Below are 129,306 nucleotides of genomic sequence, written 5' to 3'. Positions count from 1 at the left end.
TGGCTTAGTGGTGCTTCAGGACAAAGTCCTTTTCCCTGGGGACAAACTTTCTGAGTACAGATGAAATGCGCTGCCTTCCCTGCGCTTTCTGCTGGGTAAGCTGCATGGCCTGGGAAGCGTCGGAGCAGCGATGCCGATGCTTCGCTTGCCTGTTTCCTGTTTAGGAGCTGGGAGGTGATAAAGCCAGCCCTAAGGTGGGGGAGGAGAGTATGGGGGGGGGTGTGGGTGTGTGCACTTTTAAATGTGCATTGCAGTATATTTATCAGATCTTCTCCTCAATTGCCTTTCTTGCCGATTTTCTCTCTTCCATTCACAAAATGCAAAGTACCCAACAGCAATCAGAGAAAACAAAACATGAACTAGAAATGTCCTTTGCAGTGCAAACTCCTTACACTTGCGATTAGAAAAACCCTCTTGTGCTTTCTAGTAAAGAATAACCACACACACACACGCACACGCACACACATGCACACCTTGTCTAGCTGTATCTTTATCTAGACCCTCCCTGCCATCAGACCTTGCCTAGCAGTTGTGCACGCTCAGTTCTTTTCAGTATGAGGGAGGAGTTATTTTCTCACGCATATGGCGCGAGAACTCACTCTGGGCAGTTTATGAATGAATATATGCTCTACTTGAATTGTATTTTTAATAACCTTCAATATTCTGTTACTTGAACAGCATACAAGAATGGGTTTATGTGAGAAATTGCTAAGAGCAATGTCTTACACTGCTTCAGAAATGAAAAGATTTGAATTTGCATTTTTCTTCCATTTGACGAGTTTCTTGCCAAGAACCACTGAGTCATCGGGGCACCAGCGCCATCATTTGCTCTGGTCATTGCACTCTTGCTTTAGCAAACCCTTACTGGTAGAGCGGGTGAGCTGGCTTCTGCTTTGCCGGGTGGCTGCTACCTGCCACGTTTGATTTAACCCAAGGAGCATTTTGTCTTTTGTGCAGCTTCGCATCGGGGATGCTGGTGGCTTCCCACTGAAGCCAGCTGCATAACTGGGACACAGAGTCACCTTAGCCAGAATTACCCTTGCTAAGAAAGACACATAAAGTGTTTTGGTTTTTTTTTTCCTCTCCCCCTTAGAGCAAAAAAGCAAGACCTGAACTTGTTAAGATCTAGCACTGGGAGTTGCTGTTGTGCAAGGCACTGCACGAGCACCTACAAAAGCCAGTCCTGGCTCAGAGCACGCTGGATGTAAGCTGAGGAAAAGCAGATGAGGTGGGTGGGCAAGAAGTGCAAGGAAAGCAAGATAATGCTGGATACCACAATGAGCTGCTAACCTTTGCCAAAAATTCCTTTTGCATCAAAGGAGGTGAGCAGGAAAATGCTGAAGGTAGATAAGGCAGCTTTTGGGGTTGCTTTTTAAGTGTTTACAGGAATCTGCAACACCTCATTTGGCTCCCACACCACCACCTCTCTAATGGAGGTACCTGGTACTGTGAGCAGAGTAACATAGCCTCAGTCTTAGTATGTGGGAGGATTTTGGTCTAGGTGAAATGAAAAAAAATCAGTGTAGAAGCGTGCAATTAATAAGCTGGTCTAGTGTCTACCTACTAAACCCAGCAGCGGTGCAATGGGCTGCATCTATTTACCCATCACAGGGAGCTGCCGCCTTCCAGCTTGTTTACAAAATCACACCAAAAAACTACTGATGAAGCTCAAAGACTTTTCTCCCACAGTGGTCACATATGGTCCTGATGCAGCAGACTTTACATTTCAAAAAAAAAAAAAAAAATCTTGCTGTACCCTATACAAACAGAAAATCTTGCCCAAGCTGCTTTGCATGTGCTGCTGTGCCTTCGCACGGCTGCACGCCGCTTAACAGAGCTGCCCCTGGCAATGCAGTGCGTGCAGCAGCGCGGTGCAGTAAGGGTCTGTGGGTGACTGAACTCAGAGCAGGGATGCTCTGCAAGCGCTTCTGTTGTGTTGTTTTGGGGTTTTTTTTAAGTGGTTTGTGCTGAAATGCCATAGTGAAGTCAATCTGCAAACATGTTGAAGACAAACTTTTAAGGCAAAAAAAAGGACAGGAGCTGTCCCAGCTTCTCAGACAGTGAAGCACAGCTGGGTGTCTACCCCCTGGGCTTTAATAACTGGCAACATCCTGAAATATTTGGAGCGGAGCAGAGGTGTGGGGAGCAGCAGAGGAGAGCTAACCCCTCCCGGCAGGCACCGCTGTACTCTGCTGCGGCAGATGCAGAGCCCCGTGCTGCGCCGACACCCCAGCGATGGCACATCCATCACCCCGTCACGGGGACCGTGCCCACGGCTTGGTGCTGCTTCCCACCGCGCAGCCACCTCTACGGGCGCAGGTTTTTTATCTCCCCGGGATGATTTTTTTTTTTTATTATTGGCTTGATTTAGCCTCTCAATTCTCTGCTTGCCCGCTGCTCCAAAACACATGCAGTGCTTTTACTCTCCTGTTACTGTTGTTTTGATCCTGGCAGGAGACTGCAGCCTGAAAGCAGTTTTAGCAGGAGTCTTCTGTTTGTGAATGAAGTGGAAATCTCTTTTTCCAGCTAAAATCAAACTGATCACAACAGAAAGGTCTAAAAAGAAGGAATAAGTCTGATTTTTAACTTGCTCTTCACCTAAAAATGCTAACAACAGAAAACTTTTCTAAAAAAATCTGATGTAAAATAGAAGTACACAACTAATCACTTTACTGACCAGTTTCCCTGTAAACCAAGGTATTAAGTTGTTTTCCTGAGGGAAAGCAGTATTTTATGTGGCAATTAAGGGTTTGACTTGTAGAAAGCGAGAACAAACCGTTGTACAGACACAACTGAAAGAATACCGATGTCTGATTTGAAATGGGCTGGTTACATGTCCAGATACCATGACTTTGACCTGTTTGCGGGTAGAAGCTTTTAAAAGCTGCACGTCCCCTGTGCTTGAAACATTTGTGTGCGGGGGGGTCCCTTGTGCTGCTCTCCTGGTGGTACCGATGCTCACCACACAGACCAGGAGCCGCAATTAAGCTGTAAATCAGCAAGAGGATATTCCCCCGCCACCTCCCTGCCCCACAACTACTGACTGTGATTTATTAATTCCTAAAAATGGTCAAAAAAACAAACGTTCTGGGATTTGCAGCCACCAGCGCTCAACAGGAGACTGCAGGATCAGGGCTGTTAATGATGCAGGACAGGACAAGTGACCTTGCTCCCACCGCAGAGGGTGGATGCTCAACCACACAGGCACCATCCTAGCCCTTCCTGGGAGGAGCATCCCTGACCCCATGGCAGTCCCTGTGTCCATCCCTCACTTCCATCAGGGTTGGGAAGCTGCAAGTGGTGCGATGCTAAAGGCAGAGGAAGAAAAACCCTTTCACCTTGGGGCTGGGCTTGGCTCTGGAGCTCGCTGCTGCAGACACACTCCTCCCATCATGGCCCAAGTGCTGCCAGATGCTGGATACCAACAGCCCTCCCACCAGCCGTGCCCAACCTGGAGACCCCGATGGTGGCTGGAGATGATCCCTCCTGTTGCAGGGCTTCCCAGGAGCACCTCAGGCACAACTATGGGGCCCCTCCTTCTTCCCACCCAGTTCAAGCCCTGGCAGCCACCGATGTTGTGTCCACACCCCACCCCACCCCCACCCCCCGCAGCTGCTGGAGGCATGGTGCTACTGGGGGAAAGCACCCAGGGGCCAGCGCTGCCCTGTCCCCCCATTGCCACAGTGCACCCCCCCACCCTCCATCCCCCCAGGAGATGCCGGGGAAGGGCCTGGCACCGTCTCCAGCTGAGGCTCCTGGACCATAGCAGTGCCCTCTGCTCGCTCCAGCCCCAGGCTTGGGCATTGGGTACCCACCAGCACAGGGGAGTTGGGGTGCAGCCCCCTCCCGCTGCCCCCTCCCCATTAACGACACCAAGCCCTCGTTCGTTGCTGCCTCCGCAGTGGTTTATTGGTGTGGGAGACAAGAGCCCCCAAGCAGCAGCGTAGAAGGCACCGTGGGGGTGCTGAGGAGGCACCCCGAGAGCCAGAGCCCCAGCTCCTGCGGCAGGGACCGATTTCCAGCCTCACTAAAGCAGCAATGCAATACTGGAGAGCAACAGGCAATCCCAAACTCCAGTATTTACGTGCTGCTAGAGCACTGCTGACAGCTCTCCATCCTAGTGCCACTCCACGGCCTCCAGAACCCCCCCTTCCCCCCCCTCCCCAGGGGATCCTTTGCCCGGGAAAGGACCGCAGAGCAATAGGTGAGGGGTAAGGGGCCAGCTGAAGGCATGGTGCTCAAGCCAGCGTTGGCTGTGCCCATGCTGGAGAACAAAAAGGAGCTACAAGTCGTTCCTGCCTGCAGGGCCAGCCCCGCTGAGACCCACACACGCACAAACTCACAGGGAATATATTTGTGGCTGCAAAGGATGTGCACGGGTACAAGCACCAAGAGGACTTAGCTACACATACCTGTTCAACTGAACTAAAGAGATACATGGGAATGTGCTAGCTTCCACATCTATGATAACCAGAAGCTCACTTTCTTGTCTTATCCTTGAGGTAATGAGGCAGCCCAGAATGGTCTGTATCTCCTTGTCCCTACAAACCATGATGTGCTGCTACATCTCCTCAAAGCCCACTGAATGTTGACATTCCAAATGGTATTTTGAATATATATATATATTTTTTTTTTAAACCATGATATAAGGTACTGAAGAACACTCTACAATGAAGACATTTAACGTGCATGCATTACCACCAACGGGACATTTTTTTTTCTTCACGGGTCTTATCAGAAAGTCTGTAACTATAAGAGAACAAGCAGTTACACAGTGCAAACAAACCAGTTTCAGAAACAAAATCAGAAATAAACTGTTCTCCCCCTGCCCCCCAAAATATTCAGGCCTCAGCAGATCTACACGTTCAGATGCAACAGACCTGCTGCTTTTGCGGCAGATCCCGCAGACCTTCCCGGTCCTTCCGAGGGTCTCTGGAGAAACGTTACCTTGTACTTTCCTCTTAGGGGCTGCTGAGCTCCAAGGACTTTCTGGGAGTCGCAATGTTAATAATTTAAATCCAGATCCCAACAAGTTCAAACCTGTTGAGTTTTCCTTAAAATATTTTTTTATTTGGCTCATTTGGACTTTTGAGAAATCTAAAATAGCACCTTTTTTTTTTTAAGAAAAGACTCGATTATTTACTATTTTAATGGACAAACCTTACGTGACCAGAAATTAAAGATACCCTGGGACTTCATCACCTCCCCTGCCTGTACCAGAGAAGAAAACACCGGCGCAGGGCAGAAGGGAGGCCGTAGCTCTGAAGCACGCAGCTGCCAGAGGCACTTACACACCAGCCTGCGAGGGCTGTGCGGGAGCCGTGCAGAGCGCCTGACATTTTTTGTGTTTCCTTTCGACTTTTATTTTTTTTCTCTCCAGTTATGTGACAACTTCCTTCAATTCATTTTCTTAAAAAGCAGCATCACAAAAAAACCTGAACAATGTCAGAAATGACGCCATTAGTTCAAATGTTTGTGCTGTCCCCTTGCGCTAAACACGCCACTTCGCTGAGTTCCAGTCTATCCTCCTCCTAGTCCCTGCCCATTTAGCAAACTTAAAAATAGGAATTTCAAAAGCTCTTGTGAGCCGTGCCAAATTATTGCAAATTTTAAATCAAATATTTGCCAACAACAAAAAAAAGCAGTATTTTTTTGCCACTTCAGCGTCCTCACTACTGACAGCACCAGGTCCAACTCTCTACCGAGCAACTGCTACTTACTGCAAAGCAGCCAACAAGTACCCAGAAAAAGTTAAACCCGTACAAGCTAAAACAAAACAACCCCCCACATAATTTTACCATTGTTTCTGTAACAATGTTTTACTTGACTGTACCTGTGTAGTCTTATTTCTTTCATCTCTTCAAGTGACTCAAAAAAAAAAAGCAACAGCAAACAAGCTCAGCTCTAGAATCCATTCTGATTGTGTTGGAAGTTCACGTTTTAATTAATGTTTTTTATATATATATAAACGATTCTCTAGCCTAGTTTGACAAGACGGGCAAGAGCTCTCTTCAGCAAGGAGGACTTTCCAAAGTGAGGGCTCAATACACCTCCACCAGCCTATTCTCTAGCGGAGAGAGAAAAATCAACATTCACACTGAGTATTGGGCAAGTGGAAATTTGGGATAGGCAGTGAAATACGTATCTGAGAAAATATGCATGTTTATGACATGACAGCATAATTATTTTAAGCAATAGAAAGCTCTGTGTTTGAATCATCCCATCTCACACTTTGGCTTCTTTCAAACTTAAGTTTGTGCTTTGGCTTGTCAACGTTAAATCAGAAAGATGGCAGCTGAACAGGATGGCTTGAGTTTATCTCGACCTCTCCGAGGTGTCACCTGCAGCGCCCAAGAAGGGATACGCATTTCAGAGGAACCTGCGCTTATTTATGCAGAGGGATGCAGATGCTGCAGGTATTTCGGAGCAGGTGGGACACGCGAGCTTACCTTCCCAACTCACCTTTGAGCGCAGGCGCGCCGGCTCCCTCTGCCTCGGCTCTCCCTGGACACAAGGCAATCGCTGTTTCAAGGGGAACTAGAAAGCAACACACAGAAGGGTTTACGAGGCGCTCGCAGAGCGCTGCCGTGCTTCAGGAGGGGGGACTGGGGCTGGCGGGCAGCCTCAGAGCATTCCCTGTCCCCTCCCTAGGCACGCACAGACCACAAAGGCTCAGACAGGTGCAAGTACTTTTAAAATTAGGGAAAAAACCCTCAAATATCAAGTTTTCACCACCAGGTAGGGCAGACTATGAAGCAGCACTTAAAGAGCAATTGCATCCCTCCTCTCCTCGCTCTCCCCACTCCTGCAGCCAGTGCTACTGGCACCGTTGCTGCCAGGAGCGTGACTGGGCAGTGGGACCCAAGGCACACCAGTGACCCCAAATCACAACCCGGGTGCAGTACGGCAAGGAGGGACGGCACGGCTCCTGCCGGCCAAAACCAGCGGCAGCTCCGAGGTCAAGCAGGAAAGCCACAGCACACAACCACGGCCAGCGGCAAGCCCACCTCCCCTCCTCCGAGGGGTTAAAACAGCAGCAGCAAGAGCAGCCTATTGGTCTTGGCAGACCAGAAGCAAAGAAAACATCTTATTTATGCTGATTTAGGTGATAAACCACGCTCAGGACAAGCGGGTAGAATGCAGAGAGGCTACCTGGGATTGGGGATTTTTTTGGTGGTACTGTTGGGCGCTCAGCCCCTCGCTGCTGGGGGGGGGGGGGGGGGAGACAGGACCCAGAAGCACCCCCAACCTTGGAGCAGCACCTCACCATGGCCGGGAACAGAGGTGTCCCGCTGTACTGGTAGCCCCGAACATCAAAAGAACTGCCCCAAAAGCTCGACCTCGAAGCAAAAGCATCGCCAACAGCATCTGCCACAAGCTCCACGCCTGCGGTGTGTACACCAGCTATTTCTAGAAATCGAGAGTTCTACCTGTCATCTCCATAAGCCAGCCACCTACGGAGGTTTAATTAAATCCCCCAAATAACTGGGGAATTCGAACACGCAGAAATCCATTAATGTAGTTCACAAAACAATGCAACTTCGGCTTGCCAAAGTATATTGGGCAATTAAGTAAAAAACATCCCCCCGCCCCAAGACCAAACACACGCACAAACCCAAAACAAATTCACCCTGAAATACAGAGCTCCCTTAAAACGCAACCTAGTCCCTCCGCACCGACACTGTAACCAGAAAAAAAGAGGGGGGGAAAAAAGTGAGAAAGAGCACCATGGGAAGGGAAAGGAAATAAATACAGGAGCCCATGACAGGACACATTTGCATACAGAGCCTTCACTGACTCGCACACTTCAGGGCTAAGTAAGCTCCAAGATAAGTAAATATTAAGCATTTGCTATATATATATATAAAAAGCACAGGAAAAAAACCCAACCCAACCCTGCTATCGAACAGTTTTTCAGGAGACACACACAAACAAATCCTGGTCATTGTTCTCATTTGAAAGAAGAATTTTTTTAAGAAAATTAATTTTTAAAAAAGTCATTTACTATTTTTACAAAAAGACTAAAGTAAATCATCTCGTTACAGCTGAAAGTCTCAGATATTAATTAGCAAGATACAATTACAGTAACAAAACGAAAATAAGGGGGCGAGTAGCACCACCGACACACTTCCTATCTGCCTGGGTCTGAAAAATCACACCGCTTTCACTCCTGCCTCCCTTTCAACAATGAAATTTAAACAAAAGTCATGTATTAATATTTACAGATGTGGCTAATAGCTGGAATCGGACCCGATGCTTGATCGACAACCACCAAATGGTTCCAGCTATTACATTTCCGATACGACTCGCCTCGCAAGGCTGCTGAAGTCGAGCGAGGGCTGCGGTAAGAGAAATGACTATTAAAGAGCACTAAAGTCAGACGTGGGAACTGCACGCAGCCAAGTTACTTTCATTTGTACGGGCATCCACAGCGCATCTCCTCGGCGCGCACGCATCACACAAAAAATTGCCGTTAGGCGCGCTTTAGCCAGCTAAGAATTCTTCCTGGGTGGCACGAAATAAATGAATAAAATATATTTTCTCCCTGTTTGTACATCAACGCTATATGAGAGCGGATAATTTCTCATACACTTTATTAAAAGTATTTTTTTCTCGCCAATCTACCTAGAAAAAGGTCAGAGAAGCAGCATGTATTTCATATAAATAAAAGTGTATTAGAGCTACATTTTAATTTTAGCACGGCATACCTTTCGCACGTTAAACCACCCAACGTTAATGTGTTCTTAGGTGGGGCAGAACACCCGAAACCAAACTGCAGCCACAAAGGGCAAATTCAAATAATGCAAAAAATTAATTCGTTAACTTTACTTGATTTGAAACTTGGCCCCGATATTGTTACCAGCAGGACTGACTGTATTTATCAAGACGGGGCTGTTAATACGAGGGAGAGCTAATGGTGCTCGCAAAGGCCTGCGGGATAAGACTTCAACTTACAGTACTCCAGAAAACCAGTAAAATCCACAGTAAAATTCCAGGATCCAGAGTTTTTTCTCAACACTGCTGAGGAGAAGAAAAGTATGATGCTTCTTGTTACTTCCATTTTTTTGCATTGTCATCTCATCCAGTTTTAAACAACAAGGGACAGATCTGGAAGCCCGACTCCTATAAAGTTGATTTGTTAAGAACAGAAAAAAAAAAAATTTTTTTTTTTGGTCAGATGAACATTAATTCAAAACATAACAAGCACACAGTAATTTTTTTTTTTATATATATATTTGGGTCAGTTTGCCTGAAGCATTACTTATAGCTTCCCTCTTATATTTCATAAATGTTTATTGCATTAGCAGTTCAGTTTTACTGTATTTCCCACCAAAGTGGATTAACTAAATACAGATTTTCACAGTTGATGGTGAGCAGTGGAGTTCTTTGGATTTCTTCAGAGCAGAAGATGATGAAACTTGGCAGATGGTCCCTCACCTACACGCGTACATAGGCGTGCAACACACAAGCACAATTTATTTCCTTTTTTTGGGGGAGCAATCCATGTTCAAAACCTTGGAAAACTCACTTGCTCGATGCACAAAAATTGTCTTTACGTACCCGATGAACGTGTGGGAAGAATATTGTATTTAGGATAAATTAAAAAGTGAAAAACGCCCCAGCGCGATGCGCATCGCTCCCATCACTGCAGCTCACGGAGTGCAGCAAGGCTGCGCTTGGAAGTCGGCCTTTGCCAGGATATTCAAATTTCCTGTACAAAGCAAGTAACCAGCGAGGGGAAAAAAAAAATATAGCAAAAGCTAGGTGCCAATTTTTTTTAATAAATATTTTAATTTATCTCGCCGATTTTTTTTTTTGTTACACTGGTTTTTTGGTGGTTTTTTTTGTTTTTTTTTTAATGTATAGAACTATTTTCTCACGTGCGCCCGCTTTGGCAGCGGGTGCCGGGAGCGAGTGCGGGTGGCCGTGGGGACACACAGGCCTGACGCCAGAACGAAGTGGGGGCCGGTAGTCACCGGGCTCCCCGGTTTTTCTTTAAAATAAGAGGGAAACAGGCAAAAAAAAAAAACCAAACCCAACAAAAAAAAGCCCCAACCCCGAGCCACACCTGCGGGGGGCGGGCGCGGCTCCCTGCAACGCAAAAAACACATATAAAAAATAATTGTTAATAATAAAAACCCACAAGGAAAAGGCGTCCCCGGGGGAGGGGGCCCGGCTCGGCGGGGCGCCCCGCACCCACGTGGGAACAGTCCCCCGCGCGGGACGCGCGTTGCGCGGGGGGAAGGCGCCGCGCGCCGCTCCCGCCCTAACGGTCCGGCGGCGGCAGCGGGGGGCCACCGCCCCGCCCGCCCCCCCCGGGCCCGGCCGCTCCCGCTGTCACTGCCCGCTGCGTCACGGGCCGCCGCTCCGCCGCCACCGCCCCCCGGGGCCGCCGACCCCCTCCCATTACCCCCCCCCCCCCCCGGTGCCGTCTTTGTGCGGCGCGGGGCGGCGCCGCGCGGGCGGGCGGGGGGCGCTGTTCGGTGCCGCCGCTCTCCCCACCCACCCCCCCCCGCCAAAAAAAGTTTTTTTACAGCTTTTTTCCCCTTTTCGCCCACAAGTTTCTCCCGGGTCCGTGTCCCGTGTCCCCCCCCGCGGGGAGCGGCGCAACCCCGCCCACGGCGGCGCGGGGGGAGGCGGCGGGAGGGAGCCGCGCCGTGTCCCGTCCCGTGTCCCCCCCCCGCCCTCGCCGTCGGGCAGCGCAGCGTGCCCCGTCCCGCCGCCGCCTCCCCCTCTCCGTGCCGCCCCCCCCCTCCCGTGCCGAGCCGCGCCGCGCCGGCCCGAGCCGAGCTGTCCCGCCCGCGGCGGGGAGAGGGAAGGGGGGGCGGCAGTCGGCCCCCCGCGGCGCCCCGGCCCCGCCGCCCTGCCCGCCCTCCCTCCTCACCTCCGAGTCCACTCGAAAATGGCGCCGAAACCGAAAAAACTTCGCAAATTTCATTGTAGGCGGTTGCAAGGGCTGCTGGGAGCGGGGGCGGTGGCAGCACCGCCCGACGGGGCGGGACGGGGATGGCCGCGGCCGCGGGGACGGGCACGGGGCGGGGCGGCCGCAGCCGGGCTCCGCGCGGGACGGGACGGGACGGGACGGGGCGATGCTCCGCCGGGAGCTGGGCGGGCGCCTCCCGGTACCGGCCTCGGTGGGGCGGGACGGCAGGGTCGGGAGATGAGCATCCCCGTGGGTGTGGAGGCCGGCTGCCTTTCGGGTTCACCTGCCCCCCGCTCTGGTGCCGTCGCGGTGCCTCTGTGCCCGGGCCCCGCGGTCAGCCAGGGCTTCGGCGCCTCCGCGGCAGCCGGGAGCTGCGTGCAGAAGAAAACTCTCTGGGAGTTTCCCAGAAAGTGGGAAAATGGGGGGGGGAAATCGTAAGATCTGCACGGGATTTGTGGGTAACCTCAGCTTTGCCCTTCGTGCAAACAGGCTCGTGCCACCGCCTCTTTCCTCCATAGTTTACAGCCTGATACAAACCGTCCAGAGGGGGGTGGTGCTTTTTCAGTCCCGGGTGGGACAGTTGATGATTTTTTTGTCATTCACTGTGTGCATCTGTCCACACGCTGTACACGATTTTGGACTGAGGCTTATAAGTTATTTCCCCCGCACTACTGTGATACTCAAGTTCTCTGCAAACACTGACCCGCAGCCTTTCCCTGACCTGCAGGCTCAGGAGATGTTCCCCGCCATGTTCCCGTGCACAGCTGGCACAGCTTTATAACCTGCCCGGAGTCACCCAGGAGTGAGAGGAGCAGGATTTTGGGGCCCACGTCGCACATCCTGGGTGTGGGGTGGCACCATGACGCGCTTGCAGGGAAGACAGGCGGTTTGGAGACCTGGTTTTCTGAAAATTTCGGAATCTAAAGAGTCAGAGCTTGGGAGGATTTGTGTGGGTAGGAAGCCCGGCAAGCTGAGGAGTGGGGAAGAGTGATGCTGGGGCAAAGTGGTCCCTTCTGGAGGTCAGAAACTTCCAGGTTTGTCGCATCCATCACTGGGAATGGGCAAAGCTGTAAAGTCTGGTTAGCTTGGTGGGTTTGTAATCTTCCTGTTACAGTTTTTACTTCTACCCACACCCCAAACTGCAAAAAAACCCCCCAAACCCTGTTGTTAAATAATTGGTCTGTTCTCACAGGTGAGCAGTGAAGCTCAATTAATTATGCTTTGTGAAGCGCTTCTGATCCTCTGATGGAAACATGTAAGGGCAAAACACTATTATTTTGCAACTTGCAAAGGCTGATAAGAGCGGTGAAAACGGAAAAAGCCTTACCACTGAAGGGTACTGCAGCCCTGCACTTTTTCCACTCGAGATCTTAGAAACTAGCTGATGGCTGCTGCTTTTCATTTAGAAGGGTTTTTTCCCCCCCTTTTGAAAGAAACGCAATCACTACCAAGTATTCTGGAGGGACTTCATCTTTAAACAAATAATGTTTTTCTTGTTGGGTGTGCACTATTATTTTCTTAATTATTCCTGGATTTCTGCCTGTTCCACCAAGAGTTTTCTCAGATGGCAGAAACAATTGGTCCTTTTTTATTACACTAATAGCAAAAAGTATCCCTAATAAAAAGAGTCTGTACATCCCATAAACTCAAACAGGACATGTTTTGCCAACAATCACACCTCTTCATTGAGGCATCATATATGTGTCTTTTTTCTTTTTTTTCTTTTTTCTTTTTTCCCCCCCCTCATTACTACTATTGTTTACTACGCAACCTCGCTGCCTGACTGCATTTTGGTGTCAAAACGAAAGGAATCGAGTCATTTATTTAGCACCAAAGCCCTCCCACTCGCCCTTAGTGCGTACGTCAAGATCTCAGCAGATGTGGCGGGGAATGAATGGGCGAAGAGATTCACCTACACCTCTCACATCTACTTGTGGGTGGCCTCTAATTAATTTGGCTTCGAGGCTCCGCTGCAAGGTAGATGGGTTAGGAAGTCTGGCTGAGAGTCATCTGTTTGAATCATACCTATTTTATGGAGAACTTCATTGTGTAGCTGTGTCTGACTCGCACCCTTGTGAAAACTAATTAAAAAAAAAAAAGAAAAAGAAAAAAAAAAGCCCCACACTTATTGGAATGTCAAATATAAATGTCAGCCTTTAAATGAAATGGTATCTTGGGAGGCTCCTGCACATTTAATCAGTCGGTTGCACCATCTATATCGTGGACTCAAAAGCAGCAGTGAGAACCACGAAAGGCACTGGCTTAACATCAGCAAAAGTGTTTGCCAAGCTTGGATTATGTCACTGCTTTATGATCTTGCTTTGTAAAGGGAGAATACTCTTGGGGAGAAAGGACTCGGCATGCCGGATCTACAGCGAGAGCAAGGAATGAATGCTGCTCACAGAAACCGGGGGGGAGGGCGAGGGATTGGGTTTGCTGGGGTATTTTTGCAGATGGATGCTTTACGGCCGCCTTCTTCAAGCAGAGATGCGCCCCACAGATCACTCGGGCTGAAAGCAGAAAGCCCCAGATCCCCCAGCGAAGCTGTTTGCTGCTTTCCCCCGCGCTGCCCTCCCACAGGCACACCTGCCGGGGCCCCCGCCTGGGTGCTGCCTCCTCGTCAGCCCGCCGGCTCTGGGTGCATCGCCGTTTCACTCCAGAGAAAGTGGCAAGCAGCGCCCAGGCCCGCTGGCTTTCCCTCGCTGTGGGGTACAGACACCCAGCTGGGTTAGGGCTTGTCAAATAGTCAAAATGTGATGCCTTTGCAGAGGTGGCAGCTATGGAACCGGTTAAAAAAATAAACATCCCCGCACCACACGTACTATATGGCCTGCTGAAATGCTTCTGCTGCTTGCAGCAGGGACGAGCCGTGGCCACCCCTTCGGTGCTGCAGGTTCATGGCAAAGGTAGGAAGCTTTCTTTGAAGAGACCAATTCTGTTAGTCCGGTGCCAGCCTATGTGCCGGGTTCGCCTTTGCTGTCCACGAGTGGAAGAATAAAGGAAAAAGCTCAGAGGTTACATGTCCTTTGAGGAGTGCTGTTGGTGGGGCAGGGAACATCGGAGGGGACAAATGGCTGAAGAGAGATGACTCTTCAAAAGTAGCCCCTGGGGTCTGAAAGCTGTGCTGCCTGCGCTGCCCTTGCTTTCCTGTTGCAGTGAGAGCCTTGTGTGGACCCCACTCCCCCCCCCCGCCCAACTCGCTGCCAGAGCATCCTGCCCAGCCTGGAAACTTTCCACAGCTACTGGGCTAATAAACTGCGGCTGCTTCTGCTCGAGTGTCTGGCCAGCCCCAAACCGCGTCCCGGCACTGGGGTTTGGCACAGAAAAGGGGTTCCCTGCATCTGCAGGGAGCACGGGTGGGCAGCCCGGGGTGCCTGTGGCGGTGGTGGGGAGCAAGCATGGGTGTGCATGGCCACAGCACCTCGTGGTTCCCCATGTGCAGGACGGGAAGCCATGCCTTTGATTTATTGCGTTACCCCACGCGGCGCAGTAAGCTGCCCATCTCAGGCTCTGGCTTCTGCACTAACCTTTCCTCCGGCATTTCAATCCCTTGCAACCAGACTGCAGGGTTGGGTTTGTGCTTGGTTTCTTTGTGGGTCTCCTTCATCTGATCTTGTGCACCAGCACCTGGCATTTTGCAATTCCCTCCCGCTTTGTGCGTAGCGTGGAAGTCCGAACCTCAGCTTTGCGGGCACCGTCAGTGTTTGTAGTGGCCTCAGCCACTCGCTGCAGTGTGGAAAATGGGTGTGGTGGTCGCGCCGATGGGTTTTTGGCAGCATCTCTTGCCTTCTCTTGGCTCAAAGAGTGCCCGGAGCATAGCACTGTCTGGACAGGGATTTCATTACCCGCCATCCAGCCTGCCAGCGCAACCTTGTCATTGCAATTTGTCACACATATTTGGTATGTGTTTAGTATCTCGCTGAGGGCTCGTTTGCCAGGCGATTCATCTAATTGCTACTTGTCTGCTGCAAAGAGCAGCTTAGCCTTCGCTGGGCCAACACATGGTTGTGCCGTGGGGCTGTGCCACGCTCTCGGAGGAAGCGCTGGTCCTCCAGAGCAGAGAGGTGTGAACCAGCAGCATGAGATTCCCTTACCATCAGCCTCCTTTTTCCACTAGAGGGGCGTTATTTTTGTAGAAAATGACTATTCTTGTCAAAACAATAATTTTAAAGGATTTTTTGTTGTCATTCAGGGATGGAAACCTTCTGCAGAGGCACCAGCTCCCCACTCCTCCCCTCCTTGTCTTTGCAGTTAGTTGCTCTATTTATTTACTGCAAAATTTGCTGTATTGCCTGACATTTTTTGGTTATCAAAATATTTTGATTATGTGCAGGGGAGGGGGTGGCTTGATAGTGTGGCCGGCATCTCGATAGAAAATTGCCTGTTAAATATTCTAAGTAAATTCAGGCCAGGGAAGAGTGACATACTCCAGCCTGTCCTGGGCAAACCAGTAGCATTGCTGCTGCAACCCAGGCCTGTGCAGAGCCCCAGGTCAGCTCGGACCCGTTTCCCTGGATATTTCCAGCCCTTTCGGGTTCAAGAGCTTGGCTGGAGCGTGCTCTCTCCCCATGGATGCATCAAATCCAGCAACTGCAGGAAGGAGGGCAGAGGAGGAGATGCGTGAGACATAACCCAAAACTGCTGCAGAGGTTTTTTGATGCAGCATGAGAGGGGACAGAGGCAGGATACAAAAAGCAGAGCTTGGAGGGGTGGGAGGGGAGTTACATGTCAAGGTCACTCCAAAAGGGCTGGAGCTGCTTTGTTTTTCTCACTGTGAGAAGCGGAAGCATGGCTCTCCATAGGGTAACCACCAGCACGTTGGCCATGGAGATGTCTTCTGGCTTCATTCGTAAGCAAGTGCCATCGACGGAAGATGGACTGACCCGTGAGTGAAGAGCCGTTCGCATCTTGAAAGCAAAGCTGCTCTGATGCATTTGAGGTAACATTGAGAAATTATCTGTTATAGCAGCTCTCCGGCTTCTGAGTGCAAAGCTGTTAACAGTTTTGAAGATCAATATTTATTCAAATGGCATGCGATGACTTTGTCTGCTGTTGCGATTTTTCTATGTCTAAATGCGTTCGTCTAACTTCCCCAAAGCCAGCAGGTTTAAAACTTTTTCTGACTTGTGTTACCAAACTTGCAATTTGTCATTAATACAATATTCTATTAGAAATGCAGTGGTGTGGGCATGCACATATAAATACTGAGCTCTCCTGGCAGAGCAAAATGTCATGATAGGATAATGTGTTATTTAATACAGAGCTGTAGATTAGACAGGGACATTTGCAATACAAACTAGCCCTGACATCAGACATTTGCAAAAGTCCTTGCTATGCTGATACAGTAGGAAAACTGATATTTGCAGCTGAATATTTTTTGTATCGTGCTCCTTGACCATCCCATGGACTTCTGCCATGTGACACGTAGTATTAAATTATACCATCCAAGAGTTATTTTGTACAATTCAAGGCAGTCGTCCCGGGAGGCATCCCTTAGACGTGTGAGGAGTCTGTGAAATGGTAAGTTAGTGGTTGTCTTTAGATGCCTTGGCCTCCTCCTAGGAAAGACAGTCTGGCTCCTGGCTTTTTTACCTGGAAGATGTATTAATTCCTAAACACCAGTTCCTAGAACTGGTGAAAAGAAAACCCAAGCAGTGAAGCCATGTGTCTCTGATAGCTCACATCCACCAAGCTAGCAGGAAAACACATTTCTCTGCACCACTGGTTGCCCCATGGACCGCTCCTGGGCAGGAGATCCAGCTCCATTTCCAAAGCAAGCAGGTCCATGACCAGCCCAGGACCACCAGTAGGGAGCCGGGGAGGCTCCTGAGCAGCCCCTGCCTGCCTGCGTGCTGGCCCTGTGCTCTCACGGCTGAGTTTTAAGCCTCTCACTGTGATTTCGTTGGGACCACCTTGCCCTTTGCTGTTTGTAGGCAGCTTGTTCCCGTGCTGGGTGCTGGACTGCGACCGCTGCCCTTCCAGCAGGTCTGGAGGTCCCTGGCAGAGGTTTGCTTTCAAAATTAAGTCTGGGCTTGTGGAGGACAGGAGCGAGGGTCCAAATGCTGGAGAGAGCCTGGTGGGTGGATCCCAAGCACCCTGACTGCTGGCGTGTCCCTGGTTTCCCACCCTAGGAAGGAGTGGAAAGGCTTCGGGAAGGGTCACGCAGCAGATCTGTGGCCTCCCAGCCCATGGAGGCTCTTGGATCCCCACCTGGGGGAAGTTTAACTCAACGGGCTTTTGGAGGACCCAGCTGCCATAGTGGTCTTCATTGCTTTTGAAAATCCCCATCCTGGTTTTCATTGCTGATGCTCATTTTCCCAAAGAAAAGTGTTGCTTTATAATAAGGCAGCTTCAAGCGGGGATAGCCGCTCCGTGCCGAGGCACCCGAGCCCAGCTGCTTGTGTTGTGTTCCGGGGAGGGGAGAGGAAATGGCAGCACTGTGTGTGCAGGCTGACCCTGCACCAGTTGTCCTATTAGCAGAGTTTTAACAGGAAGACGAGCGTTGCTCCTGGGGATAAACATTAATTAGATTTCTAGATGGCCAGGGTACAACAGACCTTTAAACATACATTTTACGCTGAAGTACTCAGTATACAGAGTTGCATCTACTGTACAACAGAGTGTTTTCCACTCTGAGGAGGAGGATGAACCCTGATGTTGCTCGTACCCTAAAGTCAACGCTGGCAGAGCTCATGGGGAGGCACTTTGTTCACATCTTCTCTTCTTCCAGAGCTTTCTGTCTCACAGTGCGCTCCCTTGCAGGAAGGCTTCAGGGGTGAATGTGGAATTTAGAGCCACACAGGATCTGACTTTCTGTGCAGAACTGCAGACTTGCACCAGGGATTAACTCAGCAATGCACGGTGCAGAAGCAATGGAAAAACAGGCTTCAAATTGTATTTCTCATGTTGTCCTAGGTGCAAAGAAATGTGGCACGTGCGGGAAGTCAAAACCTGCGTGCAGCATGGAGAGTGATTGCACTACACACTGCTTTGCAAATGCCCTTAAAATAATGTCATTTAGGACACAGGACCAGACACTTACCTGCCACATCTGGCCCAATTCCAGTGAAATCTAATAATAGTTTTATGATTTCCACTGAAACTGCAAACTGTAGCATTATTCATAGAGGAAGGAGCAGTATAAGGAAGTAGTTGCTTAACATCATCACTGGACGCCTGTCTCTTGAAAGCTGCAGTCATTCCTGGGGCTCGCGATGCCTCCGTGTCTCTGTACCTGTGAGCTGCTCTGGCTTGTTCTGCAAGGCAGCCGGAGCTCTGCATGTAGGGGAAGGATGGAAGGCAGCCTGGGGAAATGACGGTGAACTCCTGCCCTGTGCCCAAGCAAGGGGCAGCCAGCGGGGCTTTGCGACCCCCCAGGCACCGGGGCCAACTGCCGCAGAAATCGGGGGACAGCTGTAGGTGCAAGAGTGCTGGGAAAGGCGAGAGAGGAGAAAACGTGGGAGAGAGGAAAGCGGCAGCAAAACCAGTCTAACCCAAAAGGCAGAACGCCAAAATGAGACCACCCAGAATATGTTTAATTAGTACTTTTCCTAAATTAGTGCTTCTCTCTGCTCTCAGTGCTCGTTTGTGCTTTCATGAAATGTCAAGTCAAATGGGTGTGATGATAACATGTTGCTCTCGAGGGGAATGGGAGAAGGGCGTGCAGGCAGCGAGGAGAGAGCGTGGGCAGTAACTCCGGGCTGCCCTCAGGATGGGGTGCAGGATCGGGCCCCATGCCAGCCCCAAAACTGGCCCTGCTGGGAACAGGTCTGTTTTCAAATGGTGCTGGGGGGGACACAACCAGGTGTGACGGGACGGAGCAGAGCTGCCTGCAGAAATGCACATGTACGTCCAAGCTGCTGCGTACTGCAGGTCCCCATCCACCGCGTCAGTCGCACAATTCAAAAAGCGCATAAGATGTCTCAGTTCGCCCGCATTATTTATTTCAGTGGATGCTGAAAACTGTGAGAAATAATTAGTGTTTTTTAAGGGGTAGGCAGGGCGATCTCTGAAGAAGGAAAATCAAGTGCTTCAAAAATGAGGCCATGCTCCCATCGCGGGCAGAATTGCTGTCGCGGTGGTTTGCAGAGGGGAGAACTCTGAGCTCAGAGGCTGGTTTGTTGGCCATGTGGGTGGGGGGCAAGGCACAAAGTTGCGTGTCTCGTGGGTCGGCTCCCACCACTGCACCCCAGCTGCAGCCTGGGAGGGCGGTTGGAGACCTACGGCAGCATGGCAGGCATCGGCTTCCAGGGACGTGCCTGCCGATGCACCTTCCCCGCCTGCACGGTTGGGAACGGCGCAGCTTGTCACCCTGCCGTGGCCAGACCCTGCCCGCGGGGGATGCACGGAGCCGCTTTGTTGTGGAGGTGGGTGCTCCTCTCCTCCTCCCCTCCGCCGCAACAGGGCGCTGCTCAGCCCCTCCCAGCAAGCCCATCACCTGGGCAGACATCTGCATCGCACCGTTCTGAGCATCCTGGCTTCGCGGGAGCATGCCGAGGAGCCAGGAGACGTGGAAACCCACGGAGCAGCAGGGCTGTGCAACCCACGGGGCGAAGCCGAGGAGGGAAGCAAGGAGACCTCCTCTTTGTTTTTCAGTCTGATACGTGATTTGGGAGAGGTGGCGATGAGAGCTGCTGTCTGTTGGTTTATTCTTTTGCACTGACTACATCTAATAAAATATTTTAATAAAAAATAATTATTTCTGAATCTTGCTTCTGGGAACAGGCTCTACATTTCTGGAAAGAAATCCAATTTTGTTTGAAAGAAAGAAATTTTTAGCCTCTTGGGGAAAATACCTAACTGTAAAGAGACAGAAGAAAAAGCCCAAATTAGTTTCATGATGTCAGTAAATGATACCATGAATTGGGAAATCCATGAGTTTCACTGAAACCAGTCACGGTTTCCTTCTCCCTCTGCCTCTCATCTGCTTCGAAACACTTTTTTCAGGCTCAGGGCTGGAGGAGGGCAGAGGTAGCTAAATATTTCCACATCTGGTTTGGGGAAAATTTGGAAAAATAATTTCACTGAAGAATTAACAACAGTAATGGAGTTTATTTGTGTCTCTCAATATATGGCAATATATTGTAGCATTTCTCCTCACGCGCTTCTGTGCCTGGGCTGCCTGGCCTGGCGCTACCGACTCACCTACTCCTCAGAGAGGAAGGTTTGCTGCTTCCCTAAGAGATAACAGGGCTATTCTCAATGACGGAAAAACTTTTACTGTATCATTTTACCAGCCTCTGGTTGGGAAGGTTTCACCATTTAAGCCCTGCTTCTTCTACACTTTCACTAACTTCAACTTTGTGGTTTCATGCACTGAAAGGAAAGCAGCTGTCGCTGACACCAAGGAAAGTTATAACATGGGAGACACTACATGTGTTTAACCATTTACGCTCCCAGAAAGCAAAGGGATCAGTTTTGAAAGATGAGGGATTTCTCTTCAGAAAATATTTTGCCTAATGAGTTGTGCAAAGTGAAAGGGTCGATGATAAGGCTTCACCCAGAGAATGCCCCATGGTGTGGGTCACCGGCTGCGCCCGTCCAGCCTGCTATGGCTCTGCAGTGGTCGGCGGGATGCACAGTTCCACCTTCTCGCAGGCAAAGACCAATTTGCAAAACACAGCAGCAGTGGGTTCCTTCTAGCTGTGCTGCTCGGGGATCAGGGGTGGGTGCCTGCACTGATGGGCAGCCATCCCCTGCCAGTGCTGCCGAGGCAGAGCAGGACACCCAGGAGGGACTCGGGGCGGTGGTTAGATGGGAATAGCTCCGTGATGCACAGAAACCAACTGCGAGCTCTCCACGAGAAGAGGCATCTGTGGGGCCATCACCCAGCATTTGCAGTTGGTGTTGGCAGAAGCTCTGGCCACTGGCAGCTCCCTCTGAGGGGGCTTTGACAGGGTGCCCCGTAGTGAGGTGGGTACATCCGGGCTGGGGAAAAGTGACAGCTCACAGTGCCAGTCACCTCTGAGGACCGGCTGCGTCGGTGGAAGGCATCGGCACGTGATCAAACTTCTGGACAGGTTTTGTTTTCTCCAGCAGTCGCAGTTTACAAACTTGAGCCAGATCTCACCTCCTCTCTGCCGCCTCTCTCGTCCCCCTGGGGAGGGCGACGGGCAGGGAGCCACCGTGCTCAGGAAGAGGCTTTGTTGCAGGGCTCAGCCATTTAATTCAGCGACTTTCAGAGAACCCCACACTTGTTTTAAAGATTTATTGTTCTCTCTGGAAAGCAGCTCTGAAACGCCGAGTTTGCACACCCCGAACACCAGCGTGCACCGTCGGGAGCTGCCAGGCTGCTCGTTGCCCCCGGTGAGGGTTGGACCTGGACCATGTGTAGAGCCACCCAGATTTTGGAGTGGTGGTGGCAGAGGCTGGGGTGCAGCATGTGCCTGGCACAGCCTCTGCAGTCAGTGGTGCATGGTGGGTCACTGGGGCTTCCCAGGGTGCAGTGGCAGTGGTAAGGAGGAGGCTGTGCGGAAAGGATAACAGCATACTTTTTTTTGTTGCTGTTAAATTTACATCCTCTTCCTTCTCCACTGTCTTCAAGCTCCTGTCATGCCAGGCTGCTCCTGGGGCACAGTGAGGGTTTCAGCACACTTGAGGCAGGTATTTCACCTCCTTTGCTGAGTGGTGGCTCCTCTCCAAGTCCCAGGAGCGTCAGGAGCATGACCAAACCACAGCAGTGAGTGGGGCAGCTGGACATCTCTGCAGGAACATGGATGGGGACACAGAGCTCTGAGCCAGGAGGGCTGGCTGTGCAGCAGCAGCCTCCTGTGCTGGGTCACCCTCCGGGATGTCTGGCTGAGAGGAGACAGGCTGAGCCATAACTGGGCTTTTATGGGGCCTTGGAGAAGGTGTCTTGGCAGCTGTCATTTACGCCATGCAGAGTGCAGCTCCCCCACCTCCGTCCCTAGTTGGCAATAACCGCTAGAAAGCAGCCTTGAAACAACAACCAGCTTTCTAATAAAGCTGGCAAGTATTGCCAAGACAGAAAATGCAGGAGAACTGCATGCAATCATGGAGCACAGCCTACAAACCAGACCTTGCACTGCAATGTCCTAGCCTGATTTGGTGCTTCCCTGTCCCCTTTGGCAGGATGGTGGCTGGTGGCGGCAGCCTTGGCTCCATGCTGGTGTCCTCCTTCTCTGCTGGTGGCACCTTGGTGGCCAGCTGTACCTGTGCGATGTAAGAGCGAGGCAGGTTGCCTCTGATGGTGGTGGCGTGTTGCACAGGTTACACCAACAGTGCAAGCTGGGAAGGCGTTGGTGCAAAAAGCTGCGCAGTGTGTTTGTAAAAAAACGGATTGACAAATCCACAGTGTCCTGTCTGTGCCCGTGTGACTTTAATAAAGTGATCCCTGCAGTACCAGTTTGTGTAATCCTCAGCGTAGCCACGTGTTGTAGTATCACTCCCAAAGCTTTCTTAAAGCTTTTATTTTGGGGGAAGATTTTTGTGCTATTTCCGAGGATGTGTGGATCCTGTCTGGATCCTGTGATGCTCTGCCTGGAGCAAGCCCCGCAGCACCGCTCTGCCCGGCCGGCACCGGGCACCTCTCCTTCACTGCAGGCTGGCTCCGAGATGTGCTTTGGGGTGTCGCTGGCCCTGGGGTGCAGGGGTGGCCCAAGGGCTTGGCAGCACCGGAGCGGTGCCGGTGCGGTGCCGGTGCGCTGCCGGGCTGAGGACCAGCAGAGGGAGCACAAGAGTGCAAAAATCCCACCTGAGAGCGGGGGGACCAGGGCTCCGGCTGCACTGATGTGCGCTGGTGTGCGCTGGTCCCGTGTGGACCCCACGGATGCTCAGCCCTGCAGGCGAGACACCCGCCGCCCCTTCGCAGAGCCGCGGGGTTCCCCAGGGTCAGCGAGCACCGGCGGGACCTACATGGAAAACAGCACCAAGTGGCACGGGCAGCCTCCGTCACTCAGGCTCTCCATCAGCAGCCCCCCGAGCCGCATCATCTGGTGGGGAAACAGCAGAGACAACCGGTCCCGTGCTCAGGATGCAGCTTGTGCAGCCACTCTGCATCTGTCTGTAAGGCATGGCATGGCTGGAGCTCTGCAGCGATGTTTCAGGCTCGTCAGGTTGCATTTCTGTCCCCCAAAACTGAGTGTCTCTCCTCCACACGCTGCTGGAGCGAGCAAATCCCTCCTGCCCCACCCCACACCTGCCGCTGGGGCCAGGGGGCAGGGCAGCAGGTACGTGCTGCACCCCAAAGTGCCAGGCTGCCCTCTGGGCCATGCAAAGAAACTTTCAGCATCTCTGAGCCTGACCTGCTTTTGGAGTTCACTCTGTGAAAAAGACACCATGGTGAAGTCCAGGGGGTTATTTTTGATGGAAAACTGTATTCGAATGAAAACAGAGCAGCCATCCAATTGTAGCTGAAGGACCTGGTGATATCCCTGCTGCGGCTTGACACTTCCTTTCTTGCTGTGACATTTTTTCTCCCAGAGCCAAAGATACCACAAAGCTCCGGTTTACACCAGGTTATTCACACTGGGGGTATCTGCTCTCACATTTGGTGTCCGCAGCCTGGCTGTCTTCATCGACTAATTCTCTGGCTGCATTCACAATGCGATGCCCGTGCTGGGACCTCCTTCACCACCATGTGCCCGGCAGCGGCAGCAGGGCAGGTCCCTGCACGGAACAGGCTCTACCTGGGCCAGACTATCAAAACTGACCATCGCAGGGGCTCACAAAGTAAATAGACAAATAATTTCTACCATGTCACTGCTGGTGGTAGGGTACCGAGGGCTGGTTTTGCTTGCTTGCTCAAGAAGAGATGAATTCCACCCGGGAGGAATTCACTCCTTGCTTGTGCTAATATTAAAAATGTGCTGGATGGTTTAATTTTAGGCCCGGTTATCTTTCTCGCCGCAGAGTTTAACACAATTGCGTGGCAGGATGTCTGCAGAGGTCAGATGGGAATAATAGAGGTGTTAGTCACTCCAGAAAAGGAATTAAATTGCGCTGGGGAGTTTGCACAGTTACTTCTGGTGCTGCCGCGGGGAGAATTGCTAGGTCTTGTCTAGCAAAGCTTCAGCACTTATTTAGGAAAGCGTAGCCTGCATTTTTTACATTTTCGGCTCCCTTTCGTAGCGGGGCAGTGGGTCTGTGTTGCAGCTGCCATGGGGGACTGTCCCACCGGCGCCCAGGCGCTGGGGGAGGGTTATTGTCCCATTGTGCAGAAGGGAAATGCAAGCGTGGAGACGCTGAGCTTCACTCAGAGGCTCACGGCGGCTGAGCTCAAGTCTCTGGGGGCCTCAGTCCAAGCCTTAACTACAAAACCATCCCCATGTGCCGGGTGGCGGGTTTCAGAGCAGCCCCCTCCCTGCTCGTGACCCTTTGCCGGCAGCTTTCCTGCGCTTGCTGCAGGGTGTCCCTCTGGAAACCCTGCTGCTCTCTCCAGCTTAGGCAACAGCATGGATAAACCTCTGTTGCAAAAGCTTGAGCCCCAGCCAAATTTCCCAGAGACCAGCCAAGCTCCAGCAACGCAGAGCCAGGCAGGGTCCGGCTTGCCCCAGCACCGATGCCCAGCTCCAAACCCCGGGGGCTGGTCCCCGGGGTGTGGGTGCAGGTGACGCCATGCATGAGGTCCATGAATTGAGAGTGACCTGAGGACCTTCTTGGTCCAGAGGACTTCCTTGGCTTAAAACACAAACTGCTGAGAGAAGTGCGCATCCGCCCGAAGCTGCGACAGAAGAAAGGGACTGAGCTAACGCCGGCAGGAGGGAATGGCAGTTTTGGAAATGTGTGAGTCATGCTTGGGTCTGACATTCAAGATAAAAAGGCTGAGATGTGCAGGCTGTGCTGGTTTCCTCGGCGGCTCCTCGGCGGGCGAGAGGGCTCTGGTGGGTGCATCCTCGCGGGACCGGCCTCGCTACCCCGGGGCATCCAGACACACAAGAGCAATTGTGGCTTTCTCGCTGTTGGGCAATGAACAGGGCCTGAATATTGTTGTGGATTTCAATAGAAAATGCTTTCAGATTGAAATGACCTTGATTACAGCTGTTTGTATAATTTGTTGTGAATAAGGTTCTGTGCAAAGTTTGACATTTTAGTTTTCATTGCATAATAATTAGTGATTACATTTTTCCAGTATTTATACTGTGCTAATCTTGATACGAGCCTGAAATGCCAGCAGTGTGATGACAAGAACCAGTATTCACGCCAACTGGGGCATTATTTACTTTCTATAGGACAGGAACATCAAGCAACCAGAATTGCTTCTCTCTCAGAAACACACAACTTACTGATGCCCATTTGACTATTTTTAATTTTATTAAGAGCTCTGCAAGTCTCCCCTTGGGGGACAGATGCAAATAGGGAGATGTGTTTGTCAGGCCGTGCACGCTAAGAACAAAAACTTTCTGCAAACATGTATTCCCATGTAAAGCAATTTTTTCCCACAGTGTTCCTTTCCATCATTACGGGATTATGGTTTTAGTAATGAAAATGAGGGTGAATAGTCCTTGGTATTTACACTGACCATTTACAGAACCAGAACTTCTTGCCTTCTATGCAATTTCTCGCAAAAATATATCAACAGAATTATTTAACAAAATAATAATAAAAATCAGCGACTATTCATAGAAATGTAATTTAGATTCGATGCGTCTTTTTGCACGTGATATGACTTTAAGGACACACATGGAATTACACTGATTAAACTACAGACAGAACATTTAAGGTGGGAAAAAACCTATATGAGCACCAGAATGTCTTACTCTAAGGTAGAATATGTCCGATTTAAATTGTTTGGGAGTGGGTTTTAAGTGAGCCACAAGAAAAGTCTGCTTTAAACCACCATGATCATGTCTGTACAGGAAGTTGTGTTTGTGTGTTTAAGCCGATGCAAATTTGCGTGCAGACAAACCCTGCGTGGCGTGTCCTTGTGGAGGGTCACATTTCAAACTCGCAGCACGCTGTACCTTTTGTGCTGACTGCAAACCAGGTGAGCACTGAGAGCTAGGGAAGAAGCTTGAAAAAAGAGGGAAATCATCAAGCTTTGTCTGTGGTGATCAATGAATCCAGGACAAAAATGTTGCACTAAGTCTTCAGCTGCAGTGAATTAATTATCTGGTGTTTGTTTGCTGTTCTGCTTCCTCCATTGAGTCTCACTGAATAGTAGCAGTCACAGGAACTTTACAGCATTTATAAGAACTTTATATATGTCTATAGCATTTATAGGAACTTTATTTTTTAGATGAAATGTGATTTCTTTGAAGGATAACTATGAATTGCAATCAATAATGCCAATGACTTCAAATCCTTGCTTGGACTGTCATCATGGTAGATTTGCTGACACGAAGATGAGCCCGTTGGTCTCTGTATGTGCTTGGGCTGTTCTAAAGCACCAACAGGGCTCTGGCACCTGCTGCAGCTCCAAACCCAGCAATGAAAAGGGACGGCTCCAAGTATCCACATGAATTGGGTGGGAAAGATGTTGCCGGAGCATCTCCAATGGGGCATCTCCAGCGGGGCATCTCTGATGAGGCATCTCCAGGGGCTGCACTGGAAGATGGGCTTGTGCCTTCCTGGCACAGGCAGATCCAAATGCAGAGCTGGAAGGTGGATTTGCAGCAGGGGAGCTGTAGAAGAAGGGCTTGTCCAACACAGGGGTGGGAGACGAGACCCGTCCGGCTTCTCCAGCCGGACCCAGGGGAGTCCAGCCGGCTCAGCTGTAAATGTTATTGTATATTTATAAACAAGAGCAGACTGGAGGGATGACATGGCTCTATTTACCCCAGTGGCATGTAAAAGTAAACACCCCAGATGAGTTGATCATTAACTTGCCTCCCCTGCTTTGCTTTCGTGCCTTCTTATATGAATAGAAACATTCCCTCTTGACTCCTTTGCTCTGTCTGGTTTTGTTTGCTCTATCTCCACAGGGCTGATTTAATAGCCCTCCTTGAACTCGGAGAAGGCTATCGTTTGCTCGCAGATCAAAACAATGCTGGCTGCCTTACATCTGCAAAACCCCCAAATTCTGCTTTACGATTGAGATAAAAACCCTCCTCTCAGAAGGAGAGTTTTCAGAAAACAAGCAGCGAAACTTTGCGTGGTTCAGGACAGTCCCATGAAAACCAAGACTTTACTGAGAGCTTGGGAGCAAGCCAACTTGATGCATTAATCTCAAGAAATAAATCACATAAATAAGAGATAAGCACATGTTTCCCCCAAGCAAATAGAGGCCACTTGGCTGTGAAAGGCACGTCCTTCTCAAATAATGAGTGGGAGACTCTAATTTCATGCTTGCAGTCGGTGTTTCTTTAGGGGTTTGCAGGCTGCGAGTAGAGGAGTAGCTGAGCGTTATCAGCTATCTATTGAAAGGCTGTACGTCTCACACAGCTCACATAGCTAGCAGAAAAGTCAGCGTAGACTGTTTTCCCACCCACACACTTTCACAAGGAGTCAACGGCGCCACTACTGCACAGGTCTTGTAAAGGGTCAAGGATTTATTTTTCTTGAGCGAGCAACAAACTTCTTTTTTCCACCAGCAATAATACTTCGTGACAGCGAGTCACCATCTCTAGGAAACGGTAGTCTCTGATCCAACGGATGCCAGAACTGCAGGCGCGCTGCTGGGCGAGTGCCTGACCTTCGGCGGTGTGCAGAAACCCTTCCTTTGCACCGGGTAAGATTTCAAAGACAGGTGCCGGAAAAGTAGGAAACACCTGAATTGCTGCTTGTGAAATCTTAATCCACCTCCTTCGTGTTTCATTGCATGAGCCTTGGTAATGAGGGCTTTGCAGGCAGCTCCAGGGATATTGCTTGGAGTGTTGGGAGATACAGACCCACGGAGCCAGTCCAACACCGGCCACCGGTGGGGCAGGAGGGGTCCCGGTTGGAGGCTAACAGGTACTGGCAGAGACCGAGGCTGTCAGGATGGGAGGTTAGGCAAGCAGTCTGTGTTACTTTGCATGCACCTTGATCTTCATTTTCCCTTTGGACAGTGAAAAGCCAGGGGTTTCTGTATGGAGAAGCCATGCGGCGAAGTCTGGTGCAGATTTCAGCCATAAGCTCGAATGCCGTAACTTGATATAAGCAACCGCAGCAGCAAACTCTGATTGATCTGGAGTTCAGCTTTTGCAGCTCAGGAAGGAGTTTCATGAAAATCCAAACCAGCCAAGCCAAATCAGGGCAAGTTATAGATGCTCCTGCACAAGCACCCACAAACCCAGTATCCTGACTCTGCTAAAATTAAGCACCCTGAGATAAGCTTCTCTTCTCTTTGCCTGCACAGTAGTACTTTCCTAAACTTGTCTTTTCTTGATTTTCCTCCCTCTGCAGCATCCTCAGAGCTGAGCAACACTGCAGTTCCCTGGGGCCACCCATCCTTGGCTCTGTCCCGGGCAGTCCTGTCTCTGTGGTGCCCCCGAGGTGGCCCAGGTTGTGCTCCTCGGTCCCGGCATTTCACCTCTCCATCCCTGCAGCCCCGTTGCAACCTCTCACTTATTCTCAGTCATATTGACAGCTGGCTTGATTCTTGCAGAGCTACCAAACCACATTTCATGAAGACTGATCACAGAAGCCATTGTTGTCTCCTGTTAAGCCATTTATTTGCTGGTTAATCCCCAGGGTCTCTCCAGAGGGAAAGGGGGAAAGTGGACAATAACGGGAGTGAAGGGACCCTACTCAGCACAGGCTTTCTCAGGGATATGAAACCCCAGCTAACCACAGCATGGTTCCACCCAGACACCGGGCTATTTTTAGCGTAACATTTCAGCTGGGTTGCTGTTGCCTCCACTCAGAGCCCAACTGTGTTCTCAGGAACCGAGCACTGGCATCGCGAGTGGCCTGAGGCAGGCGGGTGGCACCGCTCTACCCCGCACGCCGAGCGTCTGTAAGGATGTGAAATCAGGGCAGACGGCAGATCTGACAGCCTTTCCTACGAAGGGCTCTTCAGGGCATCCTCTGGTAGGGTCTGGGCTGGTAACTCAGTGACAGCACCAGCACGGGCATCTGCTGCCCTTCTTCCTCTGTTCAGTGCTACCAGCGCCATGCACAGCTCCCGAGCTGAAAGTCCCTTGTACTGGACCCGCAGGGCTGGACAGGCGCAGGGAGCGATGTGTGCAGGGATGCTGGAGGCCCGTGAACGACACGGAGCCGTGGTCACTCTTGGACGCGTCTCCTCGTGCTGTTGGCTCACCTCACACCTGCTTTGTGGCAGCTCTGCCATTGCAAAGGGCATATAGGAAAAACCAGGGGTCTAAAAAGCGACGCACCATTGCTTTGCTCTGCATCGACTCTCCAGCCCAGTCTCCCTCGCCTGGCTGTAGGATCCAGCCGCTCCTCAGGGGCTTTCCCCGTCAGCTGGAGACATCTCCTCAGGATAACATCGCTCCTGCTCACGGGGTCCCAGTGTGCAGGGACAGGAATTATTGGACTGCTGAGCCTGGGACACAATCGTGTCCTCCAGGGTCAACAGAAGAAGACAGAGAATAAATACTCTATTATAATGAGTGTCAGTGGAGACAGATGTAAGAACTGTAGCAAATGGAGTCTCTTTTGGGGAAGAGAAGGGTTTCTGAGCAAGGCTGGTTGCCTTCATGCACTGGGTGCTCACCAAGAGGTCTGGACAGTGCTTTGTGCCAGGCCACTGCCGGTGAGCTCTGCCGCGGGTGCTTGGCGGACTGGGCACAGGGCGGTTGTTCCTGCGCCTGGATTGGGAACGTTTTAAACAGGAGACTGAAGAGTAGCAAATAATGAATACCACACTCCAGTCTGAGGTTTTGGATGAATAATCATTGGTGTTGAAATATAGGAGACTCTGTGAGTCTGGGCTCCGAGTGTTTTCACCAGTACCCAGCGATTGTCCAAATACAAACAATGAATAAGAGGAACCACAGCAAACGCAGCGTGGGGGAGGGCAGTGCCAGCTTTGCTCTGTCTCCCCGTTCTGTCACCAAGCAAGTGAACAGGGACTCGTCAGGTCTCTCAGGGATGCTGCAGCCACTGCGTGTCCAGGCCATGTTTTGTGCCCAGACTGCTCCCCAGCTCCCGGTCCCCTCTCCGTCTGCCTGCCCCTTCTGCTGCTGGCAGGCTGCAGACCCCTGTGTGCTGGCTCCAAGAGCCCCCCGGCCGCACACAACTGCCCAGTCCACGTCCAAGTGCCATGTCTAGGATTCAGCCAGGGCTTTTTCCATTAAGAAATAGCCTTGGGAGCCCTTGGCCGTGGCAAGACAGTTTGTACTGCCATCAACAACCTTTGGAAAGGGTCTGTAGCCGGCCGAGTCCTGGGCTGCCGGCTCCAACCGGTGAAGCGGGTTACCAAAACGAAGACAGATGGCAGGGGCTTAACTCAAGGGCTTTTTCACCCCTGCTATCGTGACGCAGCCATCGGGAGCATCTGTGCTGCTGTTAACTGGAGGGCTGGGCTCCCTCTCGCCCCCAGCATGTGCTGCCCTGGCTGGGTCTGCAGGAAGCCCTCGCTCCTTCCCTGCCGGGACTGGAACCACCACACATCTCAGGGCACACAGGTGTCCAGGCTGGCATCTACAGGGTGCTGGGCCTCATGCAGCACCCACAGCGCCCAGTCCAACACGCTGCAGTGGATAACTGCTCCGGCCGTCCTGCTGCCCTGCAGTCGGGGGGTGCAGCCCCTGGAGCTGCCCACCCGCCAGCTGGGTCTCCTAATGTTCCTCATCCCTTCCCTTGGCTTTGCCCAGGGACAAGTCTGCCTGGGGGAGATGTGTCACTTGTTCTTCAAACATCGCTGGTTCAGGCCAACATCACCTCAGTCACACTCAGAGTCAGTCAGAGGCTGATTTAAAATCCAAATTGTTGCTATATAAAAGGAGGAGGGACGTATCGGCAAGAATACCAGAGAGATTCCTTGCATGGGTGCAGAGGAAATACATCCCAGGCAATGTCTGGTTCCCTTTGACAATTTCAGTGGTTCTCTGGACACAAGACAAATGTGTCCCTGTACCGGGGAGTGTGGCACTGCACTTGCAGGGCTTCTCCTCTCCCAAGCCCAGCTGCTGCAAAAATGCAGGCAGGCGAAAATGTCCAAGGTCAGGAGACACCGGCACTTGGTTTTTAAATACTTTGGCTATTTTAAAAGCTGGCAGTGTTTGTTTGTGAGGCCACAAGCTTTACACAGCCTCCCCCTCCCAATCCACCTGAAGCGGAGCAGCTGGCCGCTGGCACGGGCACTGCTGAGGTGACAACGTGGCATGACATGTCTGCCAAGGGACACGGGTCCCCACCCGCCACCGTGAGCAGCATCGTGGCGAAAGCTTGGCCAGAGCCTCCCTGAGTGCTGGCTGCTGGGTAGGAGCCTCGTGTCGCTGTTTGAGGTGGCCCCGAGCGACGTTTGGCCATGGGTTCTTCTTGCCTGTGTTTGAGTCGCTGGTTTGTGCCAGTCGCCATTTCTGTAGGTGACTGTGCTGGGTGATTTCAGCTTAGCCAGCAAACTTTTTGTTCAAACATCAGCTGTACTAAATTTGTACGAAGCAATTCTCATGCTGTCCAGATGCCACTGCTTCTAAAAATAGTCCAGTCTAGTCCATTTTCCCAGCTTCTTGCCTTTTGTCAGTAATATTTTCAATAGTCTTTGCAATATTTTGAGGAGTCGTTTGTCCATGTCAGGACAGCAATTACTGGGAACAAAAGTCCTTCCCAGTTCCCCTGTACTCTCATTCATGCCCTATACAAAAATACCATGAAGTAGCTCTTTTTTGCACTGGAAAACAGAAGTTTTGGATGCACGCTTAACAGAAGCTAAGTGTTGGGCTGAGTCCAGGCTTTCCCTGCAAAACTCCCCAGCACACAAAAGCTGCTGTGGGTCCCTCCCTTGGCACTAGTGCAGCATCTGGAGCGGGAGCAGGATGTCCCTGAGGGTCTCCAGCATGGTGGGTTGTTATCCAATGTGGTCAGGAGATGGACAGCCATAGGATGGATTGGGATGGGTTGGAATGAGATGGGATTGAGTGGGATGGTGTGGGATGGGATGGGTTGGGTTGGGATGGAATGGGATGGAGTGTGTTGGGATGGGGATGGGGAGGAGGGGCCAGGACTGGGTGCCAGGCCAGCAGCCAGGGGCAGTTCCCTCCTGCTGCTGCCTTGGTGGGAAAAGCTGTGGCACACGCTCGTGCCTCAGTTTCTTCATCTCTCAATGGGTATGACTGTGCTGTTTGAGAACCTCGGAGCTTTGTGGCTGGAGGTCACCACATCAGCAGTGCTGTTATGAGTGCAGAGACAGATACTATCTCTGACACTATCTTGCTTGCTAACATTTTATTTAATGAAAAATTTATGCCATTTCTGAAGCATTTCTGCAAACACAAGCAGCTTTTAAGGACATTGGCATCATTTAAGTATCCAACGACGTTCTTGAATGTTGTGGCTTTTCCTGTGTTTATTTTTCCTTCTCCTGGACCTTTTGCTCAGCAGACAGGCTGAGTTTTTTTCTTTCAGCTCTGCCTGCCTGAAGCAAGCGTCCCAGGAGGTGCAGCACTGGCAGAGCCTGCGTGGGGCTGTGTTAAAACTCCAGGGGTGGTTGCAGGGATGCCCCGGGAACCGGGAGGAGATGCGAATGCCAGGGCGGCCGACAGCCCTGCTCACACTGGTGGCAGAAACAGAAACTTGAATTTCCTCGGCCGTAGATCAATGGGACCCATGGCATCACCTCTGCCCGCTGGGGCAGGTGAGAAAGTGGGGAGACCCCATCCAGGCCACCTTCTCCCAGGGCTGCTTTGTGCTTTGGGGTCTTGGGGTGAAATGACCCTGAAAAATCCCAGGCAGTTGGCTTGGAAAATCCCAGGGAGTTTGATTTACTCGCAGAACATGTTTGCGTAACAATACAATGGGGGAGCCCTATTTTTGGTACAATGCATTGTTTTGCATGCCAAGATGTGCTGATACTCCTGACTCGGGCAGGCACCAGCACCGCCATGCTGGGGTCATGCCCTGGCTGCCTGCTCTTGCTCTGCAGACCCTGGGTGAAGGGGGGAGCCAGGAGGGCTGGGGGTGGCAGGGGGATGCCCAGCCCTTGGCAGGGACCAATGCTGCTGCTTGCAGGGGCCCTTGCTGTCCCGCTTTGGGTTGCAAAACCTCATGAGCAAGAGTAACTGGCATCCAAGGTACGGGACATGTTACTGAGCCAGCTTTTGGGGGGGATATCTGAAAAGATCATTGAAAACCACTACATGGTTCTTCAGTAGCAAATGTGGGGAACTGGTGGGAAATACCATTCAGTGGGTGGAGTCGACTCTGTTGGGCTCTGCCTTGTAGGAAACCCCACTGTGTCCAAAATGCTTCACCTGGCTGCAATGTCCACACCTGGTTTAGCTGTTTGCTTGAATCAGGTTTGGAGATTTTGGTGTGAAAAGAGCTTTGCAGCACCCCAGCATCAGCCCTGGCAGGCAGTGTCCCATGGTGGCTGCTGGGTGAGCATCCCCTTCCGGGCCGCCCCCCCGCCTCTGCCGCAGCCATCTTGGGGCAAGCTTTGTTCCCAGAGATGCTGACAGGAACCGGTGAGCTAATGGCAAAGACAGTCGCTAATGAGCATGTCCGGCTGCAGCCACCACCTTGGGGCTGACCTGCTCTGGCATGGCTCCTCTGAGGGTGGCCAGCTCCTTCTGGCCAGGGGACAGTCCTGCTGCCTGTGGGCTGGAGCATGGCCGGGTGACCCAGGGCTCATCTGCAGCCCCGGCACAGGCAGCTCTGGCCCTGGCAGGGGCCACACAAGTTATTTCCAGCCATCTCCACAGTGGTGCAGGGGAGCTGGGAGGCACCCGTTCGCCTCTGGCTCTGCAGTCCTGCTTCGGATTACCGCTGGCCTGAAATAGATGCTCCCCATGGGGCAGCTGCAAGGGTTCGCTCTGCTCCAGGCAAACGAGGGGTGGCCACCCCCACGGCCCCTGGGCATGGGCCAAACAGGCAGCTGCTGGGAACCCCCTCCATGGCATCCCAGGAGGGCAATGGGCACCTCACATAATTAGTGCAAGGGGAAAGCAAGGGCAGAGGCTTTTCTGCAACACACCTGGTGCCAGCCCAGCTGGCCCTGAGGTTGCATTCATGTTTCAAAGTGTGGTGCACCAAACCTGGCACACCTGGAGAGGTGGTTTGGGAGAGAAACATTAGCGTTCCTCCGAATGCAGCAGCATCGCTTCAGCTTTGCAGCTGCACTGGGCTTGTACTAAGACCCTCTGGCAGCAAAGCTCTGCTCATCCTACTTGGGGGGGCCAGTGGGTGCCTCTGTGCACCCAGGCATCTGCTCCTCCAGGCTGTCAGACACCACTTGCCTGGCTGATAACCAAATGCCTGGTTGTGTCTTTCCTCAGCACCAAACAGGGACGTACCCTCCCGGCAGCCACGGTGCCACTTGCTGTGAGCAACCACAGCACCACAGCCCCGGCGCTGAAGTTTCCAGCCCTGTGCTGTGGCCGTGGTTTGGACCATTTTGGGGACTGGGATGGGCCTCTCCGGTTGGTAATTTGGCCTTCCAGGATCAGTTTGTATGTGGACTAGCGTTAAGATGGGCTAGCCCTGCTGCACAGACATGGGTACTCGTGCAGGCTGTGGCCAGGAAGGTTCATGGGGGCTCAGCTGGGGGGTGCAGCCCTGTTTGCACACCCGGGTCCCCTCTGCAGGAGCTGGCTCCCATATGCTGCCCTTTATTCTCCTTCTCAGCCGCTGCTGGGAAGACACGGAACAAACAAATGTGGAACAAAGCTTTCCAGGAACCGTGTGCTTCCTCCGAGAGCCCCAAGGTCAGAGTTACGAGCGCTGCAGAAACACCCTGCCCTCAATGTGGCCAGCGAGCTGGAGCAGTGAGCATCCCGCCAAGCTGTCCCGTGGGCATCTTTGTTAAAAAAAACAAAACAAAAAAAGATTTGTGACTTATGCCTCATCCCCCCCAAAGAGTGTTTGAATTTCCAGCAGCCCACAGAGGGTGCCAGTGTGAGGACCAGTGCACTTGTGTTTTTGCACGTTGGTGTTTCAGGGAAGGCTCAGGAAGTGCTGATGAAGCATTCAGACTTCAGGTCTTACAAACTGGAGGGGAACATGCATGGCGAGAGGCTTGTTCCCATAGCTCCTCCAAAAAATTCCTTGCCTGGGTGCATTTGCAGAGTGGGCTGCAAATAAATTCTCCATAAAAAAACTTAATATTAGTGAGCAGGTGGAACAGGGCAGGGTTCAGGAAATTATGCAAAGAGAGTAGACAAAGAGCCAGGCTGCAATTGCTCTTTGTCTAGGGGAGCCAGGCTCACTTTCTGCAGTCACAACGAGTTAGTGGAGGGCACAAAGGCAGACAACTTCAGATTTGATTAAACTGTTTGACAGCATTCATATGTTAAATTATTATATCCTACTATCTGCTGCTACAGTATGCATATCTCAGGAGAATCACAAATGAATCCATTGAGGCCAGAGTGTAGTGTAACAGGAGATGTAATTGATCAGCTAAACAAGAGGGGAAAGAAAAAGCAAATTTGTTGTGGTTTTTTTTACCCAGTGACCAGGCATGTCAAGTCAGGAAGAAATGAGTAACATGGGCAAACACAGATGCACATTCTGGCATTTGAGAGTCTAATCCGGATGCAGATATTTTAGGCAGGATCCTGTCTCCCATCTTCAAAACTTTACACACACGAGAGCTGCATGGCATCCCCTGCGCCGGCAGATGCCTGTGGAGGCAGGTCAGGGCTGTTCAAAGGCATTCCCAGCGTAAGGATTATTTTGCCTTTATGCTTGATGCCCATTCAGTCTTTTGTGAGATGCCACGAGGAATCGAATGACATTTGAAACAGGAGCGAGGATTAGAAACCCCCCGTGTCAGCCGCACAATGTCCGGGCGGAGGAGCCATGGAGGATGCTGTGAGGCAGAGGCGACGCACACCCTGGCATCACCTTCTCTGTGGGAGGGGAGCGCAGGGGATCTTGCACCCCAGGTGTGCTGCCTTCAACCTCTCCTTTCCCCCACACATGAAAAGTTGTCTCTGAAACACAAGGATTCCCAGCAAAGCTGCACAGATTTGCTCCGTCAGCAGCCCATGGGGAAGGGGCAAAAGCCCCTTTTGCGAGGTGAGAGGATGTTCAGGGATGGGTCCTGGCTGCGTGTCTGCTCCATGGGGGGGCTGCATGGCTTTGGACATGTGTCCTGGGTCACATCAGGACCACACAAAAACCTTGGCCCACAGAAAGGTAATGCCAAACCAAGATACCACAGAGAGGCCAAAAATGCTGGCGCTGCTGCTGAAGAAATATCTGCAATGACTCCTTATGCTTCCCTGCTCTCCGGGGGGGGGAAATACGTGACCAGTCCCTGCTGGGGGCTGTGGTGTCACCCCAGGTTGCCCCATGGATGGCCATGGTGAGAGGCAGGGTGATGTGCTCCTCCGCTGTGGCCCCATCCAGGTGTGGACAGACCCCCTCCCTGTGTGCACAGGCATCAGGCAGAGCAGCTTGCCCTGGCTCCAGATCAAAATCACCATAGGAAATGCAGAATAAAAGGAGTCAGAGAATGGGTTGCAAAAGCTGACTCTATGCAAGTAGTTTAGCAAGAAAAAAATAGCTGCAAGAGGGACGGAAGGAGGGACTGGTCCTTGGTAGTCCTCCTGGCTCTATCCCCCAAAGGCTGTCAACAGTAGCCGTGTTTCCTCCTCTGGGACAGTGAGACGGGAGAGTGAAGCTGTCCATTACAGGAATTTCTGCTGGTAACAGTAAGCCCCAGTACAGCAGAGCAGGTTCACACTTGCTGTGTTTTCTTATAGCCACCAGCAAGCCCCAGTGCTGCCCAAACAGCCCCGGTGTTACTCGTGACGAGCCTGTCCTTGCTCCCCGCCTGCTGCAGCCAGATATGGGGTGTGGAAACAGCCAAAACCAGCTTTTTTCCCCAGAACACCTGATGGGGAACAGCTCCTGGGCTTGCATGTGGGCTCCAGACCCGGGTTGTCCCCGTGTCACCCTGCGTCACCCCACACTCCCTCCATGCTGGCGTCCCTGGTCTTGCTTGGCTCCTGCGCCTGCCGGCTCGGTGCCGGGAACAGGATAAAACACAGCGCAGAGAAACCCAGCTGGCCAGAAAAGGCAATCATGCCTGCAGTGGTAAGGAATTAATCAAGATCTGTGCTGATAAAGTAACTGGCAACATCACCGGGGAAGGGGCAGGCGAGGGAGGGGGTGAACTTCGGTTTGGGAAGGCGACGACTGGTGCTGCCATGCCGGTGCCGCAGCAGGAGGGGAGCGAGTGGGTGGCGGGCTGCTGGGTCCTCTGCCTGCAGAGCTGGCCTTGGGTATGCCCTCCCCACCCGGCATCGGCACAGAGATGGGACCCATCTCCCTCATGTTCCTATAGCCATAGCATCCATCCAGGCTGCCTGCACGAAGCGCCTTCCAGCTGCCCTGTAGGCACGAGAGTCCGTGAACCAGCCGCCTCTGCAGGCTTGGGATGCCTGAACACCCGGTGTACGGGTAAAATGTGGGTTACGGGGGGCTGCAGAGGAATTTCCCCAGCTCCCAGGAGCAGAGGTGGGTGACTACCCCAGCAGCTACACCCCTGCAGACACTGCAAATTAATTCACCACTGTCATTATGCTGATTGCCAGCTGCCAAGTTTAAGTTGCTTGTAGAAGGATTCACCCAGGGCTGGCTTAGAAACGTGTCCATGGCTGATCCAAAGCAAGGTGCACAGCGAGGGGTCCTGCAATGTCACCCTGTCACCAGCCCTCCTGGCTCCCAGCAGCACTTTGCAGCACATTCAGGACAATATTCCCCCAAACCCTTTTCATTCCCATTCTGCTATTTGCCAACCGTCTTCTCCCAAAGCATTTCCCTCTCTCTCCAAAAGAACAAAAAAGAAATCAAGAAGTGCATGAAGATTTATATCTGGAGACAGAGGGCTGTCGGAGAGCGGCCGCCCGCCTCGCAGCAGGGAGGGCAGGCTACGCAGGGAGCCATGGCCGGGCTGCCTGGCTCGGCATGGGGCTCGCCAGCACTCACGATGCACCAGATTGCAATGAAAGGTTTTATTGCCCAGTCATCTAGCCCATATCAGTCAACTATTTGGCTGAAGGAGAGGCGTCCGTTCAAAGCCAGTTTACAGCAGAGTCTTTATTTTTATTTTAAAAGCATCTGGAAATTAAAAATCCCCTTTGGCACTCGGCCACTTTGGAGAGAAAGCCAGGCCTGTCGTCTGGCCAAGCAACCCTGCGCTAGCTGAGTTGGGTGGATCCAGCGCTGGGACGTTTTTCTAACTCGAGCAGACGCGAGCTGCTGGCTTTCTTCCAGCAGCTCCGCAAACTTCCCACGCCGAGCGTTTGGTCCTCGCATCGTACGTGTGACACAGCATGCACGTCACTCGGAGCTGTTTGGGGTGTGCTGTGCCCAAGCCTGTGTTCTTCCCCAACCCAGGGACATCTGTCAGATGGTGCTTTGGCCAGGGCAGAGAGCAACAGGCGGTCGGTGCATGCATGTAGGCTTCAACCCAGGTGAATGACACCAATGCAAAACGTGGGTTATTTATTTCCATTTTGGGATGGCTGCAGATCTGACAGGTATCGGTCACCCCCAACAAACTGTCCCCATGGGGATGGCACATTGCTGCGGCCTCCTCAGCAGCATGGCAGGAGGTGACACTACCCAGGGCTGGCTGAACCTGGTGGGACAGGTGTGCTGAGTTTATAGCAGAGCCCTGGAAAGTTCTACATGAGCAGTGTTTTTCCCCCACATCCACAACATTTCATTGAACTCCTTCTTTGGCAGGCTGGTAAACCCCAGCTAGATCATCCCTTGGGTCAAGGTGTGTTTTGGAAAAAGGAAAAAAAAAAAAGAGAAGTAAATACATGCCTGCATGCAGTTATAGTTGTGTAGACCTGTTTTTCATCCTGCAAGAAAAGTACAGACTCTGGAAATCTCCAGCCTGCTCTGGCAGCTGGCACCTCTGGCTGCCCAGCCCCATGTGTCTCTTCACCATGTCTCTGCAGCGGGAAGGGAGGTTGCTCTGAAACAAGGCAGAGGACAGAGCAATAACAATGGTTTATCCACTCTATGCTGCAGAAGGAAAACTGAGAAGCCCCCACCCAACAGCGTGGGATTGCCACTGTGGAGAATTGAACCTTCTAAGCGCATCAGCTGCAACCCAGGACAGTGTCTTTTATCCAAAAAAAGTGGGTGAGATGAACAAACGTACGTTCAGCTGGAGGAAGAGTTGATTATCTCCAGACACAGCTGTTGCCTACGTCTCGCTGAGTGCCTGGGGCTGCCCTCCTCCCCTTGGGGTACACCACAACCTGGGGTAGCTGCAGCAGCGGCGTGTTACCCTCTGCCTGCATCCGCACCCGGAGGAATCAAGGATTGTTCCTTTTGAGTGTTACCGATGTTTTCTGACAGGAGAGGAAGGCAATACCCCGTCAGGCTGGGGGAAGGGGATCAAATGGGCACAGATCCATCACCCCTCAGCCGACCCTTCCCAACCTGCCCTGTCCCACTAGCTCCTGCGTCCAGGCACAGTCCCCGTCTCTGCTCCAGCATGCCGGGAGCCGCAGCAGATGGGCTTTCTCTTCTCCCTCCCAAAGCCCCGCTCCTAGCGAGAGCTAGTTCTTACCAGGAAAGACCAATTTCACCACTCGCGCAGGCCAGTGAGGGCCAGGCACCCAGAGACACGAGCAGAGACTCTTCTCTAATCTTAGCTAAGCTCTTGCAAAGCCCTACTGCACATACACAAACTAGACTTTTTCAGAGGCTCATAAAACTGAAATAACCGTGGTCAGATCCTTATGGCAATGGCAACATGCCCGTCTTTAGCAGAGAGCCTATCTTCCCCCGTTGGATTTCAAGTCCCTGTTTCAAAGTATGGAAGCATTAGATCTTTCCAAAGAAAGGATTTCCTGAATTATTCTAACACTGAAAAAACAATGTATTCTTCTCTGCCTGGCTCTTGCAAGCAGTTGAAGTACTTGGCTGAAATTTTCTAAAAAAAAAAAAAAAAAAAAAGTGAGAGTCATGACATAAGAACAGGATCTTGCACTTAGAAGGGACAAGCAACCTCCAGAGCAGGCTGTGCTACCAACTCTGCCTCTCATGATATCTGCCAACTTCATGAGCATTGTACGTTGTTTAAAGAACCTAATCAAGTTATATATTCCTTCTGAAGTCAGACAACTTTGATTTAACAATGGCTTCAGTGCTTAGAAAACCCCAGTCTTTTCTAGTTTGTCTTCCATGATGGTTCGTTACCTGTCTCCCATCATTGAATAAATCATTATAAACATAAACCAGATGCCTGATGCTAACAATAACTTTAGAGAGCCCTGCTTCCCTTAAGATGTATGGGCAATGACTAACACACTTTTAGCCTCCAAACTTAATTCAAAGCATTCTGCAATTGTGCACTGGTGAGATGAAGGCTGCCTGAGACAATAACTTTTACATTAAAAATAATCTCTGTCTTTAGCAACAACAAAGTCAAGATTGTCCTCTTTCAGCCCTGGTGTCTCAGCCTGCCATGGGCGCTCTACAAGCCGTGGGTTGCACTTACATGAATTCACACCTGAAGATGTCGGAAAAGGAAGACCTTGCACCACCTTAAAGAAAACAAGGTGCCTGTGTTTAAATGCACAGGAGCAGCGGCTTATGCAACTTGGCGGTGAGCATGCAGCAGCCAAGCATAGCTCCTTGCAACAAAGCCGGCATTATTTTCAGCTGAGATGTGACAGGGGACAGTGCTGAGTCTCCAGACATGATGGCTCTCTCCTGCAGGAGCAGCAAGCGGTTGAGTTGACCTCAGCCTCTGAGTCACAAACTGAGCTAAAGCACTTTGAAACCTGGAACTCACCTTGCCTGAAGACAGATCACCGATATGGGGAGCAGTTCCGGGGGACGCGCTGGTGGAAGGTAGCGTGTTTCTGACCCAGAGACCTCAGCCTGCGGAAAGCCTGTAGCTAACAGCTGCTCCAGAGCTGCTCTGTAGGGAACGTATTGCTTAACAGAGGAACACACTTAAATGCATTACTAGTACAGTTAAATTAGTGTCTGGAGATTGAGCTCTGGCAAAGAAACAAAATTTGAAAGCTTTGTTCAATACTCTTTCACTTTCCTATGCCTGCATGCACTGAGCCTACAGAGTTGGGTTAATCTTGCCATTTTATTTATGTATTTTTATCACCCCTTATTTACAAGGTTTGCTGTCTCATTCATTTGAAGCAATAACCAAAAAGTAGAGAGAAGGAAGGATGGGAAGAAATCTTTGGATCTGCCAAAGTTAGGGAAATTCACGCAGACGTGCTTTGCCCTTGTGACGTACCGGCACAGCGTGGCACAGTGGGAAGCTCAGTGCAGAATTTCCTGACACAGAATGAACTAAAAAGAGTCATCACTAAAAATATACCAACAGGGAGGCTCATGGGGAGCTCTAGGGGGGTTATTTCTCCTCCCTGAACTTCATGGCAGTACCTCTGTTTTATTAAAAGACCTTTGCGTGATGGCCTTCCAAGCAACCTGGTCACACTTAAGCCCAATGCTGGGTTTAAAGCCATGGCAAAGAAAAACAAAAACATTTCGAGACAACCAGGGGGAGATTTTCCAGCTCACCCTTCGTGTGATGCTTGTGTTACCTTGGCATTTTCCTAATTTCCAGCTGCTTGGTGAAGCTTCAGCCCTGGACTTTTTTTTTTTCTTTTTCCTTCTGATTTTCAAAAAATCACCAAATTATTTGATAAGGGGAATGAGGCAAAGCACAGAGTGGCTTGAGAGGACTAAAGAAAGACTCTGGACCCAGCCTCTCCCAGGAAACTTTGACCACCTGCTGCACCTTTGCGCTCTTGTACGACAACAGGAGAGCTCCTTGCCAGAATAGACCCTGCCAGCTATCCAGCCATGCTTGCACCAGCGCCAAATCTATCTCCAGAGGAAGTTACTAGAGCACTAGAATATAAAAGACCATAATTTATGCATTTTAAGCCATGTTTTTGATTATGTCGAATAGCGAGCAAAACCTGAAAAGTATCTTTTATAGAAAACGTTAATTCTGTATGATGTTTTTTCCTTATAAAGAATGATTTACCTGTCTCTGGTGTTATGGTCTTTGTACAACAGAGCACATGTCTGTTCTGGTTCCTTAAGTCTGAGATACAGATCCCAGGCAAACAGCTGTCCCGTGGTATTGTGGGGTTTTCATGACAAATGGGAATCCTTTACAGGCAGCTTTCATTTTTTCATCTGAAAGTCTCAATACATTAGTAGTTGCCAGAGTCCTGTGAACTTTCATATCTATTATGCCATCACCACTGTAAATGCTTTCAAATTAACAACCAGCCAGATTTTCTTTCTATGACCAAGCAGGAAAATAAAGAGAAAAGACAGAAATTATTATGTTAGACTACCTTCTCCTCCGTCCCACTTAGCAATCACTTTGTAAAGTGATATGAAAGGTTATTTACATTGGGATACATCTAAGGGGATGAATAGGAGCAAATGCTCCAAAAAGGGATCACAGCTGTTTCCTTTCCTACCCTTGCCCGTCTCTGCTGCTGAGCAATCACCCTTGTGCCGGTGAGCGAGCTGGGGCTGCTGCGGTCCTGGCCACGCTCAGACGGGATCCTGACAAAGCACGAGAGAAATTGGTGAGAAATAAGCCTTTAAGTAACTTCATAAATTCATTAGCAATTTCATTTCTTTTTTAGCTCGTTACTTTTTTTGATTCCTGTTTGGTTTTGGAAAGGGCAGACATCCTGTGCATGGATGAGGGCAGAGACGCCGAGAACAGCCCTTTCTGTAGGAGCAGATCTGCTGCTGCATTGGCAAGAACAGTTTCCAGGAAGAATTGAATAAGAAGCACGACAACGTTGCAAGAGGAACATTTTGTAGCAGTATATTGCACAGCTATCTCACCATTGCCACAGACTTCCAAACACGCAACCACGGCGGGATACACAGTGAAAGGCTGGAGTCACAGCCCCGATTCCTTTTCAGAGTAAGATGTCAGGATCCCAGGCATCCATTCGGTGCATCTGGCAAAAAGATCATATTCCTAAAAATAATGAGTGATATTCAAAAATCAAGGAAATCCACTTTATATCACTTCTCATGACTCTGAATTCTTCCTGTTAATTGCTCCATCTTTTGACGGAGCCTTTTCAAACCCTTATCAATGGTCCCAGCTGCTTGGCAATGAGAAGCGGAGGCACAGTCTTTGATGAGGTCTTGCAGGGCTCCGAGACCTTAGATGGTCACTGATGGGAGATCACACTCAGGCAACCCCAGGGATCCCCCTGGTCTGGCTGTCTATGGGTAAGATCTGGCTGAGTGACAATATCCTCAAAAATTGCCATGGTGAGTAATCCTCTGACTTTTGGTGTTGCTCTCATAAACACAGGCTTGACAAATACTGCCTTTTTTTCCTTTTTTTTTTTAAAAAAAAAATCAAAGGATCATATTTGCTTTTAAAGTGATGTTTAGTCATAATATTCTGTTCCTACAGGTCAGTTGCACTGTGGAGAGGACATAGTCATTTCAAAATAAATGATGCAGGATCTGTTCTGCTAACTGATACGCTTGAAAAATTGTACATACAACAGATGCCAATGCACACTTCATTTATACGAGACACAACTGATGGTATATTATGTTCTGTCCTGGAAACACACACACACATGTTTTATTTCTACCTTCACTGACGACAGAATTTTGCATTCCTGTGCTTTTTATAAGTCTTCCCTCAACCTGCTATAACTTGTGGCAAAACTTCAGCCTTGAAGGACTGTGGTGAGGGAGCTTTTATCAAGGGGACTTCTGGGGCCGCTTCTGACTCCTTTATGCCATAGGTTCAACCAAAAGGGACCGCCAGGGAGTAGGTTCAGCCCCAATTTATACATATAAATGGTGATGCAAAAATCAGAAAAGTAGCAAATTTTATTATCCCTGAGCATCTCTGACCTCTTTTGGTGCCTTGGGGACAAGTCTGTCAGGGCTGTTTCTTCTCATCCCTATTTCTTATGTAGGTTTTAGCGTTGTATGTGAGGAAATCACAGCAGAGAGAAAGGAAGATGCAAAACCTCTTTTCTTAGCCTCTTGGCTAAAATCCAAATATTTTAAACATTTCTGCTAGAGGTTGATTCCCCCCAGTGAGTCTCAGAGCTCTCATCTCTGACTGCTATAAACCAAAAACTGTTTACATGAGATCAGCACATGCCGATATCGCTTTACACTTTATGGCGTGTTCACTTCATATATCGATAGTGATGGGCAAGCCATCCCTGCAAGCCCTTCAGTAATCTTAGGATTGTTCTTTTATTTAGAGGGAGAAAAGCATGATGGAAGTCATGCAAATGATTAAATGCAATGATCTGTTGATCTTGTGAGACCACCGGTAAATAATTTAACAAAGATCTTTAACAAGTCTCACTCTAAAGGAAAAAGTAGGTCCACTTTAAACCCTGCTTTTCCAATTTGGATGTCTAAATCAGTACTGCAGTCTTTTAAAACAGCCAAACTCTCTACAGAGTCAGACACAGAATCTGGCTGCCAAGTGTAAAAGAGAAAATTGTGAGAAACTCCGTAACAGGCAAACATGGGGTAATCTCCCCTCCCCCAGAAGAGCTCATCCGAGCCTTGGAGACTAGCTAAAACATTAAAGCAAGAGGTTTTGCCCTACCCAAGCCACTATTCACGTGAACTCTCCAGTGATGGTTCTTCTCAATAGGAAGATTCTGCAAAGCTTTTGATAATTTTATGGAAACTCCTCATTGCATATTTTAAGTATTCCCTTTACCATCTCCCTCCCAGAAGCGCACTAACCTCTCCAATAAAATACAACTAGAGATGTAACATCTTGTAGTCTTTGGGTTCCTGACCATATAGAGAAGCCTTCACTGGCACGGCTGTTTCGAAGCCACTGGTGAGGCTTGTGCAGGGAGCGTGGGTTCCTCACCAAGAGACACCTGATTCTTGGGGAAGAGAGTACAGGGCAATTAGTCACTGTAAAACAGTCTAACGAGGCTAAAGAATTAGGAATTGCCTAGGCACCAGTAAAATCCAGTGCTTTATACGACTTGAGATGCAGTTGGGGGAATCTGGCTAATCTTTTACTCTCCTAGTAAATCATTCATTGAGGCCATCTGTGAAATATGAGAAGAGCAGCTTCAACCCAAAATTCCCGCTTAGCAAAGCTCTTACTAGCTTGGCCGGAAAGAAGCTTTCCTGATAAAGTTGATAGCTGGTCCAAGCCGTCATGATTTCCAGCAGCAGTAATCCTTCTGGGGAGATTAGAGAAGCAGCCCTTGAAGGTCCTGAAGTATGGCCATGCATTGCAGCAAAGTTCAAGGAGGGAAAAAAAAAACCCAAACCACAAACCCCACAGCACTTGCCAGAGCCTGGCCCAGAGATGCACCTCTCGATGCTTTCTTTTCCAGCAGCCTCTGTACGCAGGTCTGACAAAGAGCCCCCAAACTGGCTGGTCACAGACCCTCTGGGACAGGGAGCAACCGTGGGGCTCAAGGAGAGCATCAAGGAAGAAATCTGGTGCCTCGACGGCCAAGACTGAACTGTGGTTTTGTTCAAGGAGAGGCATGGATGCCCATCTGGAAAGCGATATTCAGTGCTCTCAGCTGAATCCAGAACCCAAACTTCCCTGTTTTGGGAAAGTTCGTGCCTGAACCAAACAAGTACAGTGTGGGATTATGTCACTTGAGGAGGAATAAGTCATCCAAAACACTCCCACCAACTCTCCGCGCCAGGCTGCTTATCTGTGTCCTCCACCCAGATTTGATTCAGTTTTTTAAGAAGCAGTTAGTTGTTCTCCACAGGCGGTAGTAATAACCTGGGAATAGAAGAGAGTCCTTAGGCAAATACTTCATAGGGCAAAACAAATAAAAAAAAGTTTAGCTTATGGGAGAAATGGACTCAACACCTAACCACAGTAATCAAGAACATGAATTACAATCCACCTCCTCCAAGAATTAAGACAATACAAGTTTTGACAGCTTTTTTTTTTTTTTTTATAAATCTTCTAGTTTCTGAACTCTTAGGATCTGCAATTCCCAGGTGGCTCAATAGCTAGAGGGAACAGAGAGTTTCAGAGTGAAAGACGAGATGCCCCAACTCCTGGACCCAAATGCTTGAAGGGAAGTGAAGCAAAACCCCATGTAGCAGACAATGTAAGAGTGCAGCAGGGCTGGAGGCACAAGCCTATGGTCTTACCTGGTGCTGGGCTCTCAGAAAAGGCGAGGCTTGCGGACCAGGAGGCTGAGCAGGTCCCACCTTTGAACTCTGTCAAATCTGAGTTGTATAAATCCAGACATTTGTACCATGTTTGGGCGCCTTGCAGAAATACAGCCACAGAAGGGGAAATACACCCCCCTCCTCTCCTGTACATAAGCTAGGCAATAACATCCTTGGTTTAGTGTTGAAGTCTTCCAAACGTCTTGGTCCAAATTACAGCACTCTTGATGACCAAGTTGGGGAAGTGATTATGTCTTGGACCGGCATGTCTGACAAACAGGAGGAGCTGTAGTTTCTGTAAAGTCAGAGATCCTCTTTGCTATGTGAACTTTAACCAAAGTTTGGTGTGATAATCCCTCTGCGCTGTGGTTTGTAAGATTTTAACTATTCTTTCTGTTTGCCTTGGCTACCTGGTGTTTGCTCCACTGAACCTTGAGGTCAGTAACTGTGGAATACATCAAATTTTCTGCCTTCTCCCTAAAACCTCCTCAGATCTAAGTAAAGCAGCATCTCATTGACCATTACACCGACCAACTTATTAGTGGTGCATTTTCTGTTGTGGAAAGAAATAAGTCAAGGCAAGTAAGATTGGATGTTGCTTTATTTTGGTTTTAAAAGTGAAGGGTTCTTCCTCCCCACTTAAGTATATAACTGTTGAAGAAAATATTTTACCCTCTGCATCAGCTAAGGTATTAGGGAAGAGTTTCCTCCATTTCCAGTTAGCTGTGATAAACAATATAAATGTCCCTTCCTGTAATGCTGGTTCTGTTCTTAGCGTGTTCTGTACCATCCTTGGCAGTCAGGGCAGTTGGCTGTGGTAGTCCTAACTGCAGCTTGGGTCCTTGCAAATAGAGAGGGACTGGAAGGAGAAGCAGGGAGAGCAGCCAGCATCTACTCCCTGGGTCAGAAGCAAAGTAGAGGAGGAAGAGGATGATATCCAAAGGGTAACAGAGAAGTGCTCAACCTCAGCAAGACCGAGGAAGTACCGTGGTTGTGGCACTGAAAAGCACCTGAGCAGAGCTGCAGACAAGATATGTCCCAGCACGGCAGAGCTGACACAAGGAGATATCCTGTCTCAGTGTCAGCTGGGCTCTGGGGCAGAGGGATTTTTCCATTAGTCGGACAGGACTCGCGTTATTCAGCAGAAAGCTACCCTGCCCTCTCAAGCACGGCAAGCTTGGTGAACCCTCCAGTCTCCAAGTCACACACACAGCGAAGGCTGCAGGAGCATCTGTTATAAATCCTCTTCTCTGAGCATGAGCAGGAAGCACAACTTTCACAAGACTTTCTTAAATGGAGAAAATCATCCAGGCCTTTTCTTTGCAAGCGCTGCACCCCTCCTGGAGCCCTTTGTGATCTAAGTTGTTTAGAAAGTAAATGAAATGGAGTGAGCCAGAGAGACAGTAATGGTTATTTCTCCAAGAAAGAAAAGCTTAATTTTACCATGGGGATCTTGTGTCTGCCATGACCCCTCCAACAGCTCACAGGAAGGCAGGAGGAATTAACCAGCAGTGAGGACTGGTTCATTCTTGCAGATCTGTGAAGAGTTTCATCTTTGTTCTTAACAGAAATATGCCCCCCTGCAAAAAAACGAAACCCAAGCACCACCTAGTCCTCAGTTGGCAATGTGCAGCTTCTCCGTAGCTTACAGTGCAGCTTCTCCATAGCTTATAGCACTCTCCTTTTTCCATCTAACCAAAGCAGACCTAGGGCTTGTAACCTCTTTGGAGACTTTCCTGGGCTGCAGCTGAGATGATCAATGCATAAAGGGTGGGCAACCCTGGAGGACCTGGTTCCAGAAAAGGTGAGAGGAGAGGGAAGCGGGAGGAGGATTACCAGGCTCAGAACCATTTGTCATTTGCTCGTGGTTAGTATCTGTTTAGCTAACTGGCAATTGAGATCAACAGCTAGGATTTTTCCATCCAATCTAAGTGAGCTAGCAGTTGGGTTTCATTCAAGTAATTGTTCTAATGGATAATAATGTATTATTATGACTAGAGGGCTTATTACTAGAATGTTGTACTAAGTTCAATAACCCAAACTCACCATATATTGTCCCTCTTGTGGGAGCTTCAGCTGTTCAAGAAGGAGCCTCAGAGTTGCGTGATCATCCCTAAAACCTTCTCCACTAAGTTCCAACTTTGGGGAACAAGTTGTTCATCATATGCTGAATTCAGCCTTGGAGTAACTCCAGTGAAAACAAAAGGAGTAACAACAGGAATGGATTAGGCCCAATTGCTTTCATATTTCTCCAACTTGAACTTCCAATTCCAATACTAAGGGAGGAGTAAAAAAAAAAAAAAAAAAAAAGAAACCAAACATATGGCATAGTGACAAAATACACTTCAGAACGTAAGTCTATGCCATGACCTCATGCCCTTTGGAAAGTGCACCAAGGTGAGCTTCCACAAGCTTACCCATAAACAAAACTCTGCTGTCATCTCGCAGGAGCAATATATATTCCTACTTCTGCCACTGTATTGCAAAAATTGTTCCACAGAATGGTCAAACCCATCCAGCAGTTCTAGGCTGCTACACTTGAAACTACTGACCTTCCACACGTCTGAAGAAAACTAGTATCTGCCAAGCTGAGATACGAAGTCATGAGGATTTCATTTCATAAAAACATACCGAGTAAGATTAAGTAGTGCATGTTCTGTAGTAACCCCATTTTCCAGGGAGAGCTGTGTGCAGGTCAGGAGAGGGCACAGTCTCACCTACAAATCCGTGTCTGATAGATCACCTCCTTGGCATCTCTCTGGTTAAATAGATGGGAGCAACAGGGAGCAAGTGGAATAAGGACTGAGACAGAGAACCCCAAGCTCCTCTGCTGGCTATTGAACCATGCTTTCTCTTGATGTTTACTGCACTACTCACTTAGTAGCTTTTAAGTAAGTTACTTCTAACTTTGACCTGCTGTTTCCTGCCAGGGCTGATGAGCCACGAGTGCAGAGTCGCTTCCTCTGGGCCAGTTCCTCAGTGCACGCTTTCAGTAGCTACCACATGAAGTTAGCCTATGAAAAAATGTTGCTCTTGTTTTCACTGGAGTTATTCCCAGGCTATTTCAGCGTGTTACAAAGCGGGTAACAGAGTTATCCGGCGATCAGAGAACTAAACTGCAAGTCAAAGCCCCAGGTTCAATTCCTAGCTCATATTAAACCAACACTAACCATATGTCCTCTTTATGCCTCCACGCACTCATTTGAGAGTTTTAATAATAACAATGACACTTAAAGTTATTCCTAAACAAATAAATTTATGAAACATCACAGCAGCACAAAGCGTTACGACCAGGTTTGACCCATGAGCTTTACAAAGTAAGCGCACAGCTTCATTCAACTGACAGGCTGGAAACCGAGGAGTTCAGCTCAGCTGCTATCTAGCTCAGAAATCACTGCACATTGTTTGCAAACTTATCAGGAGTGACTTGAATTGTGAATTAGCTTCAGCAAGGCAGCTGGCAGGCTGCTGAAGCATACAATGCCTGCTGAATCTGCACTTCCTGTTGGAGACGTGCGAAGGAGAAGGCAAACTATGAAAGAGCAGAGAAACCGCTCCCAACACAAGTCAAAACTACGTGCAGCACAGGCACAACAGGGCCAGCCGCTGATCCGGGGGCCAAACCAGAACTCCCGGCAACAACGGCGCTGATAGTACTCAGCCCTTGCACAGCACTTGTAGGGAGCCATCTCAAAGCACTTTGTGAAGAAGATCAGGCTCATCCATCTTCCCCCACCTCCTCGCTAGGCTGGGTTAGACCGCAGAGCTGGAAGGGCAGTGGTCGGACCTTCCCAGACCCACACTGTAACCCTGCAGGCAGCTCTACCCCACACAGCCCAAGGTTGGCGCTTGCTTATTTTGCAGTAAATAACGCAATCTATGTCAAAAGCAGCAGCGGCAGACACCAAGACACGTTCTAGCCAGCCTTAGCCAAGCACTCACCTGGACGTGGCACCAGAGCACAGCTACGCGGTCAGAGGCTCACTCCATGCAGGCAGATGTTCCCCTCGCACTGCGGGTTACAAAGCTGAAGCCGCTGTAAATTCTCCCAGATCCAGGTCCGTGTGTGCCCACTCAGAAATAACAGAAAGATGCTTCCCGCGTGCGGTCTGATGGGAACGCTGCAGCATCAGCGCTTCAGGAAAAAACCCCCAGCTTGTGCACTGCAATTCACTAAAACCAACTGAAATGTGCCACAGCATGCTTCTGAAAGACTTCACAGGGCTGGGAAAAGAGCCAATATGCAATATACTCCTAGAAAAGCTCTCTTGCTGAGAGTAGGGCCGTTTCATTCATTTCAGGTTGTCAGTACATTTGATCAAAGTCTCCTCTAGCATGGGATTGTGTCATTCTTTTACCTAAGAACATTCACCTTTTAATCAGTTTTCAGGTTATTAATACAACAAAGACCAAACCTCACTCCGGAAAGTTAGCATTTACTCTGAGAGGAAGGGGTTACATCACGAGCGAAAACAAAGAAAACATTAGAAATTTCTAGCAATAGAGGCTGCAGGATAAACGCAGTTTAGACACACTTCAGCCAGTATCACCACTGCTCATTAAATACCGTTCTGTGCTTTGCAAGCCACGATACGCCATCCTGTGGTCATCCAGATCACGATTAACGACTCACATCTGGGCCAAAGCACCCGGCACACTTAGATACGCGTTGTGCGTGCTGGCTCTTATGCTCATCGCATAGTACTACATAATACTACTAGGTGCCTCGTTGCTAATGCAAAGCAAGGCTGAAAAACTTCAGATATTCTCCAAAAAATACCTGAAAAACCCCAGTAAGTGCTAGTTGTAAGATTGCTTGCTGTCTGCATGCAGCTATACCAACCCCTCTTCCTCAGCATGAGCCTTCTGTTGGCAACAAGGATAACCACGACTCTTCACAGGAAAATCATCACTTTCGCCATCCCAAGCAGGTGCACCAGCCTCCTGCCCTGCCATCTCCTTCCTGCTGGGTGACATTCCTCCTCCTGCTCTGGTGCTCTCCCTGCAGTTCCTCGTCCCACCAGGTCCCCCATGCTCTCCCTGCTGTGCCCACAGCTCTTTGGACATCCCTGTCCTACTCCTATGCTCTCAAGTCCTCCCATTTCCCTTCTCCCCCCATGGAGAGTTTTGCCCACTAATATCTAGGACATACCCTGATGTTTGACAGAAGTGGGCAATCTAACTATGCTGCCAAAGACAAGAAGCCAGCCTTGCGTTGGTTGGCCAACAAACACAACTATAACCTTCAAGGCTGATGCAAACTCATTGTAAAGGGGGCAGGAGTGAAGCTGTGAAAGCACACACAAATCCAGCTAGCCCTCTGGACTCCTCCTTGTTGCCCATCTGGCCCACCCTACCCGTGCTGCCTCACACTGCTCACGCCGCTGGGTTTTAATACAGAAGGGGGGGAGGGGGAAATCAGGGGGGAAAAAAAAAAAAAAGGGAAAAAAGTGACCAGCAGCAATAAGAGTCCTGAAAAGGCAAATGTTTCCTATTACAGTGCTAGGTCTTTCAGGCTCTTTGATGTCACTTCTCCTACACAAAGCTGTTTCTTTCACAGTCTGTCCTTGCACACGAACAAGATGTTACATGTACTATACGTAGAACATCTTCAACTCTTATTTAAAGCACATTTTTCCCTACTCACTGTACTTTGTTCTCTGTATCATTTTTAAAACCAATACTCATACATCATAGGCACAGAGGCAGTTTTTATTCTAACTCCCCCTTTCACATTTATTTTTCTTCCAAATTCTTGGAGGTTCTGGTCATAAGTAGAGAATTGTTGACACTTAACTGGGGTTCAGACTGAGCTGCTAAGTTCATGGCAGTAGCTGAATTTTTCCAAAATTGTAGGGGCTTGTAGGGCAAAGGGTTTATAGAATCATAGAATCATTTTTGGTTGGAAAAGACTAAAAGATTATCAAGTCCAACTGTTAACCTAGCACTGCCAAGTCCACCACTAAACCACATCCCTAAGCACCACATCGACATGTCTTTTAAATACCGCCAGGGATGGTGACTCAGCCACGTCCCTGGGCAGCCTGTTCCAGTGACTGGTAACCCTCTGGGTGAAGAAATTTTTCCTGAATTGGTTTGCTTTTCAGAAGCCAGCTCCAACATTTAGGTTTAGATTCTGGATTAGTTAACTTTAATTACATTCATTATTTTACTTTGGCCCATAGTTTTTGATGATACCACCTGCTTCCTACCTGCACATTGCAGATCCTAACTTTTTCATACTGAAAAAATCGTTGACCATGCATTGCATTGATAAACCAATACAGTTCTCATGACAAATTTAAATTGCAAATTATTTGGGGCAAGGAAAAACTTTTTGTTCTAGTACAATAGAGTTTTCATAATCTGCATTATAAACTACCCCAACACAAATAATAGCCTGGCACTTCTGCCGACTTAACTTTCCCCAAAGTTCAAAAGTGGTGGGGACTGTGGCAGAATGAGGGAGGTTTCTGTAGGCGATGCAAGAGTTAAACCAGGCAACTTCTGCAAAAATGGATCTTGGAGACAATGACATGTGTTCATTTGACTCATGTTGTTAAAGAGGAGTTACTTCTGCATAAACTATATCCAAATGCCTTGCAGAATTAAAACACAATGGATAATTCTTCCAGAAGACACACATTGCATTATCTGAAAAATAATCAAAAATCCCAAACTCTGTTATACCCCAAAATGGGAGACATGCAAAAGTCCACAAAGTCCACCGGGAATTTTACCACAGCTATTTAGTAAGACAATCAACCTACAGTAATTAACAGCTAATAATAATAATTGTGTTTGTATAAAAGGTAAAAATCTCACAGCCCTCAGAAATAAGCTAAGGGAGACTAAAGGTATTAGAATTATTATACAGGGTAAGTAAGATGATGCTTTTTGGGCAGAAAGGAACTGCTAGACAGCGTGGTGTCACTAACGGGCTGTTGAATCACAGGGGATTGTTACTGCAAACTGTTATTCAGAGGCCAAGACAGGCCATGCCCTCTGTTCGTTAGAGATGAACAAAACTTGTCATCTTTCAGTAATAAGTTCCTGCTTTACAGTAAGGAGCTTTTGGGGGTGAAAGCACATTGGATTTTGTTGCTGTGTTACTAATGGTATGTTCAAAAGACTATTGCCTCCATTTAAAAAAAAGAGCGTGGTATCAAACCAGTCGAATTGGTTTGCTAAAAATAGGTATTTCTTTGTTCTGTGTTTTCAGGTCTCATTTCTTATTTTAAAATCCCACAGTCTTTTGTGATCACCAAAGCTAACATGCATTCTTTGCTAATAGCAAGAACCTTCCTACTCTGCATTTCCAAACTTTATAATGCAAGAAGAACAAAACAAACTGCTCCAGGTTTAAAAAGAAAGCATTGGCCCTGGTGTGCTAATCAGAGGCAAGACTCAAACCCAAGGCCCAATAGGCCCCGTATCAAAAGGCTTTAAGATCTAAAAGCAAGTAATAAAAAGCAGCTTTAATGCAAAACGGTTTGGATTGAAACAAGAGACTTCCGTTAAGTGCCCGGTACACTAATAAAAGGATAGCCTTGAGGTATATGTGCAAGTTAAGAGTGGAAGTTGAGAGCGGTTGTGTTTACGGGAACGGCAGCGCCCGGCCAGCAGCCGGTCACTACAGCCGCTCACATGAAGCCTCTCCATCCGCAGCAGGAAGCAAAGCCCGGCTATCATGCTTAAACCAGCTCCGCAGCATATTTACTCCCTCAGAAAACAGACGTGCCCTAAAACATCTACTTTTGATTTTAGCCCGATGACAAAGGTCCCAGCCGTGAATTAGATAACCAGCCCTTAAGGAAACCCAACTCCCTGCCCTCTCCAATGACAACTAAAACCCAGACAACTGCTACTCTAATTTTGACTGGCAAGCAGAGCACGCTCTTTTGGGGGTGGATTGAGCAAAACATTCCTAGGTTTGCCAACAAGGAGCCTTTTCCTCTAAGTTCGAGCAGCACAGACCCTCACAAGAATCTCAGTTGCTGGAAAAATGCATTCTTCATTTGAAAATTAGTTGGATAAGCTAGGTCTACGCTGAGGGCTAAAACTCTAATTTACAGTCCAAGGAGCTAGTTACTACATCCTTCTCACTGGGTCATCTGGTACCTTCAGTGACCCATCTTACATCAATCCCCGAATTTGCTAAGGATTATTTAACAGATCTCAAGAGAGACTGAAATATTGAATGGTAGGCAAAGTCCCTTTCCACTTTCTATGGACAGTTGCCATTTATATAATAGCCTTGGAATACAACAGGCAGTTTGTATAGCTCCAGAAATATTTCTTGGCCTTTATTCCAAAAAAACAAATGAAAGTCCTATGACTTCATGAAATATTTGAACCCATATTAATGCAAAGCTTTTTTATTATGAAGTTACCAGGAAGATTATATGCAGATGAAATTCCTCCAGGAAAAACAAGTTCTCGTCTTTGTTGTCACACAATATATTAGCAGGGTCCACAGATAAGAATGTATTTGCAAAACATAATTTCCCAAGACTAGTCTATTGTGTTTGTGCGCTAGAGTACCAGAGTTCCAAATCCGTCTAAGCCTGCTCAAGTTAACCTCTGCATCCAGCCCCCAACACAGTTCTGTCGAGAAAAGTGTGCCAAGTTGAAGCCTTATATTTAAAATGTTTTTAGTATATCAGGTTGTTAAAATGAGTACTCTATTTTTATCATGACTTCTTTTTTTAAAAAAATCCCACTTTACTGTTTTTATACAGTATAGCTTTCCTTGTGCATTTAAAGAATGAGTTTTCCAATAAAGTCTGCAGGACTCAGATTTACATCCTCATCACTGACAGTTTAATTACTTTCATTGTAGGAGAAAGTATTTAATCACATACAGTCAGAAAAACAGCCCCTTAAATACAGGCTTTTGGGCCCATGATCCCCAATTTGAAATTCAATGAAGGAGAATGAAACATGCATACTGTGATCTATTTCCTGATTCAGAACACTTGATATTATCAAAACAGAACAGAGTTCCACAGCTGACACACACATTTTTCTAAACCATTGGTAAAATCCTTCCAGTGTTTAAGCCCACGGAATGAGGATTCAGTGTGCCTCGGGCATAAGCTAGAGGCAGTGCTAGTCAATGAGCCGTACAAAGACCAACATCCAACATCGTAATGCTGTGCTAATTAACATATTAAAAATAGTCCATCTGAAACGCTGCTTGAATTATGCAGGTATTTGCTGGTATTTTAATCTTTCTTTTCAACAATTACAACACTAAAGGTAAGTCATCACTGGTGACTCTCAGCAATAGATATGCATTAATGGTTCCTTATCAAAAAAAGGAAAAAGGAGGGGGAGGAAAGAGGAATTCTGACACTCATCGTGGCAATTCAGCACAAAGTCGTCTGGTGAAGTCATAAAAGCCAGCTGTTAAGTGTCAATAGTTACATATTAAAGCTGACTACCAGCACCAGCTGGCCTTCTTCCCCAAGGTGGTATCTAATTCATTATAGACAAGACAGTTAATAAATCCAGAAATGCCACTTTTAGTCAGTTTAGTCAGAGTACGCTGTAGTAGCCTTTACACTGCAATAAAGACCAACTCTAAGCAGCAGCAACTCACATGCAGTTAAGTGCAAATATCAGCTATCGGAGTATTAGAAAACTTGCTTTAAAATGAACAAGTGGTCTTACAGCCACATGTGCGAAACAGAATATGGTCCTAGATGGGACCTATTACATTACACGACATTCGTTCTGAAACAGACACGGCATGTGTGTGCATTATGTACATATTTTATAAGAGAGCAATGCCTTCTGAAGAGAGGAGAATAGCCAGAACACTAAAAAAAAAAATAAAAATGCTGTAACAAGAGTGAATATTTGTGCGTTTGCTTTATGAAGCTTACATTCTAATGTTTACAAAGGCCAGCACTTATATAAGACTCTCCACTAACAAACAAATCTGGAATACATCAATTGTACAGGTAAGTCAGCCAAAAATAAGCAATAGCTATGCTCTTCTCAATTTTAAGAAAGCATGCAATAGGTTTCTCCCTTCTGGCACCCCTTGTTCAGATGTCTAAATCACAGTACCAATAAGCGCATGGTATCATGAACCCGGGGCACAGGTAACGGGTTGAATTCTATCACAGACTGTTTATCAATATTTTGCAAATGTCAAAGCAGCCTTCCTTTAGCATCAAGAAGGAAGAGGAGATACAAGCATGAATAAAAAAATAATAAAGCGATTTAAGACATCAAAAATTCAAGAAATAGCACTGTGCATATACAAATAAAATTAACATTCAGTACTGTAGAGCTCATTTAAAAATGGCACCAATGGACAATATTTTACAATATGCACATTTATTTGAGGTGGGGAACTAATGCTCCACAGGTGAAAATGGTAATACAAATAATAGTGCCACTGTTGGCCTGTTATGGTTCTTCTTACAATTTAATGGAAACACTTTTAAAAATAATCTGGTATGTACATATCTTCTGGAAACTCAACAGCTTCTTCAGAACAGAAAAAACTATGGTTCTTCCCCTCCCCTTTTTAGCCAGACAGTATTGCCAGAGATTGTGCTCACTGTTAAAGCACATAATCTTACTTTAAATTCAGTGCTATTTTCTTTCAAAAAGATCAGAAGTTGTACTTTAGATAACAAAAGCATTTATGTTACAAACATTCAAAAATGGAAGCTTATGATTCTGGCAGACAATGTTGCGTATTAAATACAAACCAGCTAGCAATTACTGAACATAAAAAACTTATTCAATCATAAAAAAATACTGTAATTCATCACCACAGACTTTTTACATAGTTATAAATAATAAATAGCATAACACAGTAGATTACAAACGGATTTATTTTGCCCCGTTAAAGTCTTTAAAAAGTAAAATATCTATTCTTACCTCAGACTGACCAAGGTACTGTATCAAGACTACTCATAGCTCAAATATAACTCCTTAGCCAAACAATTTGCAGAGCTCATATTCAATCCAAACTTTTAAGTCTTTCCTTAGAGATTGAATGTTTGCTTAGCTGTTTGCCCTGCTCACGACCGACAAAGGTAGAAACGCTGTACACAGTGGCTACAAAGGGTATTAAGTTTGGCTGCCACTTCACAGCAGAGTTGGGACTGCCCACAGCACCTTGCAACGGAGCACACACCTCAGAAAGGAACACTAAGGAAAGCAGCATCGACGACAGATTCTGGTAAGCACTCTATAAACAAGCTGTACACAAAGGACTTTTTTTTTTTCCCCACCCACCCCTCCGGTTTACATTCCATAATTTTGTAACAATGTCCCCTAAGGCACAAAAATACCTATGACCTCAATGCCACAGGAGACATCGATGGTGCCATACATGGTTCTCCTACACAGTAGTTTAAATAACTTAGTTATCTGCACTGTATGTCCTAGATCGAGGAGTGGATTAATTTTCCTTGGCCAAATCTTACTGAATATTGACCTTATTTCTTACAATCTGTAGGATAAAGGATCTGGGGAGAGAACTATGCAGCTATTTTAATCATGTTCGTAGAGTACTGTTACTTCTTCACTGATGGCAAAAGTGCCAGTCATCAGTTATTTTGTTGTGTGTTTTTTTAATGTAATAGAGTGAGATTTCCAGACCCACTGTGGTCTTCTGTAATAAAAACGACTAGCAGCACTAAGAAAAGATTATTTTTTTTTCTCCCTTCTGTAAGAGAATTTGAAGCTAGTGACTGAAAAAAAAAGAGAATACTTTTACTCAATGGTAGAAGTGCCAGAGAATAAATTAGTATTTTCAAATCCTTCCAAACCAAATTATTTCCCTAGACATAGTGACCATGATAACAATAGAAGGATTTTCCTAAAAATTGCAACACTAATAGGTAGATACCTATTCTCGGAATCAAAAAGTGTATGCAAGTTCCTGAAAGCAAAAAGTTAGTATAATCTGAGCAGACATCTTGTTTAAAAAATAAGTTCGCAAAACCAGACATTAATATGGTCTACAATGTCCATTAAATGGATAAATCAAAACCACTGGAAAGTCGCCAAGGATTACAGTTACAATAATTTTTCCTTTTAATAATCCTCGTGCTAATGGTTCAAGGATCAGAGTTCGTTTCTCTGTACAAGTGCACAGCCAGACACTGACTCAGAACTTAAGTCACTTAGGTGAGAGATCATCCATCAAAATGAATGAAGAACATGAGTTTGAGCACGTTACTGGAGACTCTGTGGTTATGCTGCCTTTAGTCAGTGAATCAGAGGAAGAGCCAACACTGCTGCTACTCCCATCAAGAATATCTGAAGACAGGCTGGGGAAAAAGAAAACGGTCATTTAGTAACATGGGCATGATGACTTTGCGTACAAAGCTAATGTCGTTTTGCCTTTGTAGAGAAGATGTAGGAGACCTATACTACCACTCAGTCTTTACTGCAAGACTGGCAGCCCTGAAAACTCCTTGTTTTCTGTAGCATGTTATACATATATTCATACTCCTTATGGGAATGAGGAGCAGAATTATTATTTTTTTAACATGCAGAATAAATTTTTAATCAGTTATAGAAAGGAAATGACAATTAACAACAATGAAATCCTAAAAGGTTATAGGAAAGGAATAATAAGAATCTAATCAGCAATGCAGCAAAGATGTCATTAATTAGCTAGTATGTTCTTTAATGTTGCACTACTCAAAGCAAGATTTTGAAATCTATTTTTCCCTTGTAAGGAATTCCTGTGTTTGGATTTCAAAGTCTCGATACAAGATTCCAGAGGGCACACAAGTTGATGCTTTTGCAATTTAGCTGGAAGCAACACGAAAAAAATGTATTTCTAGGCAGTTTCAAGTCTGTAGGTAAACTGAAATTATAGAAACACAGAGTTGATGTTTTAAAATACTTAGTATACAACTCAACACAAAAGAGAACTCAGCTTTTTATGGTCATAACACAGAAAGGAGACAGACTAACACTAAAAATCATGAATGTATCAACATGAACTATGTAACTGCAGTGACTGTTCACACACACATTTTCTAAGTATTCAGATAAGTACCACAGATACTATATGACCGCTGCCTACAACATACTGAAATGATGAAGCATCTTTGAGGGAAGTAACTTTGATTATGAACCAACAGGGATTTGTAACAATTATATTCAGTATAAAAGTTTTGCTACACAAAATCTAGACTTGAGTCTGCTCAGGACCAGTTGATCAAAGGAGCAGGAGCATTGTCACACTACACTACCACAGGAATAGTTCCCAGTAATACACACACACAAGCTACACAAAGTATTTTTTTCTAGGGGGTGAAAAAACCCCCAAAACCACCAAGCTTGTGATAGATGCACATTCCCTGTTTTGGCATTTCAGGGCACATGAAATAGTTTACCATGAACTGAGATCTGTCAGATGTGTAACATCTGGAGAAAGCATGTTGGTTGTTCCTTGAAAAAGTCTCTTTGGCTGACTTTCAGTTTCCATTTCACCTAAAGAAAATAGTGCAAATAATCAAACTCACTTGAGTCTCTGGAACATTCATTTAATACTTTGCTACTGTAAAAGAGAAGTTTGTCTCACAATAGAGCAAGGTTGCATCTGTAACATGGTAAATCCTCTGATTCAGCCAACCAAGCACTTTGGTAAGACATTATTTGATGCTAGCTGTTGCTTCAGGAGTTATCTGAGGGGCTACAACGATCTCAAAGACACAAAACCACGCACTTGCTACTTAAGACTACAATCAGACAAAATAATCTAAAGCAAACTAATTACTGTGACTTAATTTTAAGCAAGCAGTTGAGAGATGAGGCAACTAACATAAGCCAAAATACAGACATTAAAATTCTTAGTGATTATGAAAACAGGAACGCCAGCTTGTTTCACAGTTTCACCCTCCTGTGTACAATAAATTCTGATGTGTATGTCCACTTTTACAGAAAAGTTGAATAGAAAAAAACTTGGCATGTGTATGCATTTCCACTTAGTCATCATGGATCAGACTATCTTTGTACCTGTAATCATCTACTGACATTAAAAGATTAAACATGATGGGGAAAGTTCATATAATCTGTTTAGTATAATCTGCCCTGAGTGAGCTAGCTCTTTAATAGTGCCTGTACAAAAGACACATTTGGAAATGCCATGAACTTGCCAATAACAAGCTTAAAAAAAGAAAACCTTCTCAGCTACAGTATATTTTAATATTTAGTTTGGCAACAAAAACGTATTTTTTTATTTTCTGGCTTTTTACCTACACTTCACAGCAGTTGTGGTGTCAACTGAAAAGCTGACAGAGGTTAAGCATTATAGCAAACCAGTATATATTAATATATGTCATGCAGGAGAATTACACTACCACTTGTTCTATAAGGGACTGATAACCCCCCAAATTTCCCATTTCCTTTAGCCCATGGAGATACATTCCCTTCTTTGAAGGGAAGGAACAACAGCTTCTATCAAGCAGAATGGGCAAAAAACCATTTATAAAATACTTGGTCTTATACAAAAATGAAGAAAATCCCAACTACCAACTTCGGTAACTCTTTTGCCACTTGAAATTTCACAAAGACAAATCTGCACTGCTACAATACGTTGCATGCTCTACCAGTATTACTTCCCTATAGCAGTGAAATGTTCTTAAATACAGTCTTAAATGCTGTCTTCCCTCCACATATCATGGCATCAATTCGTTACCACATCACGTCTGTAGAATATGAACCATAAAGCTACTGCTAAAATTCAGAAAACAGGGTTATGTATTTAGGAAAAGAAATTAGGTTAATTTAAATGGATTAATATTTTAAAATTAAGTAACATTTTAAAAATTCCTTGATATTGCGAGAAAAAAGGCAAACTCGTATCTCCACTTTGTAAAAGATGCTTCGCAAGAGCACATGGATAGGGTGTGGAAAGCCTGCCCTATACCTGCACTGTTTTTAATACAATCTGTGTAAAGTCTATTGTAAAATGTTTAAAGTAAAACAACACAGTATGAATATTCCCTATTGATCACTGAGCTTGATGAACTTTTCTTTAATTTTTATGCCTCTAAAATTCATAGAAAATAACAGCCAAGATAGAATTGGCATGTATGAGAAAACTTGTCTCCTCTGCCAATTCAATATAAATTAGACAACATTCTTTATCTGATAGGAAAAGCAGTCCTAAAAAAACATAAACAGTAACTTTTCTCAAAGGCTAAATATAATTCTTGTAAAATAAAAGGACATGCTTTTGGTGCAGTTAAGATTGCCTAAGTTAAAAAAAATGCAGAAAGGATAAGCATAGCTAGAGGCACACTTGTAAATATCTCGGTCTTACAGTTATGCTATGGAGGCTTGCTCTGGGATGTAATCTGAATATCCCTAACGCAGAATACTTCCAGGAAAGAATGCAGTTTTTCCCCCTTCAGGAGGAAAGGGCACAGATCTATTCCACTTCTCTAAACACTCACCTTCTGAACTTTCAGAGTAAAAACAAACATTCAGTACTAAGTTTAGAAGATATTGCATGATAAGCAACATTCCTAAGATGATCTGAAGGGTGTGCACCATACAGTGGTACTCTGAGGAACGTAAGGGCTTACGAATATTCATAACATTTAATTTCATGCGGAATAAAGCTTGCCTCTTTCAAGTAGTAGCTGCTTTTAAAGTTTTTCATTCTTGTGTTTTAGACTAGCTACTTGACATTTTATTTTTAAGTTACAACTGGCAAGTTCCAGTTCACTGTGGATACAAGTGCATTATATTTACAGAAGAACAAGAAAAATATGGGAGAGAAATGTATCCAGCAGCAAAACTACATTCATATTAAAACATCTGATAATGTAAATACACATACCTTTTCTTTTAATGGGGCCAAGAACACTGGGCCTGATACAGTTGATCGGACTTTGACTCCTCCTGCTAGAGAGAGAACAATGATAGCCAGATCTGTGAAGGTTCCATGTCTGAACACCACCATACCGAGCATCAAATCAACACAACCACATCCTATGAAACGTTCTTTAAAACTGCTCCTGCACAGCTGTAATGCTTAGGGAATCTAAATACATAGATAACAAAGAAGTGCTGTCTATCATAGCAGATTATCTGCCATATAACACAGTAAATTTTTTCTAGGGTGTTCTCCTTCCCTTAGTGCATCACATCCTCACTTCAATCCATTTCTAAATTGTAATATTTATATAAAATTGGTATGCTGACAAAGTTAATAAAGTTCACTTGAAGTACCCAGGAATTTTCCCACAAGTTACCAAGTCTAGTTTAAAGCTGACATAGGGTCCTATGAGAGGACCCACATAAAGTTACCATTGGTAAAGGTTGAACTTCCAGAGCAATTTATGTGGCAATACTTCAGCTACTGTAAAACTAAAGTCTCTTTTAATGCCTTAACATCAGCTTTAACTAATCTTTATGATAGCCTTGGAATTTAAGCCAATGTATACCTGTTACTTGCAGGTGTTACTTACTTAGAGAATCGCCTTGTTGGACTGGGAATAGGACTTGGAGGTAATCCATTACTGCTCACAAACATTTGCAATGATGGTGAAAAACATTGCTGCAGAAAAAGTCACATTAAGATGCTTCAGAATTTCCTTTTAAATACTCAGGTGTTTCCCCCCACCCTCCAAACAAAACATCCCCAATTACAGAAAAGTTAGTAACAGAGTAAGGCAGAGATCAAACAATCTCAGAGGCATTAAAACTTAACTTACAAAAATATACTGGCTAATGCAATGCTGCTCAGATTAATCTAAAATTCAAACCCACAAGAAATCTGGAATTGAAATAGACACAGTTTTCTAAATAAGACAGTTTTTTCTGTTCTTCCTGATACATTTAGAAGTAGCAGCACAGTACTCAGGACTTACTTCTTTCAAGGGGCTTGCTGAGTTTACTCAAAATATGTATGACCTGAAACTTTAACACAATATTCCAGAACAGAACAGAGTACTTAGCTCTGTGGTTCTGCAGCTAATCTGAGCTTAGCCCATGAATGCCCATAGCTAAGCACAAAAATGTTTCTGTTGAGTTACCTACTACTGCTTTACAGCCATGATTCCAAAGGTACAGAACCAGCTGCCAGCATCAGTGTTATAGTAGGAACACATTTACCTAGCACTAGTATGTGGCTGCTCCTTGCATCAATACTGGTAGAGGCATGCAATAAAATAGTAGCAGTACAAAAGCAGAACCACAAAAGAGGGTGAAAACAAGGTCAAGCAACCCATCTTTAAACAGTTACCAGTTTCTCAGTGCTACATTTCAGTTTTCCAATCCTCACTGGAAGAAGTGTATCTAAGATCCACCTCTTCCCCTTTTCCAGCATCTGCCATCAGTCTTCAGTGCAAATTCAGCATGCCCAAGTCCCCCTCCTCAGTGAGTTTACAGAAAGGAAGGCATAACTGATGGACATATATTTTCACAGATATGCAGCTTCTGGTCTTTGCCTACACTCTTACTCTACACATACGATACATTCTGATTTTGGTGCTTCTTCCCCAGCATCCCCCCACTTATGCAGCTGAAGATGATGTCCAAATCTGATTACTCTAACGATCTCTTCCAGCTTCCCTAGAGCCAGAAACCTAACCCATCCAAACATTGCACAAATAGCAGCAACTGCAAACATTCAGTGTGAGAGAACTGGCACGCTGCTTAAACTCTCCAGGCTCTAAGATGGTCTCTGACTCTTAGAAACCAGGGGTTGAGTTGGGAGGGGTGTTGGTGTTGCTGTTTGGTTGTGTTTTTTTAAAAACCTATCAAACAATTTGTGAAGTTACACATCTTCACAGTTCACTTTGGTCTAAAATTCTAAAGTGTTCTCTCAGTTTGGTATTTCACTATATCCTACCTTTCCTATTCCTCTTGTAGGTGAAGGTGCAGGCGAAACCGGAATGAAGTCTATTCTCTTTGGGGAGGAAGATTTCTCAGACTTGTCCAAGTCATTGTCACTCTGTAAATACAAGGTTTCCAACTTAACACTGGCACAGGATTTTACCTTAGAATCCAAGGCACAACCTTCTAATGAAAAATCATTGGGCCAAATGCACAAAATAGCTACGGCAGATGAACTTAAGCTCTTCTTAAATTATGTTCACAGTTAATTCCTCTCTTTCCCTTAAATTCGTCAGTTGAGTGTAAAAGTAGAATTAAATAGGAAACATCTATAAAGAGATTACCAGGCTCAAGCTTTCCTCCCATGACTGGCTTATCTGCATTGCTGTTTGCACTTCCCTAGAATACAAAAAATCCCATCAGTAGCTACAAAGAGGCTAACTCTGGCTATTTTATCATCTTGTTTCAATAACACTCACCTTTCATGTGCTGTTTCTCTGTTCATTAAATCCACTCCTTCCTCCTGCAGGAGATAAACATTGTAAGTTTTCCCGTAACATTTAATTCATCACAGCTACTCAAAATAACACTGGTGATTCATTAATTTGCCATTAGAATTAAAAATATGAACAGTAGGAACGCTCCAGAAAGACAACACTGCTACCAGCCCAGCTCACCGTTTCTCTTGAATGAAACACCACTTCAAAACACAAGGCAGCTTAAACATGACAACAATAAGCCTTGCAAGGATGCTTCCTTGTTGAAATTAAGTCTTAAAAAAGACTCCGTTTTCTCCAGTACTTGAAAAATTCAATAGGAAAGAAATTCCCATTATGTAAGTACTTCAATATTATATAACACTTGTCATTCTGTTACTAAATATACAGATAAAAACTACACTTACCCTTCTGATCTGATGAAGTCGGCTACTAGGAATACGAATAGGAGATGATGACAACAACTGAAAAAGAAGTGGCAGCCACAATGATTAAATCACACATCAACGGCTTGCATACATCTCATTTACCATCACCTACATTCTTAGTGAATTAAAATGAGCTGTACAACTACATGTGGATGACTCAATGTTGCAAAAAGAAAACACTGACCTTCAAGAGAAAAGACTTGTTTTACCACTTACAGATTCATTCTATCACTCAGCAAGTGGCACTGATCTCAGACTTGCGAGCGGATACTGCTCAGCATCTTAAATACAGAAATAGCTATATATGCCGTTTAGACAAGTGAGGTATTATAAATGAAACTGCAAACATTTTACCATTCTCTGCTGCTTAGAGTAAGACGAGAAACTCCTGTACTAACTTACTCAACCAGCTGACTATTATAAAGGAGAAGTCTCAATGTTTCAGTTCAGTCTTGAACAATGCTCCCTAAAACTTAACTTTTGCAATTTTTCAGTTGCATACAAATTTATGTATCTCATTCGTCCGTAACTTTGGCTACCACCACATAGAAGTGGGCCACCAGTTCCTATGTGTTTATTCTAATACCTACTGATTTGAGTTCCAAAATTTTGTATTCTTATTTTTTAAAAAAATCTCATAACAAAAGATTTGAACTAAAATTCTATCTTGCTTTTTCTGAACAGAAGACACAGAAGAAACATATTTCAGGACTTTAAGTTCTATGGGTTTTGAGAAAAGCAGCACTTAATCTTCACTACCCTCAGATGAAAAAGAAAAAATTTAATGGAAAAGAACATACAGATCGCTGAGTTCACAAGGAAAGGGTGGAAAAAAAAATGCAACACCCTTGAAGAGTTAAATAACTGCAGTACTGTACACTACTAGTGTACTTATATAATAGTGGGCAGAATATCACCCAGCTAATAAATTACTCTTCTTTACATGATTTTCTGGCATCTAGTGTTCAGTCTTTGCAAAAACTGAATGGCCCTGTCGAAGAAAAACAAACAGGTCAACAGAGACTTGTGACTCACTCTTCACATTAAAACACCCTTTCAAGACTTTTAACTGTGACAGCAGTTCTTTCTTCCAGCCCATGGTCAGGTCCAAACTAACTTGGAGACTGTACTTAATACTGGGAATCGCATATAGCTTCAGCTACTGCTGTCTTCTGGGGGACGTACAGTTAATGCACCAGTATTATTTCATTGCAGGTTGCAGTTTCAGTGAAAAAAATGCATATTCTGCAGCCTGGAAGCTCGCTAAGATGCTTAGTGCAAATACAAATCAAGTCCAACTTCATTTCTCCAGCCCAATTATTTCTTGTTAGGTGTAAACAAAACATGCTTAAGATTCCTTACCATACTGTGGCGGCTCATAACTGTTGTACTGTTTCTGCGAGTTCGCAACACGTAAGGCTGAAAAACCTGTGAGTTGTCACTGGAGAGACAAAAAAGTTTTGTGAACAACTTTCCAAGCTGTGCTTTACTTAAAACTACACAGTGCCACGATACACGCTCCGGTCTCCAGAGCACAGAAAACATCCATTTTATTTCAACAGAAGTACTACTTTCACTGAAGGAGCACTTTTCTCCTGCCAGCCCGTGGAGATCCGCACACCGCGGCTCTGCAGTTACAAGAATTAACTCGCCGCCTTGACTCGAGCATTCCGAGAAACAAGTGACACGTTTCTGAGGCCTCCACCACGCACCAGCCACGGCGCGGGCAGAGCTGGGGGCCAGCAGCGAGGCGGGCCAGGCTCCGAAAGCGCAGGGGGCCCGGCTGGCTGAGGCCGATGCTGCTCGAGCAGCCGAACCCCACCAGGCAGGGCGCTCCCGGGGCGGGCCCAGCCGCTGCCGGGGCTCCGGGAGCCGCCGCTGGCACCGCGGGCCGGGCCGGGCCGCGCTCACCTGAGCCCGTGGATGAGGGGGGCGCTGTTCGATCTCCTCAGGCCGCCCCCGTCGCTCGGGGCCGCGGCGCTCCCCGGCGGCAGCTCCAGGTCCAGCTCCATTTTCTCCTGAGCCATCGCGGCAGCGGCGGCGGCGGCTCCGGCTCCTCCCGCTCCGCCGCGACGCCCATTCACTGCCGGCGGCCGCAGCGGCTCCTCATGCCGCCGCTCCCCCTGGTCAGGCGCGGCGCGGCCGCCCCTACAGGCCCCGCGGGCGGCGCCGCAAGCGGAGTCCGGGGGCGCGCCGGGCCCGGCGAGGGGGGCGGCCCCAGCAGCGCCCCATGCCGGGGGCGGCCCGGGGGGCGGCCCGTTCCCCCAGCCGCTGTCGCCGACGGACGAGCTCCCCGCGTGCGGTCCCGCTGCCGGTGCTGCCGCTGCCGCCGCCTCCGCAGGGGAGCGAGCGCCTCGGGCCGGACACCCCCCCGCGCCCGCCGCCGCACAGCGCGCATGCGCAGGAAACGGGGCGGAGGCAAAGCTACCCGCCTTCCACAACGCATGCGTCCTGCAACCGCATCCCGCCATTGCGCATGCCCACCAGACAGGCACTAAACCCGAGTCCCGGCTTCGGCCGCGAACGGACTCCCGCGAGCCTCCGGAGAGGGAGTGCGCGCGGACTGGCTGACGGGGCAGGGCGTGTGTTTGAAACGGTACAATGGGCGGCGGAGATGCAATGTTACGTCACGTGAGGGCGTGGCCTGGCGGGGACGCGGATTCGAGTCCGACGGCGGCGATAAGCCTCGATGTGCTCTTACCGGGCGAATCCCGGGCTGGGCTCGTGCCCGGCCCTGGCCGGAGGCAGTGTTAGCGCTGTTCAGGGTTAGATTCTCTCTTCAACCTAAATCGCGCCGCCTTTTCCGGTATTTTTCCCAGCTCTGTATACTGCTGAAGAACGTAATGTTTTTTTAATGTGTAATGACAACGCGAGCCTCTGTGCTGTTCTCAGAAATCCACATAAAGTGCGTTATGGGACATGTGATTCTAGTTCTTGGCTGCATTTAGGTTTTTGGAGTGACCTTTACAATTCCATTCCAAGCGATCAAAGTATCTAACTTTGTGCTTACTGATTTTTATTTTCTAATATCTTTCTGTAATAACAATTGCAACATACGCAGTTGTCTCTTACGTGCGGGGTATCTTCAGGGTCTTTACCAGCACCAAATTTAAAAAGGTTTTCACTTTCTTCTGGGAAACAGCAATTCTTTCTCCAGAGCACTAGGTACAGAAACAGTTAAGATGGAAAAGTTACAATTTTTCATCATTTCAACTTTCTTAGGTGGAAACATGGCTCTATGAACTGTTCTCTTACTTCAAAATGATTTAAGGTGGATGTTCCTAGATAACTGAGTAGAACTATTGCTTATATAGCTTGCTATTTATTATGGTACCTCCTTGCATTTTTTGTTAAGATTGACCCAAATATTCCATTTTTCTATCTTCAGAGACAGCGTATATGTCTCATCAACTGTTTTTGTTGATGCTCACATTTCTTGCATTATACTGACACTATTAATGAATTCTGTGCCAATTAGGTGCCTGAGATGAGTTGAGGCCCACAAGATTATATTTTAAATGTTTTCAGGATTTTTCAATATGTATTTATATCGAAAAAAATTGACATATAATTCCGTGTGTTGTATTACTGCAGAAGGAAAACCATTCACTGTCCCATGCCAGTGCTTACACTGTGATACATCATAGCCAGTAATGACAACTTTCTGTGAGATGATACAGAATTGCCATCTCCTCCAAAAATAAACAAGGTAAATATCTAAAACTTTCTTTGCCTCGATTTCTAATAATTCTGATCAGTCTGATTCACTGGAAAATGAGGATCTGCTGCTGCAAAAAGAAAATGCTGTTTATCACCTCTCCCTGCCACCATTCACTAAAAGCAACACCACACTTTTCATACAGAACCCGCCCCATTCTCCTTGTTCAGCGCTTCAGCGCAAGCATTTCATGCGACAGCTGGGGAGTGCCCAAAAGGCAATTCAAGTGACAGTATCTGGCCAAACTCCTAGCCCTGAACAGATATCTACTCACATGTATGTAGCTCCGCTAATACAAAAGCCATCTGCAAAATCTGACCACGTCACCAAATATGTGGATTTTGCTATTTATTTTTATTGTGGAGTTATTATACTATGTTCTCATTACTGTGGACAGCAAAAAGCTTCAAATACTATGTACTGTTAAAGAAAATAATAACAAAATTAACAGAAGAGCTCCAAAACATCTGCTTCGTATACTCAAATTTTCCAGTGACAGGGACCAACACATTAACCTACTGCCCAACCAGGGTTTACTACAGCCAGGAGTACCTTAATGGGACCGCATGTAGAAGAGAAAGTGGGGACTGTCAAGGTGAAACTCAAAGGCCTGAGGAGGGTAATGAGGCAGAGAAAAGGGAATGTGGCTGTGGGAGAGTTGTGCTATGGAATAGCATGAGGTGAAAGATGGAAATGAGGAAAACAAAATTGCAGAGTTAGAGAAACAGCGCAAATGACCATGGCAACAAGGATTAAGAAAGGAGAGACTATGTTAAACAGAGCTTTGGAAGCATACGGGTGAAGGATGGAGATTCAAAGTGGGGAAACAGAGACTGGGAGAATGAGACACATGGGTACAGTGATACTGAGGGGCTGGTGGGCATGAAGTGGTGGCAAGGGCAATGATGTGGGAGATATTTGATGGTGTCAGGGAAATATCCTCATGGGTGAAATAAACACGGCCACTCAGTTACAAAATGCCATCAGCCTTAGATAAATTAGTAAGCATGTGACCTGTGGAAAAAAAATGCTTTAGCTATCTATTATCTACCTTTCTTCTCTGGTTATTTTTGTTCTTAAAGACTGCATGAAAATCTCACCTGGAACATAAGCTGATGAAGAGATGTCTGGGCATGCAAAGAACCATCAACTGTATTTCTGAGCAGTGACAGTGGTTGGGTATTAACTCAGATGTTTAGTTTTCAATATTTAAAGGTCAGCATTGTAGCACTTAGACAGTACTAATGTAAATATTTTAGACACCTAAAATATTTACATCTCAGTTGTAAATATCTAGCTACAGTTAGATAAAATGATTTAACTACCGTCAGATGGATGGGTACATGACAACAGCTAAGTATTGACATTGAAACATAAAACAGTAAGTGCACGAGGGTAGAATTGTTCTGTACACAAATGTTTATATTGGGCTTCACAGAAACTGCTATAGCATAGAAAAATAAGGGTACAGATGTCTTCTATAGCACCGAGTACCTGTGCCTCAGAGCCGAGCGGCCGGCCTGGGCTCTCCCACACGCAGCAGCCGGGCCAGGCAACGCCGAGGAGGGGGCAAGTGCGTTGTTAAGCTTTCTCACCGCTTGGGCTGCGGCTGTTCGTCTCCAGGCACAAGGCAGCCCCGGTCCCTGAGGGCAGTCCCGCCGGCAGGCCGCGCCGGCCCCTCGATCACCGCACAGCAGCGGCGGAGGCTGTGCCTGTCCGTCCCACCTCAATTCTCCCAATGATCTTTGGTTGTCCTCGCCTGAAAGGCTCGGCGGGAACAGCAGCACCAAGCCCGCACCCCTCCACGCACCGGGCTGGCCGCAAGCCCAGCGGCAAAGAGCCCCGGGCACCGGGCCGCCCCGACTCCGGTGCCGCGGGGGGCACGGGGACGCTCTGCGCATGCGCCCCGTCGCCGCGGGGCCCACCGGCTCGGGCCCGCCGTGCGGGGGCTCTCTGTGGCGCATGCGCGCTGTGCGGCGGCGGGCGCGGGGGGGTGTCCGGCCCGAGGCGCTCGCTCCTCTGCGGAGGCGGCGGTAGCACCGGTAGCGGGACCGCACGCGGGGAGCTCGTCCGTCGGCGACAGCGGCTGGGGGAACGGGCCGCCCCCGGCATGGGGCGCTGCTGGGGCCGCCCCCCTCGCCGGGCCCGGCGCGCCCCCGGACTCCGCTTGCGGCGCCGCCCGCGGGGCCTGTAGGGGCGGCCGCGCCGCGCCTGACCAGGGGGAGCGGCGGCATGAGGAGCCGCTGCGGCCGCCGGCAGTGAATGGGCGTCGCGGCGGAGCGGGAGGAGCCGGAGCCGCCGCCGCCGCTGCCGCGATGGCTCAGGAGAAAATGGAGCTGGACCTGGAGCTGCCGCCGGGGAGCGCCGCGGCCCCGAGCGACGGGGGCGGCCTGAGGAGATCGAACAGCGCCCCCCTCATCCACGGGCTCAGGTGAGCGCGGCCCGGCCCGGCCCGCGGTGCCAGCGGCGGCTCCCGGAGCCCCGGCAGCGGCTGGGCCCGCCCTGGGTCAGGCTGCCGGGGCGGGGGATGGAGGGGGACGGTTTGGCCGCCTTGGTTGTAGCCGCGGGGGTTGCCTCGTGCTTATCCAGGCCCGCCCGGGAGGCGTGTTGGTTCCGCGCAGCTCAGGTGGTTGCTCCTCACAGCCCGTCCCGCAGCGCAAAGCCATGGTGATGTTTTGGGGCGCCTTGGGCGTAGGGGGAAACGTGGGTTCCTGACCGATGTCCCAAGCGGGAGTGATTTAGGCAAGACATCCCTCTTAGTGCGGAGGGGTGCAAGAAAGCCTAGGTGCCTGTAGCTTTATTAAAATGCTTTGTTTGTTTTCATCCAGGTCTGCTGTGTGTTGTGTAGCTGAGAAATGTACAGTATGCAGCATCGAGGTTGTGGCTGTTATTATAAAGTAGCGATCCCTGTGATTTCTATAATCGTTCAAGTTTGACCAAAATATCACTGCACTGTGTACAATTACAACAGTAGATGCTTTCAGAACAATTGGGCAAATTAGATCATTTCATGGGACCTTGAAAGATACATTGTTTTACACTAAAGGAAAACTTATGTATCAGTTGTCTAGGAGTTTTGCTGGATGATACTAATTTTGTTAGTATGGATGTTGCCATCAGCTTTATGGCAGGTGGTATTTGCAAGGGTGGCTGGATGTTTGCCATGGGTTCCAGGTCTAGCTCTCTTTAGCTGACAGGGCAGAGACAGTAGCAGTCCCAGGCAAGGGCTAGGAAGAAAGCTCTCAGGTATGCATGGTCTCTTATATGGTTTTGTGTTTTGGTAAGTTTATAACTCAGAGTGCTATTTCTTGCTTCCTCTGGGCTGTCATGAAGTTGGGAGCTGGACCACCCTGAAGTTAGATGGTGCCATGTGCTGTTAGTGGTAGTATGTCTGCAGTTTGGAAGAGCATATTGACAATAAACTTTATAGAAGATAGTACTCTACTGGTTTTCTTTTTCCTTAAACTTCGTGCTTCTGTAAGGACCTAGGTATCAAGTGGCAAACAAATCTCATAAATCTTTTGTACCAAAATGGTTAACAGTACATTACAGTTCAGAGGAAATACTAATTCTTGCCTATTCAGTCATGATGTAATGTTAAGTAAACATAATTGTGATTCTTTTACATAATTGCAATGAAACAACTATCGGTTTACATTTCCGTGCAGTATAGAAGTGTTGTGAATGGCAGTGATTCCTCAGGGAGATTTCTGAGCAGGTAAACTGATTATATAACTGAGATGAAGTGTTTTTATAATCTCAGTGTTTTGGAAGTTGTTTTTTTAAAAACTGTGAGACCCTTGACTCTTTTAAAAAAAAAAAAAGGCATCTCACAACTATGCTGTAAACAAATTATTTATTTCGGGGCCTGGGCAGTAGAAGGGTAAGGCTGAGCTCTTGCCTTGAAACTGTGCATACACTAAACATTAGGTGTTTATAGCAAATTGAACTGAAATGCCATTGAACTAATTTGAGGTGGTTGCAGTGGTTTGCCTGTTTGTTAGGAATTTTCCAGCAGAAAACTGTTTTTGCAAGATTGCAGCTCTTGGCAAGAAACTTCAGTTTTTCCCAGAATCGCTTTGTTGAGTAAACTGAAACAAAAGCTCTTGCTCTTGAACAGCTTGCTTTTTCTACTCTGCCTCCTGTTTCGACTTCTTCATTAACAGATTTAGTAAGGAGCTTGGAGAATGAGTTACCATAGAGCCAGAGAACATTTTTAAGCTGAATATTTTAGATCACAGAAGTTGCCTTTCGCAGAACTTTTGATTCTTGTTTTCATGCCAAATAGGATTGATTTTTAATGGGGACTGTAAGAATTTTCTGTGAAAGGTAAGTCTGAGATCTGACCAGCTCTGGTGTTTTTGCAAAGGAGCTTAAAGTTAAGGATATTGTAGGGTTTTTTTTCTCTCCCTCTCTTTTTTAGTTAGCACTGAGTTATTGGACTCAGCTTATGGTAATGCGTTACAGAATCATTCCAACCTGTTTTCTTCATTCAAACCCTGGATTTCAGGATGTTTGTGTGGTGTTTGCATACCAACCAGTACACTGAAAAGGAGTTGTGGCTGTTGGCCTCAGCCAGTACATCTCATCTCTAAACATCACGTCATGGACCCCTTAAATTTCTCCTGTTCCACTGCCTATCAAATAACAACTGTTTGATCTCTTGTGGGTGTAAACTGAGTGAAACTTCTTTGAAAATTGTAAATGCTGTCTGGTCATTTGGACTTGATGTTTTAGAGAAAGAGAGTCAATGCGTTCTTCTTGGCGAAAAGCACAGTGCTTATGCCAATTTCTATTGGCTTTGATTTCACAGTATAAGCTTTGTTTATTTTTTATTTACAGCTATATAAAAGCTATCTAAAACTTATGGGTCTAACTGGTGCATCTTAAACAGGAGGATTCTGTTTGTGATGTGCCTTTAAATTGCATTATGATTATCAACCTCTAGAACAAGGTAGTACTATTGGCCAGATTAGTTGTGTAGTGCTTTTGTTCATCCCAGGTTAGCAGCTGAAACAAAAAGATACAACTCAGTGACTTCTTGTAATTTGGATCTAATAACAATCTCACATTTGGATCTGTTTGCCTGTGCAGTTCCTTGGTGATTTTTAGGTGTGGGGATTGGAGGATTGTGGCTCAAAAGTTTTTATTCTAGTGACCATACACACTCCATTTCTGCAGTCTCATTCATTAAGTAGTGGTCAATGGCTGTTGATAATACTACTGATGACCAGAGAAACTTGCTTTAGGAATCAATAGAACTAAAGCTGCCTTGAGAAAGGATCTCATATTGTATCAAATAACTAACCCTGCATTATATAAATGGATGCACTGCTTCCTGGTTAGAAACATGACCGTGGCCAAAAGTCTTAGGGCTTTAAAAACTGGTTTTACTGTATGTATAATTTAACCTCTCCTGCAAAAAAAGTTCAGAACTTATTAAATGTTCATAGTGATAAGATTTATCAAGATACTGTATTTTTTATTCTATTTTATCTGTGGCATTGAAGCTGGTTTCAGTTACTGGTTATATGCTATTTATAAATTTGTTCTGTTGAATGACGTTCGAAGCAATGTGCAACCTGCAGCCATTCCAGACATCATAAGTTCCCACATAAACGATCAGTCTTGACAATTTTTCAGTTACTCTGAAGACTCAATATGCTTAATTAAAATTATTAATTGAAGTAGCTGGGACTTGGGGGAAGAGCAATTTGATTTCTGCTCTCTGCCAACAGGCTAAAAGAGTTCTTAGATACCTGTCTCTTGAGTGCCTTGTCTTGAAATGACAGCTGTCATAGCATTTGAAACTGAGCTTATATTAAGAGGTACTTTTTTGATAGGAAGGAAATGGCTTTTGCATTTGACAAGTGTTTCTTTTCACAGTGATAATTCACAGGTGTTCCAGGCTAACGTTTTGCGAACCCGCAGGAACAGTACCACAGTTATGAATCGTCATAGTCTGGTAAGAAAACTATTAGACCAACCACATCAGGTCCAAAGTAGAAGTGTGCAAACAGGATTAAAGAAGAAAATTAGATTGTAGTCTGTGAAGCGAAAACCACATGTTTTCAGAAATAAGGCTCTAAACTGTGACATTAATACACTGTAGCTATAGTGAGATGTTATTTATAGACAATTTGGCCTTGGAGAGTACTTATATTTCATTGTGATCATAATTTTGTTTATAAAATGCAAGCAGATGTTCTAAGAGTAAGAAAGGTAGTTCACAGCGAAAACTAATTACATAGATGTATTGTTCAGTAACCAGTGTGCTAATAATTTCTGATTTTTTTTTTTTAAAGTGTGGTGATGTTCTGATCTTAAATTTTCTTTTATATAATAATGACAGAATAGAGTGTTGTAATCAACAACTGATATAACAAGATATAACTGGCTGATAGAACATGAGTCTTGAGACTGCCAGCATGAATGATTCTGTAGCTCTTAGAGATGTTCATTTGTGATTTCGACTTTTGTCAGACTTCTGTTATTGCAACTCCCCAAATCTGAGTTTTAAAAATATTACTCTAAACCCAGAGAAAATATTGCGTACCTTGTGTTTTAGTATTGTACAAATTGTGGTAGAAGGGTGTGATTTTGACTGATTTAGAACACCTGCACAGGATCACATAGCATGATTTGCTAACCCTTAAAGGGTTAGGGTGCGTGGAGTAGTTGTTTGCTCTAACCAAAAGGAACTTTTGGTCAGATTTTCATGTATAACCAAAATGTAACTTTTCCCCTAAGAAAGTCTTAAGAAACAGGTAGACACAGGATAACATCCAGCTGCATTCAGTCGATTATTAATGTTTTGGAAAAAATTAAGCTGTGTTGGGATGGGAGGGGAGTAGTATCAATTTTAAGTATAGGAAACAAAGTCCCTGTAATGCTAACAGCAATTATCCTGTTTTTCTTAGTTACCTTTTGAAAATGCTTTAGAAATAATTTGTTAGCCATGTTAATGGTTGAAGAATACTACTCTCCTATTTTATTGACTGATGCCCCTTAGTTAAAATTTGGTTTTAAAATCAGGACAGACAACTACTTCAGCAAAGGTTTGCATTTGTAACAGAACCAGGATACTTATGTAAAAGTCCAGAAAGATTGGTGGAAAAGCCTTTCTCCTGCTGCGATATAAAACCCAATAGAACATATTATCGTAAAGATTTCTTTAAACAAAAGTCTCCTTCATATATATATATTTTTAGGGTGGCAGCTTAGGGTAAATTTGTTTATGCTTGTGGTCAGTTGAAAAGAGAAACAAACAAAGGCAAAAGCTCAGTTTATTGTGTTTACTTCTTGAAGATCCTCACTTGTTGGGCAAAAAGGAAGTTAATTTAGGGCTCATTATCCAGAACTTGCTGGGAAGCAGGAGCTAGTTCACTGATGGGCTAGCTCTTCTGGCTGCCCCTAATAGATGTTGCAGTCTTCCGGGCCTAACCAGTGTTCCTGTCTTCATGGAATGATGTTCCTAACCCTTCACCTCACTTGAAGGTTATTAAAAATCATTCTGAAAGTTAACTTTCTTCTTCACCCAGGCTGACCAGGTGCTGACAAAATACAGCTGAAAATTTATGCTAAAAATCAAGTGCCCCATTGACTGCTAGATCACTTGTCCTCTTTGAAATATTTCTTTGAATTATGGTTTGGTTTTTTGGTTCTGTTGAACATGGCAGGGAGGATGGAATTGGAAAGGAACTTAGACATTATCTCATCTTTCTGTGGTCCTAAACCAGGAACGTCCATAGGTAAATAATTTTATGAAAATAATTAAAGTTTCAGCATTAAGGACCCTAAGCAACCTCACCTGGTATTCTTGCTATAGTGAAGTAGTAAGTGTAGTTTTATGATGTTAGAGATATTCCAAGGAGCTAGCTGACATCTACTTTGGTAAATTAAATTTTACAATAATTAGGTGATAAATTGTACTTCAAAAACCACTTTTTTTGCATTTAGGAAAACTAATCCAAGTTTTATTGCAGTGTAAGCTCTCATAAAGACGGTGAAAAGATTCAGTAACTGACTGAAACTTTGTTAATTTAGTATTATAAGTACAGCTAAAATTCTATGTTTTGTTAAACTTTGTGGAAAAAAAATGATTAGACAAATATTAATCTGTGTTATGTTCACTGTCATGGGAACAATGGGAGTTGCTAAAATGCTCTGATAACTGATAGCTCCATCTTTCAGGGCTGTTGTGGTTGTCCCAGATGCTTATCTGAATTCTAAAATCTTTTCTTTTTTGAGTAGCTTCTCCAAGTATCAGACTCCAACTCTTTTAGAATGATGACTACAGGGGCAGCTATGCCATTTTGGCTGGGGCTAAATCTGCAGTTTTCTGACACTACATGTAATTGCCAGGGAAGGGTCAACTAGGCTCAGTATCCGCTGTTTATTTCCTTCCAGAAGACATCAGTGGCATCTAGTGAGTAAAATGTTTTGGTGGGTTTTGTTTTGTTTGTGTGGTTGGGGTTTTCGTTTTGCTGTTTAAGCACAGCATTTTAGTCTGTGGTTAGATGTTCAGGTACTATTTCAACAAAAGTTGATTTTTTTCAATTTATTTTTTAAAGCTAGGTAAGTTCCCTGTTAGGGTTCACTGTGTGGCCCCACAAATGCTGGTGTTGGCAGAAGGCAGGGGGCACTGCAGGGATGGCAATGGAAGGGCAGGGCAGGTAACTGCGTGCTTTGGCTTTGCTGCCTGCCAAACTGGCTCTTCTGAAACCTTACCTTCAGTGAACAACGTTATCTAACATACTGGAGAAGGGAGGAAGGGGAAGGTGTTTCTCCTCCATGTGATAGTGTAATAGTTTGTAATGTTTTTTACTAAGCTTTGTACTTTCTTAAAACATTGGGGATTTGAGTAGCGTAATTTTAACAAATGTATTCATACTACTTTAGCAAGTATCCTTTAAAAGTAACTGAGGTTTCTGATAGTTTCTTTTCACAAGAATTAAATCAAAGGACTACAAACAGGGAAAAAATGAATTTTAAGCATTGACAAAGCAAGGGTCATGACTTGTTGGAGTTGGGATGTAGGATCCTCAGAGTTAATGCATTTAGTTAGTGCATTAGATCTTGCAGAGGAACGCTTGACTGTCTTTTTATAGTTTTTATTTTACACTGCGAGCCACTGATTTTGTATATATTCTATTAACGTCAAACTTAAAGTACGTGGATCACAGTCATAAAATTAGAATATAATGAGTGGAACAAATGTATTTCTACTGTGTAGTGACTGAGTAGTCAGGAATGTACTACTGTCCAGATCCTTTTCTCTGCATGAGAATGAAGGTCACCTCAAGGTCCATGTTGGCTAGTACAGCTTGGAGGAATTTTTATTAGGTGCATAGGATTTTTGGGAGCCTGGTATAATAGCAAATCCAAACATTATAGCTCTTAGACTTTAGTAGTATATATTATGATGACTAAATTCTGGCACAAACGTTAGACATCGTCTGTGTGAGTCTGATAGGCTAATATCTTTTGTGAGAAGAAGGACATGATGTCTTGATTTTTTTAATTTTTTTTTAAGAGGGAGAATTCTGGAAATATGAAGCATTAATAGTCTGTGATAACTTACCATAACCTTTTATGTAAGACAGCAAAATCTTTGTATTCCCCGGCGCACTGATTAGAAGATGGTGCAGTAAATGGTTAACTGAATGTTTGTTAGTTCTCCAGCGTTAGCATAATGAAGAGCTCTAGTAATGTTTTGTGAAGTGGATGAAGCCTCATACTGCATAAACTGTATAAACACTTAGTAATAATACAAACCTTACTTGCTGAAAACACATCCATTTTAAAAAGATACCTTGTTTTTTTTGGACGGGTTGTCAGCTTACAGAGAAGAAGTTAAACCTCTGTTCAAAGCTTTAAGTTTGAATTTTTGATCCCTGAATGGGTTATGACAAAAGTCAACTGAGGGCCAAACATTGGAGGCAAATATATGAAAGGAAACTATATTTTTGAGAAAATAACTGCTTTTAATTACTTGAGTTTGAGTATGCAGTTTTAGATCATAGTATTCCAGTGAGATCTTGATACAAAACTGACAAAATTAACAGAAGACCATTTTTAGTGACATCATCTCCAATTTCACCCCAATTGGTGAAGCTCTTGAGAAACCATAAGGACGGTATTTAACTCTTTGTTAGCCCTCTAATAGCTGAGGGGTCTTTCCACCTGTCAAAGTACTCATTTATAGGCAGACAACAATCCAGAAGCCTTTTTGCACAATGTATTGTTTTGGCTTTGTATTTTTAAAGAATCTACTGGGGAGCCTTCTGGATCACTTAAATGAAAATATTTATGCAACCATATATATTAAGGGTGGCAGTGTGCTAGTTAAAAGCAGCTTCATTCTGTAGAGAAGGCTGTGAGTTGAGTTGTCTGGAAATGAAGTGAAAGCCAGGCTGATACCAATTAGCATCTGTGAGCATACAAAGCAGTGTAATATGGAAATACATATTATCATGTTCTTGCAAGTAATTAATGTAGCTTGTGTATACTGAGATTGTTACGAATGGGGGTTTTTAATTAAAAAAACCAAGCAAACAAAAAATTACATACATTTTTTTAGTTGGGGATACCACTGTAGAGTGGTTTCTAACATTCCTGCACCTTTCTCTCCCCTCTCCTGTAGTTTCTAAGTGTGTTTCAGTTGTATGTGGCTTTGTTTTGCAGTTTGTGCCATCATCTCCTATCCGTATTCCTAGCAGCCGCCTTCATCAAATCAAACAGGTAAGCACAGATTCTAATTTTTTAAAAATTTTAATTTTTTTATAGGTGGTTGGTTTTTTCGTTTTATGTGTAATACCCTTCAAATGCCTATTGATTTTTACTTTGAAAGTGTAGTACAGAGTCTGCAGCAGGATGTTTTCAAAAGTAAAAGCTGTATCTTGTCTGCAGAGTTCCAAATTTCATAAAGTAGAGTGCATCTTATAATGAGAAGAAGATTTGAGCAGAAAGAAATCTTAAAACGGACATTTTTGAAAGGAAATCTTTAATGTAAATCCTTAGGGTAAAGTTTCACCAAGTTTTTGGCAGTAGTGCCAGCATAAATATTCAGGGACAATAACAAAATGTTCCTTAACTTGTGTTGGCACAAGACTTTTGTGCAGCCAGAAGATGAACTGGATAAGGAAGCACTCTGGCTAAAAAATAGTTCGGAGTCTTCTGGCTGTGCTATTTTTCATCTGTATAATTTTTCTTACCCAGATCACTGTACTTGGGCTGTCACAGCATGAGCGGAGGGGGAAGGGCAGCAGAGCAAACACTTAGGAAGGGGGGGGTGTGGCAGATATCTGAGTAGGCTTAAATAGCACTGCTACCAAACAACAGACCACAGTCCAAAGACTCAAGTTTTAAAATCAACAAGCTCAAACTCTTGTGCTCGTCCATTTTATATGTTGACTTTTTGACAGTAGACTATTTAGAAAATTGGCTTGAAGATGCTTGGGGGTTTTTTTTCTAATGTTTTTTAGCTTGCTGGTTTTCAATGGATAGGCTTGATTTTTACAGGGTGAAAATTAAGAAAACAATTTAATACTTTAGGCAACATTTTCAGGGGATGATGTCTGAAGTGATGGAAGGCACTTATTCTTCCCACCTCAGATATTTAAGGTGCAGGCATAGTAATCCTGAAGAAAATAACTGCTTGCTTTCATTATGTAAATAATTTACTGGCTTAAAGAGACTCTGAAGCCCTCAGGTCAGTTGTAGAGCTGTTTTTATCAACATAAAAAAGCTTAGGATTAATATGTATACGTGCTGAGAGCGAGGGAGTGAACTACTGTGGCTCTGCTATATTACATGAAGTAAAGTTTGATAATTCGGTTTTTTGGAAAATACTTCTGTATTCATACTTGTTCCACGCATTTATTAAAGCAAGCCATGACATTTCCTAATTTGTGCTTGATCATTAAATTGCGAAATTGAAACTCCATGTCCTGTATACTTACTGGCACAGATGAGAACCTGTGTGATTTAATTCTGAGCTCTTTCAAAGCTTAGCAAATAATCACAAAGTTGAGCTATGTTAATAAAACTCTTCCTACATATGATGAAGATTGTGAAGATATTTCGTTGAACTGTTATTCTTGAACTGGTCTGAATTAGGGAATCTACTAATTCACTCAACAGGACTGGACAGTATTCAGTTAGTTTGAAGGAAAGGTGCATATCTAAGAGAGGATTGAGTCAAGTTTGTACTTTAACTTGGTGTTAACGTTTAGTTTAACTTTGTCTTTGATCCATTTTAATAATATTTTTATGGATGTTTTAGAAAAAAAAGACTGCATTGCAAATGAGATGCTGACAGAGTCTAGTTAGTTACTAATACATAGAATAAGGTAAGGATTATCTGAACTAGTTTCCAGTATCTGTATTTTCTACTATGTGTCCTAGACTGCATAAAGATAGTCTAGCCTGTGCAAAATGTTTGGTTCGTATGATCATTGTTCAGTTCTGTAACGATCTCTTGGATAGTAATGAAAATAAAAAAGCTGCTTGAGAAACACGCAACTCCCATAAGCGCTTCTTGTGTGATGGTGTCTCTTGCTACATCTCTTTCCCATCCTCTCCCCCTCACTCCTTTTCACGTAGCGAGAGCTTAAGGTTATTGCTGCTTAACCGAGTTGAATTAAATTTTCCACATACCAAACTTTACATATTCAAAATGAAATGAGGTTTTCTGATTTGCTGTAGCAAAGCTTTTTTTTTTCTTTAATTTTTCATCTGCTAATATTTTAGGAAGAAGGAATGAATTTGATGAACAGGGAAACAGTACATGAAAGGTAAGCATTAAGGCAAACTAGAATACTTAATGCAGTCTTCTATGGGCCTGGGACAATACATTTCTTTTCTTCTTTATAGAGAAGTGCAAGTAGCAATGCAGATGAGCCACTCTTGGGAGGAGAGCTTGAGCCTGGTAATGCATTAATTTGTGTTTCTATTATCAGTATCAGGACACTAGAGACTCTGTCATGTCAACATTTTCTTCTATAGTTTGACCTACAATTAAGGTGTTAGTATATCACTGCTTTTGATCAGCAATTTTTCACACCAACAAGGCATTGAATTGTTCGAGGATACATGTGGGTTCCTTGGGCTGGTATGTCAAAAGAAAATTGCATGGATGTCTGCCTGTTCAAATTTTCTTCCATGTTCTGATACTCACCACATAATATTTAAGGCTTTTTTTGGTTTGGTTTGTTTGTTGTGATTTTTTTTTTTTGTTAGGCTTAGCTCATAAATGGCAACCTAAAAATTATGAATATGATGGAGGTTAACTTTGGAATCTTACTCAATTCCATACCAGTCAGTCCTTTTCATGTTAAGGTACTAGCTCATAAGGTTAATTATATGTACTATTTACAGAGCGACAATGATTTTGAAAAATCATCCTCACCAAAGCAAGTAGACTTTGTCCCAGTTTCTCCAGCTCCTTCACCTACCAGAGGAATAGGGAAGGTGAGCAAAATGTGGTGACAATGATTTTTATCTTGAGTAGTGCTAAATAAATTCAACCAAATTAGCAGCAAAAGATTAAACCACCTGCTTCTTTCTACCTCAGCTGCAAACAAGAAACTAAATAGTAAACAAAAAAAACCCCTAAAACCTCAAACCAGAAAATACCAGCTAGCAGTTGCACATCTTGTGGATGTGAATTTCTGTGGAGTGTTCAACTGTTAATCTGTGGTTAATAAACCTTATTCTTTATCTGCTTTCCTCTTTGAATAAAAGGAAGGGGCATACATTCTTATTTTATGAACCACAGTCTATTTAACCAGACTGTGGTGAAATAAATCCCTGTCAACTTGTGTGTATTCTGCAGGAAAATGCAATCTATCCAACTTTTTCTTAATTTTTTTTCTTCTCAGTAACAAAAAGTAGTATCTCAGTATCCACAGCTATATTGACTGCTTGCTTAAATTGATAGTGGGTTGCTTATTGACCTGCAATAAGGATCGGTTGTTACCATATGAGCATGACACAGTCTTTATACATAATTAACACAAACTGTTTTACTCTCAGCAATGTTTCTCGCCATCTTTGCAAAGTTTGGTGAGTAGCAGTGGATTACCTCCAAGTCCTAGCCCAAGCCCAACACGGCGATTTTCAAGGTAAGTACCAGATCATAGCAATAATAGAAAATTGGCATAGCTTGTTAACAGTAAGCTTTTGAAATACCAGAATTTGTTATATACATAATTGATCTCTGACCACAAATACAATTTTATATATTCATGTAAACTTTGGGTTTTACAATGCTCTAAAATATTTGTTAAGATCCTCATGTCATAACATCAGGAAACTGGACTGCATTTTGGCATCTGTCGTCTTAGTGTAGTCTCTGTGTTGCTCTTAATCAGATCTTAAGTAATTGAATTCTAAGGGGGAAAAAAAAAAACCCAAACAGATTGAGTTTGTTACTGCTTCTGGTTTTAGTTGTATTGGATGTTGCTTTGAGTGATGTGGGCATACAATTAGATTTTATTAGGCCTAACAGTTTAGCAAAGTACAGCCTGTCATCTGAGATCTAGTCAGTGCCTAGATGTGAGCTTTTAGACTGCCCCAGCTGTGAAATAATGTGATTAAACTTTTCCTGTTAAGGTCTATGCTTCCTGGTCTTTCTTCAGGGGAAAAACCACAAACCCAAACATATTTTGTATAAGCTGTTTTAATGCCTATTTTCTTACTGTTTTCCGCTTAATAGTTTGTTATCTGAATATCTTTTGATTCTTTACATGTTTTCAAGCTTCCTTTGTTAGTGGTGAGGTCAGTATAGCATATGCCTTCTTTTAGCAGGAGAAGCCAGAGTCCCATTAACTGCATTCGACCAAGTGTTCTTGGGTCAATGAAAAGGAAAGGTACGGTATTTGGTTTTGGCTAATACAACTTATTAATTTTATAATAATCCATACAGCTTTCTTCATAACTCTGTTCAATTGGCTGATATTTCAAAGAGGGACTAGAAATAAGAAATGTTACAGATGATCAAATAAATGGTATGATTTGTAGGGATAAAACAGACAAATCAGTTTTTACTATTCTGTAAAACTAATAGTTGTTCTAATGCCTTTCCATTGCTGTAGTCATATATATCTGATAAACTAATGTAACCTGTTTAACAAAACAAGAACTACAACTATTGGTATATTTAACTTCACAAATAGAAAATTTCGAAAGTCCTGGCGAACTGAAGCGCACAGGTAATATGCCAGTAAAAACCAAAAACTGATCCAGAGAGCTGGTAAACACCTTACTGGTTTATTGGGAAATGTTTCTCTGTCTTCCTACATTTTTCTTCAAGTTTAATTTCTGGTTATTTTATTGCATCTGTTTTTAAGTATATCGTTGTGCTTCACCTTTGTAACAGAACACTTCTGGCTCTCAGACAGCTTTTAAAATACTTTTATCTGAGTTCTGTTGTAGCCTATTTAAGCATATATCTATCCTCCCTTCTTCTAATGTATTTGGAAATCAAAGTCAATATATACATTTAGTGACAATCCTGGACCTTGTTTATATTGCTTGCAAGAAGAAAAGAAGCTTTCCTTATTCTCAGCTTCTCTACTTTGACAGATCTAGTTAGTGAACTGAGAGCTGAATAAACTGGAACAAACAAATTATTCTCCACTACTGAAGAATAAATATCTGATACCTAAACCTCAGTTCATAACTCACTAAATTTCCCTGAAGCTTGGACTAGAATATTTCCAAGAAATAGTCTTTAAAACTTCAGCATTGAACTTCTATGATTTACACACAAAATAACAATAGATTGTAATAAGTTTGAACCTCTATTCTGTTTGCTCTGTAGAAGTACATTGAAAGTAGATTTTAGTTTAAATGAGTAGTAATTTTTTTTATCACTCCTTATCTCTTACCAAAGGTGTGACGGAGATAGAAGATCATCCAAAAAGATTATTCCAAGGATCCACCAACATGCTCACCCCTGAAGTCTCACATCAGGCAGACCTTGGGGGATGGTAAATGCTGTGCTATTTATTGTGTCGATTTCTTCACAAGCACTACAAGTCGTCTTTCATCTAGCAATGATCATGCTTGAAGGGTTTTTTTTTAATGATTATTATTAATACAGATATCCCGTAACTTTGAAGCACTGAAATTATCGCAGTAAATAGGCAGTAATATTCACTACAATCTTACAGTTTCTATACGCTTCACGTATATGGGAGTTGAGCATGTTCAGGAAGAGACGCCTTGTGGCTGATAATTTTTGGAGTCTAGTTTCAAGTTGCAATCAAATATGAATGCTAATGCTTGTGGACACATTGGGGTTTGTTTTCTTCTTTTTTTACCTTGCTCTTCATCACATAGGAAAGTTAGTCTGTCTGACCTTTCCTGCTGGGAGGAGATAAAAAGTACTATGTAAAAAATCGTAACGACTTGAAATAGCAAGGGATTTGTATATAGTATTTTAGTCAAGAGGTTGGTAATACACAGGGTGTGCCCACACAACTATCAAGACAGGGTTGTTCACAGTACATTTGTCCTTTTTGCCAATGTATGTGGCTGTGCACAAGCTTTCAGCCCATTGCAGTGGCAATAATAAAATAGATGTTTTAAAGGGACTTTAAAAACACCTTTTTGCGCACCCTATTAATAGTAGGCATGGCAGTGGAGGTTCAGTTGCTGCATCTTGATGTAGGAGATAATTTTTAAAAACACACTGATACTATCACTGATGATAGATCTGCTATCGTTACAATTTTGTGTCCTGTGAAACACATAGTGGATGGTACAACTGAAGTACATACATTTATCATCGGCTCTCCTGATGATAGAAGCCTCTGGATATATGCTTGGCCATGACCTCGTGGGAGATGAGGTAAAGCTTGCAATGAACTGCTTCAGCCCGATGCCTCTGCGCGCCATTTCTGGGCGAGCTGAAGGGGGACTGGCACAATGTCACCTGTCTGTCTGGAAGTGGCTGTGAGGTGTGTAGCTGCAGATCTATTTCAAATCATAGGGCTTACTGTTCCTTCAGAGATGTACGTTTGTTTTTAAAATGGCTTTATAATGAATGGCAGCTAGTATTTGAAACTTAGCAGAAAGAGTACCTCATTACTCATATCTTGATGTTACTTTGTTTTCAGTCTGTCACATGCTCTTGATGACAACAGAAGCAGTGCAGGCTCTTCCTGTGACTCACCAGCTGAAGTTGGCACCAACACAGGCTCTCCGGTCTCGCTTTCTGACTCCAGATCTCCTTTTTTACCAGTAGATCTTACAGCTAAGTTACCTATTGATTGAGAAGGAGAATTCTGCTAGTGGACACCAAGAAACAGGCTGGATATCAAGACGACTTTGTTGTGTGTAACTGATTCTGTTCCTCATAGGAACTTCCAGAAATGTCGTTATTTCTAGAAAACTTCCAGAATAGTTCCTTGAGGAGGAATTTGTGTTTCTAGTGATTTGTATGACATTTACTAAAATACAGTAAGCATTTGAATTGCAAACATATTTGATGCTAACATCAGTAAGCAAGCTGTTGATTTCCAACGGGTATCATCTTGTTGGCCTAAGTTACAAATACCGCATGTGTGTTCTGCTTGTGGAAGACTTGGCTTTCCACCAGCCAGCGGGCAGTGTCCTCACTAACATAAATTGGTGCTTATGTAGTAACAGATAACTTTCACATTTGTCCTCAGTCTGAAACCAATGAAGCAGCTTACCAATTTGTTTTTATTCTCTGAGTATTAGATATTTATATTTTTTGTTCTTCATCTAGAAGAGGGAATATTAGGGGGGGATCAGTTCTTGTGTTCTGTTATGATTGGCTGTTAATCAATTCTGTGTTCTAATAGACATCAAAAGAAGAAGTTGGTGAATTGTCAACTTAAACTTATATGTTGGATTTTAGTCATGATCATGACTGCTGTTGTGACTAAATCCAAATTAGGCGTGGAACATTCTTCTGGGGTTTTGTATTTTTTTTTTCTTCCCCATTTAGATCATGTATTAGAGTGGTAGATGCTCTGTTAAAGGTCTTTTAATAGTGAAAAATAGTAATAATGTTTGGAACAAAACATTAAATCCTGAGGTTTTAGTATTTAGTACTTAAGTGCATTATTTTAACAGACAGTATTTGTTGGACAAATACAGTGAGGAATCTTGAATGCTTTCTACAGGGTGAGGCAATCAAACATGTTTAATCTGTGTTTAATCTCCTGATGTCATTTCCTCAAATAATGGCATCGAGTTATTTCTGCTGTTGAAAACTTCACATGCTGATTGGAAGCCTAGAATTTGGTCCTCTGAGCTGTTTCAGGATTCTTGTACTATATTTGAAAAGTCAGTGAGTTGAGGCATCCTGATCTCAACTCTGAGATTCCCCAGACAGGAGGGAAGATATGCAAACCCCACCATTGACAGCAGTTTCAGATTTTCCAGGGGCAACCTCATGTTGGTTGTTGGCTCCTGTTATGCAATTGGACTTCCCCAGCTGGGTCCCTGTTGGCACATGTGCACGTGTCTGTACTGTGGGGTTTCAAGCCCCCTCTCCAGAGAGGTTAATGACGAAGCAAAATGTTTTATTTTTAAACACTAAGTCTTTGTAACATGTAATAAAGTGAACGAAGTATGGAAACTTCCTCATGCAGGAGAAAAGCCCACTCTGGACTCTGCTGTGAAAAATTCATGTGGATGAAACTATGACTGACAGCAGCCATCAAAAGTAGAAATGGACGACTTGAAGTGCGAAGAGCTGGTGACCTGCGGACCAACGACCAGTTTCTGTAATCCTTATTGTAGAAAGAAAATAGAATCTATTTAATAGTTTTACTCGGTTCAAGTAAGATATGACATGGTTTACTTGGGACTTCATTCCTCTTAAATTATTGTAATAATCAACTTGTGGTTCCTTTTTTTCTTTTTTTTTAATTCAGACTGCCCTTCATCCCTGTGGCAGATGGACAAGCTTGTGTTTAATGTCTGTTTGCTCTAATAGGCATGGTTTCGTTTTGCAATTTCAAGTATGCGCCAAAGAGTTGCTGTGCGTTCACTCTTTTGTGGTGAGGGCAAGACTTTTGGGGGTTTTGTTTGTGGTGTTTCTGGTTTGTTTTTTTTTTTTTTAAATCTTGGTTATTTCTTAAGAATAAGAATCTCTTCCGGTCTTTTTTAAAGTAGAAGGGTTTAATAGTTGCGTGTGGGTCAACTTGTCTCTTTTCTGTTTAATATTTATGCTATTTTTCAAATAAGTGCCAATAAATGGAAAAGTAAATGTGTTTTGCTGTTTCTGCACTTTGTTAGAGAGGTAACCATAACCATATTCTTGTTTTAATCTGTGACTGAATGTTTTTCTTTTTAAATCAGAATATCTCTTGTGACCCACTTCTACCCAGTCTAGTTTACATTTAAGTTGGCCCTAAAATCTGCAGCACCCTTTTCTGCTTTCCTAGTGCAATGCTATCCTAATGTTCTGTGACAGCTCTAGGAAAACCAAAGAATAAAATGAAACATTTTCAAAAGATGTTAATAGCTAAATGTGTCCCTAGTTTATACTTAGAGGAAGTCGTGGTGAAATAGTTTGGAAGATAGATGTTACAGCTGGCTGGTGGACAGTACTGAGGCTCTTACCTCTTGGGAAGAAGTGTGGATTCTTTGTGGTTTGCCTTAATAGGGCAATTGATGGTGTTGGAGGAGAGAGAAATAGTTATTTATCTGCAGTCGTTCCTTTCCCTGATTTTGCAAAAGAGAAATTACTTTGAACTTGTGGAAGAAGGCGTCTCAATTTTTTTGTCCATCCCTGTCATCAAGAAGATGCAGTTTTGTGCCCTGGGGTCAGGAGGCATGGATAGTTTCTTTTTCCCACCAAAATGAAAGATGAAATTTTGGAATCAAATTATCCTGCAAAATATGTATCTGGATTCAGGGAATTAGGGTGTTATAAAATTCACATAATTTCAGCCCTGTATGCACATAGTAGTAACTCAGGCTGTTGGTATTACCTCTATTTTACTAATTCCCCATTTACTCATGAATAATGAATATTGAAGCTTTGCTTGATTAAATGTCGTGGTTACAGGACTATTAGGTATGGCATTCCTTCACTGGTCTGAGTTTGTTCCAAGTGTCTATGCCTTTGTCTTCCTCCGAGAAGAAATGGGCAGCTTTCTTGTCTCAAGCCATATTGGAAGTATTATGATCATATATATATATTTAAAAGCCTAATACAGAAGTCTACATTATTATATGTAAACTTTTTTTTACTCTGCAGCTCTTTTGGGGCATACAGCTGTTTGTTTCTCTCCGGGGTTCTACCACTCTGTGCCAAAGTCATGCTTCTGATCAGCACTTGGTCTGGTTGAAAAGTATCCTGTAGGATTTGTTGGCAGTGAAATCGGGTCTTGGGCCAGTGTGTCTTCCTTGACAACTGATGGATGTTTTTCTTCCTTCCACCTTCTCCAGAATGACATAGTTGCTGAGGGAACATTGATAACTGTGCCAGTGCTCAGGGGGACTTTATTTTTGGAGTGAGCACTTCAGTGGTTACTGCATTTAGCAGAGGAATAGATACTTCACACTAGGAGAGGTACAAATGCCAGGAAAAATGAGCCTGTGCATCAGCGCGATTAACTTGCTGGGGTCTCCTTCATGTTGTCAGCAAGCCAGTTGATCTGAATACTCAACTGAACAGCTGCCCACGGTCCTCCTGAGATTAGTACGAGAACTTAATCCTAACTTCGTTCTTTTCACCTTTCTTCAGAGAACTTGAGTGTAAATGGTCACCAACCTGTACAAACAAAACAGATCTCCAAAATCTTGTATTGGTGAGACTGAGATATTTTGATTTATAAATGTGTATCATGGTTCTAAGACTAGGGCTGTATTTGTGAGTCCGGCCCTGCTATTGTGAGAAGATTTGCTAGTGAAGTGACTAAAGGCAGTGACCTCTGGAGCTCCATCAGCTAGTTTCCAGCTGGAGAACAGCTTGTGCGTTTCTCAGCAGTAGTATTTCAGAAATGTTCACTTTATGCTGTTGTGTTCTTGCATATGTTGGAGTCGTAACTCATTTACTTAAAATAGAGAGCTTCAGGAGTCGTAATTAAAATGTGTGAGCTCTTCATATCCTGTTTTAAGCAACCTTTCTCATCACCAACTGGCAGATGGAGTTTAAGTTGATCCCTCTTCTCCTGGAAGTACCGAATTAAAATATTTGTAAACGTAATTGAATGTTTACAGCTACAGTACAGCAATTAAAATCCAAAGAGGAGCACTTGGCTTGCAAAAGTCCTTTTTAATAACTGGATGCAAAAATTGTCAGCTCACATTTTGATTTGGTCTCTGTTTCCCAAGGATATGTCCAGGCTGACTTTGTTTTACCTGTAACAGCAGAGTTTCTCTGTATTACCAAATATGTGGGGGTTTTGAAACAGAGCATCCTTGTTTGATCTCTGTATCCACACAATGAACTTGAGCCCAGCTGAGAGCCAGCCTAGGTCTTGCTCAGGAGATGCCTTTCCCCTGTCACAGTGGACCCCACGCAGACAGCTGCACTACCCTGCTGGGGTTTTATGGTAGAAGCAAGAGAGAGGCAGGGGAAAAAAATAAAAAACTGAAGGAAAATAACCTTAACCTTGTTGGACTTTCAGTAGCTGGCTTGGGAACAGAAATTTCAGAGGGGGAGGAGTCAAGTGCATTTAAACAAAAAACAAAGACGGTTTTGTTGTGCCTTCATGCTGGTTCCCCTCTGTCTCTCAAGGAACTGGTGGGACTTCCCCAATCCCATGAAGATTCCTCAGACAAATCTGGCATTTATCAAATTTAAAATTCTTCTGATAGCTTAGGTTTTTCTTTTGCTTGCTTCGTAAGAGCCTTGGAAAATGGTTGTTATTTAAGACTTCCTGCCATGATTAATAATGGCATGTAAATGTTTAGAATTTTGCTGGATGTCAGCTTAAGTAGGAAGAGCTGCTCAAGTGGGAGCAGTTTTCCCTGCAGGTACTAATCTTTGGAAATGCGGTTCTCACAATTACCTTTTCCCCTTGTGTGGAGACAAATCAAAAGCATGATGTGCATATCATGCCTTGGTTTTTGTGGCACAGGAATGGTGTACTGTGGTGTCTTTCAAGCCAGCTCCAGTCAGGCTGTGTGGCGCTGAAATCGCTGCAAGAAACTCCCTGCTAAAAATAAATCAAGACCCTTCCATTTTAAGTGTGTTTACTTTAGCAGTTGGTCTCGATTTTGGAGATTCCTGGCAGATTCCTGAGGGAAAGGCGCTGATGGATTTGGCGATGCTGATGGAACACAGGATTCCAGAGCCTGGCTGCAGAGTTGTGTCTGTCTCTTGATGGTGGCTTCTTGTTTGTCAAAGCATATACTCATCTAATGCCTTGATGTTTGTACCTCAAGCCACCTAGAGTACCTGCAGTTTCCTAGAGAAGAATGCTCTTGTTATTGTAAACTGTATTTTGTTATTGTAAATTGTATTATTAATTCCTCTTTTTTTAAACTATAAACATGGATTTGAGTTCCATTACAAACCCTTGGTTCTTTTATTCCATGTCTCTGATCTGCATTTTATCAGTCATCTTTGATCCTTCATAGTATCTCTTGTTCTGCTAGGATCAGGATGAGTGCAGCTGCGTGTGTCTGAGTTGATACTCCACAACAGGTACTACAGGGAGCCTGTTACTCGGGTACCTTTTTCCTCACAGTGAGGAGATCACCCATTGCTTTGATTGTGCTGTTGTAATCATGGCTGTGCTCTTGCTTAAATTATTCCTTTGCAGAGTCTCTGCTGTTTCAGACCAGCGTGTGTTACTGTGCCTGCAAGTAATTCCACATTATATTGTCAGCATGGTTATAGAGCTTTGCAAATTTTCAAGAGCTGGTATGCGTTAGCTACAGTTCATTTTCCAAAGTAAACAGCTAGTTGGCGTACAGCAGAGAGCTTCTATAGAAGACAAAAATAGACCAAAAAGTGAGTCCATCCCCTTACTTGGCTTTAGTTGTTACACTTGAGTGTCATGTGTCTGCGTTCATACCTCCAGTACTTATTTTTTGGGATACACAGGTTCTCTAGATTCCTTTCATTTATACATTCATTATCTTTAAATGGCTCTTGCTAGACTGCAGCAATGGTTTCCCAATCCTCACTAGCTTGTGCAGAGCAGTAGTGAGCAAGTGATGTGCTGCCAGCAGCAGCATACCTCACCCTCCTTCAGCGGTTTCAGTCTTAGTTTAATTTTCTCAGGCAGCAAGCTATGCGTGCAAGGGAGATGGACTCCCATCACCAACACCATCAGCTTGGGATGTTTCTGCCCCAGCTCTAGTGAGAGATGACGCCTCCTCTAGCACTGCTGTGAGGAGGCGAGTGCCCTGTTTCACAGGGACGTAGGAGAGAACCTGTTTTTCTATGGCCGCTCAGCCCCTATCTCTGCAGGCAGCTAGACAGGATTACTCAGCCCGGCATGCTTTGTATTGCAGTCTGTTCCCATACTACCTCTTTTTTTCAGCCAGGAGGGTCTCGTATAACATCGGAGGACAAAGTACCTGCCCTGCTCTGACCTGAGAACTCGCCCTTCCTCCTGGCAGTGAGGGCAATTTAAGGTTTTGGGGTTATTTAAGAGCTCCTATACTGCTTGGTCCCTGAATTTTTCAGGTTGCCCTGGATCCCCACAGGCCCTATGAAACAGATCACTCCAGCACCTGAGAATTTTCTTTCCTGTAAACAAAGCATTGGTGGATGTGGTTTACGGGCTCAGGCAAGTTCCCTTCTGCAGCCTTGCCCTACCAGTGGGATGGAGCTGATGCATGCACATCTGAAGTGTGAGAGTCACACTCCTGACAAAGGAAAGGGGTGATGGAACTTGGCATTCAGAAAGCAAGCTGTTGCAAAGAAAGCCAGCTATCTGAAATATACATTGACAAATGAGGACTAAAATATGGTGATTTACTGGCAAACCTATTTAGCAGCCTCTTTCCAGTTTAGGCTTGTTGGTTATCAGATACTTGCGAACATAAAATGAAATAACATACAATTGACAATTCTTAGCTAGTTGATTCCAGGACAGATTTCTCTGTTGTTGAAGGCACATTTCTGTGCATGGGCTTCTTTTGGAGCTGCTGCAAACATCGCTGTTAAGCTGTTTAAGAGCAGTGACTGTTCCCATCTGACAGCACACTTGGTTCTCTTCCTGGGACATTTGGAGAAATGTCGGCAGCAGCATTTCCCTTTGCAGGGACTGGAGCTGTTTCCAGGTGATCTCCACGTGCGGCTGCTTGAGCTGCTCTCCAGTCTCAGGGGGCTCCATTGGCTGCGATCCCTGGTGTGAAGAACTGATTATCCAAAAGCCCCGTCTGTCCCTGGAGCTCTGAAACAGTTACATTGGGTCTGTTTGTAGTTTTAAGCATTCTGTGAATTGCTCCTTTCAAGAAAACAGGGATGTCCACGCGTTTTCTGATCTGGACAAGTGCAAACACGGAGAGGAGATCATGTACCGAGCCTACAGCTACCAGGGGTGACGCTAATGAAAGCGATCTCCGTAGCACTCTCGTTTCCTGCCTGCTAGCATTGCTTGTTTGAGATACAGTGCCAGGTAAACAAGATGATTGTTTCTGCTGGATGATCTTAAAGCTCTCCTAACTGTCTGCTGAAAATACTTGCCCATTGCAAGGAAATGACTGTTTTGTTTGTGTTGAGAGTCAGGAGTGGGAAATGACATGAACACTGAACTGTTTTTCCTGGTGTTTTTAAGAGGAGGCATATTCACTGTCTCAGGTCTTATTTCCAAAAGGCATTCAGTGTTTTCCATAACCCTATTAAGTAACTACGAGAGGTGTGTGCATGCATATATATATGTATATATATGCATCGTAAAATATCTATCTTGCGTATCCACGTGGTAAAATTTTACTAGCATCTCCCTGTAACCATGCTGTAATGTGATTTGATATATTCCCCCTCACAGTGCTGAACTGAAACTGTTCTCAGATCTTGTTTTCCCAACACTGGAATAAATTTGTGATTATACAGTGTGCTGTAATCTCCCTGAAATAGGAAGAAGTAAAAATTCACATTTGTCATTATTATTTTGGCCAAGCACCAGTTTTATCTGCATCTGCTGAGTTACACTGTGCATTTAACCTTTTTTATCTGTGTATTGCTCCTTGCTTGCCCTTGAAAAAGAAATGGTCCAATGTTTTAGTCTTTTTAGCAGCTGAGAGCTCTTTGTTACTGATTTCTTTGGTCAAGGTGTTTTCTAAACCAACTGCTTCTCTCTAAATTCCTTGATAATGAACACTGGCACGCTGCATCTCTGTTGTCCTGCGATCTCGCTTCCCAAGTCTCCTGTGTGCGCTGTCCCACAGGACTAAGGCATCTGCAGGTGTCAGGACTTGCTTATAGTGACTTGAGTTCCGGGATGTAGATTCTCTCTCTTCTGTAAAAGTGCCTGGCAAAACACAGTCCTGGCCATGTCTGGAACTCCAGGATATGGGGGGAAAAAAAGGTTTGGTTTGTTGTTCTTTTTAATCAGCTTGGGCCTTCAAGAACTGGTCTTTGCATGAAGTCCTGCTACTCTGGCCCACATAAAAGTGTCGGTGCTGCAATACAGAACAGCCAGGCTAACGTACCACACGGCAGTTTTATCTGTTCCATTCCCTCGCCCTTCCTCAAGAAGAGCTGGGTGAAACCACCTCATGAAAATCAGAATTAGCAGTGTAGGTGCTAACAAAGAACAGTGAAGCAACATGAACACAGCTCTACAGTGGCAGGAAAAGGCTGCGACCCAAACAGAGCCTGTGTTTGTAAGCAGGGACAAGTGTGGTGGCTGCAGCATGGGCTCTGGAACACCCAGCTCTCTAACCAGTTAGGAACTTTCTTTTTAAATGTTAATGTTTGACTCTTTATCATCTGACCCTGATAGATGACACAATCTCAGCTCTTCTGATAATCAAACTAAAGTAGCATTTTATTGCCCTATAGAGACTGACTTAGTTGTATTAAAGAAAAATGTACAGTGATTAACAACTTAAATTCAACCTTTTTTTTTGTTTTTTAAACAACCCATTTCTGCATGGTTTCTTTCTACTTCCATGCATAAACAGAAAAGTGACCCATAACATGCAAGGGGAAAAGTTTAATTTCCAAAATGTTTCTTACATAGATCAGAGCATATCATATAGACTTCTTATGAAGATTTGTGTGTATGAATCAAATGTAGTAAGAGTGGCCCTTGAGGAGAAACGTTTTTAAACTTAACATTTTTAAACGTAACATCTTGACAATGAAATGTCAAATGAAGGGAAAGAGTTGTTATATGAAACAAATGTTCACCTAGAATATAAAACTGTAACTTGAGCAGAAGTTTCTGATACAGAAGAAATCCCCCCCTCTTAGCTGTGGGGGAAGGGAAGGTGCAGAGGAACACCCTTGTTGCTACACTTAAGTTTGATCTCTAAGACAGAAAAAAAATGCAGGATTTTATATTAACGTGCTGTGCAAGTTCCACTTCCGTCAATGCCACTTAATTCACATATTGCATGCATCCCTAAGAAATGAAAGGATCTGCTTACAGAATTTGTTTTTATTGTCTACAATCGTGATACAAAATGGCTGTTGCAGAAATTATTTCCCCAGGTAAGAAAATGAGCATTCAATGATATATTTGTAATGAAGTAAGAAATTTGAGAATTACTTCTTCACCTAAAATTCATGGTTTATTTCATAGTTTCACTGATGGAATTTTTAATTTTCTTCAATGATTAGTCATGACTCCCATCCTTCTGGTATGTATACAGAAGTGTTATGCACCAGCCTCAGCATGTACAACCACAAACCAAATGAACATTTTACATAAGACAGTTTGCTTTTTATAGTGATCACGCACTGATGTGAACATAGACTAAAAATAACAAATGTTGCTTTAATAAGGATTTTTTACAGTAGACGTAGATATAAAAGTTTTTCAAATTATTTTCACAGGTATCACTGAACATTTCATAGCTGTCTGTTACAGAAGCACCGAAAAGTGCTTTGAGTCTCTCATTTATTATACATAGTTAAAATATATTACACTTCTGAAGGTATCTTAAATCACTGAACAGTTTTGCTAGCATCTTAATGAGCCAAATGGGAGTAAAAGGCAGTCCACATTCATGATGTGAATATACAGTAAGGTGTTTGACATCCTATTAACTCATTGCTCATGTTCTCAAAATAACCATGGTGATGAGACCTGAAAGACAAGAATTAAGAACTAGACACTTTAATTTCACTGAATAAAACATTTAAAATAAAGAAAAGACAGTTTACCCTGTCACAGGCCAGAGAATAAGGTAAAAAGTACATAAATACATGCAGAATTAATTTATTTATACACTTAAAAAATAGTGGAAGTATTGCTCTGAATGTTGATGTAGTTAAAATCTGTGTAAAAATGACACTGAAGTGCAGTATATCTAGTAAGTAAACTTCAAAGAAGCTATAAATACTCCAAACAATTATCAATCTCGCTTCTAGAAGGTATTAACATTGAGATTTTGACTTAGGGAAGTATAACACTAGCACACAAGCCACCAGTTTTCATGGGGGCATTTCAAATGCCAAAGGCAGATTAGCTGACGGCTCCAAGACATTTTTGTTTCTGCTCTGTGCAGAATAATTGATCAAAGACCAGTTTTAGACAAAGATGTTAAGCTTCCTTGTCAGTCTGCATAGGGAGCTTTCTACAGACTCTTTGTTGTGACCTTTAAAGAGGGAGGGGGAAAAAAAGGAACTGCTCTGATAGAGGTTAAAAACAATTAAAACCAGATGAAAGTAGGAAATGTGGGGCTAATAAACCTACTCATGACACACTGAAAAGTTCACTCTAATTATGTGCAGATACCAGAAAAAGTACAAATCTGCAAGTTCTTAGCCATGAGTTATATTGCACAAGGCAAAGAGGCATATGGAAAAACATCAGGGCTCCCTGAATTCCAACCTTACATAACACCAAAATAGTAATTTATCAGTTCTTAGGCAATCTTACTTTCTTGCAGGCTCAGATGATGTTAATATAACAGCCTTTCACTGCAGAGAGCTTAGCTAAAGCCTACAGATCTCACCATGGATAAGAAAATTTCTGAGACCATTTTACTGTCCTGCCACTACACACTGATTTAACTGGCTGACTTCATAAAGATTTTGAAGGTAGAAGCATGACATACCAGAGCTGTAATGCTGCCTTCCATTAGATAAGCAATTTATCCATTAAAGAGGGAAAGTTCAGCTATTTCTTAAGGTCTGTATTAGCTTAGACAATGAGCACTACCAGAACTGCTGTAGGCCTTTAGCTTGGATTATCTAAATCATTGCAGAGTAATAACAGAAGCTTCTAGAAGGTGCTACAGGACAGCCTGTACCACTTGTGCAGGGACTTCAGGCAATAAAGAGTTTAACTCGTTGCTGTAAAGCAAACACTTCTCAAATGTCGTACAGCCCAGTTGGTGTGGTGTTAACCTCCCTTTTCAATTAAATGCAATGCATCTCAGTTGCACTTCATTGTGGAAGAAAGTCATTTCATCTTCTCAAGGGCAATCAACTCTCTAGAGGAGCAAGAGTTGCATACTGATGAAGAATCTTTTCACGTACACTAAAACCACTGCTACCAAAGGAATCAACGCCTCTAAGAACTTGATAGTGAAGCTAGAAACAGGTAAGTTGTTGCAAATGTATGAAGTCAAATGGTTTAATACTATAGCTGGCATCAGCAGACAGTGGAGTAATTTTTGAAACTAGAGATAAAAATAAAGGAGGGATTACTGCAAGGTCCTCATCTGAAAACACATCACCATGGGCTCCGGCAAAGATGTGGGCTTCTGATTAGCAATAAGGGAGTTTTCAAACCATTTCAGCAGACTGACTTGCATGAGTCAGCCAGTCGACTGAGTGTGCGTATTAACCACCAAGAACTTGCATCTTTTCCCATCACTACCTCACCTCTAGCTATCAGTTTGAAGCTGCCTAGCTCGTTTCCTTTAAATCCTCATTTCTGCCAGGTAGTGGGACAGGAGAATTGAGTTTAGAGTGACTGTTCTTCAAATCTGGAATAGTTACAGAAAAACAGTCATGACAAATGAAATGTGCAACTTATCTATGCTTGCTAATTCAGGAGCAAGTTAAAAATCAGGAAGAATTGTGGATAGTAGCGGTCTCTTAGGAAAGGTTTATGACAATTTATTTCTATACATTTCAACTGCTTATCAACAAAGTAGTGAATGGAGCCTTTCAGACCAGCTCAGCTGAGTGGGAGCAAGAAATAAAGTAACAGAAGAGATCTAGGTGCTGCAATAGAGTAATTCTCTATTTCAATATAAGAATAAGAAACAGCATGTTCCATTCAGTTTTGTTGGCAGATGACTACAGTTGACTAGTCATCAAATGAAGGCAAAATTAACATGTAGGGGCCTGTATATAATAAATATCGACTAAAATCTGGTCTAAAATCCTTACAGTAACTAGTTTACCCTGATATCACTATGGCTGCAAATATAAATGGAGAGGCAAACCAAAATGTAATGTGGTGCTTTGTCTCCATCATGTTTCCTGAAGCCACTGGCAAACACAGGAGAAGTTTCTCAAATCACAGAAGTTGCAAGAAAACATTTACAAAATCCAAAATACTTACCTAAAACATAAGCAGCTACTAACTTTTGATTCACACTTAAGTGGAGGTAGAGAGGCACCAGGGATTCCATTTCCCCCAATGTAGGTAGCATTAGTGCTGCAATACACACTATTCCTAGGAAGACTGTTAGTAAACTAGGTCCCGACGAGGCAGTTCTGTTTTCTGAAAAACAAGATGGTACCAATTGTAAGGAATATCTACCCAATGTAAGTGTTAAATATTCTCCAAAAGTGTTTGCAGTACATTGGAGCTGCAATACCCTGAGATTTTATTTTCCCTTTGGGGGGGGTGGAAAACAACTCTTAAACCCACCCTCCTAAACCTTCTGCATCTTGCAGTGGAGAAGGCTGCTCCCTGTTTCGATGCTGGAACTTGTTTTCACATGACTTCCCAAACGCCTCCCTTCTGGAGGAACAGAGCCTGCCAGGCCCAGTAGCTATATATACACACTCATGACAGCTGGATGTTTCAGCAATGCTTGAGGTTTCACCACGCATCCTGACTCCATTTCTTGGTATGTTCCTTCAGTGATTAGTAATAAATTAGGAAAGAGCACCTCAAGGAGCTGCACAGGCAGATAATGCTGCTTATGCCTCCGGAATAAAACGTGGCTACACAAAGAGCACAGGTTCTCACTCCAGATCAGTTCCCCCTCTTTCCTTAGAGGATTCAAGGGCTGCACCTGCCAGAACCAGCTTATGTGCCACAACTTAGTAATATTTGAGTCTTACTTTAAAACCTGTGAGAGTGAACCGTTCTGACAGTTCAGTATCACCAGAATAAGGAAATGAAACTATAGATGAACTGTCCGTCATACTCTTTATTGCACTGCAGTTTAACAGCTGGAACCTACTCAAAGACACACTGTGTAATCTTTGAAAAGAGCTGATAACATTAGTTCAATACCTCTAACCAAATTCTTAAGACCCATGGGAAGTTAGCCAATGTTGTTATCAAGTTTTTCTAACCTCAGCAACTAGCAATACGTGTCCTGTTTTCATTCCATAAATCTGATATTTGTAGGTTATATGCAAAGACTGTAGTTGCTTTGTTTACTGTTTATCTGTAAGCAAGCAATATAATGTAGTCAACAAGGTTTTTAAGCAGAGAAATAGCATTTGGATTAAGACCAGTATCAGATTGTTCTGGATGGTTCAAACCCTCTGTACCTGAACAATCATCACGGTAACGTTCTGTTCTGTGAGTGGGGAGATCTTGTAGGTTTGCTTTAACCATGTATCCTAATAGCTATCTTGAGGGGGTTTTGAAATTCCAGGAAAAGGTGTTTCACCAGCCCACAAACTATGTATAAATAGTGAACCAGTTTGGTTTTAACAAGAGGAACACTCTCAAACAGGTTTGTCTATTTTCTGGAATAGATTTTTGTTCTTGTCATGAAAAATAAAAGTGACAAGAATATTACAGTATGAATCAGTAGAAGTAACAAAGTGGTAGACTGTCAAGTCAAGAACCAGTTTAGATTCAGTGCCGGTAAAACTGATATTTTTTATCTTTCTCCCTACCACTTCAATTAAACTGTTAGATCCAGGTTTTGCCCAAGACTGTTGATTCGCTTCCTCATGTATGAAAGAGTTTACAGCTAGCAACTGTGCTTTTCTGTACTTGTGAGACAGACCAATGAGATGGTGCAGAACAAGGAGCACTTTAGAAGATGTTTTGGCAGTATTTCCTGCTCATCAGGCAATGGAGGATGAGGGGTTTGGAACAACCTCAGAATGGGCGTAGGTTCTGAAAGAGCCCAAGGGAAAAAATAACTACCATCCTTTTGCAGATAAATTCCCATTGGCTGTAACAGAACTTCTGCACCTGAGGAACAGAGGATATACTCTCCGAGGTATGACATGCAAAGCTGGGGCAGCAAAGGGTCTTGATTAATCAAGACAGCATAAGCAGAATAGCCATAGTTTGGGTTCTTGGGCACTATCATTCCCCAGTGATACAGACAGCAGTCTTACATGTAAGTAAAAACAATTATTTTAAAATTTATTTTAGTCTAGGCTTTCTAGTCCCTTGAGCTATTCATAACTGATTCAGAACACAGGAGGGGTAAAAGATTTCAGCTACCTGGTTGACACAAAGTCTGCTCAAAAAAGACACTTTCAGCCAGGTGTTCTTTTATTCGTTTTTCCTCCTCTTCCTTTTGTTGTTGTTGTTCCTTTGCAGATGGAAGCAGAGTAGCAATAATCTCCTTTTTCCCTAATGCTTTCCTCTGGCTCTGCTCAGACACTTGTAGACGGAATTTATCTATCACACCATAGTAAGAAGCCCGAACATCTCTGTGACGAATCACACTGCAGAAGAAAACATTTTCAGAGGAACTAATAAAAAGCATGTGTCCTGTACAATTACACCCTACATCCCAATATCTTCCCCTTTCCCCCATACACAGACACACTGCCATACTACAGATCCCCGTTCCCTCCTCCATCACTCAATGTTCTTGAAGATTTGATCTTGCCTTCTCTCTTCTCTCCCTATGTTCGCTCTGGTTCTCAAAAATATTGGCTCCAATTGGCTGGCCAAAAAGAACAGTTAAATATTTATCTCAAGCACACCTTTGCCTCAATCTGAGGCCTAGCTGCCGATTTGCATGAAACATCAATTATCTGAAAGATGCCTCCTCTTTTATCTAAGTCGTTTGATGTTGGCCAATGATTTTAAAAGCTATGAAGGGACTGGAGTGGACAGGGAAGGAAAGAGATAAAGTGAGACTGCCAAACACTTGGACAGATGATGGCAAAAGTCTAGCTTTTTCAGGAAACCAGGCTCACAGCTTTACAATTATACCTTCTCAGAAGCAAAAACTCAATTCTCTTTACATTCTAGAGTCAGCTAGATGTAAAGGGATTTTCAAAATCAGAAGCCCACCATTAAGAGCATGTAACACTGCAGTAAAAATGACAACTACGTATCTACGTAAACATTTCTCACCTTTCAGCGAGTAAATCTGGTTATCAATAAGAGAGATGTGTGCTGTCAATCAATCTAACGACCTTGAGCACGTTTCGTAGGCCGCATTGAAATGCATTATGCTGTAGATGCTTCGCTTGCTACCAAGAGCTATGCCAAGTGTAGCTACACAAGCTGCAATCGCAACTCAGACTGTAGCGTAGTCATATCCTCTGAATTATAGCTAAAGAGTCAGTTATTTTCTTGGTATGTCTTTTCACTGTCCAGCAACCATTCTGTTACTCTACTGTTTTGAATACATTGACCAAGATGGCTTCAACAGTAGGACAGGGTGATAGCTGTTGCATTCCTTCTAGCTTTATGGCATTTCAGGGGAAAAATTGTATGTGGGACCTACAAAAGGCACAGTTTTAAAACAACACTGATCAAAGGCAATACAGACCTCTGAGCAGTGCTCTGCACAACTGCCTCCTCTCTGCATTTATGACTCATTATGAAAATACATATCTACCATTAAAAAGCTATAACATTTAGGTTTTGAAGTCATATCAGCTCTTACGATTAATATAGATTTTAATTATTTTTCCAAAGTGGAAAACTTTTTTTTTTGTGAAAAGCTATTCTAAATTTCTAAGATAACTATAGCTAATCTGACAAAATACCTACATAAAAGTGATTTGGCTTCAAGAAGGATGCCATCTCCTGAGGGGAAAAAAATTATTCTACCTTTAGTAATACAGGATTGTAGTCTTAAAATTGCTTCAAGAAACCTATCTTTGTGATAATATATACATTAAACTGCTGCAAGAAACTGATTTTTGTGTTTCAGTCTTTGTTTAAAGGAACTACATCACATCAAGGTATCTACAACCCTTAACACATAGTCAGTGCTTGTAACTGGTATCTAGTTTGATTAGACTATTCAACAAGGAAACAGAGACTAAGTCATCCCCAAGCGAGAAGGCTGCCGGAATGTATGTAGTTTTATGTCACTTGAGGCAAAAGAGTGCTTATGACCGGCTTTTAGCAAACTGAGTGTTGGCTGGGCAACTGCCTTCACTAAAACAAAAGGCTTTTTCCCCTCTGACAATCCTAATTCATACAACTCCCAGCATATCCGAACAGCAGATTCAACTCTTATTTCTTCCTTTAACGCTTCCTTTTAAATTTTTGTTTCTATTCTTAGTACCATGGTACTAACTACCAACCTAAACAGAATCTTTACATAACACTGTGCTATGAGAACATGCATCTGCTGCCAAGCAGAGAGATGTTTTCTGCAGACCCTTATAAACAGATACATTCTCCTGTTTCTTTTTAGAGACCATTGCATAATTGGAAGCTCTGTAGAATATCTGTTTATCTGGCAAATGGCCATACTTGCATAGTACTGCTCATATCCTAGGAGTAAACACTGCCCTTAGACAGCAACCATTGGAACGGGATGGGGAGTTTGTGGCACAAAAAATTCCCTTGGAAACATGCATATGTCGTATTTTCCTCTATTTAATAAAAGACACTTGTTTAAGATAAACCAAATGTAATCGAGCTTGCGTAAATGTCTGTTAAAGACTGGAATAGCTCACTGATACACTGGTATATTCTGACCTGTTTTGTTCTGGTTTTAGGATTGTTGCTCCTGCCCATTGAAAATTTTACTTCCATGTTTTAAACTTCCTTTCTCTTTGGTGAGTCCTTGGAATTTTCCAAATTACACCCAAGGAAAACAGTCTACAGGAAAAAGCCATTCCCCAAGAACAGTATTATTTATCTGACAAGGGACAGATCATTCAATAGCAGGGGTTTTGTATATGGCCATTTGTTAACTGAAGATTCCACAGGGTGTTTTAGTTTGCAAATTTGTACTCAAAAAGCTCAAAAAGGTACTTCATACTTTCTTTAGCTGTACCTGTACATCAGCACAGAAATAATGTAGCAAATGAAAAAAAAAAAGAAAAAAAAAGGGCTATTTTAGCTTATATACCTACTGTACTTTGAATTATAGCAGCCTACAGACCCTATACATTATTGTGGTCACTTAACTGGCCTTTATCTTTTCTCTGTTACTGGATTGGGACCTGACAGAAGAAACAAATAAAGGGGAGACAGAGAGATCTGAGAATGAGAGAGGCGGTTGGGGTGAAAGGTAGGCAAAAGTACCTTTATTAAACACAGCCCAGAAAAGCGTGCTCAGTAGAGCTGCATACATTTTCATTTTGCCCATCTGCAAACAAATATTTCTCACAAAGAAATCCCAGCCCTGGGGGTCTTGCTTTTCTTGTTAGAAATAACAAAAAAAGTACTCAGAGGAGGCTCACATTACTCTCACTGCTAGTTTACAAACTATACTACATTTACTAGCATTTTATTTATGCCCAAAGACAAAACTAAAGGAGGAAATATCTCTAATATTGTAATATCTCTGCCCTAGAGTGAAAGAATAGCAAAGACCAGGTGGCCACAAGAATATAAGAGATTAGGAAAATATTACATCTTTATCCAACTTAGTTTATACTATGCATGCTGTCATTTACTGACTCTTAAATAATAAAAGAAGTTAAGGTAATACTTACATATCAACACAGCACTGAGGCTTCACTGCACCAGTAGCATCAACCACCGCATATTTATTTGGAGTTGTACAAAGAACTGCAATGAAAAGGACAGTGGTGGTAACAAATCATGAATTAATACCTCGCTGACTTCATCAACAGATATAGGTAAAGACACGAGTTTGGTTTTGTCACAAATATGATTTGTTACATGAATTATAACTGGACTGTTCAAGATCACCAACTAGCCCTTAAATAAAACTTAACCTAAGAAACCCACCTTTGAATTTTAAGGCAAACTCATAGGGGTTATATAGAGTCAACACCTGCTTGTGTGTTGACTGGTCATCTGCATAAAATATAAGTTCTGTAGGAAAAACAAAAACAGGAAGATTTCCTTCCACTAACTCTGGCTGTCTTTTTTGTTGCTGCATTGGCACTGAATCCTCCTTGCTGCTTCTTGTGTTCTTATGATTTTGTATCCTCAGAGACTTCAGTTTTTGAATCGTTTAAGAATTCCAAAGCATTTTGGCAATTCTAAAGGAAAAAAGGGGAAAAAAAAAGAGAAAAGGCAAGAAGATTATTTCCATAAGTCTATACTAAACTGAGGCAGTCAACAAAGGTGTAAAAATATAAAGCTTGGTCCTTAGTTGTGAATCTACCTTTACTTAAGTTCCTTCAAAAATACAGAAATAGAAAAAAATATTTGCATCAGGTTTCCATCTATTTAATGAACTGCTATAAAACAAATGGATAAGCACTTTTTCAGTGCATGATGACAGCATTTTGGGGTCCCAGTTGATGACAAGAGCTGCTTGTTCTAGGTCTGTGCAACACAAACCAAACAACAACAACAAGAAGATACACCATCCTTGCCTCAGAACACTAACACTTGAGAAAAAACAGAGCAGAAATGAGGAAACACAAAGACGTAGGGCAGCAGTAATCACCATTTAGGCAGGAATCTCTGTGCAGTGACGACCTTCCAGGATGAGGGATAACAACTTAGGTATCTGCTCACACAGGCACTGAGGTATGTCAAATCCCAGAGATTCAGAACAAAAGAATGGGGAACACCTTCATGCCTTCTTTAAACTAAGCTCTTGTTACAATTGCATGGTAATTATAGGCAACGAATTGAAAAATAACTGGGATGAATAATAGCAAACAGATTTGGGATTTACTATTTCATTAAAAAATAAGACAGGTTTTCTACCACCGCTGTCTCTAACCAAAGTATAACCATTGTCATTCTCCCTCTGCCACTCCCCCAGTTTTGTTTTATTTTGAGTGACGTCCCAGAACTGAAACCAGAACCCATGACCCAATCAAGCAACAATCCCAAATGTATTTCATAAAATAAAATTAAGGCCAGACTCGTCAGCACACATACCATTGACTTTACACACTACCGACAGAACAAAGTGAAACAGCTACATATATTTCCCCCCACCCCGAAGGGTCATATTTTACTGTAGTTCCTATAGGTTAATTATCAAACTGAAGGTGTCCTTTGAGGCTTAACTTTATTCTATAGTAGAAAAATATTAAGAGAACAAAGAGTTCCGACTGATCCATTAGCTGCAATTTCCACTTCCAATGGAGCTTTATAAACCAAGGTCCATTTCAGCTGTTCTCCAGTCTAATAAACTGATTTGGTTGCACCTATAAAACTTTTCAGCAGTGAACAGCCCCAGTATTATGAACCATCAAAACCAAGTCCTTGTTTTTGCATTCTAAACATCATGATGTTCACATGTCCAAGCACCAGATACATGTTGCATACTTGAAACATGACACAAGTTTAGGTGTTTACTACAGAATATCTGTCATATTTTCAGATTTACAGGTTCTGATTCTTATTCACAAATTAAGCTTTTTTTTTTTTTTTTTTTTTGAAATAGCAAATCATCGCTGTAAAATTTAAATTCATGGCTCTTACTGGAATGTCCTTCCCCAAGATCCAGTTTCTTTTCAGAGCACAGGTTTGTTTCCACTTCACTGAAATGCTACTAATAATATTCTGAAAACAAATCCCCAATGATAGTGTTCCAAGCTGATGTTCTGCTACCTTATTAAGAAGAGCCTAGAAAAAGAAATAGCTCTCTCAGTGGCAATTTGGGTTCTGAGTGCTTCTTAGAATTTTGGTGAATCCCTTTTGTTTCAGAAGAATTAAACTCTGGAATCACTTTGTGCAGCAAGTGTAAGCATTATTTCTTGAACAACTTTATATACTATTGCAAAGTGAGATTCATTGTTCCATTCAAATACACTAAGACTATATGAAAAGCTAATGTGGAAAAACTGCCAGCTTGCAGGAATACAAAATAACTGCTTCTGAAACTTCTCATAGGCAGAAGAATTTTTTTACAAAAGTTAGCTTGATGCAGTATGCAGTAAGCATATGTGAGAATCTTGGGTTCTCATACATATCTATACATACATTATGTGTAACAGAAATATAGGTAATCTTTGAAATTAACAGAAGAGGTGTTTTCCTAATAAATGTTTTAAACTACTGTACAACCAATAGCAAACTACTGCTAGCTATTTTTAAGTGACAATAATAAATTTGTTAATTATAATAAATAATATTTTAAAATTCTTTTGATCCTTTAGATTTTTATTTAAACACTGCACAGGTTTCATTCTGATTCCTGGCATCATACCACAACTCCAGTTTCTTCAGCTCAGCCAGCGGCAAGTGTTTAGGTGTCCAAAAAACCCACAAATCACATCAGTGGATCACTAAGCCTATTAACAGGATCATTTTTCTTATGCATCCATTGAAAACACAGTGTGCAAACCTCCCAGGATTCCACAACTTGCAGGCGGAAAGCCACCAATCTTTAAAAAGTATACTCCGTTATTGCTTTCTTTTCTTATTTAACTTGGCTGGATAAGAAGTTACCGCTCAACCTGGCAAAAGTAAATCTGGCAAACCCAGGCCTACAGTAGACATGTTTGCTTACACAGCAATGTCATTCAGAGTATAAACTTCTGGATTTCTAAGCGAGCAACCAGCATCCTTTTTGAGACAATCACTCTGGCTTGGGATATCTCACCAAGTGACATCAGTAAAAGCACTTTTCCCAAAGACTGCGTTATAAACTATACATACACTGGGGAGATTTGACGGTTCGGCATTAATAACAGCATATCTTTCATATGGCACTCATCAACAAGAAACTGCAAAGACTTTTACAGAGAAAGTCTGTATCATCAGAACTTCTTTGCACAGACTAACCCTACAGCAGCACTCCTGCAAACGCCCAGAATAAGGCTCCGACACCCCAGCCAGTTCATTTAGGAGAACCTTGCCCGCCACTCTTCTACGTTGTGCACTGCAGCAGATTCTTACCACAATCACTAAATACAGTCAATAGTCACCACGATTACTTGCAGAACATAAAGGTAAGCACAAACAAATCTGTACAAAACCAAGATGTCTCAAGTCTGTGACCCACACTGCACAGATGGGCTTCTCTTAGGACCGCCAGTAAAACTCCTTGTAGGCGCAGGAATCTGCCACACGTAATGTTCATTACAGGGCACGGGCCAAAGTGTAACACCTGAACAATGCCAGCTTGCTTTCCAACGCTCTTTGAAGTCCAGACAAACAATTGTCACTGATATTTTTTCTTAGCACAATAAGGATCTTTCCTCCCTGAAGTTACTAAATATATACTGCTGGTGTCACAATAGCACAGATCTGCCAGCGTTTCCTTTGAAATCCCTTTCTTCATAAATTTAACAGAGAAAAACACAAAGTGAAACGTAACTTCTCTCTAAGGTCAAAATAACACAGATTGTGATTTGGTTTTGCTTAGCAAGTATCTGCTGAAAAATTAAATCAAGTGAGGAAGTTTTTTTGTTCCCATTTTAACTTCCAACAGCCTCATCACCATGGCTTCTGAGTGCATTTGTTGGTTGGTTTTTTTTCCTCCTAACAACTGCAAATAACTCTACAGAATGTCATCTGGTAAACACTTTATTCAGAAAGTAATCTCTTTACAGTCAGTGTCTCCACATTCTCCTTTTAAAAATCGTCTGATTACACTGTAATCTATTTTTGTTATATCGCATGATCTACCCTCTAAATCTACACAATAAGCCTTTCCACACCATATACTCAATAAAATTGATGCCTTTTGAAAGCATATTTACAAAATAAGCCGCAAAGACTTCTTCAAACTCACCTCCTGCATCAAGTAGTGCAATTACTTCAGGGGACATACAAATACAGCATGAGATCTGAAGCAGATCTATTAATGTTCTGTTCTCCAAAAGTTTTTGAAGGCCTTAACGTGTGCTTATGCAAACCAATGTTTAAACTACCTGCAATTATTTTGGAGAGTCATCCAATGATTAGAGCACAGACCCAGCAGCCAGGACGGCTGGATTCCATTATTGCTAACTCTGTCACTGACGCTCCATGACCTTGAGCAAGTTGGTTAACCTCACCTCAATCTGCTAATCTATGAAGGCACATATTCCACAAAGTATTTAAGTAGGCGGATAGTCACATTTAAACTGGCAGAACTACTCCGACACTTTGCAAAGACTGCGCCGAAATATACTACTGTTTACCTCTTTACAGGGTGATGAGAAATGTAATTAGTAACTGTCTCCTGGATGCTGTAAAATAAAAGTCTCAGAGCATTACCTATTAGCATGGATGCCTACAACATGCATAAATCATGCTGATCATGACAGCAAAATTAGGACCACATTATTTTTTCCTTTGTTTTTTCAAACACTGAAAAGGTGACAGTAACAAAAAAAAAAATTATTCAAATGCAACTAAGAGACAGGCAAAACCAGGAAAACCAAAATAACAGCTGTGCATTGTTTCTGAACCCTTCTACTGTAATGCTCAGAAGAATTCTATGGCAGACTTTCAAGGGCACATCTGCTTTAGTCTCTCTTTTCTCACTTTCACGTTGCGTTTAATACACTAAACCGGCCGCTTTTCAAACGCGCGTTGTGCTCATTGGTGCTGCGTGGCCTTTTGCCATGCCTCAGACCAGGTTCAAACACGCAGCTCCAATGCCAAGATGCCACAGATGAACTGAGGAAAACGCTCTTTCCTCAGAGACCGACGGGAAGAAAGACTTTCCGATTTGACTCTCAAAGCGCACCTACCGAAGGCAGAGAAAGAGCAATAATTGCACACGCTTAATTGATCCTCTTTGTTCTCCGACAACGAGCAGCAGAGATAAAGGCTGAGGCATCTGCGCCCTAACGGCCTCGCTCCGCAGCCCGCGCCCTGCCCGATAACGCCGCCCGCATCTTCGAACCGGCCCCGGCCCGCCCCGCTCCTTGCGCGGAGCAAGTCCAAACCAGACCCGGCCCCACCGACGGCCGGTCCGCACTCGCCCCCCCGGCCCCCGCGGGACAGCCCGGCTCCGGCCGCCCCGCTCCCCGCCGAGGAGCCCCGCGGGTGAGAGGGTCCAGGCCGGGCGGGCGGCGCCGCTGGGGCCTCGGAACGCGGCCGCCGCCCCGCTCCTCCTCACGGCCCTGCCGAGGGAAAGGGCCGCCGGCGCCGGGCTCCGCCAGCGCTCCCGCCCGAGCCGGCACGGCAAGGACTGCCGGTCCTGGGGGAAAGCCCCGTGCCGCCCGCCGGAGAGGAGGCGGGGGGGGAGGCCCGGCCTGTCAGGGGCCCCTCGCTGCCCAGCCCGGTAACCGGGGGTGTGGGGGGTGACGCTCCTCCCCCCCGCGCGCCGTCCCGGGGTGTCGCGCGGCGCCCCCCGCCCCTAACTCACCCCCTCCGGGGCCGCTGGGTGCGGGCTCGCGCGGCGCCCCCTTTGTCCGCCCCCCCCCCCCGCCTGCTCCCGTCACTGCAGGTAGCGTCGTCGCTATGGCTGCCGGGATTCGCGGCGAACTCCCGCCCTCCCGCCGCGGCCATCGCGAGACGTCACGGAGTTCCGCCCCTCGCGCACCACCCAGCCCCTCGCGCGCCACTCAGCCCTTCCCTCCTTGCCCGCCGTCTTGTCAGCGCGGGCTGAGGGGAGCGGTGAGGTGTCGGGGCTGCCCCCGGTCTTGGGGCCTTGTTCCGCGGCTGCTTCCCCGCTCCCGGCAGGGGGCCTTTCCCCAACCGGCTGACCAGGGCTGGGCCGCCTTCCGGGGCATCCCGGTGCCCTAAGGAGAGGGTGAGGAGCGCTGGCCTGCACTCCCTGGGCAGCAAAGCGAGGGGAGGCCCCATGGCGGGAAGCGGGGAATTTTGTAATCGTCCGGCTTTCCTCGCATACGGAAGTTACACTTTAAGAATAATTTACCTCATGTAATGATTTCTGAGACCTAACCTGTCCCCGAGAGGGTTCCTGGCCCCTCTCCGGGCTCCCATTGCTGTTGATCCTGCTGTGTTTCCTGGCATGCGGGTCCCCAGACCCGGCTTTAGGTTCAGTAAAGATGCTGCTCCGGAGCTCCAACTCGGAGCGATCTTGCTGATTACTTACAAATCCTCCAGCGGGAAGGATCAGCCTTTCTCACCTGCTCTGAATGCAGAATGAAACTGGTGACAAGCCGAACGTACATTCCTGATCCTCTAATTGTACAGCAGCACACAAATGGTGTGTGTTGTCTCTGTAGACTGCTTCTCTTGCTCTTACCTTTGTTCTGTATTCCTTTTATTTGCTTAACGTGTTTTTATTAAACTATTTGTGGACTTTAACTCATTTTATGCAGTATCCACTATCATCTCTCTTTGGGGGTTTTTTTCTGTCTTGGGCTTTTCAGCCCTGTGTAATTAAAGTAGCAGCATAATCACCACCTAAGATCTTTCCCAACTTTTAAGATTATTAATGCAGCAAAATATTTTCATTGCAAGTCAGGTCAATAATTAAGATTTATATTAAGCCATCCAGTCAGCAGGATTGCAAATCTTTTATCCATTACCAGACTTTACCCACCAGTGAAATGAGCACGCTTCTATGGTGAAATAAACACAGCAGCCATTCATATTTCGGAATAACATCATGAAACAATCCAGGACAGGAAGTACATTTTTGTCTATTTAAAATAATGGAAGACATTAAATTTAAAAAAAACCCCAACACCTTTTGCCACTTAGCCAAGATGTGTGTGTTAGCACTCATCTTTTTCCAAATACTTTCTTCTGCAGGTCTCATAGTCACCAGTAGTTCATCAACAGTTTGAGTCTTACAGCCACAAATTACATAACATTACAGTTATTACATATAGAAATCACAATCTTGTCAGCATTTCTGAAAATGTATGCATGGGAAACTGGTAAATTTATTATTTTTTTGTTTGTTTCTTGACCGGTGTCAATCAGCTCATAGAGTTTAACAATTATGTTTAAAAGTAAACTGGAATTCTTGTTTTTAAACAGACTATCAGGCTTCAGCCCTCAGGTTACATTCAGAAAATTACTATGTTTTTACTGAGTATTAAGCACATGTGGGGTGTTTCTGGTTTTGGAAACCTGCCTCAGGAGAAGCAGCAGACATAAACATGCTTCAGAGATTTTCAAATTAATAATAAACAGAATGATCCAATTAGAGAAAACATAATTTAAAATTGCTAGATTTAGAAGCACGTTAATTAGCCAAGCTCATCTTTTGCAGTTCATCCAGCTCGTTACCAGAGAAAGTTCAGGATCTCTAAACACAGGTTCTAGGTCTCCCTTTGTAAGTTCCCCAGGATTCAGCTTGGGTTGCTTCACATCCACTGACCACCTGCTGAAAATCAGATATCGTGCTGGTCTCCTCCTTCTTCCAGCTTGTTTCTAGGTTGTTATTTTAAAAGCCCTGTTTTAACTCCAATTAAATGCAAAAACTATTGTACGAGTAGGAGTCGTGTTCTTCTGTCCTTGTTGCTGGTGCCTGATGCTTCAGAGAGCACAAACCCCACAACAGCCTGACGATTGTGCAATAATGTGCCCTTGAGAGAGATTATTCCCCATCTCAGACATTGTTAAAGGTATGTATGCACTATTGCAATTTATCCAGGGCTGACGTATGCAAAAATATTACAGAGCTGCTTGATAAACTCACTGGTGCCAAGTTTTTTGGTTTGGGGCATGCACAAAGCCTGGCTTGGCACAGCCCTGCTGCTCTTCTCGCTGCCTTGCCAGCAAGGCTCAGTGCTTTAGGTGGATGAAAAAATTATCAAGAGGATGTACGTGAGTGTGCCCACATGCTGTGTGCTCTGGGTAGACTGCTCATCTGCAATGTGGGAGATGGAGACTACTGCCATGCGTGGCAGTAACTAGAATTAGATCTGTGGGAAGTTCTCTTGTTCATTGTCAGGTTATTGTTTCTTTCGTTTTCTCCTTCTCAGGCTACTTTATTTTGCCTGAATATTACTTCTGGGATCAGAGCCAGACTGAGGTTGCAGTCCATGTTATGATGCTGCTAGAGCAGGGAAAAGATGAGAGGAAAAAATGTGGATGAAGAAATAGTCAGAAATACAGATGCAATGGAGTACAGATTTAAGATGCAGTAGAGAATCTGCAACAAGTTTGTCAGGTCACTTTCAGTGTGATCTGATGTGTAAAAAAAAATCTGTTCCTGTAGCTAATGTTTGGTCCTCTGAATTTTTACCTACCTTAGAAACCACTGCGAGTTACCTAAAAGTATTGGCTGTCTTCTGCTACATAAAATATTGCCTCCTTGCAGCAGGAAACCTGAGACTGGAGTCTGCAGATACAGAATGATCCTGAATGACTCTGTCGTGGTTTTGGTTGCTGTGGTGATTATCCATCTGTTTAAATACTTTATATGTGAGATTGGCAACTCATTTATCATGGAGAAGATTTTCTAAAGTTGTGAGAAACACAGCATTATGCCCGATTCCTGTAATTTTCACACCTGATTAGTGAAAAATTCCACTTTATCTGCCGTGGCATAGGGACATCGCGTAGTATTTAGAGACAGAGGGCATGGCATTCCTGTTCTGTGTTCACTGCTAGCCCAGTGTGCCTGTAACACTGGCACGTGTGTGATGGTGGTGCAGCTGGAGAGGCTGACTGCAAACACTTCATGAGGGGCCTCCTTTAATGAATCCTCAGTCTGAAGCAGGTTACACAAAATAAATTGTATTTCTACAGAGTCTGATAGGAAAAGAACTAGCGTGCAGACAGGAGAGCTAAACATTTTACATATCTCAGTCTTACCTATAGCTCTTAATGCATTTAATTGTTAACAGTGAATATTCTTAATGTGGTATTTTGTTTTTCTTGACAGTTGCCTTCTCCATGACACAACATGGCAGATCCTCTTTGACTTTGAAGTGACTCCGGAAATGGAGTGACGTATCTGCATTTCCATTTGCACCCATGTTGTGTTGTTTTTGTCTTGCCTTTCTGTAGAAAATGATTTGAGTTTTCTTTCTAATTAATACCTGTTTATAAAAAATCTTCATAAAAGATCTTTTTTTTTCATTTTAAAAGACTATCGAAAGAAACAAAATACTGCATTCAGACTACCACCTTAAAGCAGCATACATCTTCTGACTTACAATGGAAGCAAGAATTGCTAAACCTAAACTGTCCAAGCTGTTCTTGTAACTTTAATTCACCAGTAAAAAGGGGGTTTTTAAATTGCTTATGTGGCAGCTTTTCAAATTTCCACCCCCCAGTGGCAGCATGCTGTATTCCCATTTCGTGTCACCAGGGACTTAAATGTACTAGCATGTATTTTTTTGTGTCAGAGGTGAGACTGTTTGTTTTTATGACTAATAATGTGGACCTTGGGAGCCACATATCTAAGCTCCATTGAGGAAATATCTAGACCTCTGTTAAAGTGTAATCCCTCTCAGGGCATGCCTATACAGGAGAGTAAAGACAGCTCGGAGCTCTCTCTGCCTGTGCTCCACACTGGCTGGAGGCAAGTCAGTTCCACCCTAGAAGTCCTTCAGCTCAGCTCTCTGCCTGTGCTGATGTGTCCCTGAGCTGTGCCTAGGGACGTGGTGAGCACAGCGTGCCAGAGAGCCGTATTTGCTGCAGAACAGATGAAATGAGTTGGGGAAAATACAGCGTAAAGCATAGCTGTCTTTAAAATACTAAATGTAAACGAGGGCAGGTTTCATGCATGCTCATTCTTGAGAATAAGGCCAGTGTAAGATCTAAGCGATCATTCAAGTCCCTCTCACGTCTTGTGCTGGGTGAATTTTGCCCAAGTATGCTTGCATTACACTTCAGATAGGTATCAGGGTTCACTTCTTTATCCTTGGTGTCTTACAGTTCTTCACGTGAGAGCTCCCGACATACGCTTTGCTCCATGGAGCTGTATGAAAGAAGCCGTAATTGAGTCTTAGACACCATGGTATTTATAATAATTTAGAAACCTCAGAGAGAGCAAACATTTAGAATTTTATTGACAGTCATCATCTTTATGAAGTGTAGGATCTATTTCTGTGTTGTCTGTAGACCCTGCTGAGAATCTCCATTGTCCTGCTCATTGGAAAGCTGCAAACTCAGCATGGGCTCTGCTTCTTTCAAGGATGTGTGCATACATCTCTTATAAATAAGCAGTTATGGTTGTTTCATTAGACCTCTAATAACATCTCTATTTCATTTTCCTTCCAAAGATGTTTACTTCAGTGTTGACACATATTTATAATGTCATCTAAAAAGTAAGAGGCTATCTTGTCAGATTTACAGCTATTATAAAATATGATGCTATCTGCATATAAATGGACGGCAGGAGCCTTACAGACATTTCCCCTATTATTACTGCCTAAGGAAGCAATAAAAATTTAACATTTACCATTGGGAAACACCTGCAGAGATTAAATTAAAACTAGATTATATGCTTATCAGTTAAATGTTACAAAAGCAAACTCTTTAGAGATTAACATAAAAATCATTGTTATCAAAATCTTATTAAAAGCTTCACTTAATACAATCCATTTTGCACCTCCGCTGCTCAAGCGTTCTACGTGTGCAACTTATTAAGTCTTTGTGCAGCTGTACAGAGGGGAGGCAGGGCAGCCTCTCCGATGGCTTTGCTATTGTGTTGGCAAATGCCTACCCTGCTATTTAGATGTGTCTTTACAAGCTAACCACAAGTACCGTTTGTCCCTCTCTCTGATCCTGGCCCCTCTCTGAAGGGCTCTCCACATTGCATGCTCTGTTTCTTGAGCATGGCGCCAATGGCATGCCTGCTCCAGGCTCCCTCATGGAGTTCTGCTGGGAATCACTCTGGAAACCACTCACCTTTCCTGCTGAACTTGTTCCTTAGCATGGTCAGCAGGACAAAGACAGGATTTTAAAAAGGCTAGAAGTCGAGAACAAGAAACTGTTGTTGTTGCTAAGCAGATGGTCTCATGCTTAGTTTGTGCAGCCTTCAGTACGTTGCAAATGCTGCAGACAAGAGAGATCTGGGAGACGAGCAGGCTGGAGTCAATCTCTGACCTGGAAATTCAATAAACTACTAGATTTGGGCTTTGCTGCCGCCACGGATTGGGAAGTTTACAGTGTGGACAATCTATGTGCACTGACTTGAGGAGGACACCATCGTCACAGATCCTGCCTGTACCTGATGTGCATGCACAGTGGTGAGAGTTTATTTCTCCATCTGGTATGGTGACCGAAGCAGCCTGCCTTGGGCATCTTCTGAGCTGTGTATGGAGGGTGCGACTCAGCAACAGCCACCTCCTGAATTACTTACATGAAGGGCCAGGCCCCAGAAAAACCTCTTTGGTTGTGGAGATCCTACTCAGTTTAGTGGATCTGGAGAGCGTGACACTAATGAGATTGAGATCATTGATGAAATGATGGTAAAATAACTCGATTCATGTAGTTTGCCAAAAGCCAAATTCAGAGGGGGATTAGGGAGTATCAGACCATGGTTTCCTGAAGACGTTTATCCTGAAGACAAATTTGATGCAGGGACCTCCTGGCCATTTTTTCCAACGCCATGCCATCTCCTCTGTTGTGTTGGCACAGACCGTAACATTTAATTAAGTGAATCAGGGGTGTGAGGGGAATCCAACTTAAAAAAAACCCCAAACCAATCAACCAAGTTTATAAAAATAGATAAAATAGTGCATAGACCACAATGGGGTGGGGGATGCAGAGGCTGAAAAGCGCAGCTGAAGATCAGGGGAGCAGAAATAGCTGGAGCTTGCTTTGCAGGGCAGAAAAAAAGTGCAACCATGGCCTAACATTTTAAGTAACAGGAGTTTGCTGGCCCAGCTGATTTTCACTGCAATAGGTTAGGGAGTGTTCAAACAAGTATATCCAGATCAGAGGGGTAGTAACGTGTAGCCGGGCAATGCTCAGCACTCCCTGGGCAGACCGGGGGAGGACTCTGCTGTCAACACAGCTGGATTGGGGAGGAGATACGTGTCCACAGACCGACTCCCAGCACTGTCGCAGCCTGACCCAGCCTTGCTGCACGCCTCCCTCTCCGGAGCAGCGTGTCCTCGCACAGCTGTAGCCTGCAGTTCGCCTTCCTATGCGCCTGAAGGGGCGAGTCGTACACCAGCGTTTTTATAACAGGCTTTCCTTCGGTTATGGACGGATCTGGTAATCTCAGAGCAGCCACGGGCAGATCCGAATCCTGGGTGTGAGCCTGCGTTCTGTCACTTTATTTGGACAAATTACAGTATTTAACTTAGAAAGGCCTGCTCATGTCTCTTGCTTGACTTTCAGGCACTGAGCGGTGTGAATTACTGACATGGGGATTTAAGATTTCATTTTTCAAAAATGACGCACATTTTTGTATGTACATACCTATATCCAAGATGTAGAAACTACTTAACTGTAGTCTGAATTTTCCATAGTCATTATGCTAAGTAATTCACTTCTACTGCCACTAGAGGTATAACATTCACTTGAGCAAATACCAAAAGAAACATTTAGTTGGAAGCCTTGCCCATATTAATATTTCATTTTTCAAATAATGTTTTTGATCTGGGGTTTTTTGGAGGCCTCAGCCTACTTTGCCTATTCCTGTTGGGCAGTCTTTCTTCATTCAACTACAGCTGACTACTCGTGAGATGAAACACCACTTTGCGATTAAAGGGAACAGAATTAAGTGCTCGTTGAAACTGCATAAAAAGCTAAATTATAGTATCAGTCATCATATCAATCATCTGTGACTGCCTCATGTGCAAGCTTGTACCAACAGATTTGTAAGGCTCATTCCACATTGCTTGTTGTTCTGGTGCAAATTCTTTTTTTTTTTTCTAAAATGCAAACATAACAAAATGTATTTAAAATTAATTTCCCTTTTTTGGTGTGGTGACCAACTCTCACACAGCTATAACCTCCCTTTTGAAACTCATGAAAACCTCAGTGGGGACAAGGATAGCAGTGAAGCTCCCATGTGTCTGCTGGGACTGGCAGGAGCATCGCTGTCTAACGCGGGGTTTAACTGCAGACCTACGCAGCCTGAGTGCAGCGGGGATGGCTCAGCTCAGTGGTGGTGGGGTTTTTTTGTTGGGGGGGGGGCAGAGGCTGGCTAAATTCCGCCTAGCTGCAACCCTGCTGGAGCATAATCTCTGTCTGTTTGAAGTTTGTAACCTTTCTTTCAAAATTTTCTGACATGCTCAGAGCAAGGCTTCCAGCTCAGTGCTGCCTGTGCAGAGGAGCCGGGGAGCTGTGGGTTGCTGTGGGAACTGCCCGCCGTGCCATCATTGCAACACCGCGGCCGTCGCAAGCTCTCCCGCTGCAACCGGCGCGGCCCGCTTCTGCTTCCCACTGCATTTCCACATGCTGCTTTTCACCTCCTCCTCGGCTCTGCCCAATGAGCACAGCCCAGCAAGACGCCAGCGTGCCAGCTCAGGAGCGAGCGTGGGGAGAGTGAGGTGTCGCAAGCCTGAGCTGCAAATCTCTTCGTGGAGCACGATCCCCCCAAAGCAACCTTCCTGCCATGTTCTCCTTGCAGGACTGCACCCACCTCGCTCCAAAGAGACATAGAAAAAACCCGGGAAACTCCATGATGAGCCCTGGAGGAGAGATCTCTTTTGCTGGTTTTGTGAAGTTTAGTTTCTTATTTGAGGTAAAATTGCAGCATTCAGAAAATAAAGGCATGACAGATAGATTGGAATGTCTGTTTTAATTTAGAACCTACAATATGGTATACACTGTATTTATAGACACTATGCTACGTCACAGTAAAATTATTTTGAAGAGAAAATATCGAAACAAGACATCAGATGCTCTCAGAATTTTTACTTTTCCCTTCAAATGAAATTTTGACAAAATTATTGATCACTCAAAGCATTGAATTACAGTGAAAGTGGGCTTTTGATGCGAAAAGTGTTTCCAGCATAAGTGTAGCACAGATCCTCATAAAAATTCTGGCCTAGTGCAGCCTTTGGGTTGTTCCTTTCCCCAGTGCAGTGCTAACAGCACATTCAGCATAGACAACAGATATATTACACTTGATGTATTCTTATTTTTAGTTTCTTCATGCTTTTTGTAGTAATACTGATAAATTCACCGGAGTCTTATTACACTCACAAGAAATTTTTGAGTAGAAGAAACAGTGTACAATTGGGATGCTTTGGATTATATTAGGATAAAAGTCGATAAAGGAATACCACTGAAATTACAGCAATATGTGAGATAAAAATCAGATCCACTGAATTTACTAAAAACAACAGCACTGCTATCTGATCTTACTTCTGCCCTATATACAGTCATCAGCAAGACTGCCATTTATTTACAGCTTCCCCCTATTGCATGCACAATCTTAGGCAGTAAATTCGATTGCCGAGGTATTTTGAGTGCAATTCACTGGAGCAGTTGTGTTTAGAATAATGTTACCAACACACTTCCTCCCAAAAATCAAGAAAATGGGTAGGAACCTTTTATGCTTTGTCCACAATTTTGATAACTCTTCCCAGTGATACAGTTTAGTGTCAAGTTGACCTTTATGGTTTTCACAGCTAAGGCCACAGTTATATAAAAAGGATGAATGAGCAACAACAAAAGAGGAAGGCTGGTATCATATAATCTGGAAACTGGAACTGCCTGCTTTTATACTTTACTATTTCAGTAAGGGAGGCAGCACTGAAGAGTGGTCAAAGCTCATGGCTGTAAATAAGGAAACAGAGGTTCTGCTCTCATGTCTGCCTTACATTCCCTGTATTGCCCTGTGTAAGTTGTTTAAGACCAGATTGCAAATGTCATCTAATGTAAATTAAAAAGGCAGAAAGTGTAAAATTAAAAAAAAAAAATCAAACTTATAACCAATAGTCAAAATGATGCACACAGGTGAAGAAAAGGAGGCATGCAGCCATCAATGTGATTTGCAGTGAGAAAAGTGCCTTTGGTTCCTACTGATTAGACTTTGATTTCTCCCTCAGTGAATCGGAATAAAACACACCATGTGAAGCATGTTGGATGTGAGTTAGTTTATATAACTCTTAACAGTTGGGATTAATATTTGTCACTAAACCAAAATATTGGCAAGTACACAAGTAATAGGAAGGCGTCACTGTTTCTCAGTCTTGCTGGTTGTTTATGCTCCCCTCTTTAGTTTTTGCTGGGATACAAAAGCCCTGACTTTCACACAAAGTAACAGTTTATTTATTATTAGAGCTGCATGACATGCCCATAACTATGTTTGGGCAGGAGGGTTTCACTTTGTTAAGATCCCAAACCAGATCTGGGCTCTTCCAGAGAGTTTCTTCCAATCTGGCAATCACAGAATCACAGAATCATAGAATGGTTTGGGTTGGAAGGGACCTTAAAGCCCATCTAGTTCCAACCCCCCTGCCATGGGCAGGGACACCCTCCACTAGACCAGGTTGCCCAAAGCCTCATCCAACCTGGCCTTGAACACTTCCAGGGATGGGGCATCCACAGCTTCTCTGGGCTTGGATTTAACTGGACCCTGAGAAGCCCAGGACAGATGTTAGACTTCTTTCCTTGCTTTGAAAGATTTTAGGGATTTTGGGGATATCTGGGATGGCTTAAGCCTCTGGATAAAATTCTGGTCCGCTTGAGGGAGTAGCAAGTAGTTCCTAGCCTGTGAAGCCAGAAATTCGTATTTTCTTGACTGAAAATTGGCATGTTTGTCCCTCCCAAGATTCGGAAGGAAAGGGAATCTGTTGGAGAAGCAGCAGGTCGGCCTTGATGCCACTCAAGCCCACTGAGTTTTTGTTCAGCTGCTGTATTTGAGGCCTGCCTACTTCTGATTTTAACTGTTCTTTCAATAACTTCAGAACTAACCATGAAGAGTATTGGCATTTGTAAATTTGTGGGGTTTGCTTATAGTTTAATTGACCTTGGCAGCAGTAAACAATAGTGTTTTCAGAGGGAGGACTGAGTTTCTCTGTATGTTTGTCATGCAAGTTCTTGGTTCAGGATTTTTTCCACTATTGTCTATTAAAATTTGTTTTATGGCCTGCATGGCACAGTGACTGATGCTGAAATCCTCCAGCATCTTTTGGAAATGCAACAGAAGCAATTTCCAGCCCATGTCACAGGAAATTTCCATGTTCCTATGAATAAAAATTAAGATGAGAGCAGGGTGTGTGGGAAGACCGGCTTGTGACAGAGTCATTGCTGGCTGCTTTCTTGGTTGGAGAGCAATCACAAAATAAGGATTTGTACCAAGCATGTTTAGATCCTCGTAAGTGGATTTTGGCAGGAGGCAGGATGTGGCCACTGCCAGCTGCCTTGCTGAGTTATGTGTATATTCTGTACCTCTGTAAAACTAATGATTAGGCTACAATGAGAAAATAAATCGCAATAGGAAAGAACAGTTCGCAAAACCCTAAAGCCTGTTGTCCACAAACAGTCCCATTTCTTAGATGGGCTTGCTTTATGTTAACGATGTTAGGGAAAAGCTCCATTTTGAGACCGGAGGCGTAGCATAAACCTGCTCTGTGAAATTAGATAGCACTCCTTTGCCTATCTACTGAGAAAAGGAGCAGCTGAGTGTAACGCTTGCACACAGGCAGCTCTGTATAGTGTTTCAAGAGAAGCTTTGAAAAAGATAAGATTCTTATTTTGTACTTTGACAAAGAGTTGCACTGACTGCAAGAGTTTCCATGTTACACTTGGAGCGAGTACAGCAGCTTTCCATGGCATTTCTGCAGCACTGCCCTACCCTATTTTATTGTCCTCCCTGTTTGCCACATCAGCAGCTTTGGGTAGCCAGGGGTGCTGCGGATGTCCTCGTCCTGGGGGTGAAGCATCCACGGGGCAGCTTTCTGACTCTCTGCAGCTCCACAAGATGGGAAGTAAGAGTCCAGCTCATTAACAGATATCCTTTGCTGGTTTTGTTTTGAAAATAGTAAATGAGTAAGAAAAATATTGTGGTTGTATCTGGTATGCAGCAAGGCTTTAAATTTGAGTTTACTTACCTTCCAAGCTCTCCAGATATCCCTTATTTGATCAGAGTTTTGCAAATGTGGCCATGGGAAGGTTGCAGGGGCAATTAGCTGAGGACCTGGAGACTGTATTTAATTAGCAAGGAATGCACCGGCCGTAGCTGCATTCCCTGTAAGGAGCTGCGTAGCTACAGGTGCTGTCCTGCTGTCTCTTTGCCCCTCGTCATGCAGGAGTGCTGCTTGTTGCAGCCTGTGCCACGTATGGAAAACAACATCAGAAATTAGTCTTTGTGTTTATTGCTCTGCCAGTGATGCAGGCCATATCCTTGGGTTTGGGGTCTTGCTGCCCTCTTAGTCTTACTACACATTAATCCTTGGTTGTCAAAACTGTGGTGGATTCACATTTTTTAATGCCTCTGTTTGATTAACCATTTCAGGACAGCCGGGCCTAGGTCTGACAAGCATCAGCTGCTGATCTTACTGAGTTCATCTGGAGTTTCAGGTGATTGATACCTCTGAGAATTAAGCTCAAAGTGCACCAGGCTAGAGTGCCTAGAGCCAAAATACCCCCAGTTGAAGCCCATTAACTGAAATGTCTGTGTTTCACCGAAATTCCCTTTGGAACGCTGAGGCTAATTTTCCATTTGTTGCTGCTATTCTGAAGTGTTGTGCCTCAGTGCACTGAGATTTAATATACTGTTAGGATTTTTTTTTTTAAGTAGTCCGATAGCCAAAGAATCTCTCTGTAATTTCTAAATCAAAAAAGTTAACTTGTATTTGGTTAATTTTTATTGGTCATTTTAGTTTTATCAGGTTACTGTGGTTGCCTGGGATGTGGTCAGGTAAGCTTCTCCTATGTGCATCAAAGGGTAATTTATGGTTTCAGTTTATTAATTTATGCATTTTTTGTAATTGTGGCTCTTCCTAAAAAACAACAGGAACCTTATTAGAACTGTCCTTCTGATCTCCACCTTTGTTCCCCAACTACTTTTTAGAGTGTTTTTTTTCCCTATTTTGCTTCCATACATCCATTCTCCTGCCGGTCTGTGTTCCTTAACGTGTGTGAGCACCGAGGAGAGCTGAGCATCTGGAGAAGGGCAAAGGGGCTGTGAGCCCTGAGGTATCGGTGACGCTCTTCCCAGGAGAACCACCTTAGCAGGGGTGCCAAACATCTTAGGACCCCCTGCCTTCATGCAAGTATACCACTTGCCTTAGATTTTTTTTGTTTAGTGTGTTCCAAAGCTGAGAATGCAACTGCTATGGAAACCTTGAGTCATCACTAGCTCATCAGAGATTTCCACTGTGCTAGACTGTCACTAGGCTTTTGTGGTCTTCCCCCTTGAATTTTTAATCCTGTTTTATTTCTTGTGTATATGTAAAGTCTGTGCCCAGCACTGATCACCCACCCGCTTCTCTGCTGCTTTCTCCTCTCTTTCTTTTCTGCTGGATGGTAAAATGAGGGTGCAGGAGGGGTGTGTGTTGGGAAGAAAGGGGAGATTGCAGCAGGAGATGGTAGGGCTGCTGGGGGGGTACAGGACAAGCTGCGTGTCCTTGGCTCGGGGATGCTGTAAAGTACGAGTTGTGTGAAGCTGGAGAAGTGTTGGGGTGACAAATGAGCATGTTGTGACATGGGAAATAGCTGGCACAAACTCCCAGTTCCGTTGGATTTTCCTTGCAAACACAATGGATTTAGCTGAATAGGGAATAATTGAAGTTTGAAAATGTTTCTGACTATTCTGAAGTTGTTTGGAATAGAATTGGCATTATTATAGCTTTTTTTTTTTTAAAGGCTGGGCATAATCATAATTGGAAATTCTTGTCTTTTATAAATGTTGCATATAAAAATCTTTTATTGCAGTTACTATTTTTTAAAATGAAACTGAGTGACTTCAGGGTGGAGTTTCTTTTTTTCTTTTTGTTTGTTTTTCCTTGCTGTCTGAGGTAAATTGTTACTTTCACTTGGCTATGGAGAGCAGTGGTTTGGTTGCCTTGGTTCGTTTTTTTGTTTGGTTTTTTTTTGTTGGTTTGGTTTGGTTTTTGTTGTTGTGTTTTTGGGTGGTTTTTTTTTAAGTTAGTACCAAATTATTACAGGGGACTGGGGAGCTTTTTGACCAAGAATAGAGGACAGCTGCATTTTCTACCCTTTGAATATGAGATACAGAGGCTACAATTAAATACCAAAACAAAGGATTAAAATTTTCCTTGTTTTAACCTGAGATTTGCACTTCACTAGAAAGAGCTAATGCAATATTCTCTCTCTGCACAATTGTAAGTGTGGTCACTGCAGGGATAACGGGGGGAGGATTGAATTGCAAAGCTCTGCCAGGAGCATCTCCTGCCCTCGCAGGAAGGTGGAGAAGAGCCGAGCAGGGGAACGCAGAGAACCGTTCGCTGCTCCTTACCGACGTGCAACACTCGGCCTTGGAGCCCAGCGCTGAACAACAGGAACTGCCACGTCGTTTCCAGGAACAGCCCACGGCAGATGGTTAGCAATGAAGAAAAAGGCCACGCACCAAATCATTCTGACTTGGTGTCTCCTCCCAGCTTTGGGAAATCAGCTGGGTAAGGGTTTGAAAACCCCAAAGTTTCACCTAAGCTACTGTGTTTATTTGCTGTTGATCATACTGTCCCCCGTGAATTTGTTTAATGCCTTTTAAAATCCATTTTCAGTCTCTACAACCTCCTGAGGCACTGCCTGCCACAATGCAATTATGGACGGTATGAAAGAGTACTTCCTTTTGGGTGTGTTTGTTTTAAACCTGCTGCTTAATGACTTTGTTGGATGCCCCCTCAGCTTTTGTGCTGGAAGAGAAAGTGAACAATTATTCTGTATGTATGTACCTTCTCCATTCAGCGTTTTATAGACTGTTGTCTTTTCCCTCTGCAGTCATTTTTTTTTTTTCCCCCCAACCTGGAGGGCTCTTGTCTATTTAATTTTTTCTTGTAGTGAAGGTGTTCTGTATATCAAAAAAGATAAATATGGGGTTTTATTACCCCTCTCCTTCTTTTTCCTCTCAGACAAAAGTGTCAAGGAAACATTATCCAGGAATGCCATAGTTAAAAGAATCTTTGTTGCCTCTTTGTGCCAAAATAATTAGCTTTCAGCTCTTGGAAATTGCCAAAAGCTGCTGAAAGGAAGTGAAAACTTTGTTCTTGTAGCCCTCTCCAATTCGAGATTGCATTCATATCCAAAACTAGGTAAGAGCACAGTGCAAGTAAACAGGAGAAGCGTCTGGATTTGAAATTCTCCTTTGCTGCCAACAAACCTTCAAACTTAATATGCAAAAATCGAGTGAGTGCAAGGAAGTGACAAAATCGGGACCTGAGAGATCAGGAAGTTCAGTAATTCAGTCTGTACTGAGCAAGGTCAGCAGCGCTGAACAGGAACAGAGATAGCAACTCTAGAGAGAGTGGAATACTTTTTTTTCTTTCTACTTAGTCCAGAATAAGCACGATATCTTCTATCGTGTGTAAATCTTCAGAGACAGAGGAGTAAAAGATGGGAACATAGAAATTTAAAATAAAAATGTGCTATCTGGCATAAATACCCCATCTGAGAGAGGCAAATGCAAATGTCTTAAGGTCCAGGCGCAAGCACCTGCGGGGAACACTTTGGTGCCCTTTCAGCCTGACAAAGTCACGCAGCTCTTCCACCTTGTGCCCTTTTTTCCTACCCCGTCACGTTCGAGCTGACTCTTCAGGATGCAGCACACCCATTTCTTGCTGCCGTGTCTCAGTTCTTTGGATTTCCCATCTGGTCTGTGCTGCTGGCAACGCTGCTGCACTGCGCTGTCTGCTCCTGCCATCTCCTTTTTTCATGCCGCTACACACAGAGCTGGTCTCGCAAGATGAAGTTGTGACCCTGCCTAAGCTCTTCCTGGAAACTTGTTTCTCCCAAACACCTACCAGATACCTCAGGGGATGAGCCTTCGCTTCTTCTTCCTCATTATTTATCTAAAAAAAAAATAATAATTGTTGAACAATTAAAGGATCTTTGTTTTATTCTCCTGTGCACTTGCTTTTTGCTGAGTTTCCTTCTAACCTCCACAGTGCTGCTTGGGCCTTTCTCTCCTGTCCCGCCTTGCTGTCATGTTACCACCCACTCATTAGATCATGTCTGAAATTAGCTAGCGAGAACTACAGGGCAGGGTTGACTTCTCTTGCCTCTTTAGTGAGGGCTTGGCACGGTTTTGACAAAAATACTAAACCCAACAAAATATGCCCCTGTGCACCTGGGGAAGCCAAGGTAGGAAGGCCAGGTACCTATGGAAGATGCTGGTGAAGGTCTGTAGCATGGCCAGTGAGAGCTCACATGGCACCAAAGCTTGTGCTCCAAGTAGATAATTCTGTCATTCTCTAACCGTCTTCAGTGACTAATAGTCATTAGGATGAAATATTGGATTCCTTTGGGGGGGGAATATTTTGTGAAAAATACTTATGGTAAAATGCAACGCTTTTACTGCACAGTGGTTTTGGTCATAGCTCTGGGTTGGTTTGGTGGTTTTTGCAACTAAATGATGATAAATTAAACATACTGATGCTATGAAAGTGTTCAGTAAGGTGGTGATGATCTGTTAAGGTGATGTCAGAGATGTTAATATTAATCCCTAAATAATGCATCAGATTTCCAGTTCAGGAGCAGTAACTTGATTTTAGGTGCTCCCAGCACAGAGTTAACATCCCACGGAGTGGTGTCCCTCAATATTTTGGAGACTGTCCCTAATTTTTTTTTTTTTTTTTGAGACACAAGGTGCCATGCTAGCAGGGGACAGTGGGTGTTCTGGTGGAGTGAAACAATGCTGAGGGCTGAAAAGTGACTTGCAGAGCCGAAATGAGAGGGCTGAGGCTCCCTGAGACTCGCAGCAGGGTCTGGTCCGCTTTGGATCAGGCACAAGCAGGATGTGGAATGCACAGTCAGTTTAGATAAACTTTCTCTGTGGGAGATACTTTGAACTCTGTAAGGGAGAATTTCTGTTGCAGGCAAGCCACGTATATAGTAAAGAATCATAAATGTGTCCAGAAATGAGAGAGCCAAGCGTGGCTTTCCCATTATGATGAATCCTGTCAGTTCAGAGCAGGTCCCCAGCCTACGTGAGTATTCTTTGTCATCAGATTGGTAATAGATGGAGTAATGATAACTTCTCACTCAGTGGCACAAACCTGTGTACCCGAGCTTAGGAAAATTATTTTCTTAAGCAGTCCCTGTTGGCTCCAGTCTATTTAAAAATGTGTGTTTTCAGGTGTCAGTTCTGGTAATGATACACTGCGTTTATGACTCTTCCTCACAGAAACCCAGGCAGAAGGATGTAGTTTTCCTTGGAAGAGGCAGAGGCAATTTTTTAGTCTGTCTCTGTATTTTACCTTGTAGAATGTAATAAAACCCAAATCCTGCTACATTGCACATTCATTCGATTCATATTGTTGCTTTCCACATGGGTAATACTCTGGATTTTATTTTTTTTTAATAATGCCTTTCATCCAAAGATCCCAAGCTGATTTGGCCCGATTCCCAGGTACAGCTTAGCAGCACTTAGCATAAGACCAGTAAAAGGAAGTAACGGGGAATTTCACGCAGTTCTTGGCTGGCTGTCAATTCAAACACACCTACGGGTCAGAGCATCCCTGGCCCATGAGCTGCTTCCCGTGGCTGTGACTGCCCAGTGGAAGTCTCAGACAGAAATCTCTCTCCCTTTCCTTTCTTCTCCCTCCAGAACAAGCTCTACTGTCTCCCAGCACTTATAAGAGAGAGATGATAAATCTTTATGTGGGAGAACTTGGTGGGACATAAAAGGTCTTGGAGCTAGGGGACCCATCCTGTCAATATGATGTCATTTGCTGTTTGATCACAAAGATGCACTAAGCCGAAGAACACACTTTCAGTTCTGTATCTCCCTGCATAGGTACGTGCACCATTTTAATTTCTTTTTCTCACCCTTACGTTTATAGTAACTCAATTCTCCACTTTGCTAAATTTACCAAGAGGGTTTCAGTTTCTTTTTCAGTAGCCAGTATGGTTTTCAAACTTTTATTCTGAATGTTGCTTCTTCTTTGGAGAGACTCTTGGACTTTGAAACCAGCTCTCATATGGAAAGCCTCGCCTGTCTGGAAATTTGTTCCAGCTTGGTTTCCTGATCAAAGTGCTGCTTTGTGGATTCATTTTATGTCTCCTCATTTTGTCAGAATTGTGCTTATCTACCATTATTGCAAAACGATCCACCATCTTAAGCAACCAATCACTTCCTCATCCCCTTTCCATTGGTCTTTAAAGCAAAATGGATATTAAACTGTGCCTGCAGTTACGCAGGCTGCGGTGATCTGGCTTTCACCTTTGGACCATGGGCAGCGTTAGCTGTGCTCGCGTAAAAACCTTGCAGAAAGAGGAAAGGTTCCTCTGTACCATGCACTGCAAAGGGTTAACCCATGCGTTGGGGAGAAAATCACCCTGGCTGGACTCTGCCCCTTTGCTAATAGGCCTCTTTTTCTGAAGTGCATGGAAGACACATGAAAAATCCGAGTTGCCTTGAATTATTTTCCTGAGCATACAGCTTTCTCTTTTTGTGGTTAAATATGACAGTTATAGTGTAGTATTTATGCACAGTCAATAAATCAGCAGAAAACGTGCTGCAGTCATGGCATGTATCTGTAGTCTGTTCCTTATACTTTAGCTGAAAATGGAATTCTTGAATTTGCTGAAGCCTGTGAAAAGAAATTCAGGTGCACATCTCCATGGGAGACTTACACAAAGTCTGATGGCCCACGGTAACGTGGGATTTGCACCTCAGCTTCCATTACTGTCCTCCAGTCCGCAAACCCAGACTCCTGACCGGCAACGGGATCAGACTCCCAAGCTCTTGCTTGTCGTTAGTGGAATGATTGCAGAAAGGAGATGGAGCGAGTAAAAGGGGCAGAAATCTTTAAGGGGCGAGTTACAATTTTGTGGAAGTTTGTAGTGTAGTTACAAATTAGAGGGAAAAAAAAAAAGGTGCTGCTGAGCCATATCCTGGAAAATACTGGTTTGGTATCAAGCAGGAAAGTCATCAGGGCAGCTGTATTACAAGACCAAGCTAGGGAGCCACAGAAGCAGAGGGAAGTTTGAAGGGTTTAGCTGTTGATCCAGATTTTAAGTAGATAATTTCTGACTAAGGTATCAAGTGTGCCCCAAATTCAGACGGCTAATCGGTGCCAAAGCTGACCTCCTTCAGTGCCTAAAGGAGCATGGCTAGTGTCTTGCAGGTATTACTTGTTCAAGGTCAGAGAGCAGCTAGGTGAGGAAAAAAGTAACAGATGAAGCAATATAAAAGTGTTAAGAAGAAAGGAAGATTGTTAGAGCTAAAATCCTGTTAGAGGCAACGGCTTAGATGTTAAGCTGTGATAGGACAAGGAACAGAAAAGTAGTAAGTTACCAGCACAACAGGGAAAACCACCACTGATGTGTTTGGTCATAAATTGACCGAAATGATTCTTCCAGAATTATGTTCCTTTTTACTGTGGGATACAACATCTACACGGAAACTATTTAAAAATATTTAATTATAGGAGAGCTTAATCTGCAGTAGCTGTTCTGATTAATTTCCCCATAGAGACAATGTCTTGAACTATTGCAGTTGAAGAAATGTAGATGAGTATAATTTCAGTTAAAAACCAAGAAAAGTTTGAAGTTTATAGATGTAGCAAATGTCTGCCACTACAGCTGCCAGCACTGCAAACACAAACTGATGGAGGAGCAGTAAAGAACCACTCACTTGAGCTTCATTCACATTAGCAACCATGGTGTCTGTTATTTTCAGGTATAAAAAAAGTCTCATTAAACTAAATAAATGTCCTGCAGTGGGCCCAGAAAATTGCGAGATTTTGGCTCTTGTGGTGTCCAGCAGGAGCAGGTTCCAAAAGCCAAAATCCTTAACAGAGAGAAGGAGAGTATGTGAATCTTGCTTGCTGCTGCCCTTGGAAAGGTCAACCTCTGAAATGGGAAACAAGAGTTTCATCTTGACCTTTAAATACTATGCCTAGATGTGAGAGAAGTGGCTTTTACGTATCTGGCAGTCTGGAGTAGAAAAAAAAAATACGGTGAGGGTATGAACTTGTAATTGTTTAGCATTTCATATAGTCTGACTTGAGGACACTGCAGGACGTGGAGCCTCTAGGTTGCCAGTTCAAATTGGCTGAGGTCAGCTGGAGTCAAGTTAGTCTCTGACATCATCTGGTTGATGCGAGAGAAATGCATAGGTGGCCTCATCAAGTTCTCGGCGCTGGGACCTAGCGGTATTAGCTGGCATCTCCTACCAATAGTTTAGTTTCCATTCAGTCCTTAGCAAATCTATTCCCATCTAGGGGCTGTCTTTCCCAACTAACATGCAGTG

The 129,306-nt window shown here is 44.6% G+C and overlaps 3 protein-coding genes, 2 long non-coding RNA genes and 1 other non-coding gene across 14 annotated transcripts; 1 reads left to right on the top strand and 5 right to left on the bottom strand.

Moving 5' to 3' along the window:
• Positions 1-3,891: 3,891 nt before the first annotated feature.
• LOC129211675 (uncharacterized) lies at positions 3,892-10,936 on the bottom strand. Its single transcript, XR_008578914.1, has 4 exons — positions 10,886-10,936; positions 8,956-9,123; positions 6,463-6,537; positions 3,892-4,749 (listed from the first exon to the last, which is right to left on the bottom strand). It is a non-coding gene; the product is annotated as an uncharacterized LOC129211675 (long non-coding RNA).
• Positions 10,937-37,929: 26,993 nt separating this feature from the next.
• On the bottom strand, positions 37,930-45,045 carry LOC129211677 (uncharacterized). Of its 2 annotated transcripts, XR_008578916.1 has the most exons (6): positions 44,660-45,045; positions 42,755-42,873; positions 42,376-42,463; positions 41,928-42,191; positions 40,701-40,829; positions 37,930-38,655 (listed from the first exon to the last, which is right to left on the bottom strand). It is a non-coding gene; the product is annotated as an uncharacterized LOC129211677 (long non-coding RNA). The 2 variants fall into 2 exon arrangements; XR_008578915.1 differs by lacking the exon at positions 37,930-38,655 and having other exon boundaries at positions 39,906-40,829.
• Positions 45,046-55,941: 10,896 nt separating this feature from the next.
• On the bottom strand, positions 55,942-67,256 carry PABIR2 (PABIR family member 2). 2 transcript variants are annotated; one of them, XM_054839119.1, is made up of 10 exons: positions 66,753-67,256; positions 66,204-66,282; positions 64,821-64,877; positions 64,396-64,439; positions 64,261-64,315; positions 63,933-64,034; positions 62,548-62,636; positions 61,917-61,978; positions 59,464-59,560; positions 55,942-58,383 (listed from the first exon to the last, which is right to left on the bottom strand). In XM_054839119.1, exons 1-10 carry the CDS (start codon positions 66,866-66,868, stop codon positions 58,233-58,235), a joined length of 852 nt encoding a protein of 283 aa, XP_054695094.1. In that variant the 5' UTR covers positions 66,869-67,256; the 3' UTR covers positions 55,942-58,232. The 2 variants fall into 2 exon arrangements, with proteins under 2 accessions (XP_054695094.1, XP_054695093.1); XM_054839118.1 differs by having other exon boundaries at positions 61,917-61,981; positions 66,753-67,255.
• Positions 58,468-58,611, bottom strand: LOC129212045 (small nucleolar RNA U109). Its single transcript, XR_008579055.1, has one exon. It is a non-coding gene; the product is annotated as a small nucleolar RNA U109 (small nucleolar RNA).
• A 3,155-nt stretch (positions 67,257-70,411) lies between the features above and the next one.
• Positions 70,412-91,088, top strand: LOC129211672 (P2R1A-PPP2R2A-interacting phosphatase regulator 1-like). 5 transcript variants are annotated; one of them, XR_008578913.1, is made up of 11 exons: positions 70,740-70,990; positions 74,446-74,524; positions 79,246-79,302; positions 81,313-81,356; positions 81,436-81,490; positions 81,940-82,032; positions 82,597-82,685; positions 83,368-83,432; positions 84,458-84,554; positions 85,374-85,526; positions 85,686-85,819. XR_008578913.1 is itself a non-coding variant. In XM_054839121.1 (10 exons), exons 1-10 carry the CDS (start codon positions 70,875-70,877, stop codon positions 85,840-85,842), a joined length of 852 nt encoding a protein of 283 aa, XP_054695096.1. In that variant the 5' UTR covers positions 70,412-70,874; the 3' UTR covers positions 85,843-91,088. The 5 variants fall into 5 exon arrangements, 3 of the variants coding, with proteins under 3 accessions (XP_054695096.1, XP_054695095.1, XP_054695098.1); XR_008578912.1 differs by having other exon boundaries at positions 85,322-85,526; XM_054839121.1 differs by lacking the exon at positions 85,374-85,526 and having other exon boundaries at positions 70,412-70,990; positions 85,686-91,088.
• Positions 91,089-94,658: 3,570 nt separating this feature from the next.
• On the bottom strand, positions 94,659-109,566 carry MOSPD1 (motile sperm domain containing 1). 3 transcript variants are annotated; one of them, XM_054839126.1, is made up of 6 exons: positions 109,453-109,566; positions 103,968-104,224; positions 103,709-103,784; positions 100,290-100,516; positions 98,205-98,366; positions 94,659-95,771 (listed from the first exon to the last, which is right to left on the bottom strand). In XM_054839126.1, exons 2-6 carry the CDS (start codon positions 104,119-104,121, stop codon positions 95,740-95,742), a joined length of 651 nt encoding a protein of 216 aa, XP_054695101.1. In that variant the 5' UTR covers positions 104,122-104,224; positions 109,453-109,566; the 3' UTR covers positions 94,659-95,739. The 3 variants fall into 3 exon arrangements, with proteins under 3 accessions (XP_054695101.1, XP_054695102.1, XP_054695103.1); XM_054839127.1 differs by lacking the exon at positions 109,453-109,566 and adding an exon at positions 108,833-109,374; XM_054839128.1 differs by lacking the exons at positions 94,659-95,771; positions 109,453-109,566 and adding an exon at positions 95,778-97,620.
• Positions 109,567-129,306: the final 19,740 nt, after the last annotated feature.

Source organism: Grus americana, chromosome 12 (assembly GCF_028858705.1).
Source record: "Grus americana isolate bGruAme1 chromosome 12, bGruAme1.mat, whole genome shotgun sequence".
In the NCBI taxonomy this organism is placed as follows: Eukaryota; Metazoa; Chordata; class Aves; order Gruiformes; family Gruidae; genus Grus; species Grus americana.
The sequence above is the reverse complement of the archived record's forward strand: the minus strand, read 5'-3'. Positions and strand labels throughout refer to the sequence as shown.

Coding starts and splice junctions, on each gene's coding strand:
- LOC129211672 (XM_054839121.1), top strand. CDS start 70,875: ATGGCTCAGGAGAAAATGGAGCTGGACCTGGAGCTGCCGCCGGGGAGC. Junction 70,991..74,445: donor CCCCTCATCCACGGGCTCAG/GTGAGCGCGGCC, acceptor TTCTTTTCACAG/TGATAATTCACAGGTGTTCC. Junction 74,525..79,245: donor TTATGAATCGTCATAGTCTG/GTAAGAAAACTA, acceptor TTTGTTTTGCAG/TTTGTGCCATCATCTCCTAT.
- MOSPD1 (XM_054839128.1), bottom strand. CDS start 104,121: ATGCAGCAACAAAAAAGACAGCCAGAGTTAGTGGAAGGAAATCTTCCT. Junction 100,517..103,708: donor CCTCAGTGCTGTGTTGATAT/GTAAGTATTACC, acceptor TTTCTTCTGCAG/TGTGATTCGTCACAGAGATG. Junction 98,367..100,289: donor GCAGACTTTGTGTCAACCAG/GTAGCTGAAATC, acceptor CTTGTTTTTCAG/AAAACAGAACTGCCTCGTCG.
- PABIR2 (XM_054839118.1), bottom strand. CDS start 66,868: ATGGCTCAGGAGAAAATGGAGCTGGACCTGGAGCTGCCGCCGGGGAGC. Junction 66,283..66,752: donor CCCCTCATCCACGGGCTCAG/GTGAGCGCGGCC, acceptor TTGTCTCTCCAG/TGACAACTCACAGGTTTTTC. Junction 58,384..59,463: donor CTGACAGATCTCAGTTCATG/GTAAACTATTTC, acceptor CTTTTTCCCCAG/CCTGTCTTCAGATATTCTTG.